Raw genomic sequence first — 144,179 nt, 5'->3', positions numbered from 1 at the left:
TGGCCACTATTCGACCCCCTCAGACCTCCTCGACTCATGGCTCAGGACCACCCGAAGTGATTAACCAAGCACCCCCACCACGTCTGTCTTCGTCTCCTTTCCTCACCGAAAATCCTGGCCTCGGACCCCCGCTCCGGGTCCGTTCCCTCACCCAGTTTACAGCATCGCGTCCTCTCTCTCTCACCCCCTCATGCCGCTTCCCCAAATGCCCGCCAACAATAGCTTAACGGACCCAGAAGAGTGAATAACATTAATCCCAATTGGTTAGCAAATGAATACAACCCTCGTTATCAGCAACTCTAAACCCAAACAAGCTGCCAGAGAAAGCACTTATCATAACAAAGAAGCATTCCTACTTTTAACAAAACAAAGAAGCCATTTTGATTAACATATGCAGTAACAAAGAAAAAGAAGAAACCCCCTTACACCAATAAGAAACCCCCTTACGGAGAGAAGGCAGAAGAATGGGGTTGGGATGGATAATGAATGAGCCATGGTGAAATTGTGGAACAGGCTCCATGTGCCAAATGGCCTAAATGTGCTCCTATGTTTCTGGTCTTAAGAGTAAACCTCCTTTTGGATTCAGAGTAGGTAAAAATGTTAAACGTCTTTAATTGAATGCTTGTAACATATGTGTGTAATGAAAGACTTAAGCTACTGGCACAGATGGAAATAAGCCATTATGGAGACATGGTTGGAAACTGACAAGACTGTCAGTTAAATATTCTGGGATATTTAACTTTTAGAGAAGATAATCAAAATTGGAAAGGACGAGCGGAAGCCTGATAATAAAGGCTGTAATGAAAATGGGTCATAGCTCAGAAAATCAGTTTAGGTGAAGCTAAGAAACTGCAAGGGGCAGAAAATACTAAAGGCTGCTGTCTATTGGTCTCCAAGCAGTATTGTTTATATAGGCCATGAAATAAATCATGAGATTACAAGAGATTGTAATGTATAATGTAGTGATTATGGGGACCTTAATCCATGTGCAAACTGGGTCAACTAAAATATCAGTAACAACCTGAAGGAAAAATCATGGATTGCATGGATCAGTATATGGAGGATTAGTCAGTTTCAGATCTAGTCTTATGCAATGAAAAGAGGTGAATTAATAATGATAGTTATGGGACCTTAATATGGGAAAAGTGATCATAATATGACAGAATTATAGATAAAATTGAAAGTATTTCATTAAATCAGAAGCCTTGTCTAAATCTAAACAAAGGAAACAAGATGGAATGAGGTATGAGTTAGCTGAAGTAGATTGCGATAACAGGGGTATCTAAAACTAGACAGCAAGGTTTAGGGTAAGAGGTAAGCAGGTTAGAGGGGGATCTGTGGAAGAACATTTTCACCCGGAAGGTATCTAGAATCTGGAATATATTAACTTTGGAGTCAGAGACTCTCATAACTATCTTAGTGAGCACTAGAATAGCCAAAGTATAGAAGGTAATGAGATGAATAGAAATGCTTGAAGGCCTGTATGGACCTAGTGGGTAGAAGGATCTGTCTCAGTGTAACAGGCTGAGTTGATTAGACTCAAACATTTCAAGTAGCCAGGAGATGTGATAATGAGTGTACAAGCACAAAAGAATAACTTAAGTCTAATTTACTATCATAAAATAGAAAGCACAAATGAACCACACAAAATACTATGTAGTAAGTCACAAAGGTTTCCACAAAGATTTCAGGGCTCAGAAGTCATAGTTAACACTTGATTGTTGCTGTTGTCGGGGAATTCCAAATTCTGACGTGAAATCACCCTGGATCTGAGCACCAATCGCAATTACTTGGTCTAGGCGAAGTCCAAAGAACCAAGCAAAAGTTACCCCAATAAATATGAGTTCCACAAGTGCAGTGTGACACACTTGAGTTCTAAAGAATCCCTGAAAGTTACAAATCCTATGGAACTTAGAATTTCCTTTTTGATACAATGTAACTAAATACTTTATCAAAGATGGCTTCACGGGAGACGGAGTAAAACCCCCTGTGGAATTGTTTTTCCGTAGCTGGAATCCAACTTTTGAAGCATAGCTAAAGGATCAAAAATAATTTCCATCCTTTTAGTTTAAAGGCATATAAAATGTATAACTAAAAAGGAACTATTTTCATAAATCTTAAATGCTCTTCTAGATAATGTTATATATAAAATTTTGTCTGTGAGTTCAATTAAGATTGCAATGTTACTGCTCTTTATTCTTTGTACTGTGAAATTATATATTTTTGTTTATTTCTGCCTGTTGCTTTGAATATACTGCTAACAGCAGAACAATGATGACCTGGTTCAAGTATGACCACTCAGCACAGCAGTTCCCTTTCAGCAGGAGTATACTTAATGAGAGTAATTCTATGTTATCAAATGATTGAATTAGAATGTCAATAGCCACATGCATCCTAATTAACCAAATAATTTGACCTTTGCACAGTTTCCTGCAGGATGGGCTCTATATATTCTTTTTCCAAAGGCATGAATAATCCATCAGAGTCTATTAATATATTCCATGCACCAGTTTGTACACTTTAGAGAGCAGCACTGACTTTAGCAGAACTTGTTACCAGAGTAACTAGATAGCCTAGAATTGAATTGATGGGAGTTGATAGGAAGGTGGGGAGAATAGGTAATAGGAAAAAAATAGTGGGAAATGGGTTTTCTCTATGAGCTAGCATAGACTCAATAGACCAGAATGGCCTCCCATGATGTAACGAAGTATGAAAATTTGTTAATACAATCAGTTTACATCAAGCACTATTCAAAGGGCCATTATGCCAGGCAAGGCATGTAAATTCCAGTCACAGGATATATCAGGTTAGGACAGAATATAAATGTCATTTATCCATCAAAGCAACAGGCTTTGTGTTAGTTTACATTTGCAAACAATGGCAGTGATGCATGATTAAGAATGCCACGTTATGATTGGGTCACTGTGTTCTGGAAATCAAAACCCAGGGTCACCCACTAAGCATCAGATGGGTGCAGCAGGACTTATCATTAAAAGCACCCATCATTGCTGGTTCTCCTGACTGCCAATTACCAATTCCCCCATTACTGCCAGTTTCAATCACCATTTCCCTTTTTACCCAAGCCAACATTGCTTCTCCCATCACCTATCTTCCCTTTCCTGGCAACCTATTGTTAATTGCCCCACTGCCATTCCCTACCCCACTTAACAACCAACCAAACCCCCCCCCCCATCACTGTTCTCTTAAATTTTTAATTGTCCTCTTCTCAGTCACTGCTCCCCCCCCCACCCGTTCCCCCAGTACTGCTAAATTCTATCACCATTACACCTCATTGTTGCCTCCCCATTGGTGTTCAATCACTGTCTGTTTCTTGATTGTCTCTACCTCCAGCTTTTCTACATTTCTGCCTCTTCTTTACTACCCCCACCGTCTCTTTCCCCTTTTGTTGTTGCTCTTCATGGTTATTACCCTTGCTATCATTATTCACCTGTTGCTACTCTCACCACTTCTGCTTCCTCCTTCCATGTTTCTCCCACCCCTACTACCATGTCCCAATCATTACTCCTAATTTTTAATGTCCTTATTATTGCCCCCCCCCCACATTACTACTAATTCTATTGGTAATCATCCTATTAGCATCCTGCTTGTTAGTATTTCCATCTCATTGTTGCTGCCCTCTGAATGGAGCTCCCTTCTCTTTTGATACTACTCTTATTGGTGCTGCCCTCTCATTGGCGCTCCCTGCTTATTGTTGCACCCTCTGATTGATACTTTCCTCTCATTGTTGTGCTTCTCCTATTAACAGTACCCCATCATTCCTACTACTTTTCATTGTTCTTTCCCCAAATTATCCATCTCTGTCATCTGTTACCTGAGGTCCTCAACCACACTGTCAGCAGTGTCCTATATAGTCTCTGAACTCTCCTCAGGTCTATTTCCTCTCCTAGTTTTACTGTACCTATGCACTATTCTGCTGTTTTGGATTATTGCTGTGTTTATTGTTGTACCCATTGTTTACTCTCTGAGCTACAAGTAAGGAACTAATTTTATTGCAAACAGAAGAAATTCTGCAGATGCTGGAAATATTCAGCAATGCACACAAAGCACTGGAGGAGCTCAACAGGTTCAAATGAGACATCGACTATTTATTCATTTCCATAGATACTGCCTAACCTGTTGAGTTCCTCTAGCATTTTGTATGTGTTGCCTAGGAATTTTATTGCACCCTGTTGTATATGACAAAATAATTTGAATCTGCTCATCCGGTTTTGACAGGTTGATTATCACTCCATTTAATTAGCTCATATTTCATAGTTATTCATCTTTCATAGTTATACCTGAAGCTTCCAAGATAATAAACTTTGAAATCTACTCCTAAAATCCTTTCTCTCAAACTTTCTTTACTCTTGTAAAATGCTCCTTAAAACCCTGTGTTTGCAAGCTTTGAGGCATCCACCCAAAATCCTTTTACATTGCCCAGTGCCAACATTTTTTCTGAACAATCCTCCCATGACATATCTTGGGATTTTTTGCAAATGCAAGATACTATATAAAAACAGGCTGGTGTGCATGGAAGGTAATCATTTTGTTAAGTTTATGCAAGTTATCAGTAATTTGCAGTTATCTACCCTCTGATGAAATTTTTGGATGACTAATCATGTTTAATGCATATATCCTCCATCAAGCAGTTATTGTTTGATGAGAGTTTATTAAGCACAAATTAAAGACAAGTCAGTTATAAGGTCCACTGTTTAGGAGGCATGAAGTCAGCAGTGCAAGGTGGCAGGGATCTAGCAGCAAGGAACAAACCAGTCGACATTGTAATCATTTGGTTTAATTAGCACACTATGAAGAATGTATTAGAAAGTTATCCACCATTGGTCATTTCAAAAGGTGGAAAAGCAGCCCAATTGTAGTGAAAAAGAAAAATAACATTGAGATTAGTGTGCTTGATGGCCAACATGGAATGAGTGGACTGAATGGCTTGATTCTGTGTTCTGTAACTCTATGGCTTTATGCCAAGAGGTAATTAGGATCTTCTCCACTCATGGGAAAAAGCAATTTTGACAACCAAGCAGTATTTTATCAAGAAGATGCACACTTTCAAAAAAGCTTTCTGGAATTAAAGCTGCAATCAAGGAACAACAGAAAATATACAAATAAAAGAAAGACCTGAACTTATTTAACAGTTTTCTTAGCCTCAGGACTTCTAATGGCAAATTTGTCAAATATTGTGATGAGACAAAGCAGTTGCACATTAAATTCCCAATGACATAAATGAGATAATAATTAGGTCTTTGGCCAGTGGTGAAGTTGGCTGAGAGATAAATGTTGCCCAATCACCAGGAGAATTGCCTTGTGTTCTTTAAAATGATGCCATGGCATCTGTGAGAGTCTAATGTCCCTCCCAAAAGATGTCCTGTTGACAATGCATCCAGTCATTCTCCCAGGCCATAAATGAGTAACAGCATACACCATAGTGCCCAAGTCCCTGCACAAAGGTGTGCCACCCAAGCAGTCAAGGTTGCTTTAAAAGAAGACATTTTTTGCAGTCAGATGTTTCTACACAGTACTAACAGTTATAAAGGCTCAGTTTGTTTTCTAGATTATAAATCAGTGGGTTTCTGGCACTGAGTCTAGCTCTGTGGCTTAGAAAGGAAGGTTGGGGGAGGGGAGGACAGCAGTACAGTAGTGATAGGAGATTCCATAATTAGAGGAGCAGAAAACAGATTCTGTGGACATGAATGAGACACACGGCTGGTACGTTGCCTACCAGGTGCCAGGGTCAGAGATGTCTCAGATTGGGTCTGTGGCATTCTAAAGTGGGGGTGTGAACAGCTGGAAGTCATGGGACCAACGTCATAGGTGCAAAAAGGGAAGAGGTCCTATAGTAAGAATATAAGAAGTTAGGTAAAAAGCTGAAAAGCAAAGCCTCCAAGGTAGTAATCTCTTCATTGTTGCCTGTGCCACATGCCAGTGAGGGTGAGAATAGGATGATCTGGCAGATGAATGCATGGGGGACACTGTTTCAGTTCTCTGGATCATTGGGATCTCTTCTGGGGAAGATATAACCTGCACAAAAAGGACAGGTTACACCTGAACCCAAGAGGGAGCAAAATCCTTGCGGGCAGGTTTGGTAGAGCTGTTGGAGAGGGTTTGAGCTAATTTGGCAGGGGGATGGAAACCAGAGTGTTAGGGCTGAAGATGGGGAAGTAGATAGACAATAGACAATAGACAACAGGTGCAGAAGTAGACCGTTCAGCCCTTCGAGCCTGCACCACCATCTTCTTTCTCTTCACATACCTAAAAAAGCTTTTGTTATCTTCCTTTATATTCCTGGCTAGCTTGCGTTCGTAAATCATTTTTTCTCCCCGTATTGTCTTTTTAGTTAAGTTCTGTTGTTCCTTAAAAACTTCCCAATCATCTGTCCTCCCACTCACCTTAGCTCTGTCAAACTTCCTTTTTTTTAATGCTATGCAATCTCTGACTTCCTTTGTCAACCACTGTGGCCCCTTTCCCCCCTTTGAATCCTTCCTTCTCTGGGGGATGAACTGATTTTGCACCTTGTGCATTATTCCCAAGAATACCTGCCATTGCTGTTCCACTGTCTTTTCTGCTAGGCTATCCGTCCAGTCAACTTTGGCCAGCTCCTCCCTCATGGCTCCATAGTTTCCCCTGTTCAACTGCAACACTGACACCTCCGAGCTGCCCTTATCCTTCTCAAATTGCAGATAAAAACTTATCATATTATGATCACTACCTCCTAATGGCTCCTTTACTGCAAGATCGCTTATCAAATCCTGTTCATTTGTGTAATGAACATTCATAGAGTGTGTAATAAGACTGTGAGGAAGGACAGGCAGATGATAAGGTAAAATTGCAGTCAGTGGGATGAGTTAAAGTGTAACGGGGGCCAAAATCAGAAAGGTGATGAATATAGAACTGAAGGTGTTATATTTAAATGCATGCAGTATACAGAATAAGGTAGGTGATCTTGTAGCTCAGTTAGAGATTGTGGGCATGCCTGAGTCACGGCTGAAGGAAGGTCATAGTTGGGAACTTAACATCCAAGGATACACATTGTATTGAAAGGACAGGCAAATAGGCAGAGGGTGTGGAGGGTTCTACTGGTAAAAATTAAATCAAATCCTTAGAAAGAGGTAACAGAGGATCGGAAGATATAGAAATTTTGTGGGTAGAGTTAAGAAACCGTAAGGGTAAAAAGACCCTGATGGGAGTTGTATACAGGCCTCTAAACAGTGGCCAGGCTGTGGGATATAAATTACAATGGGAGACAGAAAAGGCATGCAAAAAGGGTACTGTTACGATAACCATGGGAGACTCAATATGCAGGTAGATTAGGAAAATCCACTTGGTGCTGGATCCCAAGAGAAGGAATTTGTAGAATGCCCATGATATGGCTTTTTAGAGTGGCATCTGGTTGAACCCCAAGGGGAATGGGAATTTTGGATTGAGTGTTATGTAATGGCCCAGATTTGATTAGGAATCTTAAGATAAAGGAACCCTGAGGAGGCAGGGATCATAATATGATAGAATTCACCCTGTAGTTTGAGAAGGAGAAACTAAAATCTGATATATCAATATTACAATGAAGAAGTTATAGAGGCATGAGACAGGAGGTGGCCAAAGTTGAATGGAAGAGGTCACTAGCAGGGATGACAGCAGATGGCAATGGCTGGTGTTTCTGGGGAAAATTCAGAAAGTGCAGGAAAGATACATCCCAAAGATGAATAAGTATTTGAAAGAGAGGATGAGGCAACCATGGCTGACAAAGGAAGTCAAAGACAGCATAAAAGCAAAAGAGGGGGCATATAATATAGCAAAAATTAGTGGGATGTTAGTGGATTGAGAAACTTTTAAAACCTACAGAAGGCAACTAAAAAAGCCATAAAGAGAGAAAAGATGAAATACGAAGGTAAACTAGCCACTAATATAAAAAAGGATACAAAAAGGTTTTTCAGATACATAAAGGATAAAAGAGAGGCTAAAGTGAATATCGGATGGCAGGAAAATGACGATGGAGAGGTAGTAATGGGGGACGAAGAAATGGTGGAGGAAATTATTAAGTATTTTGTGTCAATCTTCACTGAGGAAGACACTAGCAGAATGCCAGAAATGCAAGAGTGTCAGGAAGCAGAATTGAGCGTCTTTGCTATTACTAGGGAGATGGTGCTGACAAGGGAAGTCAAAGCCAACATAAAAGCCGAAGAGAGAGAATATAATATAGCAAAAATTAGTGGGAGGTTAGAGGATGGGAAGCTTTTAAAAATCAACAGGGGGTAACTGAAAAAGCCATAAGGGGGGGAAGATGAAATATGAAGGTACGTTAGTCAACAATATCAAAAAGGATACAAAACTTTTTTTTCATATATACAGTACAAACAATAAAAGAGAAGCAAGAGTAGTTACTTGACCACTGGAAAATGACACTGGAGAGGTAGTAATGGGAGACAAGTAAATGGTAGATGAACTGAATAAGTATTTTGCATCTGTCTTCAGATGGCTGGAAAATGATGCTAGAGAGGTAGCAATGGGGGACAAAGAAATGGCAGAGGAAGTTAATAGGTATATTGCGTCAGTCTTCACCGTGGAAGACACCAACAGAATGCCAGAAATGCAAGAGAGTCAGGAAGCAGAATTGAGCGTCATTGCTATTACTGGGGAGAAGGTGATTGGGAATCTGAAAGGTTTGAAGGTAGATAAGTCACCTGGACCAGATGGATTACACCCCAGGGTTCTGAAAGAGGTGGCTGAACAGGTTGTGGAGGCATTAATAATGACATTTCAAGAAATATTACATTCTGGAATGGTTCCTGAGGACTGGAAAATTGCAAATGTCACTCCATTCTTTAAGAAGGAAGGAAGGAAAAATAAAGGAAATTATAGGCCAGCTAGCCTGACTTCAACGTTTAGAAATATGTTGGAGTCTATTATTAAGGATGAGGTTTGGGGATACTTGGAGGCACATGATAAAAAAGGCCAAAGTCAGCATAGTTTTCTGAAGAGGATATCTTGCTTGACAAATCTGTTGGAATTCTTTGTGGAGTTAACAGACAGAAAAGAGAAAGGAGAGTCGGTAGGTATTGTTTATTTGGATTTTCAGAAGTCCTTTGACAAGGTGCTGCACATGAGGCTGCTTAAGAAAATAAGAGCCCATGGTATTACAGGAAATGTACTAAAATTGATAGAAGATTGGCTGACTGGCGGGAGGAAAAGATTGGGAATAAAAGGGCCTTTCCTAGTTGGCAGCCGGTAACTAGTAGGGTGCCGCAGGCATTGGGACCACCTCTTTTCTCCTTGCACAGTAGTGCAGTAATTTTATATATTGCACTGTACTACTCCCACAAAAAAAGCAAATTTCATGACATATGTGAGTGATGTTAAACCCGACTCTGATATGTGTCTCTATTGTGGACTAGGAGTTGGAAAGGGACAGGGAGAGGGGAATTGTAGTTGGGAAAAGGGGAAGGAAGAGAGGAGGGAGCAGAAAGCACCAAGAGACATTCTGTAATGATCAATAAACCAATTGTTTGGAATCAAATGACCTTGCCAGATGTCTCAGGGCTGGGTGTATCTGCCCTCGTGCCACCCCTTGCACCTGGCACTCCTTCTCTGCTACCTGTTCCACACCTCGCCATTCCCAATATCCTTTCCTCACACTGGACAAACTTCTTCTCCACTCCACGTTGATAAATACAGTACTATGCAAAAGTCTGAAGCATACTAGGTATATATACTGTCTATGCCTAAGACTTTTGCAGAGTACTGTATGTCAATGATTTGGGTGGCAGAATTGATGCCTTTGAGGCCATGCTTGCAGATGAAACAAAGATAGGTGGAAAGGCAAGTAGTGTTGAGGAAGCAGGGAGTCTGCATCAGGACAGATTGGGGTTATTAGCAAAGAAGTGGCAGATGGAATATAGTATAGGGAAGAGTATGGTCATGCACTTTGTTAGAAGGAATAAAAGGCATAGACTATTTTCTAAATGGAAAGAAAATGCAAAAATCAGAGGTGAAAAGAGACTTAGGAGTCATCATGCAGGATTCCCTGAAGGTTAACTTGCAGGTTGAGTAGTGTTAAGGAAGACAAATGCAATGTTAGCGTTCATTTCGAGAGGACTAGAATGTAAAACAAAGATGTAATGCTGAGGCTTTATAAAGCACTAGTCAGATCTCACTTGGAGTACTGTGAGCAGTTTTGGGCCTCTTAGCTAAGAAAGGATGTGCTGGCATTGGAGACGTTCAGAGGTTGTTCATGAGTATGTTCCCGGGAATGAAAAGGTTAACAGATGAGGAGTGTTTAATTGCTCTGAGCCTGTACTCACTGGAATTTAAAAGAATGATGGGCTGATCTCATTGAAACCTATCAAATATTGAAAGACCTGGATAGAGTGGATGTGGAGAGGATGTTTCCTATGGTGAGTGTGTCTAGGACCAGAGGACACAGCCTCAGAATAGAGGGGCTTCCTTTTAGAATGGAGATGAAAAAGAATTTCTTTAGCCAGAGAGTGGTGAATCTGTGGAATTCATTGCCATGGATGGCTGTGGAGGCCAAGTCGTTGGGTATATTTAAGGTGAAGGTTGATAGGTTCTTGATTAATCAATGCATCAAAAGTTACAGGGAGAAAGCAGGAGAATGGGGTTGTGAGGGGTAATAAATCATCCATGATGGAATGGTGGGGTGGCCTTGATGAGCTGAAAGGCCTAATTCTGCTATAATGCAATGCTGACATTCTTGACAGGATTGACTGCAGGTTGCATTGGACAGATATTTAAAATGATGAGGTAGTCTGTGCTAATTCGAGAAAAGCACCTTCACTTGTGCTGTTTGTAGGTGAACACATTCATGGAAGTGAGTCTTTGGACAGCAATGCAAAAGCTGGATATGAAACATCTAAAGCATTTTAAACATACTTGAGAAATGCTTCATAATCTTCCAGAGAAATAGCACCACTAAAAGAGATGTTTTGAGGTGCTTCCTCTAATATTCACCTTTATCAACTCAAAAAGAGCCACAGGCAAAATGTTGAATCAACTTTTGAAAATGCGCATTGTGAGTATATGTTATCAAATGTACAATTGTAAGGCAATACATACCTAATGACACACAAACAATAGCTTCAGGGGTCCAGTAGGCAAATAGCATGTGAAGAATTCAGCTCCATTTTGAGAAAATTGATAGATCTTAACAATATGTGATGGATACAACATTAAAGGCGAATGAATATAGAAATACGAGGGGTGATTGATAAGTTTGTAGCCTAAGGTAGAAGGATTCAATTTTAGAAAACCTAGCACATTTATTTTTCCTAGTCCAGCAGTCGTGGAGCATACAGATCCCTTCTTTGTAGAAGTCATAGTCTTACACCTCCAGAAATGGTCCACAGCATGGGGTGATTGATAAGTTCGTGGCCTAAGATAGAAGGAGATGAATTATTAACTTCAAGCTTTCTGTATTTTCACTCAAAGAGGTGAACTGCATGTTCATGTAACGAGAGCTGTATAACTCATGTCCTTCTAACTCAGGCCACGAACTTATCAATCACCCCTGCTGTGGACAACCTGGAGGTCCAAGACGCTCTCGTTACATGCTCGTGCAGTTCAACTCTTTGCGTGAAAATGCAGAAAGTTTGAACTTAATAACTCATCTCCTTATCAATCATCCCTGCTGTGGACCACTTCTACAAAGAAGGGATCTGTATGCTCCATGACCACTGGATGAAGTGTGTACATGTAGGAAAGGACTATGTTAAAAAAATGAATGTGCTAGGTTTTCTAAAATTGACTCCTTCTACTTTAGGCCACGAACTTATCAATCATCCCTCATAAGTCAATATTTTATATTTTACCTTCATCTTATTTCTGTGTGCTATTGTTTTTCCTTGCCATGGAAGAGTCCTTGGAATATTTGAGGCAAACCAATGGAGTATTGACTTGAGCACTCAGTCTTCAAATAAAAGTATACTCAATGTCCAAGACTGCCTATTCCTCTAACTCAATCATTAGGCATACTAATGGCGACTCAGAATGGAGGCCTCAGTGCTGGAAAGGGGAAGTGACCATCAGAAGGTGCAAGAGGTTCTGGCAGAAAAGGTGGACTCAGACAAGAAGATAAATGCTTGATTCTACTAGATTCCACTGGGGAATGAGAGAGAACAAATTCCCTTTCCCTGCACCAACAGAATTCCATTAGGATCGCTAGGGTAGGTTTTCCTGTTACATTTGAGACGAGAGTTCAATTCCCCAACGGGGAGACAGCTTTTCTGTTCTCCAGGCCTCCTTTATCACAGTTTTCCTTCCACAGGCTATGTCCTACCATATGTGTTGGCACCTTCTCCTTCTGTCCCTTGCTCTCTCTCACTCTTCAACAAGTGCAGGCCTCGCTTTCTCAAATGTGTCATTTCAGTGCAGTAGAACAACATACAGGGTTGTAAATTCAGTTCTCTGTGTCATACATTTTTAGTGTATGAATCTCTGGCTACAAATTGATAAAATCACATTAATTGAACCAGTTGTTCAGTAAATTAGGCAGCAGTCATTCTCTCAGACAATATCCCACCATTTGCCCAGTAACATTAAGATAGTTTAGTACATTACGTGTTTGAAGTCATACCGTCTGTTAAACCTGAACAAAGCAGTTGCTGTGTTACATGATTTTGGTGCATATAATTAGTTTCTCTAACACCTTTTAAGACAGTTAAAACTGCAGAAACTGAAAGTCAGCATTTTTTGTTTGCTGACTAGCCAACGAAAAAATGCTGGCTTTCAGTTACTGCGTAAAATATAAACTTTTCAATAGCTGTTCTGATCACCGTGCTGTGGAGTTCCTATAATATCTCAATATTAAAGAGGCATGAAAATGAAAAACATTTTCTGTGTTTCCTTCTAGCTCCAGTGAAAATTTAATAAGGACTTCCATAGTGTAACTACATGATTTGTTTAATAGAATTTGCAAAACAACAGTCAAATATAAGAACAGATGTTATAAAAGCTGGACTCTATATATATATTGGCTATTTTTGTAAGGAGACAATAGAAGAGGCAGAGGAAAATTTTTACATCAATTTGACTTAAAGATTTTTACAACTTCTGACCATAATAGTTTGCATTCCTTTGACTGTTGCAGGTGAAAATGGCCCATCCTGATCAAGGTGTTCACATCCAGATGAAATGTTATCAATCCATTAAAGACTAGATTTATATCCAGTGAAGTAAAGACAACTAATGCTATGGCATTGATACCCCCATGATGGTCTTATTACTGTATCTTAAAGTACCTTAGTATTATAATTTCAACAGAAACTATCTAGCTCCTCTGGTACACTAATTTCACTGAAGCTGAATGGTTTTGCCATTATGTTTAAACTATTATTCCAATTAATGCTTTAGTAAATCAATAATTTCTATTTTAATCAGAAAAACAAGCTGTCAAGAAGCTAACAATAACCTAGAATGTGGGCATGGTTATTGTTGAATCTTCTTAATCCAAATTTTAGCGTCTTTGTTTATTCGAGCAGAAAGATCAGAATCAGAATCAGATCTTCGACTTATACAATATGAAGTTTGTTGTTTTGTAGCAGCAGTGCAGTGCAAAGACAAAAAATGCCATAAATTATGAAAATCAATAAATAGCGCAAACGGAAGGAATAGCGGGCTAGTGTTCATAGGCACATAGACATTTGGAAATCTGATGAGAAAGAGGTTGCTTCTGAATCATTGAGTATGGATCAAGCTCCTGCACCTTCTTCCTAATTGTGGTAATGGAAAGGAGGCCTGTTCCAGATGGGAAGGATCCTTAGTGATGAATGGAGTCATAGAGTCATAGGAAAGTACAGCACAGAAACAGGCCCTTTGGTCCATCTAGTCTGTGCCAAACCATTTAAACTGCCTACTCACATCGACCTGCACCAGAACATAGCCCTCCATACCCCTGCCATCTATGTACCTATCCAAACTTCTCTTAAGCATTGAAATTGATCTCACAGGCACCAGCTGCACTGGTAACTCATGCCACACTCTCATGATCCTCTCAGTGAAGATGTTTCCCCTCATGTTCCCCTTAAATTTTTCACCTTTCATCCTTAACCCATGACCTCGAGTTGTAGTCCCACCCAACCTTAGTGGGAAAAGCTTGCTTGCATTTACCCTATCTATACACCTCCTGATTTTGTATACCTCTATCAAATCTACCCTCAATCTTCTACATTCCAAGGAATAAAGTCTCAACCTATCCAATCTTTCCTTATAGCACAGGCTCACCAGTCCTGTCAACATTCTGGTAAATTTTCTCTGTACTATTTCAACATTGTTTACATCTTTCCTGTAGGTAGGTGATCAAAACTGCACCCAGTACTCCAAATTAGGCCTCACTAATGTCTTATCCTCCAAGAGGACCACAACTTTGTAGTGTTTGAAGGCTTGTGTGCCTCAATGACCTGGAGAGCTAGTTTAGCTCAGGGCTAATAACCCTGATGGGTCAAAAACATTGCTATGGAAACAGCAATGAAGAGACAACAAAAAAGGCATAATAGGTATACCAATCAAGTCTCATACAACTTCAACGCAACATCGCATCTCCTGTAGTCAATACTTTGATTTATGAAAGCCAATGTGCCAAAATCTTTCTTTATGACCCTACCTAACTGTGACGCCAATTTAAATGAATTATGGGTCTGTTTTCCCAGATCCGTTTGTTCTACTGCACTCCTCAGTACCCTACCGTTCACTGTGTAAGACCTACCCTGGTTGATCCTCCTGAAGTGCAGCACCTCGCACTTGTCTGCATTAAATTCCATCTGCCATTTTTCCAGCTGCTCTGATAGTCTTCCTCACTGTCCATTGTGCCTCCTATCTTGATGTCATCCACATATTTGCTGATCCAGTTAACCACATTTTCATCCAGATTATTGATATAGATGACGAACAACAATGGACCCAGCACTGATCTCAGCAGATCTCCACTAGGGGTCCAGTCAGAGAGGCAACCATCTACTACCACTCTCTGGCTTCTCCCAAAAAGCCAATATCTAATCCAATTTGCTACCTCATCTTCAATGCTAAGTGATTAAACCTTCCTGTCCTACCTCCAATGTGGGACATTGTCAATGGCCTTGTAGACAACATCCACTGCCTTACCTTCATCAATTTTCCTGGTAACCTCTTCAAAAATCTCTATAAGATTGGTTAGCCTCAACCTACCACTCACGAAGCCACACTGACTAGCTCCAATCATTCTATATCTATCCAAATATTCATATATTCATTCCCTTAAAAGAGCTTCCAATAATTTTCAGGTTCAATTGTGTATACTGTATATATGAGACTGTCAAGAAAGACAGGCAAATTATAGGGCAAAATTGCAGTCAGTGGGATGAGTTGCAGTGTAAAGAGAGACAAAATCGAAAGGGTAACGGACACAGAAATGATTGTGTTATATCTGAATATACACAGTATATAGAATAAGGTAAATGATCTTTTAATGCAGTTAGATATTAGCAGGTATGCCGTTGTGGGCATTACTGAGTTATGGCTGAAAAATTATCGTTGGGAACTTAACATTCAAGGATACAGTTTATATTGAAAGGACAGACAGGTAGGTAGAGGGGGTGGGGTAGCTCTGCTGATAAAAAATGAAATCAAACCTTAGAAAGAGGTGACATAGGATCAGAAGATGTAGGATCCTCTTGGGTAGATTGAAGAAGCTGTAAGGGTAAAAAGACTCTGATGGGAATTATATACATGCCTTCAAACAGTAGCCAGGATGTGGGCTACAAATTGCAATGGAAGATAGAAAAGGCATGTAAAAAGGTCAATGTTACAATCTTCACAGGGAATTTCAATATGCTGGTAGATTGGGAAAATCAGGTTAGTGATGGATCCCAAGAGAGAGAATTTGTAGAATGTCTACAAGATAGCTTTTTAGAGCAACTTGTGGTTGAGCCCACTAGGGGACCAGCTTTTTTGGGCTGGGTGTTGTGCAATGAACCAGATTTGATTTAAGGTAAAGGAACCCTGAGGAGCAGTGATCATAATATAATTGAACTTGCCCTGCAGTTTGAGCGGGAAAATATTAAGTGAGGTGTGTTGAGTAAAGAAAATTACCGAGGCTTGAGAGAGGAGATGGCCAAAGTTAATTGGAAGGGGACAGTAGCGAGGATGATGGCACAGCAGCAATGACTGGACTTTCTGGGAGCAATTTGGAAGCACAGGATAGATACATCAAAAAGAAGTATTCTGAAGTCAGGATAAAGCAGCCGTCGCTAACACAAGAAGTCAAAGCCAACATGAAAGCAAAAGAGAAGGTATATAATAGAGCCAAATTTAGTGGGAAATTAGAGCATTTAGAAACTTGTAAAAATCAACAGGAAATGTTTTCAGGTACTTCCTTTCCAAGAGTAAACTGGACACTCCATCAGCATTTGCACATCATGGCGGCGCGATGCAGCTTGCAGCGGCCACTCCGGAGCTGATTATCTGGTATTTGTGAAGTGGGGTGCTGTACGCAATCATAATCGATTGAAAACGGACATGGGAGCACGGAGGAACATCTGGAAATCTCCAGGATGACCTTCTTCGTTGCTGCTGCTGCTGTGAGGTCCACGTCTCTGCTGGGAAGAACAGGCCCCCAGTCCTCAGGGTTGCGTTGCCGATGGCCATTGGCGGGGCTGTCTTAATACGGTCGGCAGAGGATGGTGCTCGGAGAAGCTGTGCTGGAGGGGATGGTCGTCGGCTCGGAGGTTCGACGGACTTGGAGTCTGCTGCGGTCAGGTCGCTTTCGGTGTGTGCTGTATCTGCGAGGCTGAGTCGGGCGGCGCCGTGGAAGTCCATAGCGGGGGTATTCCCTTCTGCCGCCGGCGTGGGATGGTGAGTCTGTCGGGACCCTGGGGACTTGTGGAACTGTGTGGTGATTTCTTTTGAACTTATAGTCCTTTAACATCTTTGGACTATTTTTACTGTGCCCATGGTCTTTTTTTTTATCAATTATGCTATTGTTTGCACTGTTGTAACTATGTGGTTTTGTGCAGGTCTTGTAGCTTTAGTTTTTGGTCTTGTTTTTGTCTGGTGGATTTAGAGCTCCTTTCCGGGGAACGCGCTAGACGGTAGCGTGATATTAATATGCAGCAGCCTCTCTGGACTCTAGATTGGGGATTGCCAAACGTTATGTGGATTTTCTGGCGTAGTCTGTTTTGTCATGTGCTTTTGTGATATCATTCTGGAGGAACGTTGTGTCATTTTTTAACTGCATTGTATTTGTGGTTTCTAAATGATAATAAACTGAATCTGAATTCCATGATTGGTTGTCATCTTGAATTCAATCTTGTAATTGCATCATCCAAGAAACAGCGCCCACCTCTGCATTTGTACCTCTGCTGTAGCCAGGTTTAGCAGGAACAAATTCCTTTGGCATTGGGGCATCCACCAATCCTGGAATCTTCTCGGCATGGTTGTGTAAAACTTTTGTGTCAATGGTGTGGCCACAGTAAGTGATGCTTGGTTTAAAGAATTCACACTTGTTGTACTGTGCTCTGAGCCCATAATCTTATAATATTTTTAATAATGTCTTGAGATTCTAGAGATGTTCCTTGTAATCCTCACCGGTAACAATGATGTCAACTAATTAACATTTGGTGCCTGGGCAACCTTGCAGTACCTGGTCCATTGCTTTCTTCAGAGTGAAGGTGCAGATGCTATTGCAAAAATAAGACTATTAGGGTAATAAAGTCCTTTGTGCACCTTGATGGTGTGAAAAACTTTGGACTCTTCTTCCATCTCCATCAGTAGGTAGGTCTCAGCTAAGTTCACTTTGATGAAGTGTTTCCCTCCAGAAAGGTTTGCAAAGATATCGTCTATCATGGCCAGAGGGATTTGATCTACTTTAAGTAATGGATTGATTATGACCTTAAAATAGTCACAGATCTTGACAGACCCATCTTTCCTGGCTACTGGGACAACTGGCATTGTCCATGGGTTCCACTTGTAACCCCCTGCGTCGCCTCAGACTCACTCAGCTCATTCTCATCTAGGGGGAGCAGCCTTCAGCCCCGCCAAACTGGGTAATCAGCTTGTGTGGATGCTGTGTGATGTCCTCACCTCGCCAAAGAACAAACAGGACATCATATACGATTAAAAATGATTACAGTTTATAAAGATTACTATAACTAAGTGATTAATAATGATACAGTATACATGAAGGAAAAGAAAATAAAGAAAAGGCGCCAAACTTATCAAAGTCCAAACCACTTCGTGCACAACCGTTGGAGCTCAATTACTGAAGTCTTCTGGCCACCATTCGATCCCCTCCGAACTCCTCGACTCGCAGCTTAGGACCATCTGAAGTGGTCAACCAAGCACATCTAGCTTCATCTCCTCTCCTCGGAGTACCTCCTGGCCTCGGACCCCCGCTTGGGGTCCATTCCTCGCGCAGCTTACAGTATCGCATCCTCTCTCTCACCCCCCTCGCGCCTATCTCCCCCAAAGCCCGCCAACAATAGTTTACAGAGTCAGAAGAAAGAACAACATTAATCCCAATTGGTTAACAAAGGAATACAATTCTCATTATCAGTAAATTTTAACCCAAACAAGCTTCCAGCACTCTCTCTCAACAAAGAAGCATTCCTACTTTTAACAAAACAAAGAAGCCATTTTGATTAACATACGCAGTAACAAAGAAAAAGAAGAAATCCCTCTTTCCACACTCAATCATGGAAAGAATTCCTTCAGCCTCCATGTGATCTGGCTCACTGGCTACTTTATCACAGATGGTATAAGGAACTGGACAACTTGTAAAGCTTAGATGTGGCATTTTCATTTAAAAATATTTTACCCTGGATATGTTTGAGTTTTCCAGTGCCATCCTTGAAACACTGCTGTGGCATCATCCAGTACCTTTCTTTATTCGCTTTTAGTTGACTCTATTGCAGGGCATATGGCATGCAAATTGTGGTTGGATCTCCAGTCAAGCTGTAGTTGTCTCAGCCAGGCCTACAATGCTGGACCTACTGTTCTTACCACATAAGAGCCCAATGTGGCTTTTTGGTTAATGTATTGCACTGTTATGTATGTCCTTCCCACAGAAGTGATCTTTTCTCCAGTATAAGATCATAAATAGATATCTGCAGGCTTCAGTTCAGTATCTTGCAAATGCCATTCAAACTCATTTTGTGGAATGACTCCATTGAACCAGTGTCCAATTCCATTTTAATTAATTTGCCATACACTTCTAGTGTAAACCATATTGATTGCCCCTTGTTAGTTTTCACAATGTAGGTCTCAAAGCTACTCAGTCCTGTGTCACTCTCATTATTATCAGACTTTTTATCAACAGCATGCAGATTAGTGCTCTCTTTGAAACTGCAGTTTGACTTTTTATCTTTTTCTCTTCCCTGTGCAGTCCATTTATTTTGTAAATAACACTATTCTTTGCATTTCTGGTTAAATGCTAACTGCATTTCATTGGCTTTGTATCTGTACTTGGCACAATGACAATAAAGTTGAATCTAATTTAATCTCATCTAATTTATTTTTGTCTGGCCAACATGCTTTTTGTTGCATTTTCTGCAAGCTTCACCTTTAAACCTGCACTGGTCATGTGAGCTGCTGCCACTATGGTAACACAATTTATTCAACCAGGCAGGTTTCTGTTTAGATGTTGCAATTTTATTCATGCTCACTTTCATTCCTGACTGCAACTGAATCGCATCTCTAGCTGCTGTTTCCTTGGACATAGCAATTTCATCTGCTCTTTTAAATGTGAGTTGTGCTTCATTTAGGAGCCAATTTTGAATGATTTCTTTTAAGATTCCACAAACTAAGCAATCTGTCGGTGTATCATTAAGCCTGTCACTGAACTGACAATGCTGAATTACTTCAATTCAGCCGAGTATGCAGAAATGGTCTCCAGTTCTTTTATCCGCTTATGAAATCTAAAGCATTCTGCAATCAACAATAGTTTCAGTTCTAAATATTCCAGTGTTACATTCACAATATCAGCAATATTCACAATATCTTGAATCTCCTGACTTAAACAAGTACTTGACATAGATTAAAAGCTCTTGTTTATCAATTACAGCTTGCTGTTCAATGCCATCATCCCCTCAGTACTGATCTCCAAGCAGCTAAACCTGGGCCTCTGTATTTTGCTCTACAACTGGATTACTGTCTTCCTCATTGGGAGACTACAGTCAGTATGATCAGTAATAAAATCTCCTCACTGATAATCAACACTAGCACATCTCAAGAATGCATGCTAAGCTCACTGCTCTGCTCTCTCTACACTTATGACTACGTGGCTAAGCACAGCTCAATCGCCATCTATAAATTCATCGATGACATCCCTCTTATTGGTAGAATCTTTTATGGTGACAAGGAGGCATAGGGCAAATCAGCTACATGAGTGGTGTTGCAACAACAACTTTGCACTCATTATCAGCAACACCAAAGAACTGACTGTGGACTTCAGGAAGGGGGAGCTGGGAGAACACACAGCAGTGCTCATCGAGGATTGAGCAGTGGAAAGGGTGAGCAACTTCAAGCTGACTGCGACATCATTTCAGAAGGTCTATCCATGGCCTAACACATTGCAGGCATGCCAACATTAGGAGTTTGTGGAGACCTGGCTTGCCACAAGGAATTTACAAACTTCATTAAATTTTCATTGGAAAGCTTTCTGACTGGTTGCCTCACACTCTGGTGTGGAGGCTCCAATGCTCAGAATCACAAGAGGTTAAGAGGGTTGTAGCCAACCAGCTCCTTCATGGGATCAACCCTCCCCACAATTGAGAACATCTTCAAGAGGCACTGCTAAGGACCCTCACCATCTGGAACGTGTACCACCATCAGGGAGGAGGTACAGGAGTCTGAAAACACACACTCACTAATTCAGAAGCATCATTTTCCCCACCACCATCAGACTTCTGAATGGACCCATGAACAGCATTCATTATTACTGTTTTACACCATTTATTCATTTTTATCATCAATAGCAAATCTATGTCTTTGCACTGTACTGCTGCAGCAAATCAACAAATTCCATGTCATAAGTAATAATAAGCATGAGTCTAGTTCTGATTCTGAAGTTCATTGGATTAACTTCTGAGATGGGGAATTGTCCAATGTGGAGAAATTAAGCAGGCAATCAGGATTTAAAAGAGGGTTACTTAAATATGAAACATTCTAACAGGGCTTGACCAGCTAGGTAGAAAGCTATATTTCCCCTGGCTAGACAGCCATTCAGGACAAATTCCCAAAGGAATTTCTTCACTCATAGGGTAATAAGTATTGAGGAATTGATTACCCAAAAGAACCGTGGAGGTTCTGATACTTTTTCAAGACTGGGATGATTTGATTTTCAGCCATTAAGGAAATAAGGCATTTGCGATTAATGCCAGGAAATAATGCTGAAGGAGAAGCTCAACCATGATATTATTGAAAGGTATGAGGAAAGTATGAGGGGCTGAATGGCCTATTCCTGCTTCACTTTCACATGTTCTTACATTCTCCTGAACCAACTTGGCATGTCAGGTTTAACGTCTCAGTGGGTTGTGCAGAACAATCGACTGTGCTTGAAAATTGTGAAATATTTCACCCAAACCAGAAAACTGAAGTGAACGCAGGGAGCAAGCTCGCTGAAATGGCAATGACAATATGGGCTTCTTCTTCATCCCTTAGCTCAGCGATTGATGCCATTGGTCTTAGTGGGAATCCAGTAGATCATGGTAAATGGACTTGTTTGCTGTAATTGACGTTTCTGTTGCTGCTTTTATTGATCTGCTGAACACTGTGGGCAAGATATGTTAATGACACTTGGGGGCTGCCCCCAGCACACCCTTGGGTTGTGTTGGTTGTTAACACAAATGACACATTTCACTGCATGTTTTGAAGTACATATGATAGGTAACACTGGATCTGGATACAGAATGCTAAAGACAGAAAGACTGCAATGGATATGGGAGACCCTGCCAGGGATATTATAGGAGCCACAAGTTTTCATGTTTTCTAAGAGGGTCTGGCATTGCAAATGTCACAAGATAGAGCATGTTTCAATGCATAGCTTTGAACAAGGTTGCTCCAGACAAAGACAAGTAATCCCGCTTGCCTCAGAGCCATGAAAATACTGGTCTGGGATAATCTTGCTCAGGTGCCAGGACATAGGTGACTTGCTAACAAGAAAGTGGATACCAAAGAATGTAATGCCATATGTTATACAAGTAAGTTAGGCAGTGTATTTAAAGATACATTGTTGATTGTTTAAAAAAAAATGACAATGAGCCTTCTCTGCCCAATGTAATCAGAGTTATTCTGCTTGAACTGTATGTAGTCCATTAACAATGTTATCCAGGTAAATGTAAACACCTTGATAATGACTAAATCTACTACACTTATATCTCATATATCTCAATGTCATCAAACACTGACTGAATCCCAAGTTTCAAGCCCTGCCTTCATGCTGTAGAGACCTCCATTATTTTGAGTTGCACCATGCTGAATCCAGATCTAGTTCAAGATGTAATCCATTGAAACCATCATCAACAACAGAACTACATTCCACTGCAGTCTGTAAACCAATGGCCCAGCACATTCCTCACTCTAGCAGTCCAGGGGAACAACCATCATTCAGTGAAGAATATAGGAGGACATACTGGAAATAGCACCTGCTATTCCTAACAATGAAGAGACAAATTGTTGGAGATGCAACAGAGGATGGGATGCATGCAAAATAGCTAAATAAATGGATGATAGCTGAGGAGCCCCACAATCAATAGGTTAGATCAAGGATCTGCTGTCTGACAGAGACATCACACTGATGCAGTTAGCCGAGCTGCAGCCTCCGAACTCCAGTGGCCTGTGTTCAATCTTATCTTCTGGTGCTGTCAGTGTGGAGTTTGCACATTCTCCCTGTGACTTGGTCACTTCGATATGCTTTCTCTGCTTTCCTCCCACATCCCAAACACAATGCAGACTGTAGGGTAAATGTCCATTGCAGATTTTAGATCATACACTGTAGTTTATTGGTTTCCTCGGCGAGGGTGGTGGTTGACGGAAATGTGGGGAGAAGCACATGGAATGAGAGTCGAATGCATATGGATGGGTACATCAAGTTTGAAAGGGATCCTGTGAACCAAAGGGTACACTTCCGTGTTATAAAGCCCTCCCCAGTATTGAGCACATAGACAAGGAGCCATGCCACAAGAAAGCATCATTTTTCATCAAGGACCACCCCTCACCATCCAGACCATACTCTCTTCTCACTGCTGCCATCAGGAAGGAAATACAGGAGCCCTAACTCCCACACCACCAGGTTCAGGAACAGTTATTACCCTACAGCCATCAGCCTCCTGAACCAATGAGGATAACTTCACTCACCACAACGCTGAATTGACCCCATAACCTATAGACACACTTTCAAGGAATCTACAGCTCAGTATTATTTATTGATTTTCTTATTTATTATTGACATGATCTGTCCACCTTTGCACATTGGAAGCTTGTCAGCTTTTGTTAAGTATAATTTTCCATATATTATATGCTTTTATTTTCTCGTAAGTACCTGCAAGAGGATGAACCTCAAGGTAGTATCTGGTGACATATATGTATTTTGATCATAAACTTACTTTGAATCTTTGTATAAATCATAGTCTGGATTTTTTTGAGTAATTCAAAACAAAAACTCTGAACTGAAAATTTTTACTTCAATAATAGCTGAACATAAGCCTTAGAAGTCTGAAAAAGAAAGGTATCAATTGACATAATCAGTAAGGATTTTGAACATTCTGTATACTAATTCCCCATATTTCTTTTTTTAACAATGCAGCAGAGCTTATAAACTGAAGTGAATTTTGACATTCTCAGAGGACTAAAGAGCAGCCAGTCTTAATTAAACCGTACCTCACATACTTCATCTTATTGGTGTGCTTCAGAAATATTACTCTGTTGTACCATATATAGCTTTAAAAATACTCTACATGATTTTGTTGCATGTGACATTTTGAGGAGGAAAGCATGAATCGTGCATCATAATATTCTTCCACTGGCAATTATTAACAATTTCCTAGCAGTTGCTAAAATTGTACTTGGATCCCCTAGAGACCATTTTCATTCAGCATTAGATCATACTGACCTTATCCCAATACCTGCACAGATCGTGAGAAAAGCAGTTAAGGCATCCAGTGGAAGCATCTCTTAAAAGAAAGGAACTGAGACTGAACACACTTACCAGCTTCCTCAAATACAGATGCCCTCTAAGAATGAAGAAGTTTAGCTGCATTCCAATAAGTTGCTTTTCACTCCAATGCACTCTACCTTTTAGAGTGTATTGTTTAACAATATAATAGAGAAAACTGAACCGAACACTTTACCTTCTTATTCCTACGGATACAGCACAGCATGGCTCAATAACCTACTGTAGATAGACAATGTTCTCCTGATGCTTAACACCACCACGTTTACACACTCCAAATCACTCCGGCAGTATGCCCTCTGAAGCCCCAAGTAAAATTAAACTCTGATCATTTACACTGGCTAGTTCCCTGCTTCCCCCAAGGAACTGTGACTAGGAACTCTCCCACTGTGGTGGGAATTTATTTTTATATTAGTGTGTGTACCCCTCCTGAACTTGACAGAATAAATGCAATTTTCACTGATTTATTCTTCCTTATTGGTAACAGTTACTAGTTTCAATGAATTATTTATTATTCTTCAGTTGAGCTTTTCAGATCACAGGTGGATGTATATTACAATTTTTTTGTCTGCATCTGGAAATGAGCAGAGCAATAAACAATAAAATGAAAGGAGCAATCATCAATTGAAACCTGAACCCACAATACTTAGTTTGTTTCAATCTGTAATTTCTTAATACCTTGATAAGCATCTCCTCTTATATTCCAATACCTGATGTCTCTGTTGTGATTGTTGGTTGTTTGTGAAGTCAGTTGAAATGAGGTGCTTAATGTCTGTAAATAAAAGGATCAATCTCACTGCGATGCCATCCTGTACCATGCTGCCATTTTACCTGATGAACTATCAAACCGCCATCAACTGCAATCCCTTTGCTTCAAAGAGAAGCAGTCTCTCGGCACCTAGCTGTTTTACTTTCATGTATTTGATCTGTAGAGCAGAGGTTTAAAATCTGGATATTGCAACATAACAAATTTTCAGATTTAGAAAGCAATTAGCAAGAAGTGAGATATCATCTTTAGGGCAATACACTACCAATAGAATTGAAAGAAGCTAAAAGATGAGATGAATCACGATCCACTTTGTGAAGTCTGGATTGTAAAAGTCAATAGACAGTCATGGTGACCACAAGAAATTGCATAGAGCTGCAAACACAAGCTGCAGTCAGCCACTCCTCCATAGACTCCGTCTACATTTCCCACTTTTTGAAAGCAGTTAACTTGAAGCCAGGACCCCTCCCATCCTGGACATTCTCTTTTCCCCCTCCTTCCATTAAACAAAGAACATAAAAGCTTGGAAACGCACACAACCAGGCTCAAGGACAGCTTCTATCCCACTGTTATAGAACCTTTGAAATGACCGTTTGAATGATAAAGATGAATTCTTGACCTCACTTTGTACCTCACCATGGTCCTTGCACCTTATTGCCTGGCTGCACTGAAGCATAGCTGGAGCTGTCACTGAATTCTGTTATTGTTTTCCATTTGTACAACCTCAATGTACTTACGTTTTGAAATGATCTGTGTGGATGACATTGAAAACAAAATATTTCACTGTTTCTTGGTAACATGGGCAATTTTAAACTGATACTGACTAACAATTATAATTTTAATCCCAATTCATTTGACATAAAATTCTGAGGATTATTTAGAATTCTCAGGTGTATAAGATGATGAGGGGCATTGATTGTGTGGATAGTCAGAGGCTTTTTCCCAGGGCTGAAATGGCTAGCACAAGGGAGCACAGTTTTAAGGTGCTTGGAAGTAGGTACAGAGGAGATGTCAGGGGTTGAGTTTTTTATGCAGAGTGATGAGTGCATGGAATGGGCTGCCGGCAACGGTGGAGAAGGTGGATACAATAGGGTCTTTTAAGAAACTCCTGGATAGGTAAACAGAGCTTAGAAAAATAGAGAGCTATGGGTAACCTTAGGTAATTTCTAAAGTAAGTACATGTTCGGCACAGCTTTGTGGGCCGAACATATCCATTGCTCAATGTTACACTGTCCAAGCAAGGAGCTCATATACTTCTCATCAGATTGATTCTAAAGAATTGAAACATAGCTTGAGGTAATAAAGAAAGAGTAGACTTGCATTTAAGCAGCAACTTTTATTTGTGATATCCCAAAGTGAATATATGAAGTAGATATCGCCAATGTAATGAAGGCAAACCTGGCAGGAGATTTTCCAATTCTTAGGCTTCCCAGACAATAGGTTAGATCAAAAATGAGTGTGTGAAATGCACTGCCAGTGATGGTGGTAGTGGCAGATACCTTAAGGTCTTTTAAGAGAATCTTAGATAGGTACATGGAGCTCAGTAAAATAGAGGGCTATGCGGTAGGGAAATTCCAGGTAGTTTCTAGAGTAGGTTACATGGTTGGCACAACATTGTGGGCCAAAGGGACTGTAATGTGCTGTTGATTTCTGTGTTCTATGTTCTAAAAATAGTTATCCTGTTTAATGATTTTAATTGTAAAAGGGTCATTGGAACCCTCCCCTATTCTTGAAAGCACGCACACCTGAACTGGTTGGCTCCCTAAGTTATCCGCTCATTAAACAGATATAGGTTTAATTTTGTATTCTGGATTAAATACATTGGAGGCAGGGAATAACAGAGGTAGTTTAGGGGCAAGGTCACTGTAATGAGAGAATTTGATTCTCCGTTTTAGAAAGGAGGATGGCAATTTCAAAAATGAGGCACTGAATTAGCAAAAGTCAGCCAACATTCGACTGATATGTGAACAAAAGTTGGTACAAACCATATTACAGGCTTCTGTGTTTAGAATGGGCTTTAATTTTAAGAGCTAAGTAAATATGGATGCCTTAGAAGCAAAGACATGGCAAAGCGATAAAGAACTGACTGAAAAGTTAAATTGATTATTTGCATTATGAAAAAGGTAATAAATATACTGGAAATATTGCAGAATTGAGAGCTGAATGAAAAAGAACTCAAAGTATTCACCAATAAGAAGGACTGGAGAAATTAACGTAATTGTTTTAAAAGGACTGTTATAAAGATAATGTGGTGGACTTTCTAGAAAGAGGGGAGTAAAAGGAGGCATTAGGTAATATTATTATTTGAGAAAGGAGGTAGAGGGAAAATGTAAAACTACAGATAGTTTACCACGCATCAGTTGTCAGCAAAATATTGAAATCCATCATCAAGAGGACCTTTGGAAAATGAAATAATATGAATAATGAGTAATATGAAGTCTTGCTCTTCACATTCTGCAATCCTGGGACAGACAAACTGGAGGTGGTAGTGAACTCACCACCAAAGTTTGCCTTCTAGAAAGGAGGGTACTGAGATATAGAGAGCAGATCACGTTTCCTAGGAACTCCTTGTGGATCTTCATTGTCAGGGCTGATGTTGGGCAGCTGATGGCAGATTAGTAGAGGACGTTTGTTTTTGAATCCTTGCTGTAAGCCCCATTGTCTTATATTCTCCAATGAACAACTCAACAATGACTTTGAGCTCAGTCTCCACATTTACATTTATGTAAGCCTTCACTGCAGCTCAATGTCTGATATTGCAGTGACCTTCGATCTGGATTGTCTCTCACTCATCCTATAGATTAGCTCCACCCCAGCAGAGAACAATGGACAAAAAAACACTGACATAGTTGTGCTTGGACCCATTGAATACTCTGATTGGGCCTGTGTGGATCCATTACCTTGAATTATAACATCCCAGCCATTGTCCAACAGGCATTGATTGGAACTGAATTCTTGCAGGCTGACAAACATGTGAAAAATTCTCCACAGCTCCTTTCAGCTGAAGGAGTGAAAAGCTTTAGTTAGTCTAACAAGATGAAGCTGGCCCCTGCATTCCTGTTAGTGTTGTTGAACAGTGAAGATCATGTCATTGGGCTGGGATGAACACACACTGCACTTGGGTCAAAACTCTTGTGGAGCTCATTAAGGGTCATTCCCTGTGGTGGACAACAGGAAGATTCCATCATAGTTATTGCAATTCAATTTATTTAATTTCTTGATGATGGTCATAATTAGGTAGGCATCTCTGTAGTCCCTGACATATCAGCCTGTTCCCAGATACAGGAGGTGAAGCTGTAAATTAATGTTCCACCCTACCAAGCTGAATTATTTCAGCAAAGGTATTACCTGCTCCTGAGATCTTGTTGTTTTTAAAGCCTCTTCACTTTCTTAATCACCTGGATTGGCAGCAAGATGGAACTGCAGAGTTTATTGTGAAATGGAATTAAGGGCAGTTATGTCAAAACCAGAGCCTTGGCTGAGGAACTGGTACCAACTGCCTGTTCCCTTGGATCAAATGCCCCCCACTCTTGCTTCTCAGTGGAGTAGTTAAGATATAGATCTCTTGAGAGTGTTGTAGAATCCATACATTGCAGTTATTGGTGTTATGAGATGCCCCCAACCATGCCTGCTTCTGAGATTTAGACGCTCAAACTCCCCGGAGTACAGACAGCTGATGTGGCCCCTTTAAGGGTTCAGGACAGTCTTGCTACTTGGTAATCACATTTCAAGCACCAGGAATTGAGTACTTAAGGAACCCCTGAACTGTGGTTTGGAACTCAATTGTAAGCCTAATAGTGATATTCCCTAGTGTTTGTTTTGTGCTCAGATCCAGTTTGACAGAGTGTCTCAAACCTTGCTTCAGATACCTCAGCACTTGGGTCCAAACCATCCTCGTCAAGGACTCTCATCACAACTGATGCATATCTTGACTTCCTCTACTCTTTCACTGACCATTTGTTTTAAGTCACAAAATGTTCTGCTGCTTATGGACCCTTTATTTCCATTTGAGGCATGATGGGGTTTCCATTCCAGGGAATGGAATCTTTAATTTGACTTTCTGGTCATTCCTCATTAAATCAGTTCCAGTGTTTTCTCATAGAGAAACCAAAGGTTTTGTCACAAGTGATACCTAGATAGACTGGGTGTCAAACTCAATGAGCTGAATGGCCTAAATCTGCTCCTATGTCCTATGGTCTCTGAATGACTGTTGTTTAAAAGATAATAGTCTTAGAAGAACTTATTGAAAACAGGCCCCTTTGTAAAGCCCTTGACCCCTATAATATAGAGTCATAGAAAACTACAGCACAGTAACAGGCCCTTTAGCCCATCTAGTCCATGCTGAGCCATTTAAATTGCTTTCTCCCATCGATCTGCACCGGGACCATAGCCCTCCATATTCCTACCATCCATGCATCACTTGCACTGGCAGCTCATTCCACACTCTCACAACCCTCTGAGTGAAGAAGTTTCCCCTCATATTCCCTTAAACATTTCACCTTTCACCCTAACCCATGACCTCTAGTTGTAGTCCCACCCAACCTCAGTGGCAAAAGCCTGCTTGCACTTACCCTATCTATACCCCTATAACTGTGTATACCTTTATCAACCCTGTGCTCTTTCAAACTTATTTATATCTTTCCTGTAAGTTGGTGACCAAAGCTGCATACAGTACTCCAAATTAAGCCTCACCAATGTCTTATACAACTTCAACATAACATTCCATCTCCTGTACTCAGTGCTTTGATTTATGAAGGCCAATATGCCAAAAGCTTTCTTTATGACCCTCCCAACCTGTAATGCCACTTTCAATGAATTATGGACCTGTGTTCAGATCCCTTTGTTCTACCGCACTCTTCAGTGCCCTACCATCCACTGTATAAGACTGACCCTGGTTGGTTCTATTGAAGTGTAACACCTCGCACTTGGCTGCATTAAATGACATCTGCCTGTTTTCAGCGCCTTTTTCCAGCTGGTTCAGATGCCGCAGCAAGCTTTGATAGTCTTCCTCGCTGTCCACTACACCCCAATCTTGGCATCATCCTTAAGATTGATGATCCAGTTAACCACAGTATCATCCAGATCATTGATATAGATGACAAGATACGGACCCATCACTGATCCCAGTAGCACACCGTTAGTGCTTGACGTGTATCTGTATTTTTGTTAGTGCCTTTGTTTGAGAAGCAGTTGATGCAAATTAGGCAATGGTCAGTGCAAAAATCATGAAGACTTGCTATGGAGCAGATGATATGGGCATCCTTGAGATCTCTTACTTAGCTGATGTCCAACGACAGTCACAACACTGCAAACACTAAATCCACTGTAATGCATTTTGGGAAGTTCCTCATCTGTGAAAGTTAGACACATGTCTTTTATTCTCTATCTGAGCCAGGAGTTATTAGAAAAAGTTTTCAGATTGCCTGCAGTGTTGCCAAAATATTTTAAAATAAATATCAAGGATGAATATACATGATGCATCTAATTCAAACTTCTGAGGGAAGCAAACTCACACAGAGGAAGACATACAATGGGGGAATTAGGTTGTGTGAAAATTCTCCAGCCCACAGAGATCATTAGTTGGAACTTCAGCAAACTTAATCTGGTTTCACAAATCTGCGTATAATGCGAGACTCATTCATCATCCCTGAAGTCATAATATTCCCAGGAAAACTTGATTAGTTTAATCCCCTTTTAAGATAGTTTATCAATGCAACTCTTGCTGGGTTTTTTTTGGAGTTGATATTTTGCATCCATCACAAAAAAGCAAAAATTTCTCCTGGTATTTATAACTGCAGTATGTTATATAATTGAGCAATCCATATTATCGGATTAAAGGAAATTGCAACCTAAACCATTAACTCTGTTTCACTCTCTGCAGATGCCACCTAACCTGGTGAGTTTTCTTCATAGACAAACAAGAGAGTAAAGATGCCAGAATCAGGGGCAATGAACAAACATCTGCAGGAACTCAATCTGAGAGAAAAGGAACAGTTGATGTTTCAGCTCGAGACCCAGTATTAGGATTTTCAACATTCTCTCTGTTTCTCATTCCATCATCACCATTTTTGGATAACATAAATTTAAAAAAACATGAATTATGTTCTGTCTTAACTGTCCAATGTGACAGTTTGACTCATTGGGAGGGGTTTTGTAATGAATGCAAATCACCTGTTATATTTCCATGTATAAGACAAATGCTAATTAGTTGGCCATGAATCACAGTGAAAGTACAGGAGCCTCAGGACACAAACCACCAGGTTCAGGAACTGTTATTACCCCTCAGCCATCAGGCTCTTGAACCAAGAGGGGATAATTTAACTCAACTTCATTTACCCCTCACTGAATTGTTCCCACAACCTATGGACTCACTTTCAAGGACTCTTCATCTCATATTCTCAACATTTAGTACATTTAATATTATTATTATTTCTTTTTCTCTTTCATTTTTCATTTGCACAGAATGTTGTCTTTTGCACACTGGTTGTACACCCAGTTGGCGTGATCTTTATTGATTCTATTATGGTTATTACATTTATTGTGTATGCCTGCAAGAAAGTGAATTTCAGGGTTGTATATGGTGACATATATGTACTTTGAAATAAATTTAGTTTGAACTTTGAACAAAGCTTTGGATACTTGCCTAAATGCAAATAAATGCTGTATATCCAAAAGTTAGTTCTGAGATGTGCTTGACCTTGTTTTTGAATCAAACTACCTATTTAGCTGTAATATCACCTTGATGGAAGAGATTTCTGTTAAACATAGCTTTTCATATTGTTGTGTAATATTCTGAATCCAAATTTTGACTTCTAAATCCCTTGGGAAATCACTTCTTAATGTCCTTTGTTGGCAATCAGTTTGACACAGACTGGAGAATCTGCAATTTAGCTTTTGGCTTTCAGGATGGGGATCCTTCCGAAGAACTGAAAAGGAGACAAAAGAAATGCAAAAGAGGGTGATGTCACTGACAGAATGCAACTGGGTTAACCAAGGGTACGTTGGGGATAGTAATTAGCCGCTTTCTATAAGGACTTTATATGTTTTTTCCCATGACCATGTGGGTTTCATCCAGGTGCTCCAGTTTCCTTCCACATTCCAGAAGATGTATGAGTTAAGGTTATGGAGTTGTAGGCATGTTATGCTTGGATCAGGACATGGTAATGGTGATACTCCTTCCTAGGAACTTGATATTCTCAACCCTTTCGACCATGTGCCCCACTTCCTGAAGTGAATGGCCAATAATGTCGCTTTGCATGGGCTGAAAGCTGTGTAAACTACATAGCCACTTTACCAATAGGCGGTGGAGATTTGGCCATAGAGTACAGATGTTGTTAGTGGACATCTTGATAGTGTGGGTCAATTACATTGTTCAGTGTGAAAGGCAATCACATCTTAACCCAATCTGTGCTCACCCATTGATTCTTATCAATGACAACAGCTATATTTCATTCAGAGTTTGAGGAGATTGGGTTTGTCTCATAAAACACTTGAAAACTTCTACAGATGTAGCACGGAAAGCATTCTAACTGGCTGTGTCACTGTCTGGAAAGGGTGGAGGGGCTACTGCACAGGATAGAAAGAAGCTGCAGAAATTAGTCAGCTTCATCTTGGGTATTAGCCTCCATAGTATCCAAGACATCTTCAAGGAGCGGTGCCTCAGAAAGTGGCGTCCATTATAAAAGACCCCATCATTCAGGACATGCCCTCCTCTCATTATTACTGTCAGGAAGGAGGTACAAAAGCCTGAAGACACACTCAGCGATTCAGGAACAGCTCCTTCCCCTCTGCTATATGATTCCTAAATGAACATTGAACCCATGAACACTACTTCACCTTTTTTTATTATTTTGTTTATGCACTACTATTTTAATTTAACTATTTAATACACATATATATACTTACTGTAGTTGATTTACTTTTTTTCTATATTATCATGTATTGCATTGTAGTGCTGCCGCTAAGTTAATATATTTCATGACACATGCCAGTGATAATAAACCTGATTCTGATCGCACTTAAAAACACACAATGCTGGCAGAACTCAGCAGGCCAGACAGCATCTATGGGAGGAGGTAGTGATGACGTTTCGGGCTGAAACCCTTCATCAGGAGTGAAGTAACATGGGATGGTCGAGGGGGGATAAGAAGTGGGGGGAGGGATAAAGTAGAGAGCTGGGAAGTGATAGGCTGAAGGGAAATGGGCTAGGGGGAAGGTGGAGAATTATGGGAAATAAAAGAGAAAGAAAGGTAGGGCTGGGGGGAGATTATAATGAGGGGGGGAAAAGAGACAGAAAGAGAACCAGACTGAAATAATAGATAGGGATGGGGTAAGGGGGGGGCAGGGGTATCAACGGAGGTCTGTGAGTTGGATGTTCATGCCAGCAGGTAGGAGGCTACCTAGGCAGGAGATAAAGTATTGCTCCATCGACCTGCGTGTGGCCTCATCTTGACGGTAGAGGAGGCCATGGACAGACATATTGGAGTGGGAGTGGTCTGTGGAATTTAAGTGTGTGGCCACAGGGAGATCCTGCCACTGCTGGAGGACTGAGCGTCTGTGTTCGGTGAAACGGTCTCCCAGTCTGCGGCGGGTCTCCCCAACGTATAAATGGCCACATCGGGAGCACCAGATACAGTATATCAACCCGGTTGACTCGCAGGTGAAATGGTGTCTCACCTGAAAGGACTGTCTGGGGCCTAGGATGGTGGTGAGGGAAGATGTGTAGGGGCAGGTGTAGCACTTCTTCCGTTTGCAGGGATGAGTGCCCTGAGGGAGGTCAGTGGGGAGGGATGGGGGGGATGAATGGACAAGGGAGTTGCGTAGGGAGCGATCCCTGCGGAAAGCCGAGAGTGGGTGTGTATGGAAGTAAACTACAAAGCAAAATTAAAAACCTGCAGATGCCAGACTCAGAAATGAAAAACAACAATAAACAGGAGACACTCAGCAGGTTAGACAGCATCTATGGAAAAACAAAGAGAGTTAACAATTTAGATTAAAAGGATGCCATCTTGATGAAAGACCATTGACCTGCAACATGAACTCTGCTTCTCTCTCTCTTTCGATACTTCTTGACCTGCATGTCCAGTTTTACTCTGAGCATTGGGTTGACTGTGATCACATTTCACGAGAGAATCTGTAGTTTCTCTTGTAGTTCACTAATGCTTACTCTTTAAGGGATTGTTAAATCACAATGATCGTTCAAAGGGAGATGTAGGTTTAGTGTTGCTATGAGGTTGAACTTGGCACTTTGGAGAATCTTGATTAAATTAGTTCTCTCTTCCTGAATCAACAACATTTAAAAATCATAACCTTCTTCACTCTGATCAAAACAATCCCATGCATTCTATATCTCTCCACACAATTCTCTCCCACCTCTAATAGAGAATAAATAGTAGTAGAAAGGTTTGGACCATATATACAATGAGGTCCTAAAGATCGAACAGCCCATGAAAACGTGTAAATGTATCACTTTGCAGGAAGACCATGACACTTTGTGGTGCCTGTGGGGATATCTACTGTGCCATCATTAGTTGATCCTTCACTGCCTGGTCAGATTCTTCAGTGTCTGAGATGAAAGTAGTCAAGGTTAGGATAATGATATGAGAATGCAGAGGCAGGGCTAAAACTCTTATACCACACAGTGCTTGTAATGATTATGGGATTATGGAAAATTGGAATACAAGAAGCAGTTTGTTAAGATTTGGCCCTATTGCTTGACATGGCCTCAACAATAGTTGCTGTTATAAAGGCAGTCTCCTTTTTCTTCAGCTGGGGTGTTAGGTCATGCAGGGGTATCTATTAAATTTTAACATGAGAGAGAGGAAGCAACTCACAGAGTGACAAGCAATCTGTGTGCTTTGGCTGTGATGGCTGATCAATTGCCAATGAGTGAATGAGCGAGAGTGAGCATGTGTGAAGCTTGAAGCTTTCTGTAGTATGGAGTGCGTGTGTGTGTGTGTGTGTGTGTGTGTGTGTGTGTGTGTGTGTGTGTGTGTGTGTGTGTGTGTGTGTGTGTGTGTGTGTGTGTGTGTGTGTGAGTGTGTGTGTGTGTGTGTGTGTGTGTGAGTGTGTGAGTGTGTGTGTGTGTGTGTGTGTGTGTGTGTGTGTGTGTGTGTGTGTGATAGAGAGAAACAGAAATATAGAGAATCTGTGTGTGTGTAGAAAGCAGATCAATGTTCTGTACGTTCTGAAATCTGTCGTGAAAATTGCTGTTTTGAAGCAGCAGTACAGTGCAAGGTATAAAACTTACTGGAAGTTATAAGTAACAAGTTACAAGTTACAATAAGTGCGGGCTGTGTTGATTGTTAAACAAATGACTCATTTCACTGCAGAATCCGAACATTCAGAAATCCGATGGCAGAGTACAAGAAACAGTTCTTAAACAGATTGAGTGTGGGTCTTCAGGCTCCTGTACATCCTCCTCAGTCCTGGAAAGTGAGCATCTTTAATGATGGATGCCACTTGCTGGAAGCATCGCCTCTTGAAGGTATCCTTGATGGTGGGAATGGTCGTGAAAAGATGGAACTGGCTGTGCAGCCTCTTGCAATCCACTGATTGAACAATAGGACCGCAGTGGAATAAATTGCTCGTTTCTCAGTCGTGTGGGTGAGTTTTAGGTAGCACAAGCTAAATATAATTGGAACCAACTCATCATAACATTGGCCACTGGTGAGACGTCCAGACAAACAGCAACAGAGTTAGCACTGCGTGTTCCTTGCCATTGTTAACACAAAGTTGCTTTGCTATCTGTAACAAAATCAGAAAATATGAGCCATTCACTCATCACCCTTTCAGATAGTTTTTTTGTAGAGCTACAAAACTTGGCTGCTATTAGGAGCCACTGAGACCAAGTTTATGATTAGCTATAAATTGACAGCTTGAAAAAAGGTTTTTTTTATTACACCAAGCATGGAACAGTACAGCACAGTAATAGGCCCTTTGGCCCACAATGTTGTGCTGAATGAATTAAATTAATTATCAAATGGGCAATTAAACTTATCCCCTCTGCCTACACAATGTCCATATCCTTCCATTTTCCACACATTCATGTGCCTATCTAAACATCTCTTAAAGTTCTCCAATGTATCTGCCTCTACCACCTCACCAGACAGTGCATTCCAGGCAACCACCACTCTTTGTATAAAAAAACACTTGCCCCTCGTATGTCCTTTGAAATTATCCCCTCTCACCTTAAATGCATACTCTCTGGTATTAGACATGTCAACCCTGGGAAAAAAGATATTGTCTGTCTACTCTATCTACACCTTTAATAATCTTATAAACATCTATCAAATCTCCCCTCAGCCTGCGCCGCTCCAGAAAAACCAACCCAAGTTTGTCCAACCGCTCGTTATAGCACATGCCCTCTAATTTAGGCAGCACCTGATTAACCTCTTCTGCACCTTAACATCCTTCTTATAATGGGTTGACCAGAACTGTAGGAAATTCTCCAGATGTGGTCTAACTAGAATTTTATAAAGCTGCAACATACCTTCCTGATCTTTAAACTCAATGCCTTATCTAATAAAGACAAGCCTGCCATATGCCTTCTTAACCACCCTATCAACCTCGGTAGCTACTTTCAGGGAGCTTTGAACTTAGTCCCAAGATACCTCTACTCAACAACACTGTTGAGGATCTTGTGCTCAACAGTCTCTTTCCATTTGACCTGCCAAGATTCAACACTTGACATTTGTTCTGGGTTAAACTACTTAATTTAGAGCCTCAATTTAGAGGGACGTCCATTTAGAACAGAGACGAAGAAGTATTTCTTTAGTCAGAAGGTGGTGAATCTGTGGAATTAGTTGCCACGGGTGGCTGTGAAGGTGAGGTTACTGGGTGCATTTAAGGTGGAGCTTGGGACGTTCTTGATGAGTCAGGGCATGAAAGATTATGGGGAGAAGGCAGGAGAATGGAGTGGAGAGGGATATGGCTCAGCCATGATGAAAGGCAGATCAGATGGGTCGAATGGCCTAATTCTACTCCTATATCTTATGCTCCAATTAATCTTAAAGGCATTAGATTAGTCTGGGTATGAGTAAATAATAGTTTTAAATCCTATCCATACTACAGTCTCATGAGGAACAATGTGCTCCTGTTTCATAACGCATCTGGCCCCTTCAGTATATTGAGATATTAAAGTACCTTATTTTGTCAGTGCTTCTTAATTTATTTGTCTCGATGATGAACTCCAGGTTCCACCATTATACAGCATCTTGAAAATCTTTTTAAATAACTTAAAGATGACAAGTTAATTTTGTTCAGTGTCAGCTGTGAGTAAAGGCCATGTGAACAGTGAGCCGCTTGACATTTCAGATATTGATTAAATTGGAATGTGCCTTCAGAGATGATCAACTGCTGAAGATATCCTAAATAAAAACAGAAAATGCCAGGAACACTCAGCACATTAGGTAGCATCTAATGGAGGAAAAACATGTTTCCAATTGAAAGCTCTTTGTTATAACTTGGAGCTAATGTACGCTATCTCCTTAATATATAGCAAATTATTTTTTGGATTGTTGCTGTCACAATGTTCAGCATCCTCCAAAATTTAACAGAAATCTTGAAAACTGAAAATCGAAAAACCTCCAAAAACTTCTGGTGCACAAAGACCAGGACAGGATGCAGAGAGATTCACTGGAATGAAAATAGACTTGAAAGACTGGTGTGTTGAGGAAAACCTAGAGCAGTTGTGATTTTATTGCTAAAGTGGAAATGGTCAAGGGGAAATTGGAGGGGGTTCATAATTATGAAGGATTTGCATAAAATAAACATGAGAATATTTTCAATGACAAGCAAGTTAATAATTGAAACCTACCAGTTAAATCAGAATCAGGTTTAATATCACCAGCATATGTCGAGAAATTAGTAGTTTTTGTGGCTGCAGTGCAATGCAATGGATAATAATAAAAAAAACTGTGAATTACAGTATATCCAGATGTAAAATAGTTAAATAAGTAGTGCAAAAGTGCTAAAAAGTAGTGAGGTAGTGTTATTGGGTTTAATATCCATTCAGAAATCGGATGGCAGAGCGGAAGGAACTGTTACGGAATCGATGAGTGTGTGCCTTCGGGCTCCTGTACCTCCTTCCTGATAGTAGCATTGAGAAGTAGGCATGTCCTGGGTGATGGGGCTCCTTATTGACGGATGCCATCTTTTTGAAGCATCACTCCTTGAGTACGTCCTGGATGCTACAGGAGCTAGGACCCATAATGAGCTGACTGAGTTCACAACTTTCTGCAGCTTGTGCAGTAGCCCCCGCCACACCCCACCCCCATACCAGATGGTGTTGCAGCCAGTTAGAATGCTCTCCATGGTACATCTGTAGAAATTTGTGAATGCCTTTGAGGACATACCAAATCTCTTCAAACTCCTAACAAAATATGGCCACTGCCGTGTCTTCTTTGGAGCTGCATCGATATGTTGGGCCGAGGACAGATCCTCGGAGATACTGACCACCCAGGAACCTGAAATCACTCACTCTTTCCACTTCTGAACTCTCTATGAGGACTGGTGTGTGCTTCCTTGTCTTACGCTTTCCGAAAATAATTAGTTAAACAATGAAAAGGGGATGGAATTTTAAAAATTGCTGGAATATGTGTACATTGCTTGCAACAGTACGTAAGCAGATTCAATAGGAACTTCCGAATTGCAAGCCAATATATTCCTGAAGAGAGAAAATAAACAGAGAGCTATTTTGAAAGGACAAGAGAGGGGACTGATTGGATACCACTTTGCAGGAGAAGGTACAAGCATGATTGTCCTGTTGTGTTGCATGAATCTACAGTTTAATTCGTCTTTCCTTCATGAGTGTTGTCATGGATGAGTCATGCTATTTTTGCTTATTCTACTTCTATTTTGTGAATTTAGCATGTAGTTTTTTCAAGGAAAATGTCTGCTCGGGCAGAACTTTGCAGGGCCACTCACTGGTTTGCCATTTTCAATTTAAAGGAAATGCGACTGCAGCTGTGATCTTCAAAGCAATGGTTAAAATCACCTGGGATCGCATGTAATAACAGTGTCATTTGGTTACCGCAAGTTTCGCGACACTTTAATTAACAATCGGTGGAGAAGTGCCAGTAAATGAAAGCTAGAGTATGATCAATGCTAATTCAAGTCTGAACCAGGTGCTTTCAACTGCTGGCTGTCAGGCACATATCCAGATGGGCTGTTTATATGCGTGTTAAACTAATGATTGGCAAAACACTCATAGTGCCCACTAATATGTGTCCTCAGCCCTCTGTCATAAATTATCTACTCATGCACACACTGGAAGTGGCAGTTGTTTCACAATTTACCTTCTGATCAGTGGCCAAGTTTCGAGAAAAATCATAGATACATAAAGAGCAGACAGGAATAGCTAAGTAGCAAAGCAATTCAGATTCTAGTCAGAGTCAAAGAAATTGAACTAATAAGATGGGAATTAATCCTTCATTTTAACTGAGGTTCATGTGCTTGAGCTATGCAAATATTGTGAAATAGCAACCTTAAAATAAAAACAAAAACTCGCTGAAATTCATGCACAGTTAAGTGGATAAGACTGCGATGGCATGCTATGCATAAAACATGAGTGTCAGTGCGTCTGCTACAGCAGCTAATGATTATAAATTAGGAAAAAAAAACATGTTCAGTTTTGTGGAATTTTTTTATGGTCGCGAAGAAATGTTGCCTTATTCAATGTATTTTCAAAATCAGACACCATTGAGCCCCGTGCTTTGTTGTTGAGAATTATGAAATCTCCTTCCTCACCAATCTTTGGCAATTACTCTGGAACTGCTGGAGGTTCACCTCTTCAGCTATTTTACACTGTGAGTGGCAGGAGTATGGAATACGGTGGCAGAAGCAATTAAAAGGCGATTAAATAGACACATAAGTAGGCAGAGAGTTATATGGATATGAATATGTAGGCAAAAGGGACTGGTTTAATTAGAGACTTTTAAGAGGCAATTAGACAGGCACATAAACATGAGGAAAATGGAAGGATATGGACATTGTGCAGACAGAAGAGATTAGTTTAGCTAGCCATTTTTATTACTAAATTAATTTGTTTAGCACAATGTTGCGGGCCGAAGGGCCTGTACCTGTGCTGTTCTGTTCTATGCTCTATGTTCTAATTAGGCAATTAATTACTAATTTAATGTGCTCAGTACAACCCCGTGGGCTGAAAGCCTCTTCCTGTGTTGTGCTGTTCTCTGTTCTATGTTCTATTCCTTAAAAAGATTAGACAGATGAAATCCATATTTGCAAATGTTAGAAAACAATTCACATAGTACTTCATCAATTCAGTCACAAAGATGGGTAAAATGCTCAGTTTCCATTCTCGCCCTCTTTTTGCTCTTCTGTTTGAGCTTTGCACCAGGTCAGCCGCCAAACCCGGCTTTAGTCTACTGCAGATCGTGCTGCTTGTCACTGGGAGCTTGATGTTCCTCGCCTTTCAGTTTATGAGGGAGCACTGCAAGCCAAGAATAATTTCAGAATTGGAAATATAGCAAAAGTCTTGCGTTTAATTATCTCACCAAGTGGTTTATATTCCAGACAGTATTAAGTTAATAACAGCAGTGAGGATCAGCATATCTAGCTCAGTAATACCTCACATCTGCAATAATGTACTGTATATGGTCATTAAAATCTAATGTATCATTAATAAATTCATATATATTGCAGCATGAGTCATTCTAATGATCAGTCCTAAAAAGATCCAGTCAGTCTCTGCTACATGAACCTGGCATCAATACATATTCCCGAGCTAACAGTTAGACAGCGAACTGTGACATTTGTGTGTTGCTCGCCGTATGGGGCTAAGAAGGAAAATTAGGACATTCTGATATTAATAGAATAGCTTACTCATAGTAACAGAACAAAGGCATAATTGGGTACAATTTATATGAGGGAGTGTGCACAAACACAGATAAAATATATAACTCACTCCATGCAGCTAGTAGAGCTACTTTAGTCATCATAGTCATTGAACCAAATAAACAGGCCCTTCAGCCACCACGTACATGCTGACAATTTTTCTCCTCTACACTAATCCCATTTGCCCGCAATAGGTCTGTATTCTCTGTCCTGCCAATTTAAGTGTCTTTATAAATGTCTCTTAATCTTAATTGTGTTTGATCCCACCATTTTCTATGGTAACATGTTTCAGATATCAGTACAAAAAGAAATCCATCTTTTCCTCAAATACTCTTTAAAGCTTCTTTCTCTCACCTTATAATCTTCACTACCATAGGACAATATTTTTTCTCCCCTATCTATGACCTTTATAAATTTGATATTCTTCTATCAGGTCACCTTCAGTCTCCTTCACTCATAAGATGTGACATTCCTCACTAATTTCTCATAGCTCCAGTGACCCAGGTCCTGTCCTGAGCTTGGGTACAGTTTGTGTGGACTTTGTGTGTTCTCCGCATGTCCACATGGGCTTGTTCCTGATGCTCCATCTTCCTCCAACATCCTAAGGACTTGCAGATTGTTGGGTTAATTGGACACTGAATTCTGCCTCTTGTGTGAGTGTTAGAACCTGGGAAGAAGGAGGGGGGGAGGAGGGAGTTGCTGGTGGAGACACTGAAGTTGGTGATATCGAAGTCTTTATTCAGCACACAAGCAGGCATCATTCTGGAAATATTCTTGAAAGAGGCTCCCCGATCCAATATTGCATGACATTTTATATGCTCAAGGTCAAAAGTAACAGCAGGACAATTCTATAGTTACAATGTATCTACAATGCTTCTCTTGAATTACATATAATTTTCAAACATCTCCACCTTCACATCAACACCCCAGATACCCATTGACTCTGGGCTGCATTCATGCATATGCAGGTATCTCAGGTCAAATGGAGTGCTTCTTTGTTTGTTATCGGTCCTTGTCTGCAGCTGCAAAAACACCATTGTTCTGGGTGCATTTTATACTCAATCTACAATCCACATTCAGGTATGTAGACTGGTTGCTGTTGAAATTAGTACTGTATTTGCTATGTACCATAACTCCAGAATACGCCCTAACAGGAATATGAGGAGGATAAAATGGGATTAGTGTGTGATTTATGTAAGTAGGTGCTTGTTCGTTGGCGCAGGATATAAAAGGCCTGTTTCTGCATTCGTTTTTTCCATGGCTGTGTGATTTTACATGAATACATTACGTATATATATTTGTAACATCGTTCCTCATCTTCACACTTCTCACTTAAGAGTACATTTGCACTTGTTTGCAAAAATAGTCGGCAAATTTAAACATTTTGAAATATTTGATTTCATAAAATATTCACAAGAGCTACACTTTTCTTTTTTTTGTGAATGAATAATTACTTCAGTTTTTTTTTAGTTTTGTATCCATTTTAATGAACCCAATCAAAATGGTGATACCAAGATGTTATCAAAGACATCGTAAGATACCTGCTACCACATTATGAAAGTAAGTAAATTAACAGTTATTACCTGTGAAAGTGTTAGAATCGAGCTGTGGAACAGACACGTTTTCTGTGTAACACACACAAAATGCTGGAGCTCAACAGTTCAGAAAACAATAATGAAGGGGAATAAGCAGTCAATGTTTCGGGCAAGGCTCTTCATTCAGACTGCAAAGGAAATGAGAAGAATCCAGCATACAAAGATGAGGTGTGAGGGAGGGAGTACAAGCTGGCAGGTGATAGGTGAGACCAGGTGAGGAGAAAGCTGGGTGGGTGGGGTAGGAAATGTTGTGAGAAGCTGGTAAGTGGGATAGCTAGAAGAGGAAATGAGCGGAAGAAGATGGAATCTAATAGGAGAGGACTGTAGATCTTGGAATTAAGTGTGCAGGTGGAGAACCAGGGGGAGATACTGGGCAGGTCATGAACGTAGCAGAGGAGAAGAGAAGGGATGAGAGGGTAACTAAAATGGGGAATGGACAAAGAGGGCCAGGAAAGGAGAGGTGTGATTACTGGAAGTTAGAGATATTGATGTTCATGCTATCAGTTTGGAGGCTACCCAGACAGAATATGAGGTGTTGCTCCTCCAACCTGAGTTTGAACTTATTGTGATTGTAGAGGAGGCCATGGACAGACATGTTGTTATGGGAATGAAAGTTGAATTGAATTTGGTGGCCGCTGGGAGATTATGGCTGTTACGAAGGTGCTCAGAAAAGTGGTCCATCAATATGTAATGCAATAGATAAATCTGACAGACTTGCAGGTGACCTCACCTGGGAGGATTGTTTGGGGTCCTGAATGGTGGTGAATGGTGCTTACAAGACTGCTTTGAATCAATAGACCGGACCTTATTCAAGGATTCATCTTGGATCTGGATGAGTATGCTGCAGTTGTTACCAACTTCATTAAAACTTGCGTGGGTGAGTGTGTGTACACTCCCAAAACAAAAGATGCACAAGGAGGTACACCATCTGCTGAAGGCATTCAAGTCTGGCAACCCAGGCCTGTAGCAGAAAAGCAGGTATGATTTGCAAAGGGCTATTTCAAGGGCGAAGACAATTTTGAACAAGGTTGGAGGCAACATTGGATGCACGGCAACTCTGGCAGGGTTTGCAAAACCTTACTTCCTACAAAGCGAAACTCAATATAGTAGTATGAATGGCAGTGATGCTTCACTACCAGATGAACTCAACGCCTTCTATGCATACTTTGAAAGGGAGAACACAACTACAGCTGTGAAGATCCCTGCTGCACCTGATGACCCTGTGATCTCTGTCTCAGAGGCCGATGTCAGGCTGTCTTTAAGGAGAGTGAACCCTCGCAAGATGGAAGGTCCCAATGGAGTACCTGGCAAAGCTCTGAAAACCTGTGCCAACCAACTGGCAGGAGTATTCAAGGACATTTTCAACCTCTCACTGCTACACGTGGAAGTTCCCACTTGCTACAAAAAGGCAACAATGATACCTGTGCCTACAGTGATGAAATGCTTTGAGAGGTTGGTCATGACTAGACTGAAGTTCTGTCTGAGTAAGGACATTGATCCACTGCAATTTGCCTATTTTCACTACAGGTCAACAGCAGATGCAATCTCAATAGCTCTTCAAATGGCCTTAGATCACCTGACAACATTGATGTCAGGATGCTGTTCATCAACTATAGCTCAGCATTTAGCACCATCAGCCCCACAATCCTGATTGAGAAGTTGCAGAACCTGGGCTTCTATACCTCCCTGTGCAATTGGATCCTCAACTTCCTAACCGGAAGACCACAATCTGTGCGGATTGGTGATAACACATCCTCCTTGCTGGTGATCAACACTGGCACACCTCAGGGGTATGGGCTTAGCCCACTGCTCTACTCTCTATATACACATGACTGTGTGGCTCAGCAGAACTCAAATACCATCTATAAATTTGCTGACGATACAACCATTGTTGGTAGAATCTCAGATGGAGATGACAGGGTGTACAGAGTGAGATATGCCAACTAGTGGAGTGGAGTCACAGCAACAGCCTTGCACTCAGTAAGATGAAAGGGCTGATTGTGGACTTCAGGAATGATAAAACGAAGGAACACGTACCAATCCTCACAGAGGGGTCAGAAGTGGATAGAGTGAGCAGTTTCAAGTTCCTGGGTGTCAATATCTCTGAGGACCTAACCTGGTCCCAACATATCGATGCAATTATGAAGAAGGCAAGACAGTTCTTGACTCTTCCACTGAAAGGAAGAGCACAATATTGGAACCCCTTATCATTTTCTATGCTTCTCTCAGATCTTATTTTTTTAAATCTTGGTCTCTGAAATCTATCCTTTCAACTGTGGTCCCTCATTCCCCCCACCCCATCCATTTTTGCAAGCCTTTGTTAGATCCTCTCTAATGCTCTCACATCTTCCTAAAAATGAGGCAATAGGAATTGAGGCCAGACCAACGTTTTATTTATTAATGCCCAGCGAGTATACCTTCGGTTGATAAAACCCAGAATGATGTGTGAACACAAGAAAGTCTGCAGATACTGAAAATCCAAAGGACACACACAAAATGCTGGAAGAACTCAGCAGGTCAGGTAACATCTATCCAAATGAATAGACAGATGACATTTCGGGCCGAGACCCTTCTTCAGGTCTTGTTAACCACTTTCATAATTTTCCTTGCCATTTTCACTTCACTGAACAGCTTTTGAGGTCAAAGGTATGGGGAGGTGGGCTTCTGCACAGCACGAAAGAAACTGAAGAGGGTTGTAAATTTAGTTAGCTCCATCTTGGGTATTAGCCTACAAAGCACCCAGGACATCTTCAAGGAGCGGTGTCTCATAAAGGCAGTGTCCATCATTAAGGAACTCCAGCACCCAGGGCATGCCCTTTATGCCCTTTTCTCATTGTTGCCATCAGGTAGGAGGTACAGAAGCCTGAAGGCACACAGTCAGCGATTCAGGGACAGCTTCTTCCCCTCTGCCATACGGTTCCTCAGTGGACATTGAAATTTTGAACTGTACCTCACTTTTTAAATATATATTATTTTTGGTTTTGCACAATTTTTAATCTATTCAATATACGTATACTGTAATTTATTCATTTTTAAAATTATTTTTCTGTTTTTTAATTCTTTTCCTCTTTTCTCTTTTTTGCATTGAACTGCTGCTGCTAAGTTAACAAATTTCACAACACATGCCAGTGATAATAAACCTGATTCTGATTCTGAATGTTGTAGAAAGCAGCTTCCTTGTGCTGAATAGGCTAAATTCAGAGAAGTTCTTCGCCATGCCAATAAAGGAAACCAAAGACTGGGATAAATTAATTTAAGATCTTCTGAGATTTTCAAGAAGGGTGGATCAGAAAAGTACCTGCTCCTACCACTGGGCCTATTACAGGTAGTTAGGAGCATAGATTCCAAGAAATTATCCATGCATACTCTTAGCGCTCCCTTTTGATGTCACAACAAAGGACTTAAAGAGCTGAGTTAGTTGGCTGCTCCTGATTTAGCTGCAAAATATCACTGAAGCCATGCTTACTCCCAGAATTGAATTGGTTCCATCTCCTTCCCCCATATGACAGGATGTGCTCAGTTTGCCCAGACTGATGAAAAATAGTGACAGAAAACTGGCAAAGTGGTGTTCAGATAAACCTCTGGTTTTAATTTTTAGCAAAGGGAATTAAAAGCCAAAGAGAATTAGTCTTGTTTTGATGGGGAAAAATCATTTTCATTTTACTGCTCCCAAAGCAGTAATTTACCATGATTAATTAAAAGTTTCATTGAAGTCTGTTGAAGATAAAGCACTGACACTCTATTTGTGTTGGAATTCCTTGATCAATTGGAAGATACTGCATACTTTTTTGAACACTGCGTATTTAATAAAAGCATCTTATGTATGGCAAGTGAAACCAAATGAGGCCCTAAATTTGGGACAGGGTCCTCAAGTTACTCTTGCAGGCTTAGTTAAACAAGACACCAATTTCTTTGACCATGTTGTCCTGTGATTCATGAAGAGAAGGAATCTAAATTACTGTGGATGAAGGTGACATCATGGCATGAACTGGATAGCTGACACAGAGCAGGAGAATTGAATTGAGAATGGAGAATTGACCTTTGTATGCCATGATTCCAGTTCATGAAATGTGTGATACTCGTTGAACAATCTTACGTACAGTATGCAGCTGGACAGTCCATTTGAGAGGGAAAATTAAAATAACGTGTCTGTTCATCAACTGAATAGTGTTCTTCTGATCATGCTAACCTATCAATGATAGTCTATTGAACACATTGTTCAAGTGAGTGAAATCGTAGAATGGTTACAGCAATAGGAGTAGACAATTTAGTCCATCCTGACACTCCTCCAGAGCAATTTTCTATTTTAATCACTCAGTAATCTCAAAAATTTTTGTTTGCTGTGTATTTATCTAACTCTATCCTGAAGGCAACATTAGAACCCATCTCCTCCTCATTTGCAGGCAGTGTTTTCCAGATTCCACCACATGGTGTGAAATAAAACATTTTCCTCTTTGTATTTTACCAGGGTTCCAGTTCTTGACTCTTCCACTGAAAGGAATGGCCTAAAATATTGGAACCCCTTATCATTTTCTATGCTTCTCTTAAATCTTATTTTTTTAAATCTTGGTCTGTCTCTGAAATCTATCCTTTCAACTGTGGTCCCTCATTCTCCCCACCCCATTCAATTTTGCAAGCCTTTGTTAGATCCTCTCTAATGCTCTCACATCTTCATAAAAATGAGACAATTGGAATTGAGGCCAGACCAACATTTTATTAATTAATGCTCAGCGAGTATACCTTCTGTTGATAAAACCCAGAATGATGTGTGAACGCAAGAAAGTCTGCAGATACTGAAAATCCAAAGGACACACACAAAATGCTGGAAGAACTCAGCAGGTCAGGTAACATCTACGCAAATGAATAGACAGATAACATTTCAGGCCGAGACCCTTCTTCAGGTCTTGTTAACCACTTTCATAATTTTCCTTGCCATTTTCACTTCACTGAACAGCTTTTGTGGTCAAAGGCTTTGTCAGTTTCATTGTAATAGTCATACAGCATACAACCAAAGACCTCACTCTGTATGTGACCATTGAGTACCCATGTATCTATACTCTTATTTACCAGCACTTAGTCCATAACCTCCTATGCCTTGGCAATTCCAGTGCTCATCCAGATGTTTCTTAAATGTTGTGAGAGTAACCTCTACCCACTTGCAACAAGTGTATTCTAAATTGATCTGTTAAATAAACACACAGAACATAAGGGAAAGCAGGCTGTTTGGAGTTCAGAAGTAGATTCCCAGTCTGGATCTGATAAAGGAAGTGAAGGACTTGGCGATGAGAGGTCTGGAGTTGAGGTGTTAGTCTAGCAACATTCACACTTGGATTGGGAAGGGAATCTCAAGAATTGGAATGGTAGGTGTTAGGGAAGTTACTGGAAAGGTAAAAGAAAGGTCAGCAGAGATGTAGACAGAAGTGAGCGAGAGGTTTGTGGAAGGGTTGCAGAGATTGGTAGGGGGATTAGAGAAGGAGGATCAGGAGGATGTTGGTGGAGGAATTGAGGAAAGAGGATTGGTGAAGGGGTCTGGGAGAAGTTGATGGATGGGTTGGATCTGGAGGCATCAAGAGAAGTTGGTACAATGGTGGAGGAAAATTCATGAAAAGATCAGAGAAGTCGTTAGAGGGATTGGGGTGGGTGATATAGTTGATAGAAAGCACAGGAGGAATCTTGGCAGAAAAGGCTGGACCTGGTCTTCAAAGGGTTTGACTGGTGGGGCATGGAGGAGAGAGCAAGTTGCTTGAGTAACCAGTTTAAAGACATTTTTTGGGGTGGAGGATTGATAGTTGGTAGGGTTCAGGTCAGAATGAGAGATTAGCAATCAGAAGGATTTGGGCAAGGTTCACAGACTTTGGGAGGGTGGCTTTCACCATGGAGCTGGGAAACAGTCTTCACCATAGAGAGGAACACGGGTTTAGAAGAAGAGCTCAGAGTCAACAGTTACAAGCAATTTACACTACTGTGCAAAAGTCTTGGGCACATATATATAGGTAGGGTGCCCAAGACTTCTGCACAGTATTTTATTTGTCAATGTGGATCGGAGAGCGAGTGTGTAATTCTGATAGCAGTAAAAGATGTTTAAAATGGTGAGGGTGGAGTGCCATGGGAGGGGTGTGGGACAGTTGGCAGAGAGGGAGTACCGGGGGCAGGGAGTGGGAGGGTGCAGACACACCCAGCCCTGAAACCAGGGCAAGGTCATTTGATTCCAAACAATTAGTTTATTGATCATTATAGAATGTCTTTCTGGTGCTTCCCACTCCATCCACTCTCCCTTCACCTTTCCAAACCATGATTCCCCTCTCCCTGCCCCCTTCCCCCTCTCAGTCCACAATAGAGACCAATATCAGAATCAGATTTATCATCACTGGCATATTATATAAAATTTGTCTTTTTTCCCAGGAACAGTATAGTGCAATGCATAAAATTACTACAATACAGTGCTTAATCGATATGTCCTTAATACTTTTGCACAGTACTGTATTTCCACCTTAGGAAGTGATTAAGGAAGAGAACAGGATTTGGTGGTTTAGGGAAAGAGTTAATGGTGGAAGGCAAAAATAATAACTGCGGTCTTGTCATTGTTTATCGAGTGGAATTTTTTTAGTGTTGAGTATCAGCTGAGACAATGCAGGGATTGAGAGAGATTAGGGTTGCAGTTACTTCTGCACTTTAAGCAGACTGACATTGAAAAATCATTTATCTGCCCCATCACTCCCAAAATTTTTGCAGAAAATTTAGCAACAGAGAATCATCCATATAAAATAAAGTATGCAAATAGTGAAAATACATCATCCAATATGTTTGTATCATGGTAAAATAGGCACAAAGGATACTTGCCATCCATTGGCTGTGATGCTGTGTAATTGATTGCTGGTAACCAAATCCATCGATTATTGTATTAAACATCAATGTATGATCACTAGCTTGAGGAACAGGTTTGACAGTGGAACTTAACTTTAGTTTAACAATTTTACAGGATGAATTCGAATTGACTAGAGGTTAAGTGCACTCAGTGTTCTCAATGAGCTGCTCAGGGAACTGGATGAGTGAAGCTGTACCTTCCATGACGCATGTATAGTCCCAGAGTGGCAGGCAGAGGTGTCAAGGAAGAATTACTCATGGCAATGTGCCTCTTTCTTTAGAAACCTCTCTCAGTTTGTCACGAAAATAAAGCATCAAGTTATCACCTGCAATTTATTTGTGAATTTGAAGTTTGGCTAACTTCCCTGAGTGAATTTGTATCAGGTTAAGGTGATGCTTATTACTTGAAGATCACACAGAATATACAGCATAGAAATCTGTCATTTAGCCAAATAGGTCAAGCCTTATTGTCCTCATATTTCTGTGTCTCTGTGAATGCACTGAGATACATAATCCAAAATGGATCATACTTGATTTCTGAAGGCACAAACTTATTTTGCACATCAAGTGCTTAATCTGTTAGAGAAGACCAAATGATCCAATTTGTGACAATATTATGTTCTAGTAAAGCAGGTACACTACAAGACTCTCCAGACATGTAGGATCATAAAATGAACACAGAGATACAGAGAGAAAAGTGGGTATGTGTCTGACTCTTTCTTTTTGTTTTAAAGCAAGGATGAGATACACGTAACATTGATATTCATGTTTAATAAATCTAGTCCAGGGGTTTCTAACTGTTTTATGCTATGGACACTTACCATTAACCGAGGGGTCAGTGAACCCCAGGTTGGGAACCCCTGTTCTAGTTAATACATTGTTCTTGAAGTCTCCCTGACCTTTGCCCCACATTTGGTGTTTTGTCAGTTTGTGCATTGCTAATTTTTAGGTTTGAACAAAATGTTCTGCTTCTACATTTGACTTGTTCTGATTTGGTGCTTTCTGAAAATAGCACCAGACTCAAGTCAGGCAAAACTAATTGGTTCAATATTCAACCACACCATATCAAGCGATATTCTGTTTGCACTATTCATCCCTCCACTATTGTCTCTGTAACTTAAAACCAACTTGTTTTCCCTCCTTCCAAATATTCAACTTGAAAAGTTAACTGTTTTTCCTTCTACTAATGCTCCGTGACTTTGTGTTTCTTCCTCCCCTCCCCCTCTTCTTACTCTGATTCCTCTCCAGTCCCAATAATGGGTGTCGGCCCAAAATGGTGACTACTGTTTTCCGTAGATGATGCCTGGCCTTCTGAGTTTTTCTAGCATTTTGTGTGAATTCTATCATCCAAATCATTGACACATAACGTGAAAAGAAGTAGTCCCAAAGCTGACCCCTGTGGAACACCTCTAGTGAGTGGCAGCCAACTAGAAAAGGCCCCCTTTATTCCCACTCTTTGTTTCCTGCTGGTCAGCCAATCATATATTCATGCTAGTATCTTTCCTGTAATACCAGGTGCTCTTATCATGTTAGTCTCAAGTGTGGTGCCTTGACAAACGTCTTCTGAAAATCCAAGTAAACAACATCCACTGATTCTCCTTGTCTATCTTGCTTGCTATTTCCTTAAGGAATTCCAACAGGTTTGTTAGGCAATATTTCCCCTGAAGGGAACTACGCTGACTTTGGCCTGTTTTTTTTTTCATGTGCCTCCAGGTACCACAAAACCAAATTTTTAATAATGGACTTTAATATCTTCCCAACCTCTGAAGTCAGGCTAACTGGCCTATAATTTCATTTCTTCTGCCCCCTCCCTTCTCAAAGAGTGGAGTGGCATTTGCAATTTTCCAGTCCTCCAGAACTGCTTCCTAAGGGTTCCTTTACCTTAAGCTCCCTAATCAAATCTGGTTCATTATGGCCAAAAAAAAATCATCAGCAAAAATTTGAATCCATGGGATAACTGAAAAGCAAAATTCTGCAGATGCTAGAAATCTGAAATAAAACAGAGAATAATGGAACATGTCTATAGGTCAGACTACTTGGAAAGAAGAAAATGGAGTTAACACTTCATATCAATGGTGTTTGGTCAGAACTGAAATATGTTAGAAATCAAAGTTTTTTATTTGTGTTAAAATAGAGAAGGTTGGAAGTCTGTGAAAGAATGGAGATGAAGCGAGAGAGTGGTGAAGGCTTGTTAATTGCAGATGATTAATGTCAAGATGAAGTAAACAGAAACTGAATGAAAGCAGAGAAGGAGAACCTTGAACATAGAAAGTACAGCACAGGAACAAGCCCTGATGTCCAAAATGTCTGTATTAAACACAATGTTGAATTAAATTAAATCTGCTCATAATTGATATACCTCCACTCTACATATTAAGGCTTCTGATTACTTCTTAAATGCCTCTCCTGTACCTGCTTCCACCACTCCCCTGGCAGCCACATCTCCTTTAAGCCTTCCCACTCATACCCTAATGACATATCCTCTAACTCCTGGGACAAAGATTCTGCCTATCTACCTCTATCTGTATATCTCTCTCATTATTTTATAGACTATTATGAGATCCCCCACAGCCTAAGAAATAAAGAAAAAGACATGTTAGAACTGTGGGATACTATAGAAGCAAAATTATGCAGATTCTGGAAAATTTTATTATGAAATAAAATCAGAAAATCCTGTAAATACTCCAAAGGTCAGGTTGCATTTTGGAGAAAGAAACTCTTAAGGTTTTAAGTTAATACTTCTCCATCAGAGTTGGTTTTCTAATATTATTCATCCTAGTGTTACATCTTGAGGGCTGTAATGTGGTATTTAGAGATTACTGTTTGTTGAACTTCTTTGTAGTAGTGTGGGAAGTTGAAGATGGAGGCGTCAGAGAGGGGGAGAATGGAGAATTAAAGTGTGAAGCAACTGGATGCTCAAGGTCACCCTTCTAAATTTAACAGCAGTATTCTACAAAACAGTTAACCAAACCATTTGAGTTTTCCATTAGTCAAGTGACCATATTATGAGCATTGAGTACATAAGAACATAAGAACTAGAAATATAAGTATAAGATATAAAAGTGAATTGCTTTTTTTTACCTGGAAAGAGTATGTCTCTAGATGGTTTGAAATGAAGAGTTAAAAGAGCAAATGTTGCATCTTCTCTGTTTACACTAAAAGGAGCTGTGAGGAGAGGCAGAAGAAGGAACCAATTGTAATGGAAGGGGTTCCTTTGAGATGTCAAAAGGTGAAAGAGGGGGAGATATGTCCAATTGTTGTACCTTCTTCAATGTGGCAAAATTCAAAGAACTGGCCCACACTGAATACAGAAGATATGTGTAATAGAATAATAGAAAGGAAAGCCAAACCTTGTTCTGGGAGGGAAGAGAGACAGTGAGTGATGAAAAACAGGAAATCAAACAAAAGCAGTTGAGAGCCTTGTCAATCGTGATAAAGGGAAACCAAGGTCGAGAAGAAAGGAAGACTCGTCAATAACATTGATGTGGATGGAATCACTAACAAAATAGACATAGCAGAGCCACAGAAACTAAGAGAATAGAATGGAAGACACAGTTGAGAGGAGATGGAGTTGAACAGTTGTGTGAGTCTATGGGGTTGCATTGGTGCTCTGCAATGGAGTTAGGGATGTCAAGAAAGAGCGAGGAACCATAAAGATATACCATGAATAGGGTGAAAAATTGCAGTCAGACACTTTTGAGTTCTCCGTGAACAGAGGAAACAGCATCAATTCAATCATCAACACGTTAGAAATAAAGGGGAGACAGGGGCATAGGCAGAACTGAATCAAGGTCTATTCCAAATATCTCACAAAGGAAACTTGAACTGATATATGTTCTCATTGCTCAAAGAAAGTCAATGAAGTTGAAGGTGTTTTTTCAACATGAACATGTGTTCAGCCAGGCAAAGGAGAGTGGAGGTGAAGGGGCTCTGTGTTGAGCAAATCGAAGGATAGATGTAGGATGGGATTGGATTTCTCCATGAGCATGATTAGATGAGAAAATGGACAAAGTAGTGGAGGGCACCACAGGCCTCACAAATGCAACTGAGAAAGGACTGGACAAGGAGAGAAAGAAAATAGAGTTAAGGAAAGAAGTGATACATTTTGTGGACAAGAACAGGCTGAAGTGGTTTACCAAGACATACTGTAAGTGCATTTGTGTATTTTGATGGTCGAACATGTTGGTATTCAGTTGTACATTAACTCAGCTAACTTGGCTTGGCATACATTTATTACAAAATGAATCATAGAGGTTGTTCATCATTTGTTGACCTAGTGTGAATTTGCACTCTTCACATAGTCTCACACCCACACTATGGCTATTCTCCACTCATTCTGGTTGGTTTCGAAGAACATATTTTGTTCCAGTCTTTTGTTTCTGCTCAACCTGACTTTAGAACATACAGAATTAGTCTGATCTGATGTACTGCTGTACATTATACCTGCTTTGGAGCATATCATACCCTGACAGCAATGTGTCAAGGTGCAAATTTGAAAAAGTAATGCTGAACACATCCTTCAAGTACACATTGAGTTGTCTCAGCAGGACCCTTCCCATTAAAGTTGTCATCATAACCTAGTACAATGATAAAAAGTTGTACTCACTTTCCATTGTGTTGTACCATTCACTTCATTTGCCCTGAATGACAGTAAGATTCCAGGTTATTGGTATTTTTTGTCAATGGTATCTGACTGAATTTCCAAAAGAGTTTGGACTTGTGGGTTCAAAGATTCAAAGTTTCAAAGTAAATGAACTATCAGATTATGTATAAGTCACCATATACTATACAAAGAATCATTTTCTTGAAGGCATTCACAACAAAACAAAGAAATACAATAGAATCAATGAAAAAATGCACACAAACAAAGACTGACAAAGTCTTGGAAGTATCAAATCAGATGCCAATATTCTGGCTGTTGATCTACCTTTTGGCTGATGTTACAGTTTATAGTATGAATTCTGTATAACTCCATTGCTTCATTGCCTAGTGAATTTCCAGACAGAGAAGCTCTCTTTCCTGTTGACAATTTAAATTGCCTCAGAAAATGATTCTGCTTTTTCTTTCAGCTTCATGGTATCTATTGAGCTGAATTGTTGATTCAGTTTGATGACCTCTCATCAGAACTGAAGCAGTGTAGATTTTAGGCAAATCTAGTTTTTGCGCTGTTGACATAAGAACACATATTGGAAAGTGCATTGGGATACCTGCCCTGCTCATGCAGGAAGTGAGTTCAAAGACAGGAATATGGAAGTCTAATATTACCTACCATATCCACACTCCTGAGGATTCTGTGTTCTGATTCAAGTTAATGATGTTGATATCCAACATTAGAGGTCAATACAAGGAGAAGAGATCATCTGACAGGTGACAAAAAGAACTATCATTCTACCAGTGACTGTTATTTGAAGAATGCCAAATCCCAGTGGAACATATTGTGATTAGTTCCTTGGTTAGTTAGGCCAATACATTTTGATGTGATTTATAGAACATTTGTGCAAATGGTTCACTCAGTTCTCTGTGAATATAGAGTCACTTGTTGACCTAATTTCACTAAATCTTCTAAATACATGGTGCTTTGCTGTCTCAACAGCCTTTGTAAATGTCAAGGTCAATAAATTGGTTCCCAGTCAATCGCAACACAGCTGTCAAGTAAAATATAGCATCACAGGGAAAATAATTTGATGGGAAAGGGGAAAATACTGTAGTCATCATCCTCATGAAAATTAGCTAAGAAAGAAGTTCTACAGAGGAAGTGTTAGTTTCAATTATCAAGCAGAACTGCAAATGTAATTATCTGCAGTTTATGTTGTGAGCCACATGAAAATTGGCAGAAGATCAATCAGTTTCAATGAGTGATGTGGGAGAAAAAGCTTTCAATTCATGCTCACCAGTTAAACACTGGGGAAAGAGGGAGGTGTTTCACTGGGATGAATTTCTTCTGAATTATGTTGGGACCAGTATTCTAATGTGAACTGAATACCTATGGCAGTAAGTAGAAGATGGAATTGTATGAAGTAACGAGAGAGGGTTCATAGAAGGTGAATGTTTGAAAAAGTAAAAAGACAAGGCACGGTGATAATGCAGTGTGGCAATGGGGTTAAGATGGAACAACAACTAAGATCAAAGTAGAGAAAGTTAAAAACTCAACGTTGGGTTGCAAAATGCATTTGTAAGAAAACAGATAAGCAGATAGGACAAGTTGTAATAAATTAATAAGATATAATAGCCAATATGGAGGTTTGAACTGTCCCACTGCACTTTCTCCTTTGCATTGATAACTTATTTTTGCAGTTAACAAGTTTTCCTTTAACTCGACTCTCTCCAAATTAAAGGCGAGGCTAATGAAATCCACATTTTTATCACACAATTAGCAAGTTAGATTAAGGTGCTCTTACAGTGTTAGCGGGCAGGGTAATCCAGGAGTGATGAAGAGATGATGATATATTTCCAAAATGACATAATGTGTGATCAATGGTATTACATTTTTAGGTTGTATATATTTCAATCATAGGTGGAGGAAATAAATATTTAGGGCAATAAATCATGCACCAATCAAGTGATTTGCTTCGTTTGGGATAGCATCAAACTTCCTGAGTGTTATTGAATGTTTATTCATCTAGCTAATGGAGAGAGTTCTATCACACCTCAAATTTGTGCTCAGGTGGAGAGGTCTTGGGGCGTCGAGGTGAAAGATCAATCAGTTTCAATGAGTGATGTGGGAGAAAAATATCTTCCTCTAACCTGATCTTGTGGACTTTTTATCTGGTTGGTCCAGTTGAGATTCTCATCAGTGATTAATTATTAAAAAATAAAGATTAGTTTTATTTGCCCCATGTACATCAAAACATACAGTGAAATGGCCTCCTGTATAATCAGTGAGGCCTGACCTAGATTGGGACACCGCTTCGCCAAGCACCTATGCCCCGACCACCAGGAAAAGCGGGATCTCCCAGTGGCCACCTATTTTGATTCCACTTCCCATTTCTATTCCGATATGTCTATGTCTATCCATGGTCTCCTCTACTGTCATGACGAGGCCACACTTAGTTGGAGGAACAACACCTTATATTCCATTTGGGTAGCCTTCAACCTGATGGCATGAACGTCAATTTCTTGAACTTACAGTAATGCAACCCCCCCTTCCTTCACCATTCCCCATCCCCTTTTCCCTTGCTCACCTTATCTCCTTGCCCGCCCCTTGCCTCCCTCTGGTGCTCCACCCCCTTTTCTTTCCTCTGTCCTCTTCTATCAGATTCCCCATTCTCCAGCTCTGTATCTCCTTGATCAGTCAACTTCCCGGCTCTTTACTTCACCCCTCCTTCTCTCGGTTTTACCAATCACCTAGTGTTTCTTTCTCCCTTCCCCCACCTTTTAATCTACTCCTCAGCTTTTTTTCTCCAGTCTTAGCCCAAAATGTCAACTGTATTTTTGCCCATAGATACTGCCTGGGCTGCTGAGTGCCTCCAGCATTTTGTGTGTTTTGCTTGGATTTCCAGCATCTGCAAATTCTCTCTTGTTAGTGAAATGCATCATTTGCATCAAACCAAATCAGCGAAGATATACTGCAAGTGTCACCTTGCTTCTAACAGCAACATAGCATTGCTAAAACTCAATAACCCTAACAGTATGTCTTTAAAATGAGGGTGGAAACTGGAGTACCTGGAGGAAACCCACACAGTCACAGGGAGAACATACAAACTTCTTACAGGTAACCATGGGACTGATTGGTGAAAGCTGGCGCTGTAAAACAATACACGAACAAATGCGTTACTATGTCGCCCCATGCCATTTACTTCCTGTAAGTTGATTGGAAGTAAATGGCAGGTAGTTGGGCTTGTTGTTAATGGCCATTGCTTGGCAGTTGTTTAACATGAATCTTATTTGCCACTTACCAACCTGAGTTATCTAGGGCATTTATTCCGGCATGCACTAAGTCATTTTCTGAAGGGCTGTGAATGGAACAGAACTTGATGCAACTTCCAGAACTTGGCCCGAAGTGTCGACTGTTTGCTTCATTATGTAGGTGCTGCCTGGCTTGATGAGAGCCCCCAGCATCTTGTGTGTCAGGATCAAGATCTTGGTCAAGACCTCCAGAGTCTGCAGAATCTCTTGTGTTTATGAGTTGGTGCAACTTCTGGCATCATCTCACTGCAATGGCTGGAGAATTTAAAATTCAATCAATTAAATGCTTTTCATAGCTATCAGAAAGTAAAGGAAACTCTGGAACTACTGGAATCCATCTGGTTCACTAGTTCCTTAAAGAAAGGAAATCCGGAGCCATTATCTAGTTAGGCATACATATGATTCCAGATTTACAGCATTACTGTTGATTCTTAATGGCCATCCAAAACGGCTTGCTTACCGGTCAGCTTTATGAAAGCACAACACAATGGTGCCATAGCTGTTAACGGGACACTATTCCAGCTTGGGACATTCTAGAGTTTGGAATTCAATTCCAGCACTGTCTGTAAGAAGTTTATATGTTCTCCCCTTAATTGCATAGGTTTTCTCTGGGTACTCTGGTTTCCTCCCACAGTCCAAAGTGTACCAGTTAGTAGCTTACTGGGTCATTGTAAATTGTCCTGTGATTAGGCTGGTGTTAAATAGGTGGGTTCCTGGGTGCTTCAGTTTGTTGGGCTAAAAGGGACTGTTCCATGCTGTATCTGTACATAAATAAATAAAATAAACAACCCTTCAAGTACAATTCTTGTTATTTTGTCAGCTGATTTGTTAATATGCAGTATATAGTTTAAATATGAAAACAATGCATCCATTTGCAATATCACATCTCATTACCATCACTTTTACTTTATATTTTATCTCCTACATCCCAAACATTGACAAGATTACTCCAAATCTGTCTGCTTCATTAGAAATCTCTTTGCTCAAGAGAGTGGTTGGAGTCTGAAACACCTTCACCTCAGTGATGACTGAGGACAAATCTTTTAAGAGATTTACATAAATATTTGAAATAGAAACAGGACTGTGGAGAGAGATCAGTTTAGTGGGTGTTACTTTTGGATTCCTACAGCAAACATCTAGCGGACACAATGATCTGACTGACCTTCACTTCTTCCATTTTATGAGGACAGTGGAGAAACTTTGTCTACCAGCTGTGACCTACTAATCAACACTACAGCAAACGTGAGTCTTAATGTGATATACAATATCTTTTAAAATTATAATTATGTGAGGCAAATTAAGTATGTCACCTAAAACACTCGAAAATTTCTACAGAAGTACTGTGGAGAGCATTCTGACTTGCTGCAATCACTGTCTGGTATGGTGGGGTGGGTACTGCACAGGACTGAAGTAAGCTGTAGAGAATTGTGAAATTAGTCAGCTCCATCATGGGTACTTGCTTCTATAATATCCAAGACAACTTCAAGGAGCGATGCCTCAAAACAGTGGTGTCCATCATTAAGGACTCCCACCACCCAGGATATGCCCTCTTCCCACTGTTACCATCAGGAAGGAAGTACAGAAGCCTGAAGGCACACACTCAGCAAATCAGGAACAGTTTCTTCCCCTCTGCCATCTGATTTTTGAATGGACATTGAACTCATGAAAGCTACTTCATTAAGTTTTATTTCTGGTTTTGAATTACTTATTTAAACTATTTACTGTAATTTGCAGTATTTTATATATATCATATTATCATATATTGCATTGTACTGCTGCCGAAAAGTTAACAGACAACAAATTTCATGACATATGCCAGTGATATTAAACCTGATTCTGATTCTGATGTTTATTTCTACTGACTTAATTTTCCAACTCTTTACTTTCCACCTTGACCTAAGTGCATCTTCATCACTGGCAATAATTCTAGCCAAGCACTGAAAATTATTCTGTAATTAGGATGGAGATGTTGTTATTTGAGATGTGGTATTGCAAGTGGGTTCCTCTCCACCTGTTTCCCAAGTCAGCAGCAGACTAATTACAACCACATTACACCAACAAGACTCGCTTTCATGTTTATATAATAAGCTGCTGTTAACCCTGTGATGTAGCTGTCTCTGCCTTGTGCCATAAGGTTTGGGAGTTGATTGATGATGTTATTTTTGGCTTCTTCTTTTAGAAAGCATCTAAGGTAGGTCTGAATACATGAATATAAAATCAATATGCATTCCCTGATAATGAGTGAACTGCAATAAACATATTTGCAACAATGCTGCAATGCATTCTTAAACTAAAGCATGGTATTCTATTTGCTATAAACCAGTACACTTCAGGTCTTCATGAATGATTACATGTGACTGCCCTAGATAATGGCTTGGAAAGTGGGACAGTTAGCTTGTTCTACTTTCAAAGTGGCATTGCAAGCAAAACAGAGTTTTCTGAGGCATTGGCGATGAATAAACCCAGCAGATTACAGCAACTTGGTTCAACTGATAGAGGTTTCGTGTTACATTTTTACATTAAGCTTGAGCAAGCAACACAGCTTAACAAACTACTGACGAACAGTGCTATATTGTCATAAGTGCTAGTTTTAAGATCCTAAAATATAAATTTGACAACATTGGTGAATTGTCTGGCATCCTGCTCGATATTCATCCTTAATTAATTACAAAAAAAGATAATCAGAGAAAGAGGTTATCAGTCGTAATGTTGTCTGTAGATACGGCTGGTCTATAAAATTTAGCATTTATACTGTCCCATTTATATTATAGCCCAACCCACACTGAAAACAGTAAATCCATAGAAAGTAAAACCAATTCAATTAACTGATACCAGTTGAAAGTCTTTTTGTTCCAACCATTTCAAAATTAACTAATGAGAATACATGGATCTCAGTGTATTTTTTGACATATTATTATCAACTCTACAATAAAGCAATTAAGGTTTCAGGAAGTTTCATTAAACTAATTGAAGCTGCTCCAAGACTCCACCTTCTGGCTGTCTCCTGTAATGTCAGCACTGGCCTTGCAAACCATTTGCCACCCGAGAACACAAAATTATTCTTTGTCTTGCCATCAAACACTTCAGGATCTTGTCTGATGCAGAAACCATGGTGCAAAGTTATTAAAAACTTCCATAGTTCTGCTGTGACTCAATATTCTTTGCTTATATGTCAATAAGCTCCAGATTTATGTCACTCTCTTCAGAAGTGAGCTAAAGAATTTTGGTTGACAGCATGAGCAGTACTATTCCAATGCTGCACTATTAGAGATGTTGTCTTTGAGATAGAAAACTAACTGCTGTCACAGTTCAATCTATAAGACCCTATGACCTTGAAGAAAGGCAGGGGAGTTATATCTGGAATCCTGGTCAATATTTATTTCACTTCAACATTTGTAAAACAACCATTAGAGCCCTGAAATTCAATTACCTAGCAGTGACCCAGTTTTGATGTTACCCAAAGGAAACTTCATTAACAACCTTTCCTATTGAAATAGAATCAATCATAAAATTGAACCAGGTATTTCCATTCACCTATTTTTCTGACTTTTTCCAAATGTTAGACTTGTACTTAATGAAGCCGATCATCAGACAATGAGAGTCATTAATGGTTGCCCAAAAGTCACGAGAAGCCACCTGAGCTAGCAAATCCCAACGTCAGACATACCACTTCCTCATTACTGAGATCAAAAGCGGGTGAGACTGTTTTTTTGTCAGGACGGAGTCTTGGTGACCTCTCAGATGCTGCAGTGAGTAAATATATTTGGCCTCAATCTATTGCTGCTATTCTGCATGTTACTGAAGCTCAGAACTACACCTAATGACTGTCACAGAACAGTCCAGACAGAATGGAGAATACAGCACGCTATGTTCCTGTTATACTATGATTTAAAGGGAAATTCTGCAAACATTGGGAGACTTCACAGTGCAGCTCTAGAAGTGGCTGCAGATTCCTCAAGCATCATCTAAGGGCCAGAATTTGTGCTCACCAATTGCAAGAGGTGCCTTTTGCAGTATTTAGTTCAGTGAGAGCACTGCTTATGGCTTCAACATGGGCAGGGAAGGTTGGGAACCTTAGAGCAGCGGACAGACATGTGTATTGCATGGACCCACTCCCAAAGTGTCTTCCAAGATACCACGTTGTCCGTCCAATGAACAGGCTTGGCTAATCAAAGTCAGTGATCAGTGAGTTATGTAAAATTCTATGGGTCAGCTTTCTGCCCTGCTTTACTGCCTAGACTGTGCTTAAGGTCAACCTCCCTGGCTGAGAAGCCATTCCAGACTGATAACAGCAGATCGAGGTCAAATGTCTCCATTTACAGTTCATCACAACATCAGAGAGATCACAAACTCCCTGCTCACCATTTCTGTATCATATGACCTAGTATGATCTTTTTCTGAACCAAAAGAATTTTCACTTCCTAAGCATCCAGCTGCTCATAGATCATGAGAAGAATTTCCTGTTGAAGAAAATCATGCTTCCCAAGATGACTTCAAAATTATAATTATGTTTGTTTATATTGACTTAATTTTCCACCTCATTGCTTTCTACCTTGTACCGAGTGAACCTTCTTCACTGACAATGGAAACATTCACAAGCACTGAAAATTGTTTTGTAATCAGGCTGGAGATGCTATTATTCAAATTGGGAAAATCAGACTGATTCTTTTCTGCATGGCTTTCAGTAAGTTACAAACGAATTTCAATCATATTATGCTAGGAAGACTTTCGTGTCTATACTACAAGCTACTCTTAACCCTGTAAAGTATCTGCCTCTGCCCTGATTAACAGTGTTGACTGCAGCTCCCAAGATTCTTTCTTCCTGAAGAAGTTTAGTGTTAAATATTTGCAGTAGCCAGCATTACTCTAATGGCTGGATTCTTTGCTACAAAGTCAACCCTCTGTTTTCATGCCAGTTTGCACTCTAATCATGCCAACAGAGTGGAGGTATAAGAACTTGGAATACTGGTGGAAAATGCTGTGAGTCTCCTCAAGATGAGACTCTGTTGCCTTCAAGGGTCATCCCAGTGGCTGCACTGGGTATATTGTACTCCCAAAATCTTGGCTGTTCCATGTAACAGATGAGTTGGAGGAGTAAAATGGAGCAACTTGTCACCCCACCCCTCCGACACACACACTGTTTTTGGGAACAGAGGGGGTCTTCAAGTGGTTCCCCTATCGGAGAAGAGAGCTCAACATCAATAGAAGATGAAAGACATTGTGTGACCTTTATTTCCTTAGCAGAAGTCACCTAAACATGTGCAATACCTTTTTTCCAGTAACTTGAGATGCCTACTGTAAGCATTCCAGACTCTGTTGGCTATGTTAGGCTGGCCATAATGTTCACATACCCAACACTGGACTCCAGAAACTATATTCAGTTCCCAACTCTTGGCATGGGAAGAATTTACCTGACAAAGAAAGGGATAGATTCAAGGATCTGCTCAAAGCCCCTTGAAGAAATAGAACATCTCCATCAATTTCTCAGAACGCCTGGCCCAAAGACTACTCAAAGTTGAGAAGGAGCATTCAGAATAATTAAGAACCTCAAGATCCTGCGCTGGGAGCGCACAGGGGCTATGTGAAAATGGTAGAAGGTGTGAATTCCCTCTCAAACCACCTGTCCATTAACCTTCACTTCCTCATGTGTGGAAGTGTCTGTGTTACTTACAGTGGCATCATCAGCCACCTCAGACTCTACAAAACTGGAGTGGATGTCATAATCCATCCCAAGAGACTGCCTAAAGATATCATCAGTGAGCCTTTGAAAGAAAATGGGCACATGGCCTACAGAGCAAAGGTATAGTGTACAAGAACCTCATAACCACTTGCAAGAGCAGAGATGGATCCCTCTATAATTGTCATCCCCTGCATTTAATCAGGCAGCCCCAGCAGTATTCAATCATTGTGCTGTGCATTCACTTCAGTGTAGATATGGAAACAGCCCCATTTGGTTCTCATCTGAGTTCCTTGAAGTAGTCCAAATATATAGATTCACATCCAATCACCCCACATCTGATTCCCAACACTCAAAACACACATGCACAGTTCATCCACAGGATCTAAGCCCAATCCCTTTCCTATGTATGTGGAATGCACTGCCTGAGTCTGTGGTGGAGGCAGATACATTAGTGAAATTTAAGAGACTTCTAGACAGGTATATGGAGGATTTTAAGGTGGAGGGATATATGGGAGGCAGGGTTTAAGGGTCAGCACAACATTGTGGGCTGAAGGGCCTGTACTGTACTGTACTGTGCTGTTCTATGTAGTTTTGGTTCTATCTGCCATTCCCTCTCCCCTTATGATTCCCATCGTCACCTCATCTACTTACCAGATTCCAGCACTGGTAACTCTTTGCATTCCTGCTTATCACCTTCCAGCAGCTGTCTCCAGTCTTTACACTCATGTCCCCCCACCTTGCTCCATCAACATTTCAATTTCTTTTCTTTTTTTGTCTGCCTCTATCATTAACCCGCCTCTGTCTCCCGACCCCACCCTTCCTCTCCTCTCATACCTAGTACAACCTGCCTGTCATCTTACACCCCTCCACAGTCCACCAAACACTTTTAACTCCTGCTTCACCACTCCATTCCCCTCTTTGCAACTGGCCACCTTGCCTCTCCACTCTCAGTCCTGAAAGTTGAAACATCTACAATTTCCTTCCTTCCACAAATGCTGCTCAACCTGTTGAGTTATTACAGTGATTGTTGCTCCAGATTTGAGTATCTGCAGTCCTGTGTATCTAGCTTCCTCCAATCTTGGCGGAACTATATCAAAGAGGTTTCCTCACCACCCAACTGTGCAGGTGGACTCATGTGGAGGTGAAGAAGGACATTTTCATTATTTTTCATTTGGAAATTTAACCATTGTGTTAGAGGTATAGGGTTAGAACATCAATGGTCAGGCGAAAATGTTGGGTGATGCAGGGGTGAATTGAATGACAGTTTGCGTGAATGTCTATGCGGTTGGGTAACAAACCGATATTTTTGGTTGTCCTTGACATAACTTGTGAGCACATGAAAATACTTTCAATATTTCTCTGTCACAAGGATTCTGACACATGAAGAAAACGATTGAAGGCAGATCCAACCAGATTCTTTTTTGTGACCACATGGCACACAGGAGTTTGATCTTGGCAATTAAATCATACTTCAGTTTATTTGGCATTTTTTTCTCTTTTTTGTGCTGTAACTGTATCTCCAGGTCTATGTACAGGAATTTTGGATTGGTATTGATAGAGTACAATTCTCTATAAATTAGGCAAGTCGCTAATTTGTCTGCACAGGAATCAAAATTAGTCATAGTCAGTGTTGTCTTCGCATATGATTCACAGAAGATGCTATGTAATTTTTCTCATTCTCAGGGGGAGACTATGGACGGCTGAGAGTAGGTGTCTTAATTTTCTAACCCAATTTCAGCATAGTGAGTCAAGGATTTAAGGCTAAATGTGTCCCTATTTAGAATTCAACATAACAATGAAATTCAGAATAACTTCGGCAATCTTCCAATCATTTGCAACACAGCTGTACTGACTAGAGTTATAAAGGATATTTTTCAGAGTCTATTTCTTTTTTATTTTCTCTCACTTCTGACGTCCTGGGGGTACATGTAAAAAAATGAGGAATAATTACCATGAATGTAAAACATAATTAATACATATATTTTTCAGCCATTATCTCCTGATGACATCAACTGAACTCTAGCAGCAATCAGAAACTCACCTAATTGGCTTTTCTCCATGTGTTATGATTTCAAAAATAACTTTATTCATAACAATAACAGTGCTAAATATTTTATATTCTTAGTGTAATTTGGTCAATACATTCAGTAGGGTTAGTATTTTTTAGTCATAGCACCACTGCCACTCCTGTGACCTCCTTGGACAACTCACCCTTTCATTGCTTGAGGAGATGCCCCACCAGATGCTGCCCCTCTACGTCCAGTAGCAGATTTTCTGCAAAATACTCATATTGGTGCATCAAGCTTAATCATGTGCCTCAGCATGGAATGTGCCGATTGGCAGCATTCACTTACATTTGTTTCTGGACAAAGACAGTTTTCAGCCCATTCAGGCTAAGTGACCATCACAGCTGAGCAAAACCTGCATCATCTGATCTTTTTTGCTTGGTGTACAACAGAACAATAATTATTACCTGACCATTTTTATAATCATAAGACCATAAGGTAAAAGAGCAGAACTAGGCCATTTGTCCCATTGAGTCTGCTCCACTATTCATTCATGGATGATCCATTTCTCTCTCAGCCCCAATCTCCTGCCTTCTCCCTGTAACCCTTCATGCCCTGACCAATCCAGAGCCTATCAACATCTGCCTTAAATATACCCAATGACCTGGCCTCCACAGCTGCTTGCAGCAACAAATTCCACAGATTCACTACTCCCTGGCAGAAGAAATTACTCCTCATCTTTATTCTAATAGGATGCCCCTCTATTCTGAGGCTGTGCTCTCTGGTCATAATCCCTCCCACTTTTGGAAACATCCTGTCCACATTCACTCTATTGAGGCCTTTCAACTTTCAATAGGTTTCAATTAAATCCCCCCTCATTCATCTGAATTCCAGTGAGTCCAGGCTCAGAGCCATTAATTGGTCTTCATGTGGTAGCTCTTTTATTCCTGAAATCATTCTTGTGAACCTCCTCTGAACCCTCTCCAATGTCAGCGCATTCCTTCCTAGACAGGGGGCCCAAACCTGCTCACAATACTCCAAGTGAGGCCTTATAAAGCCTCAACATCACATCATTCCTTTTATATTCTGGTCCTCTCAAAAATGAATGCTAACATTGCATTTGCCTTCCTCACCACCGACTCAACCTGAAAGTTAACCTTTAGGGAATCCTGCATGAGGACTCCCAAGTCTGTTTGTACCTCAATTTATTTTTGAATTTTATCTCCATTTAGAATATAGTTTACACTTTTATTTCTTCTACCAAAATGAATAACCATATACTTCCCTACACTCTATTTATTCCATCTGCTACTTCTTTGCTCATTCTCCTAATCTGTCTAAATCCTTTTGCAGCCTCATTGCTTCCTCAACATTACTTGCCTCTCCACTTTTCTTCATGTTATCTGTAAACCTGGCCACAAAGCCATCAATTCCATCATCCAAATCAATGACATATAATGTAAAAAGAATCGGTCCTAACACTGACCCCTACAGAACACCTGAAGTCACCAGCTACCAACCAGAAAAGACTCCCTTTATTCCCACTCTTTCCCTCCTGCCAATCAGCTAAAGCTCTATCCGTGCTAGTATCTTTCCTGTAATATCATGGATTCTTACCTTGTTAAGCAGCTTCATGCATGGCACCTTGTCAAAGGCCTTCTGAAAGTTTAAGTAACAATAGTCACTGATTCTCCTTTGTCTATCCAGCTTGTTCAATGAATTCCAACAGATTTGTCAGGCAAGATTTTCCCTGAAGGAAACCATGCTGACTACGGCCTATTTTATCATGTGACTTCAAGTACTGCAAAACCGCATCCTTAGCAATCAACGCCAACATCTTCCCAACCACTGAGGTCAGACTAACAGGCCTATAATTTCCTTTCTTCTGCCTCTCTCCCTTCTTGAAGAGTGCAGTGACATTTGTAATCTTCCAGTCCTCTGGAACTATGCCAGAATCCATTGATTCTTGAAAGATAATTACTAATGCCTCCATAATCTCTCTCAGAACCCTGGGGTGTAGACCATCTGGTCCAGGTGATTTATCTATCTTCAGACTTTTTAGTTTCCCAAGCACCTTCTCCCTAGTAATAGCAACTTTACTCACTTCTGCTCTCTGACATTCTTGAACTCATGGCATACTGCTGGAGCCTTCCACAGTGAAGACTGGTATAAAATAGTTACTCAGTTCATCAGCCATTTCCTTGTCCCTCATTACTATCTCTCCAGCATCATTTTCCAGCAGTCCATTATCTATTCTCACCTCTCTCTTACTCTTTATCTGAAAAAAACTTTTGGACTCTTCATTAATACTATTGGCTGGCTTACCTTTGTACTCCATCTTTTCTCTCTTTATTACCTTTTAAACTGCTTTCTGGTGGCTTTTAAAAGGTTCCCAATCCTCCAATTTCCCACTAATTTTTACACTGTTATACGATATATGTCCGCTCTTTGACTTTTATGTTGCCTTTGTCTTCCCTTGTTAGCCACTGTTGCATCACCCTGCCTATAGAATACTACTTCTTCTTTGCAACGCATCTATCCTGCACCTTCTAAATTGCTCCCAGAAATTCCAGCCCTTGCTGCTTTGCCTTCATCCCTGCTAGTGTTCCCTTTCAATCAACTTTGGTCAACTCCTCTCTCACACCTCTGTAATTCCCCTTACTAAACTGTAATAATGATACATCTGACTTTAGCTTCTCCCACTCAAAATGGACAGTGAATTCTATCATATTATTATCACTGCCTCCTAAGGGTTCCTTTATGTTAAGCTTGTCAATTCTGGTTCATTGCACAGCACCCAATCAAAAACAGCTGATCCCCTAGTAGGCTCAATCACAAGCTGCTCTGAAAAGCCAACTTGTAGGCATTCTACAAAATTCCTGTCTAGGGATTCATCACCAACCTAATTTTCCCAATTTACCTGCATATTGAAGTCCCTCCTGACTATCATAACATCACCCTTTTGACGAGCCTTTTCTATGTCTTATAAGGTTATAACTTGAAGCCCACACCCTGGCCACTGTTTGGAGACCTGTACTTAATCCCATCAGGCTCTTTTTACCCTTCTATTTTCTTAGCTCTACCCACAAGGATTCTATGCCTTCTGATACTGTATCACCTCTATCTAAGGATTTAATTTCATTTCTTACCAACAGAGCTACCCCACCCCTCTCTGACTACTTGCCTGTCCTTTTGATGTAATGTGTATCCTTGGATGTAAAGTTCTCAGCTATAATCTCCTCAAAACCATGGCCATGGCTCATTGATACCCACAATATCATACCTGCCAACAACAAGATTGTGCTACAGGTTCATTTACCTTATTCTCTATACTGTGTGCATTCAAATAGACCCTCAGTCCTGTTTTCATCCCCCTTTTACATTGCAATTCATCCTGCTGACTGCAATTTTGCCCAGTCATCAGCCTGTTTTTGTTGGAAGTCTCACTACACACTGCCACTGTTTGTAAAGCAACTGCCCCATCCTCAGCCCTACCACTCCAGTTCCCACCATCCAGCCAAATTTGTTTAAAACTTCTCGAACAGCTCTAGCAAGCCTGCCCACAAGAATATTGGGCACCTTTGGGTTCTGGTATAACCTATCCCTTTTGTACAGGTCCTATCTTCCCCAGAAGGGATCCCAATGATACAGAAATCTGAATCCCTGCCCCCTGCACCAGTTCCTCAGCCATGCATTTATCTGCCAAATGCTCCTATTCTTACCCTCACTGGCACATGACACAGGCAGCAATCCAGAGATTACTACCCTGGCGGTCCAGCTTTTCAGCTTTCTATCTAGCTCCCTCAATCTCTCTTCAGGACCTCCTCACCTCTCCTACCTATAGTCATTGGTGCCAACATGTACCAAGACTTCTGGCTACTCACCCTTCTCCCTAAGAATGCCATGGATCCAATCCAAGACATCCCTGACACTGGCACTTGGGAGGCAACATATCATTTTGATGTCTCTATCACATCCATAGAATCCCATCTCTATTTCTCTAAGTATTGAATTTCCTATCACTACTGCAGTCCTCTTCACCTCTCTTCTCTTCTGAGCCACAGCGCCAGACTCAGTATCAGAGACCCAGTCGCTGCAGCTCTCCCCTGGTATGTTGTCCCCCTCAATGGTAATCAAAGAGGTATCCTTATTATTGAAGAGAACAAGGGTACTCTGCACTGGCTGCCCATTTCCCTTCCTCCTCCTGACAGTCACCCAGTTTCCTGCCTCCTGCAACCTAGGCGTGACTACCTCCCTGTAATTTCTATCTATCACGTCCTCAGTCTCTTGTATAAGCTGAATATCATCGAGCTGCAGCTCCAGTTCATTAAGATGTCCCCTGAGGATCTTCAGACGTGGTTATCTGGGAGGCTGTAGGTTTCCCAGAATTCCCACATCTTACACAAAGAACATTCTCACTCCTCTAACTACGCCCTAACAGACAAGGAATTAAGAATAATAAAGAAGCTTCCCAGATACCTACCTTGCCCAAGCCTAATCTTGCCTAAGCCTGATGAGCCAAAGCCTCCTCACTCTAACATTGGACTACTCCAACAATGGCTGCTCCGCTTGCCGTTCGCTGATTGGCCACAGTCCAAACTCCAAAAACTGCTGCCAAGTGCTACTTTTTTAATCTTCCATCACAGACCTGTGTGAAATCACCTCTTCTTCTCACACTCCCATTCACTGAGTGACCTCAGTTCAAACACTGTTATTCAAAAAGTTCTAACTTGTGTCACTCAGAAAATTTGATCAGGTGCAATTCACTCCTGTGATCCTGAGACGATCTACTTAGGTGGCATCATTCCTCAGGTAAATCTTCTCTTGGTGAGTAAGTTGGACTATCTTATCCGCAGCATGCTTGTGGCCTGACAGTCCTGAGACAACATGGTCTTAAAACTGCAGCAGCGAGCACAGAAATATATAATTATTTAAATTAATCTTTGAACCCTTGATCATTTAAACCAGCCCTTCCCCCAATACCCACTTATCTTCCACAATCCCCCCACCCCCACCCCCCATGACCACTCCCCAAACAATCTCATGATCTCAGATTTCTTCCACTTTCCAACCTAATAAGTTTTCACACTCTGCTTCCTTCTCTTTCAAGTGAAGGAGGATGAGAGGTGATTTGATTAGACATGTACAAGATGACAAGAGGCATATGTCGTGTGGATAGCCAGAGATATTTTCACAGGGCAGAAATGGTTAATACAAGGTGGCATAATTTTACAGTGAATGGAGGAAAATATTGGGGGGATATCAGAGAAAGGTTCTACACAGAGTTGTGAGGATGCATAACACCATGTCAAGGGTGGTGGCAGAGGCAGATATATTAGGGGCATTTAAGAAACTCTTAGATAAGCACATGGATGATAGAAAAATGGAAGGCTATGTAGGATGGAATGATTAAATTGATCTTAGAGTAGGTTAAAAGGTCAGCATAACATTGAGACCAGAGGGCCTGTACGGTGCTGTAATGTTCTACGTTCTATGCTTCCAATCCCAAACCCACAACAATTGGCTTGTCATCACTCCTAATGCTGATTAACTGGGTCCAACAAATGTTCTCAACCCATCCACCCAACCATATTCCACCCTAAGGACCACATTCACCAGCAGTGAGCCTTGTTTGCAACTGGTTTCCCAAAACCAAAGCAATTAGTAGTCCAATACATCTGCACCATTCTCATTCACTTTAGTGTGTGGACTGTACTTGTAACAAATGCCTGACTATTGCTCACCAGCCCAGGGCACTGAGGCAAAAACTATTGTGCTTTTAAATCACCTGTAGAGGTCATCAACTTGTGCATGTCCTTTGCTGTTATGCAAACCACCATGTTTTTTTCATCAGTTCCTCTGAATCATATACATAGTGAACCACCAGGAAAAGCTAATTCCAGTACCGATCTAGCTAATGAAATATTCCATCACCCATGAGAGCTTCGGCTTCTCTTTTTCAAAGATGTATATAAATCTTTACATGAACAGAGTGCTTGGATGGCTCACTGCTCCACATGGCTTCCTGTCTCAGTTATGTTAAGTTTTGTTTATGGTGTCACTTCACAGAACTCATCCAAGGCAGTTCTATCCTGTGAAGTTTTGAATTTGAATTAGTTTTTTTTTTCACAGCTGGCCTTATGACACAAATTAAAATAGGGCTCAACTAAGATTAAAAATTGGTTCTCACTTACAGCAAGCAGGTGCACGAACAGTGAAGACACATAAAGGGAAAACAGAGAAAATGTAAATTACTTAAAGTCAACTTCCACCATTTGATTTTTAATCAATATATAAAATGATTATTACATAATCAGCAAGAAACAGAGAAGTAACCACAATATCAGCAAATTAATTGCAAGCTAAATCAGTAAAACACAACAAAAATTTTTGCATAAATTATTCATTTTTTGTAGACTTCTAATAACTTTAAGCTCTGGACACTCCAAACCCTAACTATTCTGGTTGATCAAATATTTACCCACCTCCAAGAGCATCTGTTCTGTTCAATGCCCACTTTATTTCATTAGAAGTTTGAGGAGAATTGGTATGTCACCAGAAACATTCACAAATTTCTACAGATGGAGAGCATTCCAACTGGCTGCATCACTATCTGGTATGGGGGGGAGGGGTTGTGCTTCTGCACAGGATTGAAGTAAGCTGTAGAGTTATAAAATTAGTCAGCTCCATCGTGGGCACTAGCCTCTGTAGTATCCAAGACATCTTCAAAGAGCGATGCCTCAAGAAGGCGGCATCCATTATTAAGGACCCCCATCACCCAGGATATGCCTTGTTCTCATTACTGCTATCAGGAAGGCGATGCGGAAGTCTAAAGGCACACATTCAACGATTCAGGAACGGTTTCTTTCCCTCTGCCATCCAATTTCGGAATGGACAGTGAACCCATGAACACTGCCTCGCTACTTTTTTATTTCTTACTCTATAAAACAAATAAACTCATGAACTGCAAAGTCCCCAAAAGTGAGTCCACAGCCACAGAGCCAGTTCAGTGCTTCACCCAGTCCAGGAGCCTGATGGCTGCAGGCCACAGCCATGGAGCCAGTTTAGCGCTGAGGCAAATAAAGCCTCTCAGAGTAATGATCTAAACACTGATTTGTCTTTTGCCCTTAGCCTCGATGTCTTGATCTTTTCAATTTGGTTTGTCACTTAAGTTGGCTAAACATAGATTTGTTTTCCACTCTCAGGCCTGGGCCCTCGCGCTTCAATTTGGCCCAAAGTTTCAGTCCAGCCCCAAGTCTGCTCCAGCATTCGCCATCATACCACACCTGAATTCACAACAGTTCACTGAATCATTCAGGATATAGCCAGGTTGTACAGACAACACAAACCCAAAGGGAAATGTCAGGCTGCCAATTGAAGTGATTGCAGTCCAGAAGAAGTATAATTTTATTAGAATGGTTTGTAGTTTTGTTTGCTGCCTGTAAAAGGTTTGAGAGAACAAAGCAAGGAATAACATTTCACAAGGATAATAATGATTAGCTACCTGCTTGGGGCTGTTATCCAATCAAGGAGCCTGCAGATTTCAGCCTATTTTAGTGATACATACAAGACGTGTACATTGAAGCAATTAAAATGGTTGAATTAAAAGGAAATATTCCTAACTCTTGTTGCATTGAGAAGCAGAATTAAAGCTGCCATGCAAGGATTGAGCATGCTTGGTGCAAAATGAGCTGCTGTCATCTAAAGAATAAACATCTCACCTTGGGATTTTAACTAGTGCATGAAATCACACAGCAGGTCTGAAGACTAGATGTGTTTCCTTCTGTTTCCTATAAGTTTTGCACTATGTGCACATAATTTAATGTGTGCACTTTATAATCATTTGGGATTGAATCATTTGGGATCAGTAGCACAGATAGGTGTTCGAATCTCCAGCAACCCAGGTTCAGTTATGACCTCTGTTCCTCTTTGTGTTGTTTACACATTCTTTCTGTGACTCCATGGGTGCTCCAGTTCCCTCTGACATTCAAAGTTGCTCACTTAATTAGCCACTGTAAATAGACCTTAGTGCATCAGTAGTTGAGCGTAGTAACAGTTGATTATTAACAATGGGAAGAAGAACATAGGATCAATGTATAATTTGAGTAAATGGGTGCTTGACCATCAGCCTAGAGCTTGTCTCCATGTTCCCTTAATAACTAGACTAAATTTTTGCCTTCAGCAATATTGACACAAAGGCTATTCTGGTCGTGGTGGTGGAGACTGGGGTTGTGCCAAATTCTTAGTATACACCCCACTTCATGCTCTCCATCCTCACAAAATATGTACAGACTCATCTCCAGTTCATTCTGCACTGTTTATGATTCTCTACATCAAATACTTTTTCTTCTGTTTACATACCCATCTTTCACCAGCGTAGGGTTACCGAATGTTTCGATCAGTGAATAGGATATTGACTGACTCTGAAATCAGAGCTGTAAAGCAAATTTTGGGAACACTGTAAACTCAACAATATAACACTAAGATGTGTTACATCTTTATTATATATTGTCTGTGAATGTGCAAGATTACTGTTCTGTAACTGTCATCAGTCGAATAATAATTGATGATGATTGAGTTGTTTTCAGATCTTGGCAATTTACTTGCAAATGTTTTATCACTACATGAAGAGACATTATCAGTGCACTGTCAATTGTGTTGTGTCTTCCGAATGCTTGGCCTTTATATACTTATCAACCAGATGATTGGTCACCATTCCGGAAACAATTGTGATGTGGGGAGGAAATGTTGTCGCTGATTGGTTGTGTGGCAAACTTAGTACATTGTGGTCTGGAATTCTGCCTGCATCAGCTCATAAATAGGATCAAGATCTACATGCTTGTTTGCAGAATTGTTCACGAAAAACCATGCTTCTGGAATTCCTTTGCATGCTGTGTGTTTGTTTGCACCTTGTCTTTCACTGATGCCCAGTCAAATTTGTATCCCTCTCAAACTTCATGGGTAGAGACTAGGGAGAGTTGGTCATGCCGTTTTACAGCCAGTTGATGTTCATGGATTCTTGTAGATAGTTTTCTTCCAGTTTGGCTGACATAATATTTGCTGGAGTCCCTGCATTGAATTTTGTAAACCACATCAGTCTTGTCTATTAGCTTGGCCCATTCTTTCGGTCTGCAAAGTACTCTCCTCAACATTGCCATTGGCTAGTGTGCAACTGAAATTCTACGTTCTTGCAGCTTCAACCATCTGAGCTACATATTTTCCAAATTATTTCCAATAATTTATGAGCTACATAGGCAGCCTATGCTATGACTTCACACCAACGAGTTACACAAACAGAGAAACAAGAAAGGAATAGATCAACACACACAAAATGCTGGTAGAACACAGCAGGCTAGGCAGCATCAATAGGGAGAAGCACTGTCTTGGCCCGAAACATCGACAGCGCTTCTCCCTATAGATGCTGCCTAGCCTGCTGTGTTCTACCAGCATTTTGTGTGTGTTGTTTGAATTTCCAGCATCTGCAGATTTCCTCGTGTTTGCTCAAGGAATAGATCAAGCTTGTTTTGAATTATAGAAGTGTTAGTGGTCATGATTCATTGTCAATTAGTATCTGCTCCAATCCAATAAGGATCTAGTTATGTATCATAGTGGAGTATGTGCAGGAAGACAAAAGGTAGGCAGCTCAATCAACCTGTAAGTTTTGATTGGATTAGAGCTGAATCAAGAATCAACAAGGTACAAGGGGTTGGGGGAGGAATTGGGATCTTGAGGGATGGGTAGGGAGTAGGAGGAGGTCATAATCAGTCAAAAGAAACAATTGGGCTAGTGGTAAAAAGGCTTTGGGTAATGATTAGAGAGATAAGATAGAAGTTTTGTCTGCACTAGGTATAATTTGCAACTTACCAGCACCATCGCTGGCTGTGGGAGAAAACCAGAACACGCATTAGGAAGCCCAGACCACACAGGGAGAACATGGAACATGGAAACTCCCTGCAAGCAAATCCAAATATTGGAGGCAAACCCAGGCTCCTAGAGCAATGCAGCAGCAGCACCACCTACTGCATCATCATGCCATCTGCAGATATTAATTGTACTTATCAAATATTTTGTGTTTTTTCTTAAAGATAGCCCATATATTTCTAAGTTGTACATGTCCTCACAAATGGACTATGGAGTTTGAATAGTTATTTAACTATTTCTGAATAGTTATGCTACCTCTCTCAGCACTCTGACTTTCTTCTGTGAATGGATTGTCATTAACCTTTGTGTCAAGTCTCTGACAACTATGTTCCTGATTGACACCAACCTAATCTTCCCTATCATTCAGCACTCCACTGACTTCCTGCTGGTGTGGTGCTTCTTCTGTAACTTTAACAGCAGGTTCATCCTGGGGTTTAATATCAGTCTCATTGCTCTTGTTATCTTCTCGGCCAGCATCCTTTCCGACTACAAAGCCCAGTTCAGTGCCACAGATGTCAACATTCACAGTGCTACTAGATGGAGCCTCAGAGAAATCTTTCTGATCCAACTCAGTTCCACAGATATTGTATCCAGCCATCTCAGATTTATTGTCTTCTTTCATGACTGACTGCAGTTCTGCCCCACAGATGTCTGCATCAGTATTAATATTTTCTTTCACCAATGGGGAGCCAAGCTCTGCAGCACAAATGCTAATCTCTGTAGTGCCATTCTTAGCTGTTGTGTGGAGACCATCGACTCCCATTCTGCTCTTTGTTTTCTCACCAGTCATCGCCAAAGCATTTTCAAAATTTATATTTTCCCCTTCAGAAACTGCCAGCTCCTCTCCTGAGCTGTTTCTTATTCCATTTGGTCTTGGACACGCTTCCGTAAATAAGTCATCATCAGTTCTGAAAAAGAAAGAAATCTTTAAGCTCGCTCTAACATCCTAGTCCATCCATTTATGTGTTAAGAGTATGGCTTTACATTCAAAATCACTCAATTTTAGTTACATCAGAAGTCACCTTTAGCTCATTTGTAGAGACCCTTTTGAATTGATTTGTATGGTTTGTCTCGTTCTTCATTGAAATAAATGAAAAATAGCCCCTAATCTATCTTACTCAGTTTGTCTGTTTTTTTCATTGAGATGGATGAAAAAATAACCCCTAATTGATCTCAGTTAGACAGACCATAATATGGCAAAAATGGAAAGTAAAAAATGTAGTATTTGAGCTTGGTTCTGCAACACTGACAGAAGAGTGGAAAGAATTTAAACTAAACCAAGTCAACCTGTACATGGGTCCAAGATAGTGAAGTATCAAATGGAATGTGTTTCCTTTATTATATACTTCTTACTTTGACAAAGCTAAATTTCAAAAAACTACTGTATTAACTAAATTAAGTTTCATCATATCAAAATGTAGCATAAATGAAAGTATTGAGTACAGGAGATGGGATGTTATGCTGAAGCTATGTAAGACAATGGTGAGGCCTAATGTGAGTATTGTGTGGGGTTTTGGTCACTCGTCTACAGGAAAGACATAAATAAGGTTGAAAGAGTGCAGAGAAAATTTACAAGAATGTTGCTGGGACCGGAGGACCTATTCCCTGCAACATAGAAGATTGAGAGAAGATTTGATGGAGGTATACAAAATTATGAGGGGTATAGAGTGGGCAAATGCAAGCAGGCTTTTTCCACTGAGGTTGGGTGGGATTGCAACAAGAGGTCATGGGTTAAAGATGAAAAGTGAAAAGATTAAGGGGAACATGAGGGGAAACTTCTTTACTCAGAGGGTCGTGAGAGTGTGGAATGAGCTGCCAGCGCAAGCGGTGCATGCAACCTCAATTTCAATGTTTAAGAGAAGTTTAGATAGGTACATGGATGACAGGGATATGAAGGGCTATGGTCTGGGTGCAGTCCGATGAGAGTAACCTGCTTAAATAGTTCGCCACAGACTAGATGGGCTGAAGGGCCTGTTTCTGTGCTGTACTTTTTATGACTCGATAATAATCAAAACAAGTGAACCTGCAATTCATACAAATGATCTCAAACACAATGGAGGGAAGTATAATTTAGCAAAGTGAATCAAAATTAATTTAGCTTGATGGTCTTAATGCTTAATAACAGTGAAGGGGAGTAGTAAAGTCTAAGGTAATTGGGTAATTGAAAACATTAAAATCGATAACCTATTTTTAATATTAATATTACGAATTGTTGAATCTGAACAATTTATTAACTGCATTGGCAAAAGGAAAGCATAGTAATTAGAATACTGTTTACTACAGTGATTTAGATAGACAATAGGAACAGGAGTAGACCATTCAGCCCTTTGAGTCAGCATCGCCATTCAATGTGATCATGGCTGATCATCCACAATCAGTACCCCGTTCCTGCCCTCTCCCCATATCTCTTGACTCCACTATCTTTAAGAGCTCTATCTAACTCTTTCTTGAAAGCATCCAGAGAATTGCCCCCTACTGCCTTCTGAGGCAGAGCATTCCATAGATCCACAACTCTCTGGGTGAAAAAGTTTTTCCTGAACTCCATTCTAAATGGCCTACCCCTTATTCTTAAACTGTGTCCTCAGGTTCTGGACTCCCCCAACATCTGGAACATGTTTCCTGCCTCTAGCGTGTCCAATCCCTTAATAATCTTATATGTTTCAATCAGATCCCCTCTCATCCTTCTAAATTCCAGTGTATACAAGCCCAGTCGCTCCAATCTTTCAACATATGACAGTCCCAGCATCCCGGGAATTAACCTCGTGAACCTACGCTGCACTTGCTCAATAGCAAGAATGTCCTTCCTCAAATTTGGAGACCAAAACTGTAATCAATTTACAAAACTGATAGCATACACCTCAGTATAAGCCTTGTACCTGTGTAAACTGAAGTCAGTTTAGACACATGTTGATCTCTTTAAAAGTAATCACATGACTACAGTTCTTGAAAACTTCTACAACATATTAATTCCAAGAGTGAAAGAGATTTTCTTGATAGATGAAATATGAATAATCAGGTAAAGAAACAGTAACTAACTCAAAATAAAGAGACAACTGAGCTGTACTTTGGGTGTCAAAGGCACATGTGACTCAGAAGGAAAGCAGAGTGAGATGATTTACTCTGAAGGATTTTTCTCCATTGCTTGGGTTGCATATAAGATTGAGTCATAATGAAGAACCAATATTAAAACTCGTAATGGAATGGGCCTTTTCACTTACCTTCATTGCTTTCATAGTTTTTCTATAAAGAGACAATTTTATTATTGCGCTCCTGTTGTTTAAATATAATCAAATTATAGAAAAATATCTTCACATCAGTTCTATGTATTGACAGTAAGATATTGACATTAAGATGTAACTTATGTGGCTAATTTGATAAGATAGAGATAATTTATTGATTAAAATACTTTGTAATCCAATTTGTGAAATCTGGAATCATAATTATACAAATTGCAAATCTGCAGTTTGGCAAATATGACAAAATGGCAGAGATGACAAAAAGAGGAACTTGCCAGCAATGGAATCTACACACAATTGTTTCAGTGAACATTAACTGTCTATACAGTGAGCATCAAGTGGGAGTAATAGCCAGTATTGGACCATCAGACTACAAGATATAGGAGCAGAATTAGGCCATTTGGCCCACCAAGTCTACTCCGCCATTTCATCATGACTGATCTATTTCCCTCTCAGCCCCAGTCTCCTGCCTTCTCCCCATAACCCTTCATGTCCTGACTAATCAAGAATCTATCAACCTCTGCCTTAAACATACCCAATGACTTGGTCCCCACAGCCACCTGTGGCAAAGAATTCCACAGATTCACCACTCTCTGACTAAAGGAATTCCTCGTCTTTGTTTTAAATGGACATTCTTCTATTCCGAGGCTGTGTCCTTCGGACTCAGGCACCCCGCTATTGGAAACATCCACTCTATTGCCTTTCAACAATTAATAGGTTTCAGTAAGATCTTCCCCCCATTCTTCTGAATTCCTGTGAGTACAGTCCCAGAGCCATCAAACTCTCCTCATATGATTAACCTTTCAATCCAGTATTAATCTTTATTTCCAGTAGGAAAGTGACTCTATTAATAGGGTGACATACAATCATTGAGCCAACCTCCTACCAACTGTCTGCTTCCCAATAAAGTGAGTTCCTTGCTGCACCATTGGGGCTGGTGGGATCTCTGAACTTTTACACTGATAGGGCGACTCCTTCCCTCCACATCCCTGCATTCAATGATCCATCTCCACCGAGATTTTCTGTATTACCCTGATGTCTACAGGATCTGCCCAAGTCAGATCTCAGCACATCCCCAGTTCTCTTGCTAAGTCTGGGATTCTTGAAGTGGCAAAATTGATGTTATAGACATATAATTATTTGCCCATCATAATTCTGTAAAATAGAAGGTTTTAGTCAAAGAAACAACATTTATACTAGAAAACAGTTACTAAGCTAAATGCTATGAAGTGTAATAAAACCTTACCTATTTGTATTGCATGCTCAATAATATAGTGGGATGAAGAAACAACTTGCTGTCTAATTCTAGGGCTCAACCATGAGCTGCTCTCCTCTCACTGCATTTTACAACATCCTAAACATGAACACTCATTTCTTGGTCTATGTTGTGAATATGTCTCTGCGCTGAGCAGTGATTCCAGTGTTCATCCTTCTTCATTGCTTTCTCTTGCTGGTCTTATCAAGGGCCTAAATGAGATGTTTAATCATCATCTATACTACAGCATGGAGGATTAACTAAAATTCAGCACAAGTTACAATTAGCAAACTTTGGTAAAATAGAATGCACTTTTCTAGCAAACATCTTCCATGTTTTAATGGTTTATTTCATATCTACCAATTTTCATTGAATTTTTGTGTTGTGTATAAACTGAACCTCACAGATGTAACTTGCCAGTCATAGCTCTCTTTTGTGTTCTTGATTATGGAATTCTGTAATATGTAGAAGAAAAATATAGAAAACAGAATTTGCTTCAAAAAACAAAGAGGAACGTGACTATTGATCAAAATGTCTGGAACACTATGATGTGTAATAATCTGCTGAAACTGCCCAAAAAATAATGATATTTTTTAATATTATCAAATCACCACAAAGATGAGGTTTTCAATAACATGGGATAGGGCAGATATGTTTTCAATTTCTAGGCTGAAAATGATTAGCAAATCCTTTTTCATTGGTTTTGTGCATCACTCATACTACCCAAAATTGCAGCGTCCTTTGCAATAACGTCAAATGATGACAACAATATTGAAGTCAAAAGGGCTCATATATTCCTGAAGCATTAGCTATTGAGCCCACACATATTTACAGAATGATTGATGGTTTTGGATTAACATAAATATAAGATGTTCTGAGTCGCAAATAACAAATCAAGTATATGATATGTGCTTCTACTTCAGAGGTTCACTCTAATAGTAAACTTATGCTAAAAGTAAAATGATCTGTGGTGCAATCAGATTATAATACTCAGGATTAGCAATTAAAAGAAGTATTTTCAGTAAAGATTGACAAAGAATCAATTGGAACAATGGCATTGCTTTTCACCCAACAGGATAGGAGGTGTGGTCTAAACTTGAGGTTCTCCCTGCTGAAAAGGATTGTAGTGGCAGACTTCTCGTCACATATAAAATGTGCCCAGTGTATTTATTGAGTTATGACCTTGTACAAAAATAGTTGCTAGCCATCAAACAAATATAATCTCTTAAGAGAGTCAAAAAGGAGTAAAAAAAAAGCCAATGGAAATTTAGAAAAAAAGAAAGTCTCTTCTATTGAATAAGGTAATAGGAAATTAGTACAAGCATGAATGTTGATTATAACATATTACTGTTATTTTACCTGTTTATAGATGCAATAAAAGATGTGATCATCCAACATCCGTTGCAAAGTTTGCAGGGAGTCAGAATTCACTGCACAGGCCTTTAGCTTAAAATCTGATCTAAACATCTCATTACTTACATAGTTGTCAATACTCTTTAATTAATCAAATTTAAATAATGAAATGTTTGAGTATAATTTTAATTTTGTATTTCTATCTCATCACTTCACAACTGACAGGCTTCTAAAGTGAAAAGCCAGAGCTACACTGAATAACCTATTTAAGCTATTAATCCAATGACCTTTTCCTTAGCTTTCAGCTCTCCAGAGGAAGGAACCAAAAGTGGATGTTCTGGAAATGTACTTTATTTGTAGTAACAAAATGGAACCCGGATGTACCAGAGTGCTTTGCTAATAGCATTTGTGCAACATTATGCCAGTGGAACCTGATACCTTTGCAAACTGCAGACCAATAGATGTGTTACTGGAAGAATACCAAATGCACTAATTAAGCAGACAAACAGAATACACCCTGTCCTTGAATTGAGGCACAGGTAACCACACTTGTGTATAAAGCACTAACTATGCTGTCTGCTTTTTTGAAGCTATCACCAGCTCTTGTGCAGTGATGGTCTTCCCTGCAGCAAGTAAAATAAATGTGCTTATGATTGATTCACTCTGAGTTATTTGTTGTTTGTTATGAGACTTATTGAAATGCTGCTCAACAATGGAGCATTTAACGGCAGTCTATAGTAAGATGTTGACATAGCATTTGACAACAGATGTGCAGATGATCCCTGAAAAGACATTGCACAATCAACTTCTTCCCTGAGATAGAATAACTAGAGGTTGTATGGAAGGTGGCCCCAGGTGTTGGGGGCTCATAAGAGGTGTGGTAAAGGTGAGAGGTGTGTGTGTATTAAGAATTGTGCTTATCAAAGGGGTTCAGCTAAGAGATGTTTTTGAGGGTAAGCTGGGCAGGGGTGGGGAAGTTAGATAGGCTTGTTAGTTGAGGGTAAGCTGAGCACCCAAAGGATGGTATTAGTGGACTGAGAAGACTTATGGAGTGTTCATGATGCAGTGGTTGTGGCTGTAGGAGAAGTGAGTTGGTAGATGTATGAGTTGCAGAGGGTTCACAAGCATGAAAGCATTATTCTGATTGAAGAAACTAAAAAGATGGGGAGCCAGAGAGAATTAACTGCGAAAGTGTGCTTATAAACAGCACCAGTCACACATTGGCAACTGCAAACTAAGTAAATGGCATTTAGGCATGTGTTATGTGCAGTGAGTGCCGCTGGGTAAGTCCAGGGTTATCTATGAGTTGTGTATCAATTATACTGATGACCCAAAATAAAAACTATGAACTTTGTGCAATTTAATGAATTTTCTCTAAAATTCGTTCCCTGATTTTCTCTAAAATTTCATTAAGATTGCACTGCTTCTTTCATAAATAGTTGGCACTATGTGGTTCAAAGTAGTGATATCTGGTTCATTTTGTTTTAATAGCACTGTTAATTCAAACTGAAGTCTTAGTCATCATAATGACAACTTAACAATGTCTGTTTGAAAAATCTTACAAAATAAATAAATATAAATTTGTAGGAATCTATTGAGCTTTGTATTTAAATATGCACATGCAAGGAATTAAACATAATAATTTTCTTTTAAAATGAAAAACTATACATTTTCTTAATCAGAATATGTACCCACAGGTAGTAAACTTACCTTCTGGGAAGAAACAAAAGCACCCCATATAAATAACAAGGTAGTGACCTCCATCACTGAATGATTGTTCCCTTGGACATAATTCTAAAGCATGTGCATCTCTTATAATTTTGGGAGAAATTAACTATAAACCAGAATGTTTAGGAATGTGCTCATGAGCCTCAAAGTAAGGAAAGAAGAAGGAAACCAATGCTTTGGAAACCAATGCTGGCCTTTAAGTGCATTTCAAAAAGATTTCATTGGGACCAGTAAAAGATGCAGGACATTTGGAATTTGTTATGAATGCAATTCTTTCCTCTACCCATTGGAATAAACTGACTTTTGAGAGAAATGGATTTATGCAAAAATCTGTGGTCTAGATTAAAAAAAACATGAATTTAAAAGATTGAATTGTTCTCTACATCATTTTGGATGTATTTTTAAATCTAAGTTTTAAAGCATGCTCACTTGCATAGCATTCTATTTCAATTTCTGTTGACTAATGTGCATATTTTCATCAGCCTGCCAGAAAATAATATTGCAGCAACATACTTTTTTTTAAATTTTACAAGCATTTCTTTTTTTCCTAAACATACAATACTAACGTTCCTCATGTTAAACTAACTAGATTGTGTGACTGCACCAAGCTGTGTTTCCTCTTTTCTCCATGCCAGTCAATTTAATAATAATTAATTAATGGAAATGTTGCTAGTCATTTTAATAGAATAAGCCATTATGAATGCAAGGATTATTGTTATCAAATGACCTCACTTGTGGCTGCATGCAGGAGGCCTAATTGAGTTCTTTGATAAAGCATTGGAGAGAGCATCATGCAGGTGATACTGTATATATGTGGATTTGCAAACAGCATTTGATAAAATAGCACATAATAGACTTGCTGACAAAATAAACCTCATGCAAAGTCTCATAGCTATAAACAAGGGCCAGAGGAATAACGTGCTGGTAAGTGGTTTCTTTACGTTCTGATGGGGAGTAAGTAGTCATATCTTTCAGGAGACAGTGTTCTTAGCAGTGACCTTAGCAAGTCACTGTTTTTAGCAAAAACTTGTCCAGGGCCTAGACTTGGGTATTTATAGCAACATTTCAGAGTGAGAAGAATAAAAATCTTTAGTAAATAAGTAATTATTCCATGCAGCATACGTATGTGTGGTCGGTAAGTAACGTTAAATTTAAGGTGAAAAAGATTACCACTTTTGTCCTCAGCAGAGTTTCATAGGGTCTTCACGGTGTTATTTGGCCCAAGAAGTCAGAAATTTCAGGTCAGCATTTATGCATTAGGAAATTTGTGCCTGTGCTGCAATGGAAATTGAACCTTGAAGTTTATTAATAAGAAAAATAACTGCAGAAGGAACTCAGTAGGTTGAGCAACAAGTATAGTGGGGAAGGACCTGGTGACATTTCCTTTATCACCACTGATGCTGTTTGGCCCACTAATTTCCTCCAGCAGTTTGTTTTTTTGCTCCAGATTCCAGTATTTAGCAGTCTTTCATATTTGTTACATAAACATTGACATGGGAATGGCCTTAAGAGTCTATGTTCAAAAAGAATGGGCTCGATGAGTCCCATTCACAGCATGTGCAAGGTTGGATTTACATCCTCCCCAGATATTGCACACAAATTTTTAGATAAGCTCACAATATGCATGCTTCATCAGCCTTCATCTATTGTGACGATAGTTCTTTCAGTTCTCACTGTGTCCTTCAGAGTAAAATGGGTCTGTAACTTCACTCCCTAAAGACCTTATCAGTAAAAATTAATATTTAAAAATTATGAATATGATGCAACTCATGACCATTAACTTTAATATCTCATTGGTTAAACTCTCGCTCCAATCCGGCTGCCATACTGTGTGATATATTTTATGTCATTGACACCAGGCCAGTAATTTAGAGTGCACAGGCTGGGCTCTGAAAACCCATGCCAACCAATTGGCAAGAGTGTTCAAGGACATCTTCAGTCTCTTACTCCTGCAGCTGGAGGTTCATACCTACTTCAGAAGGGTGACAATCTTACTAGTGCCCAAGAAGAACAGAGTGAGCTGCCTCAAAAATCATCCTATGGCACTCATATCTGCTGTGATGAAGTGCCTTCAGAGGTTGGTTGTGGCTAGAATCAACTCCTGCCTAAGCAAGGACCTGAATGCGCTACATATTGCCTATCACTGCAATAGGTCTACAGCAGATGCAATCTCACTGGCTCTCTACTCGGCTTTGGTTCACCTGGGCAATAGTAATACCTACTTCAGGCTGCTGTTTATTGATTACAGCTCAGTGTTCAACACAATCATACCCTCAGCTCCAAAACCTGGGCCTCTGTACCTCCCTCTGCAACTAGATCCTTGACTTCCTCACTGGGAGACAACAGTCTGTGTGGATCAGAAATAACATCCCCTCCTCACTGACAATCAACACTGGCACACTTCAAGGATGCATGCTTAGCCTGCAGCTGTACTCTCTATACTCCCATGGTGGTGTGGCTAGGCACAGCTCAAACGCCACCTATAAATTTGCTGATGACACAACTATTGTTGGCAGAATTTCAGATGGTGATGAGGAGGCGTATAGGAGAAGGATAGATGAGGTTGTTGACTGGTGTCGCAACAACAACCTTGCTCTCAACATCAGTAAGAACAAGAAATTGATTGTGGACTTCAGGAAGGTGAAGTCAAGGCAGCACACAAAAGTCCTCATTGAGGGGTCAGCAGTGGAAAAGGTGAGCAGTCAGAAGATCTTGGGTGTCAACATCTCTGAAGATCTATCCTGGGCCCAACATATTGATGCAATTACAAAGAAGGCACAACAGTAGTTATATTTCATTCAGAGTTTGTGGAGACTTGGTGTATCACCAAAGCCTCTCATAAATTTCCACAGATGTCCCCTGGAGAGTATTCTAACTGGCTGCATCACACTCTGGTATAGAGGAGCCACTGCATAGGATTGGAAAAAGCTGCAGAAAATTGTAAACTCAGCCAGCTCTATCATGGGCACTAACCTCCCCAGCATCGAGGACACCTTCAAAAGATGACATTCATCATTAAGAACCCTCATCACCCAGGACATACTCTCTTCTCATTGCTTCCATCAAGGAGGTGGTACAGGAGCCAAAAACACACAATCAAGAACAGCTTCTTCCCCTCTGCCATCAGATTTCTGAATGGACGATAAGTTCATGAATACTGCCTCACTAAACTTTTCCTCTCTTTTTGTATTTAATTTTATATAATTTTTTATATTTTAATTAATTTATTTATTTTTTTAATTAAGTTTTATTTAATTATTTAATATATATATATATATATATATATATATATATACACACACTTCTTATTATAATGTATAGTTTTTCTTATTATTATTAATTGCAATGTACTGCTGCAAACTTCATGACATATGCCAGTGATATTAAACCTAATTCTGATTCTGTAAAGCAAGACAACGGGTTATCATACACTAAGAGGACTGATGAGGAAAACTGCTTATGTCAGTTCTGCACAAACAATAAAACTCTGATAATTCACTATCTAATGATTTGAAAAGCCCAATGGTTCAGCACCAGGGTCACTGGCCAAAGTATGTCACACTCCCATCTAACTCATCAGAGCCCTGGTTCGTAAGCTCTCTTCCCATTCATGGGAGTTCCACTTAAGGACCTCCATTTTCACTCACCACTTCTTTGTTCACACACTTCCTTTCCAATCACCAGGGCCCTGGTTCCGACACTACACCTGAACTTACCCGCTAAACATTAGCCGTTATAATGTTGAGTAACATCTAAAAAAAATCAATTTAAAATTGTTAGGGTATGAATAGGAATGATATTCGTATGCCCAGAAAATCTGCTAGTTGAGCATCACTAAAGGCCCAACAACACACACAAAATGCTGGTAGAACACAGCAGGCCAGGCAGCATCTACAGGGAGGAGCGCTGTCGACGTTTCGGGCCGAGACCCTTCGTCAGGACTAAAGGCCCAAATTAGATTATCAGATTTTTACTGTAGATATGGAGGACCCTCTCAAATTCCTTAGGTAAAAAAATTACCCTGTCAGCTGAGACAGATACTGCATACCACTTTTTCTTCGAGAAATTGAAACTGGTAATAATTAATACAGTGATAATAACTGGTAATATTGGCACAGAACAAACTGGAAAACAGTGTATGTTCTATATTCAAACTGAATGCAAAGCCAAGTCTTTCAGGAATCCATGTCACACAGAAAGAATACTAAACATATGAAGCTTAAAACCTGCTCTATCTGATTTTGCTCAATTTGTTCTTGACTAAACAAATATTTGTACTGAGAAAGAGGAGATTCATTCAGCTTGACCTATTTTTTTTGCTACTTGCTTTTCGGGATCGGGGCATTGCTGGTAAAATTAGCATTTAGTACCTAACCCCAACTGTCCTTGAGAAGGTACTGGTGAGCTACTTTGTAAAACCGCTGCAGTCTCCGTGTCTTTCCTGGGTAGGAAGTTCCATGATATAGATCATTCTTAATAAAGGATGGTAATATGTTTCTGGACCATGATAATCTGTGATTTAGAGGGTAATCTATATCAGATGATGTTCTTATTTACCTGTTGAGCTCATCCTTTTTGAGGGTAGTAATCACAGGTGTGAGAAGCTGCTGGGGTAGCCATGGCACGTTGATAGCTAATAGCTAAAAGTTTTGGAAGGTGAATTCAGTTCCAATCAATCACCTTGCTTTGTCCTGGATGGTGTTGAGTTTCTTCAAAGTTAACCATCCTGACTTAGGTCTTGGAGATGATAGAAAATTTTGGGTGTCAGGAAGTAAGTCATTTGCCTCACGATACCCACACTTTGTAGCCACAATATTTATGTGGCTAGCACAGGTGAGTTTCTAATCAATGGTAACACCAAGGTGTTGATGATGGGGACTTGCCAATGTTAGTGTGCCTTTGAATGTCAAGACTCTCTCCTGCTGGAGGTGGGAACTGCTTGATAATTCTGTGGTGCAAATGCTAATTGGCCCTCATTAACCCACATCTAATTGTTGTCCAGGTTGTGTTGTATGAGGCATGAACTGTTGCATTTGCTGAGGAGATGCAGAAGGAATTGAACACTGTGCAATCCTTAGTGACTATCCCCTACTTGCTGACATTATTATGAGAGGTTTTTTACCCAGCATATTGTGAATTTCGATGAAATGAATAGTTACCAAGTCATGATATAGGGGTTACAATCTCCTAATATGAACTATATGTGAACAATATATATGAAAAAGCATCTTGAAAGGAATTTTGTACCATACAGCTGGTTTGTCCCAGCATGTGAGATCATGCAGAGAATTAAAACTCCCTAATTTTCTGAGAAATTAATATAACTGGTTATTACCGATAGCTCCATACTTGTGTGTTTTAAAGTCATTCTTTAAATTCCAAAAGCCTTTTTCCATATTCAGTTTATTCAATGTAAACAGAATGCTTTGTTAGAAGAATACTTGCTAAAGGAATGCAATAAGTTTTATTTTATTATTTTAAATAAAAGTACATTTAATTGTCAAAGTACTATTAAAATTTTTCAAAATATCTCTGCTCCACCTGTAAAATAAAGCCATAACAAAAGTAGATATTTTAAATAGCTCTAGTGCAGTGTTTGAAATATTGGCACAACACAAAATAAGGAGTGCTTTTTCAATAATAGCAGTGAAATCAAAATACTGCAGGCTCCAGCAAAAGAAACATGAGATTATATGAACTTCTTGTTTCTCTGCTGAGCCAGAGTATTACAGAACTCACTCAGGATAACTTGATGCATTTTCTTTCAGTTTCTTCCTTGTACTGTATCCTCTGTATACTGACTGTATGACAGCTGCAGCATGATCTTCATTTTTACTTGTGTTCTGAAATTAAAATGTGTACAAATTATACATTAATTAATTGATTTTCTTTACCCTGCATTACAACAGTGTTATAGGCCAATTCTAACATTGTTGTGAAAGTCACATAAGGTGTGAGAAGTTCAAATGTGAGCTTCACAAAAGGGCAATGTCAGGTTTTGGAGTAAAATTCTCTTTTGTTATACTATTTGAATTCATTACAGTTTTTCTATGCCATATCTTAACTTGCTACAAAAGATGAAGGCTGAGTTTCTTTCATGAAGAAGTTCATTTGATTTCTTGAAACCTGGTGGGTGGACATGTCTCTGAATACAGCCCTTACACAAATCATCCAAAATGTTATCTGCCCAACGATAAAATAGTGCTTTAATAGTGAGACAAATAGTGCTGCCAAAAACACAATGCTTGGCTGGCTTGGAGGAAATCAAGATATATATATAATGAAATTCTCTGATCACCTACTCTGACCCCAAGGCCAATTCATAATATTTTAACAAAATCTTCCAAATATGCTGTAGATCTCTACTCTCGGATAAACTACCTGGCCCCTGCTTGAGGCAATCCAGGATTTGTAGTTGTTTCCTGATTTGTTGTCTGATTTGCACGGTCCTCACAGGTAAAATTTCAGATGATTCATCATCAACACTTAACCCTGAATTCACTCATGAGCAGTTAATTTCCCTGGCACTGGAAGGCAACTCAGAACACCTGTATTTCAATGGTATTTTCCATCTTTAAAAACAATAGCATATTCATGCGCTCTCTGTGTCAAAATCATCTCGATTTTGTGGGGAATATTATCTGAGACACTGGTTTCATTTTGGGAATAGAAAAATTGGGATTTATGATCTGTGCAAATAGCAAAGTCATATTCATTAACGGACCAACTGCACTCTTAATAAGATGGCTGAACCTTCTTTATACAATCTGTTGCTTAAACTTCAGTCTGTTATGCTTTGTAACTCCAAAACATGAAACACTAATCTAAATAAAAACAAGGGAGTCCAGAATAATGTATCTAATTTTGTGTTTACTTTAAGTGAGGCCAGCATGCATCACTTGGTAGCGTCATAACGCATGCAATTCACTTATTTTTACATATAACCATAATGAATTATTTAAACAAGAATGCTTAATCAAACAATATATTTACAATATTACTCAAATACTACTGAAATGTTAAATACACAACACAGTCTAGCTTCATTTAGAGTGACAAAGCTAAATGCACTATTACCTTGGCAAGAATTGATAATAATTCAACAATCCTAGATATTTAGCCCAGTTATATTAGTGAGGACAGGAGCAAAGTCAATGTCTATTAATCTCTATTGAACATTACGTATCCACCAAAGTACTGTACTTCATTCACCAAGAAAGTACACATACTTCTCTTTAGATATTAGCTGGCCTTTACCAGTCTGTACAACATTTCCTCCACATTTCATAAGGCTCCCGTAAACAGGATAACATCAAGATCTGCAGTAACCCTGGGAATATCCTGCAATAAATTCCTCCATAATTCTTAGAAAGATAGCAGGTGCAGACAAAACTCCAAATGGTACTTTATTATATAGTGGATTCCAGTTAATTGGGACACATCAGGACCAGTACATTTCAGCACAATTAAGTGGCTGCCCTAATTAGATGAAGTTTCATGAAAATAGTTAAAAAGGTATAAAAAAGACAAACTATTGTCCAACTGAGTAACAAAGTATATATTTAAATAAAATGTAGAATAAATTAGAACACTACTTATATTACTAGTATTATTATAGTATTGTATTATATATATATATATATATATATATATATTATAGTATTCAAAGTATTTGAAACAAGATCAGTGAACTTGTGGCAGTATAAACAGGTATGATTTACTGTCCATTACAGAAATGTGGTTGCAGGGTGGAGAGGATTGGGAATTAAATGTCCAAGGACATCAGATAATATGGAAAGATAGGCAGGAAGATAGGGGAGGTGGGGTAGAGCTCTTAATTGAAGATGATATCAGGGCGATAGTGAGCGATGATATAAGAACTAAGGAGCAGAATGTTGAATCCGTCTTGGTAGAGATTAGGAATACAAAAGGGGGAAAAAAATTACAGGTGGGAGTTGTCTATAGACCACTGAATAATAACATTATTGTGACACAGGCAATAAACCGAGAGATATCTGAGGCATGTAAGAATAAAACAGCAGTTATCGTGAGTGGGGGACTTTAACTTGCACATAGATTGGGTGAATCAAGTTGGTCGAGGCAGTCTTGAGAAGGACTTCAGAGTTTGCATACGTGATAGCTTTCCTGAACAGCATGTTACTGAACCTAAAAGGGAACGTGTTGTCTTAGATCTGGTCCTATGCAATGAGACAGATAAAATTAGCAATCTAGTTGTTGGGGATTCTCTTGGAAAGAGTGATCACAGTGTGATTGAGTTTCTCATTCAAATGGAGGGTGCAATAATTTGAACTAAAACCAGTGTATTATGCCTAAACAAGGGAGAATACAATGGAATGAGGAAGGAGTTGGATAGGGTAGACTGGGAACACAGGCTATATGGTGGGATGGTTAAGGAACAGTGGAAGACTTTCAAAAAGATTTTTCACAGTGCTCAACAAAAGTATATTCCAGTTAAAAGCAAGAACAGTAAAGGTGGGGAGAACCAGCCTTGGATAGCTAAGGAAATAAAGGAAGGCATCAAACTAAAAGTTCGTGCATACAAAGTCTCCAAGAGTAGTGGGAAACTGGAAAATTGGTAAAACTTCAAAAAGCAACAAAGAACCACAAAGCAAGCAATAAAAAGGGAAGATAGATTATCAAAATAAACAAGCACAAAATATAACAATGGATAGTAAAAGCTTTTATAAGTACATAAAGCTGAAAAGGGTGGCTAAAGTGAATGTAGGTTCCTTGGAGGACGAGAAGGGGGAATTGATATTGGGTAATGAGGAAATGGCCGAGACTTAGAATGATTATTTTGTGTCAGTCTTCATGGTGGAGGAGAGGTTTAACATGCTGAAGAAAGATGATATGAACGCATTGGGACTGACGACCTCAATAGAATAGCTATCACTAAAGAGGTAGCGTTGAGCAAACTTGTGGGCTTAAAGATATACAAGTCCCTGGATCCTGATGGAATGCATCCCAGGGTACTGAAAAAAATGGCAGAGGTTATAGTAGAGGCTTTGATGATAATTTACTAAAATTCTCTGGACTCTGGCAGGTCCCGGTGGATTGGAAGAAGGTGAATGTCATGCCACTGTTCAGAAAAGGATGTAGGCAAAAGGCAGATAACTATAGGCCAGTTATAACTCCTGTAGTTGGGAAAATGCTTGAAGCTATCATTAAAGAAGAAATAGTGAGGCATCTGGAAAGAAATGGATCCATCAGGCAGAAGCAGCTTGGATTCAGCAAAGGCAGGTCCTGCTTGACAAAATTCCTGGAGTTTGTTGAGGATATAATGAGTGCAGTGGATAGAGGGAAACAGATGGACATTATTTACTAAGATTCCCAGAAGGCGTTCAATAAGGTGCCACATAAAAGACTTATCCACAAGATGAGGATGCATAGAGTTGGGGGTAATGTATTAGCATGGATATATGATTGATTAACCAATAGAAAGAAGAGAGTTGGGATACATGGGTGTTTCTCTGGTTGGCAATCAGTGGTGAACGGTGTGTCACAGGGCCTTCAACCGTTCACGATATACATTAACAATCTGGAAGAGGGGACCGAGTGTAGTGTATCAAAGTTTGCTGATGACACTAAATTGAGAGGAAAAGCAAATTGTGCAGAGGATACAGAGAATCTGCAGGGAGATGTAGATAGTTTATGTGCTGCCTTTACGGCAGTTCTTTAGTTTATAATATTTTCGCTTAGTAATTCGTTTGTTAACATTCTAGTTAAAGTTAGGATTGTTTAAAGTTGTCTGTGAGATATCGCGGCATGCGATGACGTCACATCCTGTTTCGCCGCGTCCTGTGGGAAAATACCGGTTTGGAGAAACGGGAAGGGGGGGGGTGGTCGAGATATGTGCGAGCGTGAGCAGCAAGCAGCAATGTTTTCTCTCTACGCACCAGGAACATTGTGAAAGCAACGCTTTTTCACCATACGTCAATGTGGAAGAGTGAACAGTAAACGGTTAATCTTACTGTGATCCTGTCGTTATTGACAAAGGTTTAACTCGGTGTTTAGCTCCGTTACACCCGAGTGAGAACACTACAGGTTAAGTGAGTGGGCAAGGATCTGGCAGATGGAGTACAATGTTGGTAAATGTGAGGTCATCCACTTTGGAAGGAAAATGGAAGATCAGATTATCATTTGAATGGTAAAATATTGCAGCATGCTGCTGCACAGAAGGACTTGGGAGTGCCTTGTATGAATCACAAAATGTTGGTTTGCAGGTGCAGCAGGCTATCAAGAAGGCAATCGGAATGAATGTTGGCCTTCATTGCTAGAGAGATTGAATTTAAGAGCAGGGAGGTTATGCTGCAACTGTATAGGATACCGGTGAAGCCACATCTGGAATACTGCATGCAGTTCTGGTCTCCTTACTTCAGGAAGGATACACTAGCTTTGGAGGCATGCAGAGGAGGTTTACCAGGTTGGTTCCAGAGATGAGGGGTTTAGACTATGAGGAGAGATTGAGTCGCCTGGGACTGTACTCACTGGAATTTAGAAGAATGAGAGGAGATCTTATAGAAACATAGAAAATTATGAAAGGGGTAGATAAGATAGAGGCAGGAAATTTGTTTCCACTGGTAGGTGAGATTAGAATTAAGGAACATAGACTCAAGGTTCGGGGGAGTAAGCTTAGGATGGAGATGAGGAGGAACTGTTTTTCTCAGAGTGATGAATCTGGGGAATTCTCTGCCCAATGAAGCAGTGGAGGCTACCTCAATAAATATATTTAGGAAAAGGTTGGATAGACTTTTGCAGAGTAGAGGAATTAAGGATTATGGAGGAAAGGCAAGTAGGTGGAGATAATTCCATGGTCAGATCAGCCATGATCTTATTGAATAGCAGAGCAGGCTCCAAGGGCCAGGAGGTCTACTCCGGCTGCTATTTATTATGTTCTTATACTATAGCACTATAAAACTATGCACTAGTTCCTAATAGTTACCGACAGAGGAATTACGCTGCCATGGTCTTTTGATTGACTATAAATGAATAAAATCAGCACAGACACCTACTACAGATAATCAACTGCCTTCATACAACTTTTGACAACTGTATCCTCCAAAAACTTCATTTTCATTGGAACATTCAAGATGACTGTTGATACTTTCAAATTCTTCGTAGTTCCAAACTTGTTTAAGTAATTAAATTGTTTCATTTTCTCCACCTCCAAGCTTCAAAGTTTGAAACCGCAGTAAGCAAAACAGTTCTTATTTGTCTTAATGCTTATTTCTTACCAACTATCAGTGACAAAATTCACTACTTTTTGAATGCAAACACATGCAACTGACACTATTTAAAAACTGTTCACCGTGAAGTGTCTTAACAGCCACACAAATGCGCGCCACTGATGCTAGTTAGAAACTGTTCAGTAATGGACTCCTGTCCAACAATGAAGCAAAATAGTTTCCCAAATAAAGGGAATCCTGACTATTTTATCGATTAGCTTTTGTTCTTTAAGAGTTGTCCCAAATAACGGCTTATCCAATTAATCGATGGCCCAATTAACCTGAATCTACTGTATACAAAAAAGTCTGATGTACCTTGACAGTGAAAACATTTTTAGATTGATTTTCTAGCATTGTCTTTTGATATGCATGATTTGTATTCAACTTGTGTAAACTGCTGCCTTCTAGACAAAACTGCAAGTCTTTTGTTTTAGGAAAGAGTTTCTCATCCAGGGATAACACACCAGACTCAAGGACAGCTGCTATTGCACTGTCATCAAACTCTTGAACGGACCTCTCATATGCTGAAAGAGGAACTCTTGAATGTTTTTTTCTTCCAATCTACCTCAGAATCAGAATCAGGTTTATTATCACTGACAGAGGCCATAAAATTTGTTGTTTTACAGCATCAGTAGAGTGCAATACATAAAAAAACTATAAGTTACAATAAGAAATAGAAAAAAATATATTAGTACAACAAGAGAGCAAAAAATGAGGTAGCGTTCATGGGTCCATGGCCTGTTGGCGGAGGGGAAGAAGCTATTGCTAAAATGTTGCTTATTGCATTCAGGCTCCTGTACCTTGATGGTAGTAAACCTTGTCATAACCTTTGCATTTTATTTGTCTACCTGCATTGCACTTTCTCTGTAACTGCAGCATTATATTCTGGAATCTGTTTTCTTTTTGCTACCTCAGTGCAAATATTTATGGCATGATCTGTCTGAACAGCATGTTAAACAAAATCTTGGTATATGTGATCATAATAAACCAATACTTGCACAATGCAACAATGAGCAGCAAAACTAAATGTGACAAAGACCACTGGCATCAGGAATAATACAGAGGCCAGGAAACAAGGAGTGACTGTGATCCAGATCTTAATGGATAAAGAAGCCAAGCTACTGAAACAAGTCTCATACAAGTTAGTAAAAGACTGCAGACTCATTCCAGACAAAGAATGCAACTTGAGTACCTTTTATACAGTACAATTTCAGGAAAACAGTATTAAGAGAAGCTGGTTATTCTATCAATAACTAAGAACTGTCACTCTAAATGTTTGAGGTTGAGAATGTCATTGCAGGTTGACTTTGCTACATTGATGTCACCTGGAAGTTTTATGCCAGAAAAAAAATGTACAGAGGTAATCTCCTGATGAGGGTCCAGAGGAGGTGACATCCTCCTCTGTTACCAAGATTGAAAGGCTAAACACATGAAGTGTGTTTGATGGCTCTGGGCCTATACCTGCATGCATTGCCTCAATAAATTTCTAGCTCAGAATCTTTGAAACAAAGAGAATGTCTGAAAAATAATATAATCATTATTTGAATAGTAAACTAAACTGCTACTTACCCAAGGTAGTTCATCAGTGGTCTGAATTTTCTCTTCTTGACCATCTGCTGATGTTGTTATAATTATTTGAGAAGCTATATCTTCCTTGGACACTGCTTCTGATGGTGCTGACATCATTGAAGAGGCAGATTTTTTGAAAATAGCTGCTTCTGGTGTTGCTGCAATAACTTCAGATGTAGTGCCTTCCAATTGTCCTTCTGATGTTGTTGAGATTACTTGAGTGTCAGTTACCTCCAAAGAACCTGCTGGTTGAACGACTATAATCACCTCAGAATTAGTGCCTACTAACAAGCCTCCTTCTGTACCTGCTCCTGTTAGCTGTAAAGTAGTATCTTCCATTGTGGCTTCCACTGGTGCCTTTGAGACTGTGTCATCTAAAGGATCTTGTTCTAGAGCTGCTCCTGTCAACACTTGGGATTTCTCTTCCAATGGTTCTTCGTTAGGTTCTATAAGTCTTGGAGTTGTTTTATCAGTCAATCCACTTACCCCTGGCTGCTTTGAGAGCCATTCCTCATCCTACAAAAACAAGTCATTTATTACTTCCAACCTTGTACAATTTATTTTCCATATAAAAATTACTTAGCTAACAGATCAACTCCATTTCTTAGCAATGATATGACTACTGTACATAGAACATATTGAGGTCTGGAAGCTAAGAGTGCCTGTTACCCAGATCTTCATAGGTAAAGCTGTCAGAGCACTGAAATCAGTCTTATACAAGGTTGTAAAAGACTGCAGATTCACTTCAGACAAAGATTGCAATTCTAGTGCTGTTTACATAGTATAAGTTCAGGGAAAGAGAAGCTGGTTATTCTCTGAATAACTAAGAACTGTCACTCTAAATGGTTGAGGTTGAAAAGCATATTGCAGATGGACTTTGTTACCTTGATGTCACCTAGAAGTTTTATGCCAGACAGAAAAAAAATGCACAGAGGAAAATTCCTAAAGAGTACCCAGAGAAGGTTGACAAGAATGATCCCAGGATCATTAATGCTTAACGCATGAGGATGGCTTTGGGACTGTTCTCGCTGAGTTCAGAACGAGGGGCTGATCTTATTGAATCTTATCGAATATTGAAAAGCTTACCAAGTGTGGATGTGGAGAAGATGTTTCTCATACTAGGGGAATCTATGACAAGAGGGCACAGCCTCAGAATAAAACAACATCCGGTTAGAACAGATATGAGGAGGAATATCTTTAGCCAGGGAGCGGTGAATCTGTGGAATTCATTGCCACAGACAGCTGTGGAAACCAAAACATCAGTAATGGTATCAATGGTTATGGGGACAAGACAAGAGAATGGGGTTGAGAGGGATACAAAAGGCATAATTCTGCTCCTGCATCTCATGCTCTTTATGGTCTAAAAAAGAGAGAAATTTCCCACGGACTAACAATGTTTTCAGAAATGTACAAAATGGCTCTGTAACAAATTAATGTAATTTTCAATTCCATCATAATTATGTGATGCCTCAATAAATTACTAGCTCAAAATCTTAGAAATTGAAAGAAGGCTTGTAAAAGAATATAATCATTGCTCGAATGGTAAACTAAACTGTTACTTACCGTAGGTAGTTCCTCGATGTTCTCTTCTTGGCCAACTGCTGATGCTGTTGTAATCATTTGAGGAGCTGTATCTTCCTCAGACACTGTTTTTGATGGTGCTAACATCATTGAGGAGGCAGAGTTTTTCTGGTGAATTTTCTCTAGCGTTGCTGCAATAACTCCAGATGCAGTGCCTTCCATTTGTCCTTGTTCTGACGTTGCTGAGATTTCTTGAATGTCAGTCATCGCCAAAGAACTTGCTGCTGGAGTAGCACCAGTCACCTGAGTAGGGGCATCTTCTAACAAACCTACTTCTGTACCTGCTCCTGTTAGCTGCGAAGTAGTATCTTCCATTGTGGCTTCCGCTGGTGCCTTTGAGACTGTGTCATCTAAAGGATCTTGTTCTAGAGCTGCTCCTGTCAACACTTGGGATTTCTCTTCCAATGGTACTTCCTTGGGTTCTATAATTCTTGAAGTTGTTTTATCAGTCAATCCACTTACCCCTGGCTGCTTTGAGAGCCATTCCTCATCCTACAAAAACAAGTCACTTATTAATTCCAGTCTTTCTTTCTTTTTCAATCTTTTTATTGAATTTCATATATATATAAAGAGAAACATAACATAATATAAATAGGTTATAAATGCATTAAATTTAAAGTTAAATTTATAATAGGATAACAATATCTTATTAAATATCAACCAAAGAAAAAAAAATTATAATAAACAATCAAACCTATTTTGATTGAACATGAAAAAGAATAAAAATAGTCATCAAAAGAAAAAAAAAGTAAAAATGCACGAAGAAATGTATATTAAAAAAAAACTAAACCTAGACTAACATGGGCAATAATACCAGTTTATATGAGTATGATAGTGTCAAAATCTCCGGAACTCCATACCAGAACAAGAATAAAAAGAGAAAAGATCTGGAAGAGGCCAAATTAATTCATATGAAAATGTCGAATGAACGGTCCCCAAGTTTCTTCAAATTTAATTGATGAATCGAAAATAGTACTTCTAATTTTTTCTAAACTCAGACAAGAGATAGTTTGAGAAAACCACTGAAATGTGGTAGGAGGGTTTACTTCTTTCCATTTTTGTAATATAGACCTTCTGGCCATTAATGTTAAAAAGGCGATCATTCATCTAATTGAAGGGGAAACTCGAATATCATCCTCATTTGGTATACCAAAAATTGCAGTAATAAAATGAGGTTGTAAATCAATATTCCAAATTGAGGAAATGTCCTTCCAATAGTTATGTAAAGTGGGACATGACCAAAACATATGGGTCAATGAGGCCACATCTGAATGACATCTGTCACATTGAGTTGGATTCACCATTGTGCCCACAGTGGGTAAATTTAGAATGTAATGTTGCACAAGGATATTCTTTATTCTCCATTCTTGGTTCTTCTCTTCCGGTTGATTTAGTTAAACTCAATAAACAGATATCCAATCCTATTGTCAAACATACAATACGAATTTGGTTTCAGTTTCGTAAGTTTTTTTACTCTGAAAAACTTTGTTCTTGATAGCCCTATTTTACTTAACTTCTTTTTTAAACCTTCTTTAACAGATCAAGCTTTTAGCATATGGAAAAGGAAAGGTATAATATGTTTTCGTGATCTCTTTTTTGAAGGTAGTTTGATGCCTTTTGACCAACTTTCCAACAAATTTAATTTACCTAAATCTAATTTTTTTAGATATTTACAAATTAGAAAATTTTTATATAAAGTTTTACCATCCTTTCCCAATTCAACTTTGATAGATTTTTCAGACATGATTTTTACCCTGAATCCTTGTCAGAAAGGATTAGTGGCTTTTATTTATAATAGGATTATGAAGATACAACCAGAAATATCAGGTAGAATTAAACAAGAGTGGGAAAAAGAACTTCAATATAATTTATCAACAGAAAAATGGGAAAAAAAATTTACAAATGGTTAATTCTTCTATATGTGCTAAACATGCTTTAATACAATTTAAGGTCATACATAGAGCTCATATGTCTAAAGATAAGCTTGCTCGATTCTATTCTCATAATTCCAGTCTTGTACAATTTATTTTCCTTATAAAATTTACTTAGCTATCAGATGAACTCCACCTCTTAGCAATGATATAACACTTATCTAGACTTCTGTTAGTCTGATTTTATAAACAACTATAGCTTCACTGGGGAAAATAATTACTTATATGCAATGGGAAATAAAATTAGAAACCTTACTCCTAACATTTACTGTATGCAGCACATGGGACATAAAAAATACATAACAAGAACTAAGCTTTTAGCCCACAATTTAATGTTAAACTAGTTAAGCGAATGAGACTTAATCCTTTCTGCCTGCACATGGTCCATACCCTCCATTCTCAGCATATTAGTGTGCCTACCTAAGAGCCTCTCAACTGCCTCTATTGACTCCACCACCACCCTAACAGCAAATTAGAGGCACACACTGTTGTGTATTTATTATTTTCAGTAATATCTGAGTAACCTTGTGTGTGTCACACACATACACACGGGGTGATTGCTAAGTTCATGGCCTAGGTAGAAGGAGTCAATTTTAGAAAACCTAGCACATTTATTTTTCAACATAGTCCCCTCCTACATTTACACACTTAGTCCAGCGGTCATGGAGCATACGGATCTTGGACCTCCAGAAAGTGTCCACAGCAGGGGTGATTGATAAGTTTGTGGCCTAAGGAGATGAGTTATACAGCTCTCGTTACATGCACATGCAGTTCAACTCTTTGAATGATTGTGCAGAAAGTTTGAAGTTAATAACTCATCAGGGGTGATTGATATGTTTATGGCCTAAGGTAGGAGGTGAGTTATTAACTTCAAACTTTCTGCATAATCACTCAGAGTTGAACTGTAACGAGAGCTGTATAACTCATCTCCTTCTACCCTAGGCCACGAATTTATCAATCACCCCTCGCGCATGCATTTGTGTGTGTGTATGTCTGTGTGTATATATATAGTTCAATTAAGCATTTGTGTTTATTTAAATAATTCACTGCAGATTTATGTATAAATACATAAAGTGCATATGTCATCACACAACCACGTGAGAAGCACATGCCTCTCTTACAGTAAACACAAAGTTAAACTCCCATGTCTTCCTTTTATTTAATTTAATGTTTTGAAGTTACAAAACATAACATTGGTGACAAGGTATTTTTAATACAAACCCAATACGACTACCAACCTGTTGAATTGCAATGAAGAACACTGAGTAAAAACACAGTGCAGCACCTGCAAAGACTGCCAAGTTCTTTTAAAAAGCAGTGCCACATGGGTTCTTCATTAGGAAAGACATGATCATGTTTTTTTAAAAAAGGCAGAAAACAGAAGAATCCAATGGTTCATGAAGAGTGAGTACCAAGTGTGAATAATCATAAAACAAAATCAGAAATGGCTGTCAACATCAGGAAGATTGATGAGTTTGATTATACAACAGAGAACAGGCTCATGCATACTGAGCTAATTGAACAATATTTTGAAGCAAATGAAATAGCCTGAGAAACGAGTACCAATTTTGCTGAGAGCATTGGGTTTGAAGGCATACAGCTTGTTTCAAAGTTTAACTGCTCTAACCAAAACATCCGAAATCAGCTTTGCTAATATTGTCAAACTGATGCAGGAATATTTGGAACCAAAGCTATTGGTGATTACAGAACAATTTAGGTTTCATAAGCAGAATCAAAAAGAAGGGGATGTGGCGACCCACTTCCCAGCGCACTCGAACTGGCTCACAAAGTGGCACACGCTGGCATTGAGGTCAGTCCCAAAGAGGGCGCCAGGCCTACTTCACCAGCAAGGGGAAAAGCCCACGCACGGGAAGAGACTGTGAATACATGGCCCCTACAGCATTCCCGCCTGGGGAGGGCGGGATCAGGAAGGCTTTAAAGCGAGGCCACGAAGTTTGAATAAACCTCTTTTGTAACTGCAGCTCACCGACTCCATGTCATTATTTCAGCGCTGCATGTAGCACACCACTATAATTGGTGACTCCAATGGCCCAAACGATATTTGGGCCGAAGATGAACGACACCGCATCTGTTCATGCAGTTTCGTTAAAACTGCCAAGCTTCTGGATGCTGCGACCTCACCTGTGGTTCCAGCAAGCAGAAGCCCAATTCCACATTCGGCAGATAACCTCGGATGCCACACGTTACTACTACATGGTGAGCTCCCTCGACCAGGAGACAGCCACCCAGGTTGAGGAGTTCATACAGTCGCCCCCAGTGGACGGCAAATACACAGAATTCAAAGCCTTGCTCGTAAGGACTTTCAGACTCTCACGGCGTGAGCGAGCTGCCCACTTACTGCACCTGGATGGTTTGGGGGACAAGCCACCGTCAGCTTTGATGAACGAGATGCTGTCCCTGGCCAGAGGTCACAAGCCCTGCCTCATATTTGAGCAGGCATTCCTGGAGCAGCTGCCCGAGGACATACGTCTGTTGCTGTCCGACGTGGATTTCAGCGATCCCCGGAAGGTGGCGGCCCGGGCGGATGTGCTGTGGAAAGCCAAGAAGGAGAGTGGGGTGTCCATCGCACAGATCACCAGGCCATGCTCCCAGCAGCAAACCAGACCAGGCCAGGCTGCAGAGCCTGCTAACCCCAAAGGCAGGGGTGAGGAGACCAATGAACAATGGTGCTTCTACCACCAGCGGTGGGGCACAGAAGTCCGCTGCTGTAGCCCGCCCTGAAAGTTCCCAGGAAACGCCAGGGCCAGCCGTCGCTGATGGCTATGGTGGCTGGCCATCAGGATAGCCTCCTGTATGTCTGGGACAAGCAGTCGGGATGCCGCTTTTTGGTCGACACCGGAGCCGAGATCAGCGTCTTACCTCCGACGAGTTACGACACCCACAACAGAGAACCGGGTCCCACCCTGAGGGCTGCGAACAGCAGCACAGTAAGGACCTACAGCACCCGTACGGTGCGGCTACAGTTCGGCTCCAGCCTGATCACGTGGGACTTCACACTGGCTGCCGTAGCCCAACCGCTACTGGGAGTGGATTTTTTGGGAGCTCACAGCCTGCTGGTCGACATGTCGAGGAAGAGACTGGTACACGCCGAGACCTTTCAAGCGTTCTCCCTGGGTGAAGCCCAGTTGCCGGCCCTTCACCTAGACTCCATCACGCTGTCCAACAAAGACTTCACCAGAGTCCTGGTGGATTTCCCATTGGTTCTGGCACCGCAGTTCACGGCAGCCATGCCCAGACACGGCGTACAGCACCACATCCCGACACAAGGACCACCCCTCCACGTCTGTGCACGAAGACTTCCCCCGGACAAGCTTCGGCTGGTGAAGGAGGAGTTCAAGAGAATGGAAAAATTGGGGATCATACGGCAGTCTGACAGCCCATGGGCCTCCCCCCTGCACATGGTGCCCAAAGTAACAGGGGGCTGGAGACCATGCGGCGACTACTGCAGGCTGATTGAGGCTACAACACCGGACCACTACCCTGTGCCGCATATTCAGGACTTTGCAGCAAACCTGCACAGTGCACGGATCTTCTCCAAGGTAGACCTCCTCCAGGGATACCATCAAATCCTGATGCATCCGGACGACATCCCCAAAACAGCACTCATCACCCCCCTTGGCCTTTTCGAGTTCCTCTGCATGCCGTTCGGCCTAAAGAATGCCACACAGACGTTTCAGCAGTTAATGGACGCGGTGGGACGCAACCTGGACTTCACTTTCATCTATTTGGACGACATCCTCATAGCCAGCAGCAGTCGTCAGGAGCATTTGTCCCACCTCCGTCAACTCTATGCCCGACTGAGTGAATACGGCCTGACAATCAACCCGCCAAATGCCAGTTCAGGCTCGACACCATCGATTTCCTGGGCCACAGGATTACTAAAGACGGGGCAACCCCTCTGCCCGCCAAGGTAGACGTAGTCTGCCATTTCCCCCAACCCAACACAATCAAAGGCCTTCAGGAATTTGTGGGTATGGTGAATTTCTACCACTGCTTCCTCCCTTCAGCTGCCCGAATCATGCACCCCCTGTTCGCCCTGATGTCGGGTAAGGGCAAGGACATTACCTGGGACGAGGAGTCTGCCGCCGCTTTCATTGCAGTGAAGAGGGCAAATGGAATGTTGGCCTTTGTTACAAGGGGAATTGAATACAAGAGCAAGGATGTCCTTTTGCATTTGTACAGGGCCCTGGTGAGACCACACCTGGAATACTGTGTACAGTTTTGGTCTCCAGGTTTAAGGAAGGACATTCTGGCAATTGAGGAAGTGCAGCGTAGATTCACTAGGTTGATTCCTGGGATGGCAGGGCTGTCTTATGCAGAGAGATTGGAGAGATTGGGCTTGTACACGCTGGAATTGAGGAGATTGAGAGGGGATCTGATTGAAACGTTTAAGATAATTAAAGGATTTGATAGGATTGAGGCAGGAAATATGTTCCAGATGTTGGGAGAGTCCAGTACCAGAGGGCATGGATTGAGAATAAGAGGTCAGTTATTTAAAACAGAGTTGAGGAAGAGCTTCTTCTCCCAGAGAGTTGTGGAGGTGTGGAATGCACTGCCTCGGAAGACGGTGGAGGCCAATTCTCTGGATGCTTTCAAGAAGGAACTGGATAGATATCTGATGGATAGGGGAATCAAGGGATATGGGGACAAGGCAGGGACTGGGTATTGATAGTGAATGATCAGCCATGATCTCAGAATGGCGGTGCAGACTCGAGGGGCCGAATGGTCTACTTCTGCACCTATTGTTTATTGTCTATTGTCTATTAAAACCAAAGAAGCCTTGGCAAACGTCATGATGCTAGTGTACCCCAGAATGGACGTCCCTACCGCCCTCACAGTGGACACATCCAACACGGCAGTCGGTGGAGTGCTGGAACAACTCATCGAGGGTCGCTGGCAACCCCTGGCGTTTTTCAGCAAACACCTATGACCACCCGAGCTCAAATACAGTGCTTTCGACTGGGAACTGCTGGCGCTATACCTGGCAATCCAGAATTTCAGGTACTTCCTAGAAGGTAGGCCCTTCACCACGTTCACGGACCACAAACCGCTTACCTTTGCGTTCACGAAAGCATCCGACCCCTGGTCATCTGCCAGCAGCGACATCAGTCCTACATCTCTGAATACACGACGGATGTCCAGCATGTCTCGGGAAAGGACAATGTCGTGGCGGACGCCTTCTCCTGCCCTAACATCCAAGCCCTGTCCCAGGGGGTAGACTATGAAGCACTGTTGGAGGCACAGCAGGCAGACGAGGAGATCCCTAGTTACAGGACTGCAGGTTTGTTTGGCGCGGACTCCACAAGCAGGTCAGTGAATGGGCCAAAACGTGCATGCAGTGCCAAACAGCCAAGGTGCAGCGGCACACCAAAGCTCTGCCGCAGCAGTTCCATCCCACCCACCGGCATTTCGACCATATTCATGTGGACATCGTGGACCCCCTGCCAGTGTCGCGAGGAGCGTGGCACCTCCTGACTATCGTGGACTGGTTCACAAGATGGCCAGAGGCGGTCCTGCTCACCGACACCCCCTCCGAATCTTGCACCCGGGCACTGATTGCCACCTGGGTATCTTGCTTTGGTGTACCGGCCCACATTACCTCCGACAGAGGTGCCCAGTTCACCTCCAGCCTGTGGTCAGCTATGGCCAGCCTTTTGGGGACACAGCTTCACCACACAACTGCCTACCACCCACAGTCAAACGGACTGGTGGAGCGGTTCCACCATCACCTGAAGTCGGCTCTCATGGCCCGCCTGAGTGGACGAGCTCCCCTGGGTCCTGCTCGGAATCTACACAGTGCACAAAGAGGATCTGCACGCCTCGTCGGCCGAGTTGGTGTACGGCATACCCCTGGTCATCCCAGGAGAGTTTATACCAGCCCCAAGGGGGCAAGAGGAAGAACCCGCAGCAGTCCTGGGAAGACTACGCGAGAGACTCGGTAACCTGGCCCCCATACCCACTTCGCAGCATGGGCAGAACCCATGGGCATACCCAAAGACCTGCAAAACTGTAAGTTCGTTTTTGTACGCTACAGCGGCCCTACGAGGGGCCGTTTACGTTGATCAGAAACAATGGGTCCACATTCGATCTGGACATTGGGGGGAAAGAGGAGGTTTTCACAGTGGACTGACTCAAACCGGCCCATGTGGACTTGGCACAGCCGGTCGAGATTCAGGCACCGCGGTGCAGAGGCAGACCTCCCAAACAGAGACCAAGCCAGACTGTGGATATTGGGGGGTGTATCGCCGGTTCTGGGGGGGGGGGGGGGGGTTATGTGGCGACCCACTTCCCAGCACACTCGAACCGGCTCACAAAGCGGCGCGTGCTGGCATTGAAGCAGGTCCCAAAGAGGGCACCAAGCCTGCTTCACCAGCAAGGGGAAAAGCCCGTGCGCGGGACGGGACTGTGAATACGCGGCCCCTACAGTATTCCCGCCCAGGGAGGTTGAGATCAGTAAGGCTTTAAAGCAAGGCACACCGCTACAGGGAGTCCATTTCAGCGTACGTGACTGAATTGAAGGATTGTCAGTTCAATGATAGGCTTAATGACGTACTGAGAGATCATTCAGTTTGTGGAATCTCACAAGAGAGCATTCAAAAATGGCTCCTAACTGAAGCACAACTTACATTTAAAAGACAGTTGAAATCACTGTTTCAATGGAAACAACAGATAGAGATAAAATTGAATTGCAGTCACGAGTGAAAGTGAGTGTGAATAAAATTGCAGCATATAGATGAGGCCCACCTGGCCAAACAAATTGTGCTACTATTGTGACAGGGGATCACATACACCAGATAATTGCAGATTTAAAAGCAAAACTTGCAGAAACTTCAACAAAATAGGACACATACAAGCAGCATGTTGAAGTGACAAAAATAAATGGACTACACAAGGAAGAGAAAAAGTTCAAAAGTCAAATTGCAGTTTCAAAAAGAGTACTAATCTGCACACTGCTGATAAAAAATCTGATAATGATGAAGGTGACACAGGACTATGTAGCCTTAAAATTTACAGTGTAAAAATTAACACTAGATCAGCAACATGGCTTAAGCCAGAAGTGAACGGCATATTAATTAAAATGGATTTGGACACTGATTTAACAGTTTCAGTCATTCCACAAAAATGAATTTGAGCGGCATTTCAAAGATTCTAAACTGGAGCCTTCAGATATCCAACTAAGAACTTATACTGGAGAAAAGATAACTCCTGTGGGAATGAAATTTGTAACAGTAAAATGCAACAACCAACAAGCCACATTGAGGTTGTATGTGGTTAAAACAGAAGGACCAGCATTGTGACCCCATGATTGGCTGAGACAACTACAACTTGATAGGAGATTTATCTACAATTTGTATGCCACATCCGCAGCAATAGAGTCAACTGAAAGTGAAAAGAAGGAACTGGAGGACGCTACAACTGTCTCCATGCTGTACACCATGAACTATTGTCAAACAGAGGGCAAACAGGTGTTGGTGCCAACCTCTGTTAGAAAGCATATTGGACTGAGGAAGGGCCGTGCTGCACAGAGGAATATTGAAAGTGACAGAATTAATAGCCCAACTACAAAAGTATTTGTAGGCTTCTGATATGTTAATTAGGCACTTACTTGTGAAATGGGGCTTGGTTTTAAGTTAGAAAAGAGTTCAAGGAGCTTCAGGAAAGTTGCAAGCATTCAGCTTTTGTGAGTATAAAGAACTAGAATCTGCACTACGTGTATTAAGGTTATTGAGTGAATTTCAAGTGGGAGACAAAAAGCTGCCTGTAAAAGTAGATGCAAAGACCAAAACCCAGCTGGAGGAATGGAAGGCCAAACAGAAAGGAGTCAATGGAGATATGAAAGCAGAGGATTCATCACATGATGTTGTGGATGCAGAAACTAAGAGGAGAGATCAGATCGTAAAAGGAGCAATAGACAGATTAATCAGAATCAGGTTTATTGTCACTGTCATATATCATGAAATGTGTTAATTTAGCAGCAGCAGTTCAAATCAAAACATAATACAGAAGAAAAAAAATAAATAAAAATAATAATAAATTAATTAATTACAGTATATGTATATTGAATAGATTAAAAATCGTGCAAAAAACAGAAATATATAAAATAGTGAGGTGGTGTCCAAGGGTTCAATGTCCATTTAGGAATCAGATGGAAGAGGGGAAGAAGCTATCCCTGAATCACTGAGTGTGTGCCTTCAGGCTTCTGTACCTCCTATCTGATGGTAACGGTGAGAAAAGGTCATGCCCTGGGTGCTGGAGGTCCTTAATAATGGACGCTGCCTTTCTGACACACCGCTCCCTGAAGATGTCCTGGGTACTTTGTAGGCTAATACCCAAGATGGAGCCGACTAAATTTACAACCCTCTGCAGCTTCCTTCAGTCCTGTGTAGTAGAGCACCACCCCGCCCCCATACCAGACAGTGATGCAGCCTGTCAGAATGTTCTCCACAGTACATCTATAGAAGTTTTTGAGTGTATTGTTGAAATACCAAATCCCTTCAAACTCCTAATGGAGTATAGTTTGTGTCTTGCCTTCTTGATAACTGCATCAATGAGAATAAGAGAATACTCCAATGAACTAAATGGACCTTCCCAAGATCAAGATGCACAAGCTAGAAGAAGAAAAAGGAAGGAAAGAAAGGTGCCCAGAGCTATCACAGCCACTTCCTGCAGTCTTAGAGCCAACTCCTACAATCACCACGGAGGAGGCCCCAGAACCTGAGATTGTTTCACAACCACTAGTCTCACTAGTAAGCAGAGGAATCCCCCTTGTCAAGAAAGACATCACACCACAAAAGTAAGAAAACTCCCACAGCGATTAAATCTTTAGGCCTCAATGGGACAAATTAAAATTTAGGATATTGTGAATATCTGTATATGGTAGTTGTATTATATACTATACTGTGTATATAGTTGAGATGCATTCTCTATACAGTCGGCCCTCCTTATTCGCGGGGGATTGGTTCCAGGACCCTCCCCCCCGCGGATACCAAAATTCGCGGATGCGCGTCCCTTATTTAACCTAGCCTTTAGGACCCAGCGGAACTCCGGACTTTATTTAACATGTCTCCGTGAAGTGGACATTAGGACCTGGCAGTGCAGCTCTAAATCCGCAGAGTTTCTGTTCACAAAAATAATCACGATCGCGATTGAAAATAAGGTGGAAGTAATAAAGCGATCAGAAAGAGGTGAAACGCCATCGGTCATTGGAAAAGCGTTAGGCTGCAGTTGGTCAACGATCGGAACAATTTTAATGGAGCATGTGAAAGGCCCTGCCCCGTTGAAAGCTACAATTATTACTAAGCAACGCAATAGTTAAATTATTGAAATACGTATGTTTCTTAAGTGTTTTATATGCATAGAAAGGTAAAATATGTACTATATACTAAGAAAAACGTTTAACTAACTGACGCTAAATAATACAGCATGTATCTATTCCGACTTCAAATCCGACTTAAAGACGGACTCAGGAATGGAACTCATTCCTAACCCGGGGACTGCCTGTACTTTTAAATCATTTCTAGATTACTTATAATACCTAATACCATGTAAATGCAGCTCTGAATCCACAGTGTTTCTGTTCACGAAAATAATCACGATCGCGATTGAAAATAAGGTGGAAGTAATAAAGCGATCAGCAAGAGGTGAAACGCCATCGGTCATTGGAAAAGCGTTAGGCTACAGTCAGTCAACGATCGGAACAATTTTAATGGAGCATGCGAAAGGCCCTACTGTATTGTTTAGGGAATAATGACAACAAAAAAGTCTGCACATGCTCAAGCAATGAGTGCTGGAGAGAGAACTCCCGGGTTTTCCCGATCTGCGGTTGGTTGAATCTGCGCATATGGAATCCGCGGATAAGGAGGGCCGACTGTATTGAGTTGGAGCTCATAGCTAAGCAGGGAGGAGTGTGTGTGTGTGTGTGTGTGTGTGTGTGTGTGTGTGTGTGTGTGTGTGTGTGTGTGTGTGTGTGTGTGTGTGTGTGTGTGTGTGTGTGTGTGTGTGTGTGTGTGTGTGTGTTCATTTAAATATTCAAAAATTCATTTGCAAATTGCATACATCACACTATCACGTGATACGTGCGCACCTCACTTAAAGTACATATGTTAGACCCACATTTCAGACTCCCGTATCTTCCTTTGAGTTAGCTTAATGTCTTGAAGTTACAGAAGGTGACACACCCTACACTTTGTTCTGTTTCTATTAGCACAGGGAAAGGAAATTACCATTATCCTGCTCATGCCAAATCTACAGTTCAATTAGATTATGGTCTGCACTTCCAACTCTATTTACCTGCTTTAGCACTGAACTGTATTAACCTCTAAGGGCTTATTTCATTCTGATGAATATGTGCCATTTTAAGGCCTGAGGTGCTGTGGCCTAAAGACAATATTCCAGCCGCAGCTCAATAGGGGCTCTGCATAACTGAAGCCCACATCTTCCCTTTTACACGCTGACTTCTTTAAAATAAAGGCTGACATTCCATTTGCTTTCTAGTTGTTTTTACTATCAGTTTACGAGTAGATAATTTACATAACAGAAACAGAAAAGCTGGATGAATTCAGCCAGCCAAGCAGCATTTCTGATTTTAAAAATCCATATTTCAGGTCAGAACATTTATGTTCTTGAATTCCCAAATCTCTTTATTCCTCTGTAGTTCCTATTCTTAAATCATGGCCCAGGGAAGCCCAGGTCCCCTCACAGCACTAGTGGATGGCTATGCAAACACAGTGACTTAGACAGCAAGCAAGGCCTAAAGGCTGATTTATACTTGTGCATATGGGCTACACTATAGCCCTGATTTTCACTTCTGCATGGGCCCTACGCCGTAGCGAGCGTGCTTTGGTGTGCACCAAAACGCTAGTTGGCGGTGGGGTTTCTATGCCACTGTGTTGAGTTTCTTCATGAGAGACATGGACGAGGAAATGCATTTCAAACATTTTTGCACGTCAGCAGGTAGATTTGATGATTTGGTTCATTCGCATCAGTGTACAGACATGGCAGAGAAGAAGCAACTGGAAATGCGTAGGAGGAAATGCGATGCTACCAAGCGGACCAATCACAGTTGTTGCAGTCTGCGTCGCCGCGACGTGTGAGTAACTTTTCTGGGGAGGTGCACGTCACCCTACAGCATAGGGTACGCGGTACCTATGGCGTAGATGTGGCACACAGGTATAAATCAGCCTTTAATCCCATTCTTCTTACTGACAAAGCTGTCACCATCATGAACCTTTGACACTGATACATTCAAAATCACTCAAGAGGTGGGTTTTTTTAAAAGAATGCTAAACATCTGGAGTGAAGGAGAATGAGGGGAGATCTCAAAGAGGTATACAAAATTATGAGGGTTTTAGAAAGGGTAAAGACTTGCAGGCTTTTTCCCCAGGTTGATTGAGACGAGAACGAGAGGTCATAAGTTTTAAAGCAAAACGTGAAATATTTAAGGGGAATTTGAGGGGGGTCTTCTTCACTCATGGAGTGGTGCAAATATGGAACAAGCCATCATTGAAAGTGGTAGATATGAGGTAAATTGTGATATTTAACAGAAATTTGGATAGGTACATGGATGAGAGGGGCATAGAGGGCTACGTTTAGGATACAGGTAGATGTGACTGGACAGAGGATCAGGCTGGTACGTACTGGATGGGCCAAAGGACCTGTTTCTGTGCTGTAGTACTCTGCGTCTCTGTATAAAATAATTAGAAGAATTTTAAGTTAGCTGTCTAAACAGGCACACATATGCACACAAACACAAACACACCTAGGAGAAAGCATGACTTAACCTTCACCTAGCCATTGATTTCTCTCATTCATTGATTCTGTTTTAGATCCATCTTATTGACTTGATAGAGATGGAGTAGTAGATTTCCCAGCCTGACAGCATTTGGGTTTGCTTTGCCCTGTTGGACTTCGTAGAGTCACAGTCCAGCACTCTGGTCGCACTACGGTTTCCATTCAATAACTCAATTGAGGACTTACCTGCTGTAGATTTGCAAATGATCAGCCCAATAACATCTGATCAAATCTAATATAGGCAAGTCTAATATTATTTTTTCATTAAAGTTCATTGAAAGAGCTGTATATATTCTTCTTGCTTTGTAAACTTTGTCCTTTACCTGGTGCATCGTAGAAACGGTTTGTTGGTCTGGCTTCTTTATGCATATTTTTCGTAGTCCCTTGACATGCTGTGGCTGGTCCTGTATAAAATGAGAGGGTAATAATTAGTAATATAATAACAAAAAGTTGCAAATATAGATCATCTTTCACGTAGCCTAATTGGTAATTGGTTTATCATTGTCACGCAATAAGATGTGATGAAATGCTTCTGCTTTGTATGCCAACCAGACAGATCATTCGATACATACAGTAAGTACATTAAGGTAGTACAAAAAGATAACAAAATAGAAGGCAGAATATAGTATACAGTTACACAGAAACTGCAGCACTGCTCAACAAATAAAGTGCATAGGTCATGATGAGGTACACAGATCGAGAGATCACAGGTTCATTTTTAGTGTATATTTAAAACTTTGCATCATCTGCAAACTTACTAACTTACTCATTTACATTTTAATCCAAGTCATTAATTTATATCATGACCAATAGAGCTCCTAACACTGATCCCTGCAGTATACCATTGATCAATCTCAATATCCAATTACATCACTCATTAATCATCTCCTCTTCTGAATGCCTATCCCTTGTGCTTCCTACTATATCATTCCTACCTCCCTGCATCATTATTATTCAAACTCCAACACCCAATATATCTCTCACATTTCTTCTTTAGACCTCAAGTTTGCATATCCTCAAATTTGGCATTATCTAATGTCTACCTCTTTACTGTTCCCCAGTTCAAAGTAAAATTATTATCAAAGTACATATAAATCACTATATACTACTCTGAGATTCACAGTAAATACAAAGAAACACAATGGAATCAATGAAAAACTGCACACAAAGATAGACAATCAATATGCCAAAAAAAAACAAATTGTGCAAATACAAAAAAGAAAAAATAATAATAATAATAAATAATAAATATTGAGAACTCAAGTTGTAGAGTCCTTGAAAGTAAGCCCATAGGCTGTGGAATGAGTTCTTTGTTGGGGTGAGTGAAGTTATCCACTCTGGTTCAGGAGCCTGATGGTTGAGGGGTAATAACTGTTCCTGAACCTGGTGGCATGGGACATGAGTGTCCTGTACCTCCTTCCTGATTGCAGCAGCAAGAAGAGAGCATGGTGAGGGTCTTTGATGATTGATGCTGCTTTCCTATGCTGCGCTCTTTAATGGTAACACTCTCCACCTTGGTCCCCTGATGAGGACTGACTCATGGACCTCCAGCTTCCTCCTCCTGTAGTTAATAGTCAGCTCATTGTGGGCTGAGATCCACACTGTGATCTTTTACTTATGATACTGTGAACTGAAAGACTGCAATTTAGATTTTGTTAACATCTATTAACTACATTAATAATGGCTTTCACTTAGAAACAGTAAATGCTGGACGCACTCAACAGGTTAGAAGCATTCTAATGGAAAGATGAAAAAGTTTGTGTTTCTTTCCACAAATGCTGCCTGACCTGCTCAGTATTTCCAGCATATTTTTTATTTACAATTCCCAGCATCTATAGTCTTTTTTTGGTTTCCAGTGGGTTTTATTTACCTTTATCCTAACATCTGAAAATAGAAGTAAGAAGTGTTCTCTTATGAATACAGGTAATTGAACCTGGGTCACCTACCAAAACGTCTTCACCTTTCTCCTGATGCACTGTGTCAACTGGCACCGGGGCAGATTTTGGTTCATTTTCAGGTTTGGGTGTTTGTTTTTCCTGAGAAAATAAAGTGGATAATTATTCTGATTATATAGCTAACAAATCAGTTATGTTTTCTGAAGGACAATTCATTACAATCTGTCTGATTAAGTCAGTGTTAATTATCACTTACAGCTTTAAGAAAGTAAGAATAAGTTGAGTCTGCACAAAGACTTATCGCATTGTTCAAAAACACCTCAAAGCACATTATATTTAATGAAGGATAGAAGGTTAGCTTTAAGGGTTCATAAACCTTTTATTTTCTCCAAATCTATGGATGCATTTGAGGGAGAATCCAAAACTACATTATTTACAGCATCCGTAGGATGGTACCTCCAACTACTGCATATTATGTATTATAATAGCTAATTTAGGTGCTCCCATGGCCCTTGAACTTAATCAGCTGTGTAAAAGATGTATTATCCTTTCTTGGAAAAACTAACATTTAACATTTTAGCTACTACAATAATGTCATTTGCTTTGTGAGAAGATTTGTTGTACTTTCAAGTTGTTCTTAGGTAACACTGCATACCCACTCCCTTCTCTCTCCTTATTTATACTGCATTACCTTGATTTCTAATGAATTGAGTTGCTTGGAAACTCTAAAATGCAAACTATATTCTGAGATGGAGAATTTTAATCTGGATAAATGCATGAGATTAGATGTGGGCAAACAAGATTAATGCTAAGCAAAATGTGAAACCAGCCTGTTAATTCTGGGTTTTCCTGGACAACATAGGGGGAGGATAAAGCAGCCCAATCCCAGGAGATGGCCTTGCAATTTAACCATTCTAATCGGGATGGAACCAATTCAATTAACTTTCACACCAAGAAAGATTGGATTTCAGGGAAATACTGTAAATAGAAGTGCTGATGCTAGAGTCTGAAACAAGAACAAATCTATTGAAAAATAAAATTGATCAGTCAAGCAACATCTGTGAAAAGCTAAACTGATTAATATTCAGCTCAGGGACCCTTCCTCAGAAGCTGGGTTTCTTAAGCCTCAGCAAACCCAGTTGGTAAGTTAATTGTCATGACACCATTATTTGTGAGGTAGCATGACTGGGACTACTTTACATAATTTTCCATCATCTCCCACCATGAGATCTCAAAAATGGCTTCTCCAGGATCAACGCACAAAAATTGCTGGAGGAACTCAGCAGGCCAGGCAACATCTATGGAAAAGAGTATAGTCGACGTTTTGGGCCAAGACCATGTCCTGATGAAGGATCTTGGCCTGAAATATCAACTGTACTTTTTTCCATAAATGCTGCCTGGCTTGCAGAGTTCCTCCTTCATTTTGTGTCTTTTGCTTTGATTTCAAGCATAGCTTCCCTCTGTTGGTGTCATGGTTCAGACATCAGATCCTCCACTTACTCAACCCCACTTCCAGGACTGAACCCATTTCTCAGTTCCTCCCACACCTAATTTCTACTCATTTTCTGTTCTATAACCACCTACTGGTCAGACAGCAGATTTCTGGGTGTCTTAAAAAAAAGGAAAACACAGGAGTATTGTTAGGTCAGAAGAAAGGAGGTAAACAAGAAGGAAAGCTTATTCTAAATACAGCTTGTTAATTGGAAGAGAGCATACAATAATGGGAAATGTGTTCTTGAGGATTATGCACAAACATGCTTTCAGCTTCAATAGTGCTAGTGTCATTGTTACCCACAAACACTCTGAAAGCTGCTGCAGTATTGCCTAGAACCCTGATCTCCAGGGGTTTTAGTATCTGGGTCATTCTTGTCTCCAGTTAATTTTGCGCTCATAGTGAAAAATGTGTGACAGATTCTCCTGCAAGAGGAAGGGAACTATGTCAGAGAACATCTTGCTCTGTATTTAGGTCATTTAGACCATGCTTGACTTGGTGGCAATATGTGCAAACAGTGAGAAGGGTAGGTGAGATGTGTGTGTGTGTGTGTGTGTGTGTGTGTGTGTGTGTGTGTGGGGGGGGGGGGGGGTCATTTTCTAATTCAGATTTTAAACCTGACTTAACTTAAAGAAGTTACTGTCAAGTGCTCAGGGTGTATTCATTGACTATAAGTGCATATATAAGGACATACAATTTCTTGAGGCACCGCACAAATGGCCTTATGATTGACTCGTCATATTCAAATCAAATGCTGCCTCTGCACACTGCTGCTTCAGGACAGTTTTCAGACTGCTCTGGTAAAGGGCTCTCTATTCATACCCCATTAGCTTCTCCTGACACATACCAAAAATCTCTGTATTCTATCACATCTTCCATAGCTGTCATTCTATATAGTTTTCCCCAAATTATTTTGCCTGAAGACAAACAATACCATTTTCTTCAATTTCTCCACGTAAATAATGCCCCTCTCCCCAGCAGATATTACCTTGCTAAACCTTCTGTACCTTCAAGATCTTGAATCATTCATTACATTTAACTTGTGTGCAACAGATCACCTGAGATCGAACCAGGTTAGAAGTTTTTAGAAGTTTATCAGTTCAGTAATCAATGCTCTTATTCAAAAGCCAAATGTCCCCTATAGTTGCACAATCACTATCCAAACTGGTCCTACCAAATTTATTTTGCCAGATCTCTCTGTTTTAGTATTCTTAAATGGAATTATATGATTCCTTCTTGTAATTGCATTTGCTACACAATTAGATCAATAGATTAAAAAGCTTTGCCATGAAATGTGTAATTTAATTATTTTTACACTTCAGAGTTAGGTAATGTATCTACAGTAAGTCTATTATGCAGTCCATGATTTCTACTACCCAAATGCAGTCATTTTAAGTTTATCTTTCTAAACGAGTTTGGTATGAAAATCATTGGAGCTTCATATTACAAATTAATTAAATCAACTGCAAATCAAATTCGCTGAAATTAAATTATAGTTATTATTTTATTTTAGTGCTGTATCAGGTGTGCATAGACCAGGCTGGTAGAATTACCCAACACGCCCTATGTTGGCACACAGAGTGTTAGGATGCAGTTTACGCCAATGATTCTGCACATGGTGAGATCCACATTCCAGAGGGAAGTCTGATAAACCTTTTCAATTTCAGAATTTTTATTTTTTGTGACATTTCTGCTTGTCTCACTCTGTGCAGGGTTACTGTGCAATCTGGATTGGGGGGATCAGATGAGAAAAATGAATTGAGATTCAAATCTGACAGCTCCAAGAATCTAATTTCAATCCAACAGATTTATAGTTCATAAGTGGCACTCAGCATCCAGATCTTGTAATCAAAATTGAAAACATAATAAGGAACTTCCTACAAATGGTGGAGAATGAACCATCATTAAAAACAATTTCAACCAAAGCAAATAGGAATTACAAGCTACAAACCAAACAGGTCTCTTAAGCAGCAGGGTGCCACTGTAATGTTTGACTGGAACTGCAGTTTAACATTCCATATTACAATGGAGAAAATGTTCTGTGAAAGACACCCTGCTCTGAACAATAGTCCTACCATAGACTGATGCCAATGTTAATCACATTTAAGGCCTTTGACTTTACACTACAGAAATTCTTCCTGGATCATAATGCTTCAATGCAATTTCAAGATTAATAAGGACATAATAACTGAGCCCTCTAGGCATACCTGTACTTTTATATCTCATTCTTGTAAAGTTATGCTCAAATTTTGTGGGCATTAAGAAGCACTACGATTCCCAGACAATGCCATGGGATTGCTTAAAGCTATGTAGTGAGGAAAAATCATTAATTGCCAAAACCCGAGATAGGAGTTAAATGGTGCACCTGACATAAGGCACTACACCTATGATTACAAGCATTCATCAACTTTTTCCTACTGTTTAATCTGGATGTAATACCTGGCTCTTAAATACGCATACTTATCACTGGTTGTAGCTTTGGCTGGTCAGTATTATGTGGAAAATTATAAGTGAACTAATCTCAAATGCAAAATCTTATCCAAATGAAAATGTTAAAAGATGCTAGAAACCTGAAATAAAAACAGAAAATGGGGTAAACTCTCAGCAGATCAGGCAGCATCTGTGGAAAGAAAATCAATTAATGTTTCAGGTCCAGGGCAGTACATCAGGACTGGAAAAGAGAGAAAACAAGTTACTTTGAGACAGAGTAGGTGGGGAGCGGACAGGTGGAATAAAGCAAATATCTCTGACAGGTGAGTGTGGTAATTCAGGGGTAGTTAAGTCAAACTAACCTCCTTTATCTGTGAAATATGATATAGTAGTTAGATTGTAGAACATGCTTGGCATGTCTAATTGGGAGTGAAGTGATGAATTAAAGTGACAGGCTGCAAAAGCTCAAGATCTAAGCATGGGTAGTCACTCCATAAAGCAACTGCCTGATGCACGTTTGGTTTCTTCAGTGTAGAGGAGGCCATTATGAACACTGAATGGAAAAAGTGCAAGTGAATCACTGCTTCACCTGGAAGAACCCCACCCATTCAGCCTGTGACCTCTTGTACAGTTACAATGAATGCCTGAGGAACAGCATCTCACCTTCTACCTGGGCTCATTGCACTCAGCAAGTCTTAATATTAAATTTCCAACTTGAGGTCAATCTTCACAAACAATATGCTGGAGAAACTCAGCAGGCCAGGTAGCATGCCTTAATGACTATCACCCGGTAGCACTCACATCTAGCGTGATGAAATGCTTTGACAGTTTGGTCATGACTAGACTGAACTCCTGCCCCAGCAAGGACCTGGACCCACTGCAATTTGCCTATCGCCACAACAGGTCAACAGCAGGTGCAATCTCAATGGCTCTTCACATGGCCTTAGACCACCTGGAGAATACAAACAGGATGCTGTTCATCGACTATACCTCAGCATTCAACAGCATCATTCCCACAATCTAATTTGAGAAGTTACAGAAACATTGGCCTCTGTACCTCCATCTGCAATTGGAACCTCGACTTCTTAACTGGAAGACCACAATTTGTGCAGATTGGTGATAATATCTCCTCCTCGCTGATGATCAACACTAGTGCACCTCAGGGGTGTGTGTGTAGCCCACTGCGCTACTCTCTATATACACATGACTGTGTGACTAGGCATAGCTCAAATACCATCTATAAATTTGCTGATGATGCAACCATTGTTGGTAGAATCTCAGGTGGTGACGAGAGGGGCGTACAGGAATGAGATATGCCAACTAGTGGAATGGTGTCACAGCAACAACCTTGCACTCAACGTCAGTAAGATGAAAGGGCTGATTGTGGACTTCAGGAAGGATAAAACGAATACCAATCCTCATAGAGGGATCAGAAGTGGATAGAGTGAGCAGTTTCAAGTTCCTGGGCGTCAAGATCTCTGAGGATCTAACCTGGTCCCAACATATCGATGCAGTTATAAAGAAGGCAAGAGAGTGACTATACTTCATTAGGAGTTTGAAGAGATTTGGTATGTCAACAAACACACTCAAAAACATCTATAGATGTACCATGGAGAGCATTCTGACAGGCTGCATTACTGTTTGGTATGTGGGTTGGGGTGGGGGGGGAAATTGCTTCTGCACAGGACTGAAAGAAGCTGCAGAGGGTTGTAAATTTAGTCAGCTCTATCTTGGGTATTAGCCTACAAAGTACCCAGGACATCTTCAAGGGGCGGTGTCTCAGAAAGGCAGTGTCCATTATTAAGGACCTCCAGCACCCAGGGCATGCCCTTTTCTCACTGTTACCATCAGGTAGGAGGTACAGAAGCCTGAAGGCACGCAGTCAGCGATTCAGGAACAGTTTCTTCCCCTCTGCCATCTGATCCCTAAATGGACATTGAACGCATGAACAATCCCTCACTTTTTTAATATATATTAGTTCTGGTTTTTTGCATGATTTTTAATCTATTCAATATATTTATACTGTAATTGATTTACTTATATTTATTACTAAAATTATTATTTTATTTTTTACCTCTACTTCTATATTATGTATTGCATTGAACTGTTGCTGCTGTTAACAAATTTCACAACACATGCTGGTGATATCTGATCTATGGAAAAGAGTACATTTGACATTTCGGACCAAGACCCTTTATCAGGTCCTGATGAAGGCTCTCAGTCCAAAATGTCAACTCCACTCTTTTCCTTAGAGGCTGCCTGGCCTGCTGAGTTCCTCCAGCATTTTGTGTTGCTTTGCTTGAATTTCCAGGGTATGCAGATTTTCTCATGTTTGAGATCAATCACAATTTTTTTCTGTTTATTTTTAAACTGACCATTTCCACCTGCACTCATTTTGGTTCAGCTTTTGTTTCGTTTGTATAGCTGGGCAGGATGCCTCAATGAAAGATGGCATCTGTGCTCAGTACTGTGAACTATTGTAAAGTCACTAACTTTCATTGTAGATCCAGGCACAGCTAGCTAGAAATGATGGTAGAACACTGCCTTTACAGATTTGGGAAACTGTGTCACTTTTTGCAAGGACTTTTGGCTAAATCTTGCAATGGCGTTGGCACTGTTAATGGTAGGTCAATGGTGTACACATCCATCTCTATCAAGAAAAAGATAGGAATCATCTACAATACTGAGCAATGTTCTAGCCAGTGTCAGTTAACTGATGTACTACTGAAAAATTTCATCCACTACTCTATTAAATTATAGTGACAAATCATGGCTGTCCTATTTCAACACTTTGTTGAAGATGACAGATTTGGTATTGATTATCCTCAGTTGGACATTCAGGAAGCAATTTGCTGTTCTTCCTCAGGTACTACCATTCACTGGTCCTTTTCAGGGAACTGCAATTCACTGTAGTACAATGCAACATTACCAACTGGATTGTTCAGTGTGCACATATTGTATTGGTGATCATGTACAGTACTGTGCAAAAGTCTTAGGCACCCTAGATTTTTACATAAATTTTATTTTAGATATTTTTTTGTCTTCTGCATTAGCGTCAGTAGAAAGGAGCAAATTTTAATTTCTAAATACTCATTTTCCAAAAACAAATGTTACAAAGAATTTTTTGTATTTTGTTAAAGGAAGTAGCATATCAAGTAATATGCTTTTCAAATTAGAACTTGATTTCTTTCTAGGTACATAACAAACAGGATGCTAATGATCAACAACATAATGAATTGAATGAACTACACAGATTAACTGAAAGAGAAATGGGTGTAGAAGGAATCAAACTGGGTGAAGTACAACCAAACTAAAAGCTGAGGGTGTGGCTGATATGACAGTTTAACCTTCAAAACATTCATTCTCACACCATGGCAAAAGTGAGCAGAGCAAAAAGTCACAAGTGGTCATCCTGCATCAGCAAGATTTTCCAAGCAGAAATTTTCCAGTAGATGAGAGTTTCAAGATGTGCTGTTCAAGCTCTTCTGAAGTAACACAAAGGAACAGGCAAGGTTGAGGACCAAAAACACAGTGTTTGGCCACAGAAACTGAGTGCAGCAGATGAGAGATACATCAAATTGTTAGCATTGCTATCAGCTTTGAACTCACAGAAACCACTGGAACCCAAGTACTCCCCTCTTCTGTCTGGAGAAGTCTGATCTTCATGGAAGAGTTGCTGCCAAAAAGCCATTCCTCTGAAGTGGAAACAAAACCAAGAGACTCACATACGCATAAAAACACAGGGACTGGGGTGATGAACGATGGCAACAAGTGCTCTGGGCTGACGAGTCAAAATTTGAAATTTTTGGCTCAAGCAGGACGCTGTTTGTTCGGAAAAGAGCTGGTGAGTGCTACGTGGATGAGTGTCTGTAGCCAACAGTGAAGCATGATGGAGATTCCCTGCAGGTTTGGGGCTGCATTTCGGCAAACGAAGTTGATCTGGTCAGAAATAATGGAATCCTCAATGCTGATTCTCATCCATCACGTAATACCATCAGGGAGACATCTGATCAGTCCCAATTTCATTTTGTAGCAGGACAAAGACCCAAACATAGAGCCAAGGTCATTGCTGGAGAATTTCTGTTTCCACACAAGACTCAGACCAAGGTATTCATTAGGAGACTCAACTTTCATGACATGGGGAGCTATCCCTCCGGAGAGCGATTACTCCATTTACAATCAGTACATGCACCCCCCCCCCCCCTTTAAAGCTAAGTCTAACAGGTATGGATTTTTCAACATTTCCATATTTGGTATTGTTCTAAGGAAGCTAGAGGGAAAAACATCACCTCGTAGTGTACAGCTGTAGGCTAAGGGCAACATCATGTAGTCTTAAGTCTACAGCAGTAGCAACACAATGATTTTCTGCTGATCCAGGCATTAAGCAATACAGACACACAATTCTAAAGTCTCGCACAGATATTTACCTGACCCCAATTAGCCAAAATCCTCTACAGTCATAAAGAACTATCTTCGGCGAAAAAAAAGAACAAGGAGTTCTGCAATGGATGGTACGGCCTCTACAGAGCCCTGACCCCAGCATCATCAAGGCTGTCTGGATTACTTGGAGAGATAGAAGGAAGCACGGCAGCCAAAGTCTGCAGAAGAACTGTGGTAAGTTCTTGAAGATACTTGGAACAACCCACCAGCCAATTTTCTTAGAAAACTGCATGACAGTGTACCCAAGAGAACGGATGCAGTTTTTGCAGTTTTAAAGGCAAAGGATGGTCACACCAACTATTGTCTTGATTTAGATTTTTTTTAATTATTTCTGTTCTCTATAGCGTTTTTTGATATTTAGAATTTTTTCATTTCATTAATTTTGAAAGCACCTTTGCTTTACAGGATGTTTTACATGCTCCTAAGACATTTGCACAGTGCCGTACATTGGTAAGTACAAGACAGAGCGGTGTGATGCTGACTTGCTTAGGAAATACTTTCAAGATGCTCTTCGAGGCTTAAAAACAAACGTGTTGTAATTTGGAATCTCATAAACATCTTCCAATTTTGACTGTGTTGGATCATAATTTATGAAGTAATTACAAGTATATGTGCACCTGCACAATACCGTATGGTAACAGGAAAAGGCAACAATAAAGGGAGGTAGAGGAAGCTTATGGTTTTATTCTCCCCAGTCTCTCTGACGCTCTCATGGGTAAGGATGTTAATACTTGCCTCAAAAGAATGAATTGGTTCTTATTTTGGACCCTTCCTCCAGGCTGGTGTTTCCTTCTGTGACAAGTTTTGCAAGGAAATGAGTCACTTGTGAATTGATCATGAATGATGATATGAACCAACACACAATTATAGGTCTCATTACAGAAATATGTCTCATTACAGATAAGAGGATGTTACAAATTAAGTCAGATTAAAGGTTCAAATTCCATTCTATACTGCAATCTCTATGAAGCAGGGTAAATGTAAGCATTTCAAAAACTTTGAATATACTTTTGGCATGTGTATTTGGATGAAAACCTTTGGGGAAAAATGCTAGAAAGAGCTAGTTTATTCTAATTTACCACGCCTTCTATTTTTAGTCACATTTGGATGGAGCTCCTTTAGTTTCACCGAAAATAGTCACTGTAGATGGCTCTTCCCTTGGGTGGGACCGAGAATTTGGAATGCACTTGAATGTCTCTTTTATCTCATTGCATGTAACATCAAGGACACAATCCTTGCAATGTTCCCTTGTGCCATTTTGATCCCTTCCACTTGAAAGAAAAAGAATCTTCAATTTTCTTTACTTCTGTTTACGTCATATGGCAGCTCTTGAAGTTTCCTGCATTGTACTATCTAGTGGTCTGAATCCTTGGCATTGCAACCAAAAATGGGAAGTTTTTTGTACCAAATCTTATAAAAATTATGAAACATGCAGTGGAGAAGTAATAGCAACAAAATATAAAAAATAACGAATATAGTTTTAGATTTTTAAGTTAACATCAGTGGTTTACATAAAATAGAGACTAATAAAACCAACAAAAGAGATAAATTCAAGAAAATTAGCGATGTAGAATTGGGTAGAAACAACAAGGTGTTAATAACATTCTCAAATACAAATACCTTTATTATCACATGCTATTTTTAACTCAAAATCATTTAACTCCTTGTCTGGTATTAGTGCACACAAAATACTGGAGGAACTCAGCAGGTCAGGTAGCACCTATGCAAAGGAATAAATAGTTGACATTTTGTGCTGAGACATCGACTCTTTCTGCCTTTTCATAGATGCTTTCTTTCCATGGATGCTGCCTGAACTGCTGAGTTCCTTCAGCATTTTGTGTACATTAATCTGGATTTCCAGCATCTGCAGAAGCTTTTGTGCTTTATGATTTGCTGCTATTAGCATATTTCTTTCAAATTGGATGCTGTCTCAACTAAATTAACATTCAATGTATCATCACATGGGCACATTTAGGACCCTTGCATTGACTTATGGACTAAAACACTCCATTCCAATGCAGAGTTGGAATAGGAAGAGTTTCTCCTCCAGTGGTCCAGGCATTACAGATGCTCGTCTTCAAATAATTTGTTTCACTCCATGTAAACCCCCCCCAAAAAAAAAAACAGCTAAAGGTTTTGGATACACCAAAGGCTATACCCCAATGACATTCAGGCAAGGGGCTTTAGACTTGAGCCCTAAGCCCAGTACTTGCTGCATCCTTGGCTAAGGTATTGTAGTAAGGTATTGTAGTTCAAAAATCTGGGAAACTACCTGTCCAAAACAAGCAGTTCAAATCCAACGCTGCCAATGAATCTACTCTCAATTATCATCAAAATGATGGAGGGAATAAATGATACTGCTATTAAGCTGCACTTACTTAGCAGTAATCTGCTCACTGAAGCTCAATTTGGGTTCTGCCAAAATCAGCCAACTGCTCACCTCATTACATCCTTAGTACAAACATAGACAAAAGAGCTGAACTCCGGAGGTGAAGTGAGAGAAACTATCCTTGACAGCATTTGATTGAGTATGACATCAAGGAGCTCTGGCTAAATTGGAGTCAATTAGAATCGGGGCGGGGGGGAGGGAATCAGCTGCTGTATGCAAAGTACAAAGTAAGTTGGTTGTGATGGTTGGAATTCAGTCATCTCAGCCAAAAGTAACAACTCCGAAGGGTACTGTGCTAGGCCCAACCATCTTCAGATGCTTCATCAATGATCTACTACAGGCATGCGGTCAAAAGTAGGGATGTGCCTAGATGATTGCACAATATTCATCACTATTCATGATTCTTCAGATAATGAACATGCCCACATCTAAGTGAAGCAATATCTGAACAGTCTCCACTTAGACAGCACCAGAGGTCAGAATGGAACACTGGGTCACAGAAGTTATGAGGCTCACTGAGCTGATACAGGAAGAGCTGCTAGTTCAAATAGTATTGCTGCCTATAGTCCTTACATCGGCACATGAATAAGCACTGGGCTATGTCCAAATGTCTGTCAGCCTCTCAAGCTTAGCTCCTCCTGGACTTCAGTGCATGCATGCCCACACTTGGAAGTTTGAGATGATCAGGAAGTAAGGAGGAGGTGAATCTGACCTTCTACGACATTGAAACTTGAGACTAGCAGCAGAGCAGGATGTGGCAGAATTCTAGGCTTTAAGAGAAAATCCACATAGTCACAGGGTGCACATGCAAACTCCACATTTAAGGCACAGGCAGGATCAGACCTAGGCCACTGGAGTTGTGAGTCCTCTGCACTAGCTGGAGCAGCAATGTGCCACTCAATGGGACTGGGTGTGTTGAGAAAGAATAAGTGACTAAGAAATGAGGAGAGAAATGACATTGATGGAACAGGCTCAAAGGATTCTCTATCATAAGAAAATATATGACGATAATATGGGAAACTGAGAGACACAAACCTTGAAAACAAGCAGGTGCTCAATATGATACAAGGTCAACTAGCCAGTTATGGAGAACTGTTGTGGTGGGTCAACTCTCTGGAACTGTTCAAGCAGGCTGCCATCCCAAAATGGAGATTAAGAAAGGCTACAACAAAGTAGATAGTTTGTCAGTTCAGGAACCAGGTAGTCTAATCAATTACCTGATTATCCACTTCAGTCTGACTTACAACCATGCAGCCCAACATATATGAATACATGGATATAATATTTGTGGTATTAGAACTGTTATTAGATAATTAAATAAATTTGCAGGTGGCTTTGAGTAAAGTAGCAGACAAAAAAAAAGTAAGGGCTCTAAAAAGGCCTTTGAAGACCTTAGTCTTTGATTCTCCTGCAAGAAAGGTATTTTCTCTGTTTTGATGAACCCACAATAATTTTACAATGATTAAATCTTTGAATTGAACCAAGCCAGTCTGAAAAAATCACTAAGCAACTACTATCAACAGATCACTTGCAATTATAGAGGAAACAACACACCAAACCATTGCTACACCACCATCAAGAATGCCTACCGTGCTATTCCACGCCAGCACTTCAGGAAGTCTGATCACCTGGCTGTACTTCTACTCCCTGTGTATAGGCAGAGACTGAAGACTGCAACACCAGTAGTGAGGACCGAGGACAGGGGAAGGACAAGAGCACCTACAGGACTGCTTTGAATCAGTGGACTGGACTGTATTCAGGGATTCATCTTCGAACCTGAATAAGTATGCTGCAGTTGTTACCGACTTCATTAAAACCTGTGTGGATGAGTGTGTGCCTACAAGGACTTACTGTACATTCCCAAGCCAAAAGCCGTGGATGAACCAGGAGGTACATCTTCTGCTGAAGGCAAGATCTGTGGCATTCAAGTCTGGCGACCCAGGCCTGTACCAGAAAACCAGGTATGCTTTTCAGAGGGCTATTTCAAGGGCAAAGAGACAATTTTGAAAGAGGTTAGAGGCGACATCGGATCCACGGCAACCCTGGCAGGGTCTGCAAGACATAACTTCCTATGAAGCGAAACCCAATAGCATGAATGGCTGTGATGCTTCACTACCAGATGAACTCAGCGCCTTCTCTGCCTGCTTTGAAAGGAAGAACACAACTACAGCTGTGAAGATCCCTCCTGCACCTGATGACCCTGTGATCTCTGTCTCAGAGGCCGATGTTAGACTGTCTTTAAAGAGAGAGAACCCTCGCAAAGCCGAAGGTCCAGATGGAGTATCTGGTAAGGCTCTGAAAACCTGTGCCAACTAACTAGCAGGAGTATTCATGGACATTTCAACCTCTCACTGCTTTGGGTGGAAGTTCCCACTTGCTTCAAAAAGGCAACAATTATAACAGAGCCTAAGATCAAAACCTTAGCTTCCTTAATAATGACCATCGTCCAATAGCACTTGCATCTACAGAGATGAAATGCTTTGAGAGGTTGGTCATGACTAGACAGAACTCCTGCCTCAGCAAGGACCTGGACCCATTGCAATTTGCCTATCATCACAATAGGTCAATGGCAGATGCAATCTCAATGGCTCCCCACAAGGCTTTCGACCACCTGGACAACACAAACACCTATGTCAGGATGCTGTTCATCAATTATAGCTCAGCATTTATTACCATCATTCCCACAATCCTGATTGAGAAGTTGCAGAACCTGGGCCTCTGTACCTCCTTCTACAATTGAATTCTTGACTTCCTAACAAAAAGACCACAATCTGTGCGGACTGGTGATAACATCTCCTCCTCACTGACGATCAACACTGGTGCACCTCAGGAATGTGTGCTTAGCCCACTGCTCTACTCTCTATCTACACATGACTGTGTGGCTAGGCATAGCTCAAATAACATCTATAGATTTGCTGATGATGCAACCATTGTTGGTAGAATCTCATGTGGTGATGAGAGGGTGTACAGGAGTGAGATATGGCAACTAGTAGAGTAGTGTCATAGCAACAACCTTGCATTCAACATAGTAAGATGAAAGAGTTGATTGTGGACTTCAGGAAGGGTAAGACGAAGGAACACATACCAATCCTCATAGAGAGTTCAGAAGTGGAGAGAGTGAGCAGTTTCAAGTTCCTGGGTGTCAAGATCTCCGAGGATCTAACCTGGTCCTAACATATCGATGCAGTTATAAAGAAGGCAAGACAGCAGCTATACTTTATTAGGAGCTTGAAGAGATTTGGCATGTCAACATATACACTCAAAAACTTCTATAGATGGACCATGGAGAGCATTCTGACAGGCTGCATCGCTGACTGGTCTAGAGGGGCTACTGCACAGGACCAAAAGAAGCTGCAAAGGGTTGTAAATCTAGTCAGCTCCATCTTGAGTACTGGCCTACAAAGTACCCAGGACATCTTCAGGGAGCGGTGTCTCAGAAAGGCAGCATCCATTATTAATGACCTCCAGCACCTAGGGCATGCCCTTTTCTCACTGTCACCATCAGGTAGCAGGTACTGAAGCCTGAAGACACACAGTCAGCGATTTGGAACAGCTTCTTCCCTTCTGCCACCCAATTCCTAAATGGACATTGAACCCTTGGACAACCTCACTTTCTTTAATATACAGTAATTCTATTTTTGCACAATTTTTAATCTATTCAATATATATACTGTAATTGATTTACTTAATTATTTATTATTATTATTATTTTTATTTTTATTTTTCCTTTTATATTATGTATTGCATTGAACTGCTGCTGCTCAGTTAACAAATTTCATGTTAAATGCCGGTGATAATAAACCTGATTCTGATTCTGAAGCATTGTATGTCCATTTTCCCAAAACGTTCAACCGTCTGGCAGGAGTTACTAAACCACTTTAAAAGTAAGTGCATCATATATGAATCTCTAATATCTTAAATTGAATTTCACATATTTGAGAAATTAAGGAATAAATTGTCACTAACTGCAGACACTTACCTTGAACACATGGTTGTTGTAGAATCGATCCTCTAATTGTGCTGCCCAATCTGCAGGGTCTATACCAGAGTCTGAATTGAACAGAAGGTAGTAGAGAGAGGAGAGAAAATAGAAATATGTTCCAATAATAAATATGGAAATAAGTGTTATGCAGTGAATTCATTTGAAACTAGTATGGCAAATTTAACCTTTTCAGTATTTTTGGTGCTGACAAAAATTTTACTTTTTAATCATGCAACCTTTTCATTTCACAAGTTTTAGTACAAAGTGTGTAATTGCAAATGCAAGATTAATATTTAGTTAACCTTTACAATGTATATATGAATATTTATGTATCATGCTGTAATATGCAAGTTGCATGTTGTGACTAACTACTGCATTTGTTGGGTAGATGCCAGCACTGCCAGCACCGTACTAGTATACAGTAGATTTGTTAAAGGCACTGTTAATTCTGCAGTATGTCTTTGGAATTGTGACCAGTATGTTGTCTGATGGAGATGGAGATATTTTTGGAACTTCTCCCTCCATCTCCAAATCAAAGCCTTGTTCTTGCACATTTATCCATGAACAGATCATTCAGTCAGGGATTCACAAATGGATGTGATGGGGTAAGGTAGCATTGATCTTGGGGGAAATGAGGAACAGGAAATTAATAGGCTGTCTTAAAAAAAAATTCCCTATGATTCACTAAGAAATCTGCCATCTTTACCTAATCTGATTTACGTGTGCCTCCAGATTCAACAATGTGGTTGATTCAGGTCAGAGACAAGTCGGAATGTACTTGTAGGAATAAACTGTTGGTGACGTTCATATTCTGTGAACTTATAATGGAAAATGTCTCTAGGAAAATCCACTAACACTGTCATGGAAGATGTATCTGCAACAGATAAGACTGATGAGGATTAGGTCAAGTGAGTTTATTGCATTCACCACTTGCCACAGACCCAATCTGATAGTTATGTACGGGGCTCAATAAACTGATCGGTGTTGGTGTCAGTCTTTGCTGTACACATTTAAGTCTGTCATCCAGAACATAGGCTATGGTCTTTCCACCTTCAATCCTCTTAAATGTGTTTTCAACATGGGAAGGCATCCATTCAGCCATGATTGAATGGTGAAGAAGACTCAGCAGGCCAAATGGCCTTATTCTTCACCTATATCTTACGATTCATCAGCCAAGGGAGTCTTTCTTGACATGCTATGAGACTTTATGGGAAAGGCATGAAACACTTTTTATCTATTGCTTCGCCTTATCAACATTAAACTCCAGACACTTATTTAAAAACCTTAGAAAGCATTAATGCAACCAGCCATATTAAAGTTAACATTCAGTCCAGAACTTTGCCTATTTTTAATTTAACTATCTGCTCTCTCTCCCTTCCAAAGAAATACGTTCGCTGCCTTGTTTTTAACTTGAACACCTTGCTGCACTTCAACAGGTAGGTAGTCGTTTCATATTCATTTTTTAAGGTTGAGAAGGAGCAAATCCCAGAATTTAGGGGTGAGAATAGTTGAAGGCAGCAGCAGTAAAGAATATACAAAAGGCTAAAGTTGGAGCAGACAGCAATCCTAGCAAACTGTAGGGCTAGAGACATTGTGGTATTATAATGCAAAAGCAAAGATGTTTGAATTGGAGGCATTAAGAGATTGGAGGGCAATGTATGGTAGACAGTTTAAGCATGGCAATAAATGGAGTTACCGGTCCTGATTTTCAGCAGATCCTCAAAGTATTCGGCAGCAAACTCTATGATGTCTCGTGGCTGTTCTCTCAGCACTTCTCTGGACAGCCCCTCCAACAAAGTCCCAAAGCCACGGGGAATTCGGAGGGTGGTGTTGGAAAATGGCACTGACATGCTGTTACAACCTCCTGAGATTAATATATGATTTCCCACCTTCTGCTAATTAGGAACTTTGACTCTCTCTTTCCTGTGTTCCTTATCCCACACAACCCCTTCCGGCCTTTTCTGTTATCTCTTTCAATAGGTTTGATCCTTATTCCGTTCACAGATTCCTCTCCCTTTTCCAGGTCTGTGAACCCCTCTGATACACCAGTTCTTACTTTCTTTCTTCTTTCTCTATCTGTTTCTCGTTCTCTCTATTTCTGTCTTACTCTTTCTATCTATCTCTCTCTCCCCCTCTCCCAAACCTTCCCCTCTCAATCCCAGGTCTTCTCCCTCAGGCTCAGATGTCTCCTCTCCGCATCTCAGGTTCTCCCACTTCTCGTTGTACGAATTTCCACTCGCACTTCCAGGAGTTTTCTTTCCCCTGTCCTTAGTTTTTCCACTGTACCTCAAAGTTATTAACCTCGTCTCAGACTTCTCCCTACCCCACTTCTCTCCCGATCCCAGTCTCTCCCTCTTCCTCCGCCTAATCCGAGCAGGCTCCCTGCTGTTTAGTTCGCCACCGTCCACCTATTCCTCGGTTAGGTTGCTCAGTTACCAAATTTTTGGAACTGTTGCCTGGAAACATCCCATCGTAAATAAACTAACCTACGGAAAGCGCAGAGGTCGAAATAGAAGAAACGTGGTAATAAGAACACAACACAGTTCTCCACCACAGTTATGCCGAAACTTATCGAATCCTGTCGGAATATTACTGCGATCGTCACATTAAATATAAGAGGTTCTTAAATGTCATCAACATAACCGTGCAATTTAAGCATAGATTTGTAATCAATAGAATTTCTTTAGTTAGGTAGGCAACTAGAACTCTAGACTAAGCCGACATGTAAACTTGGCACATGTGAAAGTAATTATACAAAGTGTTCTAACCTGTGCTCTAAATACTTTTTTTCCAACTTACATGAGAGGAAAGAAGAAATAGGTGATAGCTTAAATGGAATGCCATTATTTAAAACTCAATACATATTTTGGAGAGATAAAAGGAAATTTGTGACAATTGTTATCTTATTTCTTATAATGCAGAAGAATATTCAGACCATGAGTCAATACAAGCTCTCAGAGCATCATCAACAGTCTTACTACCTGAATTACTTCCTTGTAATCTTCTATCACATGCTCATAGGCATCCATTCCCACCCACCCCCATTCATTCACTACATTAATTTGTATAGCTGTTGTGATACCATGCTATCTTAATTTCCTGGACTCCTTCTTTTGGTAAAGGAATTAAAGAGAATCCACAATTGTCATGATGAGATGTTGGAAATAAGAGAAAGTGTTGTACCTTAAGAATTACTCATGTGCTATGTACACTCAGTGGCCACATTATTAGTTACCTTCTGTACCTAATAAAATGGTCACTGAGTGTATGCTTGAGGTCTACTGCTGCTATAGCCCATTGACTTCAAAGTTCAATGTGTTGTATGTTCCAAGATACTCTTCTGCACACCACTGTTGTAACAAGTAGTTACTTAAGTTACTGTCACCTTTCTGTGGTGGTGGATGCAGGGTCAATTTCAACGTATAAAAGAAACATGGATAGGTATATGGATTGGAGGGGTATGGAGGGCTATGATCTGGGAGCAAGTCGATGGGACTAGGCAGACTAGATGGGCCAAAGGGCCTCTTCTTGTGCTAAAGTGTTCTATGACTATGACACTATGACACTAAAAACAGAGAAAAGTTTGTCTTGTACACTGTTCATTCAGATTAAATCATTATTTAGTGCATTGAGGTCATACAAGGTGAAAAAAATAACAATGTTCATAGAATGGGTGCAGAGGCAACCTACAAGGATGTTGCCTGGATTTGGGAGCATGCCTTATGAGATTAGGATGAGTGAACTTGGCCTTTCCTCCTTGGAGTGACGGAGGATGAGCAGTGAACTGATTGAGGTGTACAAGATTATGAGAGGCATTGATCGTGTGGATAGTCAGAGGCTTTTCCCCAGGGCTGAAATGGCTAACACAAGAGGACACAGTTTTAAGGTGCTTGGAAGTAGGTACAGAGGAGATGTCAGGAGTAAGTTTTTTACTCAGAGAGTGGTGAGTGCATGGAATGGGCTGCCGGCAATGGTGGTGGAGGCGGATACGATAGGGTCTTTTAAGAGACTCCTGGACAGGTACATGCAGCTCAAAAAAATAGAGGACTATGGGTAACCCTAGGTAATTTCTTAGGTAAGGACACATTCAGCACAGCTTTGTGGGCCGAAGGGCCTGTATTGTGCTGCAGGTTTTCTATGTTTCTATGTTTCTAATATGTAACAACTACAGAAAAAGTGCAGTGCAGTTAAACAATAAGGTGCAAGATCATAACGCTGTTGATTGTGAGGCATCACATCATGACAATTGTGGATTCTCTTTAATTCCTTTACCAAGATTGTGAGGCATCTTATTACGCTGGGGCATGAGTTAATAGTCTTGTAACAGCTGGATGGATGTTGCCCTTGAGCCTGGTGATGTGTACTTTCAGGTTTTTATATCTTCTGCCCTTCTGCCCAATAGGAGAGGAGAGAAGAGAGAGTACGTCTGGGGCTGGGGCTTTGATTATGCTGACTGCTTTACTGAGGCAGCCAAAAGCATAGATAGAATCGATGGAAAGAAGGCTTTTTCTGAGCAGTATCCACAACTCTCTGCAGTTTCTCGGTCACGTGCAGAGCTCCTGAGGAAGTACAGGTACTGATAAGCTTTCTTGGCCTGGACAAGCTATTGGTTATGTTCAATCCTAGGAACAGGAATGTTTATCCTGTTTAGCTCTCCACAGAGACTGTCCGATCTGCTTGGTAGTTCTATCATTATCCATTTTGCATATGATAACTTGGGTGGAGAATACCAAACAATGCCATCTCATTTGACGAATAATACATCAAGGATCATACTATGCAAAACAAAGCAATGCGGTATTTGAAAGTGAAAATCCAAAATAAAAGGGGGAAATTTGAGAACACTTAACAGGTCAAGCAGCTTCTGTGAAGAAACCGAGTTAACTCTTCAGGTAGTCTCTTCGTCATTACAGATTTACTGAAGACACCAAACCTTTTCTCCTCTCTGCTGTCACATTTGAAGAAACAAAGTAGTCTCCTCTAACTGTAGCTTTCTAGTTTTCAACCCAATGTGTTTGTTCTCAGTTTGTTCAATAGTACCCTGACTACACTGTATTGATCTTCCATTAGTAAGAACTTTGGAACTGTCTTGGTATCGCAATACAGTCACCCCTCAAAGCGTTCAACTCACTCCACCCTTGATTCTATTCTTCAGGCAGTTCTGAAAGCAACTCCCACAATATGCTGGAAGAACTCAGTGAGTTAGGCAGCATCAACGAAGGGAAATGAACAGTTAACATTCCTGGCTGAGACCTTCATCTGCCTAACTTGGTGAGTTCTTCTAGTGTTTTGTGTGAGTTGCTCCAGATTTCCAGCATCTTTAGAATCTCTTGCCTTTGTGTACACTTTCTTCCCCAGAACTCATGCAGTTTCAGCTTCTCCACTTGTATCGAGATCCAATCAATATTACTTACTGCAGCAGCTCAAACTGAATAGAATCATACAGTGACTGTGCTTCTGAAATCTTGCAGTGACACGAATGTTTTGTAATGGATATTCACTGTCCTGGGCTGGGAGGTCTCTTTTCTTTTTTGCCAAGCTTTGTCCTGGTCCGGTCCATGAAATCTGCATTCTGGTTCGTGGTCCAGTCCAGTTCCTCATTCCAGGTTTTCCGGGTTTCCCCAGTTTCTGTTGAGGCACCTGGTTCTTGTGTGGGCTGGCTTCATAAATAGCTTCAGGATTCAGCCTCCAGCTGCTGGATTGTTCCTGTCCTAATCCATTTCCCCTTCCACTTCCCCCTCCCCCTGTTTGGAACTGTCTCTCCATGTTAGATAGGTCCGGCCATTTTGCCACTACCTAGCGTTGGGAACTGTCTCGTCATGTTCAGCGTTCTGTGTAATGAGTCCTGGCCCTATGTACCCAAGGAGGGGTCCCGGCTCAGTGTTCCATGCTCCTCTCTCTTCCTCGACCAAGGCTCTGGGTTCTCATCATGTCCATGTGCCTCGCCCAGCCCGGTGCTGGGATTCCCTCGTCCTGTGCCGAGGTTCCCTTGTCCAGGAGTCTCACGTCCAGTCCTGTTGTCTCTCCCTCGACCAAGGCGCTGGGTTCTTGTCATGTCCATGTGCCTTGCCCAGCACAGGAGTACCTTGCCCAGCCCGGTGCTGAGATTCCCTCATCCTGTGCTGAGGTTCCTTTGTCCCGTCCTGTGCCTCTCCTCGTCCTGTAGCCTCGTCCTCACCTGGTTCTGGAGTCCAAGCCGAGTCAAGACCCAGGTTCTGGGTCCTTGTCCAGACTCTGGCTCAGAGTCCAAGCCCAGGCTCCTAGTTCCCAGTTCCATGTCCTGGTTCCTTATCCTAGTCAGGTCCTAGCCCAGGCCCAGAGTACTTGTCTCATCCGGGGCCAGTGTCATGTCCAGCATCCTTTCTTCCTCACCTCCCCTGCTTCCTTCTTGTGCCTAGCCCTGTTCCTGGTAGCACACTGTCTGTGTCTTGCTTTTGGGTCCACTCTCAAAGCCCCCATTATGGCAAGCTTAGCTTTCCAAACTCAGCGGCTGACACTGGCAATGATCGAAGTGTTTTAGAGTAAGTTAAACTCTCGACCAGTATTCTTTATTTAGCTTCTTGTCATAAACAGGAGCCAGTCTTCAGTTCTTAATGTAAATGGCAAACAGCAATCAGTCTGAAGTTTAAAAAAAAGCTTTGCAAACAAGCACTGTCTATACTATGTACTTGCTGGTCCCACAGCACCTAGGCTAACTGCTCAACATAAGGAAATGAGTATGTTCATTGTGCTTGTATCAAACTAGACAATGCTGGCTAAGTTGCTTAGTTCAAGGAAGCTTGCAGCAGACCACATCGATATTAGCATTTAGCATATTAATAGCTGATCTGCTAATAGTTGGATTGTTTGTGTTTTCAAGAGTCAGCTTCACAGCATTAGCTGTGGATATCTGGGATCTGTCTCCAGAAGCTTTTAGACCTCTTGTGTTGAAAGGTATCTGAAAAAAAAATCACATGTGTGCGAAGCCACCCAGGTGGCAAATAGTATAAAATAATATAAAAGTATTGATTAGTCCGGGATTATTTGGAATGATCCAGAAGCATCAAGAAGCATGACAGAAACACGGAGTGAACTGGAATCCATTCCTCTCCCTTCCATTTCTGCAACAGACACCTGGTTTGTCTGCATTGTTGGTATGCCTTTTTAACTTATAAAAGTTATACCTATGCTTTGGAAATCCTTTGCTTTACAAATGGTTTGTAATTTGGAAATCTTTTATAAGATAGAAATCCTATGTGAGTTTTAAATGTGTTTTAAGAATGTTGTGAAGTGATCTCATGGTGTTCAAACAGATTATAGCCTCCTCCTGTGGACTGCCTTCCCTCAAGATTGTGAATTGTCCATTATTCTAAATTGCTGAGCTATTGTTGAAATGATGCCTTTGATTTGGACTTTCATAATGTATTTTCCTTCAATGGCTAGGAACACTGAGCAGTTTTCCTGTAAGATACATCACCTTGTTCCAATCCTTTGACAAGCTTATTAACTTGTTTGGTTTTTTTTCCTTTCTTCTCATGCATATTTCTAGAAGCATTTTTTGGAGTCAAAATTTCTGCCCAAGAATTTCACCGTTTTCATGGCACAAAATTAACTTCACATGTTGATTAGCCATGAAAGAGACACAGACGATAAATATACACAGTCTTTATTTTCTACTATTCAAACCAAGGGCTTTTGGAAGGGATTGTGTATCATATTATTGGATAGAACAGGTAAGAGAAAGTTAAATCATTACAATTCTATCACAGTGGAAGAGTACCTTAAGCATGTGATTTACGTCTCTGAAGCAATACCTTTCATTAATATTAACCCCTCTCATTGGAGCCCCTCACCCACATTCACTGCAGTGCTGCTTCCCTATATCTCTTGCCTCAATGCAACATGACTTTTTTTTAGAATTCAACACATGCTCGCTTCAGCCAAGCTATTATATTATTTCTTCTCAAGAGGATTCTGCACATAATCACTAGGGTTTTCTTTCAGCTCAGACTTCACACTCTGTTGAATAGACTGTTGCTAAATTGTCTTTCTTAGTGCCAGTGCATTGTGGGTCAGTGACAGTCAATGTCCATGTGGAGTGAGCTGTCTGTATCCACTGCACTGTCACTCTGGATTGTACTGTCAGCATTAAGCTATAAATTTCTCATGTTACCTCTCATCTGAGCCAGGTTCTTAATCCTGCTCTGCAAATTGGCAGCTGATAATCTCACCTAACCCATCGTCTGACTGGGAAGTGTGAGTACGACCATTAGACCACAAGACATAGGAGCAGAATTAGGTCATTCAGCCCATTAGGTCTGCTCTGCGATTTGATTATGGCTGATCCATTTTCCCCCAATTTATCATGAATCTATGAAGCACCATCTTAAATATACCCAATGACCTGGCCTCCACAGCCATTTGAGACAATAAGTTCCACAGATTCACCACCCTCTGGCTAAAGAAACTCCTCCTCATCTCTGTTCTAAATGGACATCCCTCTATTCTGAAGTATTGCCCTCTGGTCCTAGACTGCCCCACTATAGGAAACATCCTCTCCACATCTACTCTATCAAGGTTTTCAACATTCGATAGGTTTTAATGAGATCCCCTCTCATTCTTCTAACTTCAAGTGACTACAGGCCAAAGCCATCAAAAGCTCCTCGTATGATAAGCCTTTCATTCCTGAAATCATTTTTGTGAACCTCCTTCGAACCCTCTCCAAGGTCAGCATATTCTTTCTTTGAAAAGGGGCCCAAAACTGCTCACAATACTCCAAGTGAGGCTTCACAGGAACCTTATAAAGCCTCAGCATTACATCCTTGCTTTTATATTCTCATCCTCTTGAGATGAATGCTGCAGAGTAGCTTCTACATCAAAGCCAATGATTCTTTCAAGACCATATAGTTTGCAAGTACAGAGGCAACTGTACCCATTCATCTCTTTCAGAGATTCAAAAAAATCGATCTTCCTAAAACTGGAGAGTCCTTCTTGTATATTTGATCAATGTTGCTTACTTCCTCTTCAATGGAAAATGATTGAGATATTTCAGTTACAAATCCTAGCCAAAAACAGAGTACATTTTAACTGTTTTCTCAATCAACAAATAATTAGGTTGACGTTAGAATAGCCTTTATTGAAGATAGCAACGGTCAACTAAACTGCAGGTGACAGAAGTGTGCAGCTATGGCCCAAGTGCAGAGGGAGACACTGAAGTGGATGAAAAAGTCACAGACTCTGTGGTTGTGACAGATTGGGTGATAGGAGTTGTTTGGAGAAAGGTGAATGGCAGGTTTCTTGGAAACAGAAATTGAGGATTGTAGTGGCTTATTGTCCAGTGATGAAGACAGTAGACAGGATCGAAATAAACAAAGCAAGTAAGAGTTTAAGGTTATGTTGTATTTTGAATGTGGACCTGTTTCTTATAAAATTCAATTAGACTAACCCAAGATTTGAAAAAAAGCATTAGGAAAGATTGTGGGTGCAAATCCTTTAAGTGCTGGGGCATTATGAGTGTTTTGTGAAGATAGTAAGCAATGTGAGAAAGCTTTGGGGTTAAAAGCTGTGAGCGGAAGGAAGGATTTAGATTGGGAGACTGCTTCTCCTAGCACCTATGCTCCATCCACTAATAAAAACGGGATCCCGGTGGCTACCCACTTCAGTTCTACTTCCCATTCCCATTCCAACATTTCAGTCCATGGCTTCCTCTACTGCCAGTATGAAGCCACACTCCGAATTGGAGGAGCAACACATTATATTCTTTCTGGGTAGCCTCCAATCTGACGGCATGAGCATTGATTTTTCGAACTTCTGGTAATTGTGTCGTTCCCCCCCCTTCACCATTTTCCCATTCCCATTTCCCTCTCTCACCTTATCTCCTTACCTGCCCATAACCTCCCTCTGTGCTCCTCCCCCTTTCCTTTCTCTCCAGCCCTTTATCTCTTTCACCAATCAACTTCCCATCTCTTTATTACACCACTCCCCATCTCCCAGTTTCACCTACCACCTTGTGCTTCTTCCTCCCATCCTCCCCCACCTTCTTGCGCTGATTTCTCATCTTTTTTCTCCAGTCCTGATGAAGGGTCTGGAAATCATTACACAGAAAATGCTGGAAGAACTCAGCAGGCTAGGCAACATCTATGGAAAAGAGTAAACAGTCAACCCAAAATGCCGACTGTTTACTCTTTTCCATAGGTGCTGCCGAGCCTGCTGAGTTCTTCCAGCATTTTCTGTGTAATGATTTCCAGCATCTGCAGATTTTCTCATGTTTAGCTATAAGCTCCAATTCAAATAGAATACAGCTCACGTGGAATAATGTCAGTTGTGTATTTAATATTTCAGAAATATTTGGGTAATATGTAAATATATTGTTTGATTAAGTATTCTTCATTGTTTACATAATTTATTACAGGTTGTATGTAAAAGTACGTAAATGGCATGCATCATAATGCCACCACGTCATACATGCTTGCCTCACTTAAAGTAAAGTACTAAGTTAGACTCACATTTCGAACTCTCCATCTTTTCCTTTAAACTAGTTTTATGTCTTGGAGTTAAAACACATAACAATATCTTTCCTGACCCTGGGGTGGGGGGGGGGGGGGTTTGTCATTCTGCTTGGCAGGTGAGACTTGTGGCTATGAAATAAAGTAGGGTTCTGAGACTTCCTCCATAGTGGTGGTAGGAGTTGATCCTGGAACTGCAGGAAGTGGTTCTAACAGTTCTGGCCATCTTTCTTCTCCAACAATTGCCACTGCTCCCTTCAAATGGTCTCCAGGTGATGTTAAACACAATCTTCACTGTGTAGGACAGTACTCCAGTTCTATCCTTAATCTTCCCAAGTACCCACTTTTGGCCACAGGATTGCTTGACAGGAGTGAAACATCGAGTCTCCTTGTTTGGGAAGCCTTCCATTTGTCTCAGCTGTTTATCCTTTATAGTTCCTCTGAGATTGGGTTTGAAGAGATCCAAGTGTGAATGCAATGGCTAACCTGGGAACAACATAGCCAGTGAGTTGTTGGCTGTGAGTGAGTGTTGTACTGCAATATGTAAAGAGGAAATTGGTGAGCTTCTGATTCAGTGTCAGTGTAGTGTGTTCTGCTGACTTTGCTCGCAGTGCTTTCTTTAGACTCTGGACTAACCTTTCTGCCAAGCCATTTGTAGATGGGTGGTATGGTGCAGATGTATGTCCTATTCCGTTTTTAGGAATTTTAGGAATGACTGAAACTGTTCTACAACAAACTGACAAAGTATTCTGGAACACCAGTCCTTGAGAAGAGACTTCTCGATAGTGTGTGAGTCTGTAATGGAAGCTGCTGGAACCACTTCTGGCCACTTTGTAGCTGCATCTACTACTACCAAGAAGTTTGTGCCCATGTATAAGTGGCTTGATCCACATGAATCCTCTGCCAGAGCAATGCAGGCCATTCCCAGGGATGAAGAGATGCTGCTGTTGGCATCTTCTGGACGTGCTGGCATCCCAAAGAGCACACGGTGAACTGCTCCATCTGCTAAACTATCCCAGCCCACCAAACAAAGCTTCAAGCTAATGCTTTCATTTTGACCATGCCAAGATGACAGGCCTGTAGCTCCTCCAACACTTTATCTCTCAGCTTGGGTAGTAAAACCACTCTCAATCCTCACATAAGGAAACTCCCATCAAAGGCAAGTTCATACCAATGCTGGTAAAAATTGGGGAACTGGCGTCTGCTGCACATTCCAGCCATGTTGGGGAGGCATGTAGACCTGAGACAGCATGAGGTCTTTTCTGGTTTCCTTTGAATCATCTCAGCCATAATGTTGCGAATTTCGATTTGCATTAGTGAGAATATATCAAGAGGAGTGTCCTTTTTGGGTAAATTTTTAGGGTACCCTTTTCTAAAGGTAAACAGGACAATCCATCAGCACTTCCATGATTAGTTGTCCTCTTGAATTCAACCTTGTAGTTGTGTCCTCCAAGAAATAGAGCCCATCTCTGCATTCATTCTGCTGCTGATAGTGGAACACCCTTCTGTGGGTTGAAAATAGACACTACTGATTGATGATCAGTAACAAGGGAAAACTCTATCTCATACAAGTACTGATTGAATCATTTTACACTACAAACCAGACTCAAGACCTCTCTGTCAATCAGGGAGGAGTGTTGTATATTTAATATTTCAGTAACATTTAATTAATATTGTAAATACTCATCTTAATTAAGCATTCTTTTTTGTTTACATAATTCATTATTGGTTATATGTAAAAGTATGGGAATGGCATATATCGTTTCACCAGCATGTCATATGCGTCATTACACCACCATATCATAAGTGCACATCCCACTGAAGTAAAAGTGAAGTACAGACACGTTAATCCCAGCTCTGTTTTTCTTCCAATTAATTAAAAACATAACAATCCGCACGGTCACAACAAGAATGTGACGCCTTCTCATGAACAACACCAGAGGTCCAGGATTGCATCTGGGTCTTATGCAAATATGATTCCAGTACATCCTCTGTCACTGTGTTCCGGATATCCGAGGCAGTAACATGGAAGCAAGTTTGCAAGTTTGATGAGTGAGACAGAAGACACTGATTACGAATAAGCACGTTAATCACTTACTTGAACAAACATCTAAGTCCTCCCAAGTTACACATCTACAAAACTACATATTCAACAAACAAATACGTAGCTGGGAGTGCAAATCTGGAGCACACTTTCCCAATGGTTCTCCTGCTCTGGTAGCGACCACAGTGTGAAGAGGAGCCTCGGAGACAAAAGGAAAGAGAGGCTAAGTCTCCCACAAGTGCTATTCTTATACCCCTGAGGTGCCTGAAACCAGACACTGGTGCAGTGGCACACAAGGCAACCAATGGGAAAGAGCTGTTGCATACTTCAAACGGGCCAATCGATGACCAGCACAGTAGAAGCGGCTGTCGATTGACAAGTAAGCCAACCCCCACATGACAAACCACCCCTTGAAAGATAAGACATCATGACAATTTGACCCTCAAACTAGTACGACCCTTGTGAACACCATACTGAACTACATGTACAAAACACAAAAGTACAATACCTAGTATTGCAAACCCAATTGTCACCCCCAGTTTACCAGAGATAGTTCACCAGCCTCCTTGTACCCCAAAAGACTGTTAACCTTCCCCCAGAATGTAATAGCCAATGAGCTGGTCCCCCACTTAATGCTATACATGAACTCTCAGATGTCATCAGCCAGGTGAGTGATTTTCCCCGACTCATCAGGAATGGAGGTGCCACAATCTTGACCAATAGCAGCACAAGTGCCACCTTTCTTTGCGAGCAGTTAATCTAAGGCCATTGAAATCAGTTCCTGGGACAGTCTGGCCATACCAAGCTATCATCTAAAATCTTCCTTCCTCTGTGTTGGCCCTCTTACTATGCTGACCAGCATGGGCAAATTGTTCATCCAGGGCACTGAGATGGTACACGTACGGCACCACTTATCCAGGACAGCAGCAGCTGCACCACCCTGTGGGGAGTCACGGGTAGGCCGAGGAGCTGAATCCAGTAAGTGCCTTTCAGTGTGCAGGGAGTTTCCCCCTTCACAGCACCATTTGGCATAGACATGGTCATCCCAGGATACTGATCCTACTGACACCCGTTGTATCCTATGGACTTGTACCTGGGCTTATCATAGCACCTACACCCAAATTTCTGTCAGGTGGGGAATCACTTCAAGAGTCAGGACCTTTCAGGTAAGCAAATGATATGTCAAGAAATGCCAGCTTTTGAAGCACTAATTCCACCAGAGTTTACTAAGGCTCAAGTCCCTTAAGGCTGTTACCGTACTCTGGGTCGAGGTTGGCTGGAATAGACTTCTCCCTTTTGGCTCCTGCCAAAACAGAATGTCAAAGCCCAAGACGCTGGATAATTTCCCCAAACAAGAGAAAATCTGCAGATGCTGGAAATCTGAGCAACACACACAAAATGCTGGAGGAACTTAGCAGGCCAGGCAGTATCGATGGAAAAAAGTACAGTTGACGTTCCAGGTCAATACCCTTCGGCAGGACTGGAGAGAAGACTACAGAGCAACTGACAGCCTCAACCAAGCGACTCTAGTTTCCTCCTTGCGATAGTTGGCACATGCTGACCTGAAGGTCAAGTATCTCCAGACTCTGTCTGGAAATATTCTCGTCTTTTTTCCTTGTCATCAAAAGGGATTGGTATTAATGGCGTCCCTTTTGCAGTGCAGTTAGGAGAATTCATACAAATCCAGCAATATGACGCATTGGTCCGGTGTGCAAACTCCATAATACATTCCTGAGGAATGCGTTATAGGATCTCCTATCACAAGTCATTTCTGTAATGTAGGGAGATACAAACTCACTCCTGATTACTCTCTGGGTATTTTGACACACAAAATACACAAAACCATCAATTTCTAGGATTGCTCCCCGAGTGACTATTTCTCTCTGAAATGTGGGCATCTCATATCCAAAATATAGATGCCCAGATTTCTACCTTATTAACCCAGATTTCACATGGCCAGTGTGGAGTTTGGGTTTCTCCCTAAAACCAACTGCATGAGAAACAACTAAGTAACAGACTAAAAACAGAGACAGGACAAACAAAAATCTAGGCTTCTACTTCTTTTCCTTCAGAACCCTCATAAGTAACTGCAATACTTAGAATGAACAGTTGATTCCCACAGGGAAAGAATTAACACCATTTCCATAAGACAAAGGGAAAGGAAAAACAACTGGGCCTAACACATTAACACTGTTACAATACGCATCTGACCATGGCAACTTCCTGAGTTTAGATGTTCTAACTCTAGAATATCGATAACTGGTGCAAATACATTGATTACAGACTGAATCACATAATGGCCTGTTACGAACCCCGTAACTGGGTCACTTACCAGCAAAGATAGAGAGGTCCGTTGAAGTCTGATGGTACTATTTTTAACAGTATTTATTAGTAAAAATACACCAAAAAAAATCAATGCAAACATACAGATAACATACGTCGTCAATACTAAATCTAAAAGTGCGGGTATAATAATAATCAATAAGAAATAAGCTCTATCGTTGTCTAGGGGATAATGTATGGTCCGATGGAAATATAAAAGTCACTCAGTTCATTCGGGCTGCAGTCTTTGGTTGGAGTCAAGAGAGAGATTTTAGAAACTTGCCAGCTTTTCCTTTTTATGATGTCGATCCCTTGAGAGTTCCGTTGGTGTAGCCAATCCTTTAGCTAAGCCGTTCCGTGGAAGCCCGCCAATTCCTAGGCAAAGGAAAAGGACGCACGCGAGCCCCACCGGCTGTCGCTATTAAACGCTGTCACGGGATTTCTAGCGTTTCTCCTGGTGCATCTGAAGGGGTTGTTCCCCAGACCCTCTTTTATCCTTACTCACGGGGTCTCAGATGTCAATCAGGTTGGGATGATGCAATCCCTCAACCAGCCCACTCTGGTCATCCCCTGAGGGCTTCAATGAATAGTACAGTACCCAATACACAAGAGACAATGGCTGTTATCCATGGCTTTGTCTCGCTGAGGCCAGGACATATTCCAAACCCTGTGTATTCTGGACGTCTCTCTCTCATTTCCTGGGTCCCAGATCCGAATTAACAGCGATCTTGCGATTCTCAAAAAGGAGGGGGCTACTTTGTACCCTTTGGCCCCTCAGAGTTGTGGCACATTCGTTACAGGCCAAAAATCATTTCCCCTTCAATTCATGAACACTGCCTTCGAGTTTCTCCAAGAGGCAAAAGTATTCGGTTCGGAGTGCATACAATCTGGTCCGCATAAAGGAGGGTGACGAGTGGAAAACTGCATTCAACACACCAACAGAGCACTATGAGTACCAGGTCATACCCTTTGGCATCGCGAGCATGCCAGCAGTTTTCCAGGCCTTTATAAAGAGCGTGCTTCAGGCTGCTCTCTATAAATATACTTTTGTCTACTTGGATGATATCTTAATCTCAACATCATGGAGGAGCACGCCACTCACATCAGGGATATCTTAAAGAGGCTTCTAGATCTTGACTTAATGTCATGCTGGAGAAATCTGCATTTCAAGTAACCACTGTTTCATTTTTGGGTTTTATCATCTGTAATGGTAATATCAAGATGGACACTTCTAAGACACAGGCAGTCAGAGATCGGCCGCAACCATCCAATATGAAACAAGTTCAGCAATTCCTGGGATTTGCCAACTTTTACAGAAAGTTTATAAGGAACTTCAGCTCAGTGGCAGCTCTGCTGACAGCCCTAACTGAGAGATCCATGGGCCCTTTTGTTTGGAATACCGAAGCAGAAACTGCAGAGCTCAAGCAGCGGTTCACAAAAACTCCCATTGTGATTTTGCCTAACCCGGACCTTCCATTCATCATGGAGGCGGACGCCTCAGACATTGGAGGGGTAAAATGTCGTCTCAACGGACACCTTCGGACAATAAACTGCACCTGTGTGTGTTCTTCTCCACGCAACTATCCCTGGCAGAAGTGGACTACGAATTCAGAAATAGAGAGTTGCTCGCGGTCAAGTTGGCTTTGGAGGAATGGCATCACAGGCTGGCGGGAACCAACAACCCTCTTATTACACGGATAGATCACAAGATCTTGGCTTATATTCAGGAGGCCAAAAGACTGAATTCCAGGCAGGCTAGGTGGACTCTTTTCTTTAACCATTTCAATTTTGTCCTGACCTATCAACCAGGGTCAAAGAATTAGAAACTGGATGCCTTGCCTCATGAGATCTAATTGCTCTATGTGCGTCTCATAACCCATCAGTAGATTGCTGAGGCTCCCAAATCCCTCATTGTTATTGGTTCACCCCAGAACTCGGTGTTACTCATATAGGTGGGCTGGGGAGTTCCCTGTCTTAATTAACCTTCCAAAGATGTTCATCTTCTGCACAACCAGCTCAAACCTGTTTGCAGCGCCAGATGTAACATGGAAGCAGATTCCCAGGTTTGGTGAGTGAGACAGAAGACACTGCCTTTGAATAAGTACATTAATTATTTATTTACAAACAGCAAAATATTCGACCAAACAGCTAAGTCCCCCCAGTTACACAAACTATAAACTAAATATTTAATGAACAGATACTTAGGTAAGAGTGCGAGTCTAGGGCATACGTTCCCAATAGT

General features: G+C 40.6%; 1 protein-coding gene across 1 annotated transcript; it reads right to left on the bottom strand.

The window, feature by feature from the left end:
• Positions 1-74,292: 74,292 nt before the first annotated feature.
• spa17 (sperm autoantigenic protein 17) lies at positions 74,293-129,527 on the bottom strand. Its single transcript, XM_059957282.1, has 8 exons — positions 128,784-129,527; positions 127,085-127,155; positions 112,406-112,495; positions 110,783-110,863; positions 96,700-97,209; positions 95,137-95,652; positions 88,061-88,164; positions 74,293-75,657 (listed from the first exon to the last, which is right to left on the bottom strand). The coding sequence occupies exons 1-8, from the start codon at positions 128,935-128,937 to the stop codon at positions 75,096-75,098; spliced, it is 2,088 nt and encodes a 695-aa protein (XP_059813265.1). The 5' UTR covers positions 128,938-129,527; the 3' UTR covers positions 74,293-75,095.
• Positions 129,528-144,179: the final 14,652 nt, after the last annotated feature.

This window comes from Hypanus sabinus, chromosome X2, assembly GCF_030144855.1.
Source record: "Hypanus sabinus isolate sHypSab1 chromosome X2, sHypSab1.hap1, whole genome shotgun sequence".
Lineage (NCBI taxonomy): Eukaryota > Metazoa > Chordata > Chondrichthyes > Myliobatiformes > Dasyatidae > Hypanus > Hypanus sabinus.
This window is presented reverse-complemented; position numbering and strand designations above follow the sequence as displayed.

Bases quoted from the DNA above. Each gene is read 5' to 3' on its own strand.
- spa17 (XM_059957282.1), bottom strand. From the start codon at position 128,937: ATGTCAGTGCCATTTTCCAACACCACCCTCCGAATTCCCCGTGGCTTT. The intron at 95,653-96,699 runs GTAAGTAACAGT...TTGTTTTTGTAG, and splicing joins ACATCGAGGAACTACCTACG to GATGAGGAATGGCTCTCAAA. The intron at 88,165-95,136 runs GTAAGTAGCAGT...TTTTAATTTCAG, and splicing joins CCACTGATGAACTACCTTGG to AACACAAGTAAAAATGAAGA.